Source organism: Lepisosteus platostomus, chromosome 5, assembly GCF_059453375.1.
Source record: "Lepisosteus platostomus isolate fLepPlt1 chromosome 5, fLepPlt1.hap1, whole genome shotgun sequence".
NCBI classification, from domain to species: Eukaryota; Metazoa; Chordata; class Actinopteri; order Semionotiformes; family Lepisosteidae; genus Lepisosteus; species Lepisosteus platostomus.
In genome coordinates this window covers 62,769,434-62,909,464 of record NC_142615.1, presented here as the reverse complement: position 1 = coordinate 62,909,464, position 140,031 = coordinate 62,769,434, and the positions used below count along the sequence as shown (strand labels likewise).

General features: G+C 45.0%; 2 protein-coding genes, 28 non-coding genes and 15 pseudogenes across 30 annotated transcripts in view; 35 read left to right on the top strand and 10 right to left on the bottom strand.

The window, feature by feature from the left end:
• Positions 1–1,405, bottom strand: part of LOC148670945 (uncharacterized) — a 6,205-nt gene extending 4,800 nt beyond the window's left edge. Inside the window, exon 1 of the mRNA XM_088631033.1 lies at positions 371–1,405. The gene's annotated coding sequence lies outside the window, so the exon portion shown is untranslated. The remainder of the gene's footprint in view (positions 1–370) is intronic.
• Positions 1,406–11,150: 9,745 nt separating this feature from the next.
• trnav-aac (transfer RNA valine (anticodon AAC)) lies at positions 11,151–11,223 on the top strand. Its single transcript has one exon. It is a non-coding gene; the product is annotated as a tRNA-Val (tRNA).
• Positions 11,224–33,336: 22,113 nt separating this feature from the next.
• LOC148670943 (U1 spliceosomal RNA) lies at positions 33,337–33,501 on the bottom strand. The gene has a single exon (XR_015938159.1). It is a non-coding gene; the product is annotated as a U1 spliceosomal RNA (small nuclear RNA).
• Positions 33,502–36,686: 3,185 nt separating this feature from the next.
• Positions 36,687–36,805, top strand: LOC148670942 (5S ribosomal RNA). The gene has a single exon (XR_015937885.1). It is a non-coding gene; the product is annotated as a 5S ribosomal RNA (ribosomal RNA).
• A 536-nt stretch (positions 36,806–37,341) lies between these two features.
• On the top strand, positions 37,342–37,460 carry LOC148670941 (5S ribosomal RNA; annotated as a pseudogene).
• Positions 37,461–37,996: 536 nt separating this feature from the next.
• On the top strand, positions 37,997–38,115 carry LOC148670940 (5S ribosomal RNA; annotated as a pseudogene).
• Positions 38,116–38,652: 537 nt separating this feature from the next.
• On the top strand, positions 38,653–38,771 carry LOC148670939 (5S ribosomal RNA; annotated as a pseudogene).
• Positions 38,772–39,307: 536 nt separating this feature from the next.
• Positions 39,308–39,426, top strand: LOC148670938 (5S ribosomal RNA). Its single transcript, XR_015938077.1, has one exon. It is a non-coding gene; the product is annotated as a 5S ribosomal RNA (ribosomal RNA).
• Positions 39,427–39,962: 536 nt separating this feature from the next.
• LOC148670937 (5S ribosomal RNA) lies at positions 39,963–40,081 on the top strand. Its single transcript, XR_015938805.1, has one exon. It is a non-coding gene; the product is annotated as a 5S ribosomal RNA (ribosomal RNA).
• A 537-nt stretch (positions 40,082–40,618) lies between these two features.
• On the top strand, positions 40,619–40,737 carry LOC148670936 (5S ribosomal RNA; annotated as a pseudogene).
• Positions 40,738–41,274: 537 nt separating this feature from the next.
• LOC148670935 (5S ribosomal RNA) lies at positions 41,275–41,393 on the top strand. The gene has a single exon (XR_015937884.1). It is a non-coding gene; the product is annotated as a 5S ribosomal RNA (ribosomal RNA).
• Positions 41,394–41,929: 536 nt separating this feature from the next.
• LOC148670934 (5S ribosomal RNA) lies at positions 41,930–42,048 on the top strand. The gene has a single exon (XR_015937883.1). It is a non-coding gene; the product is annotated as a 5S ribosomal RNA (ribosomal RNA).
• Positions 42,049–42,585: 537 nt separating this feature from the next.
• Positions 42,586–42,704, top strand: LOC148670933 (5S ribosomal RNA). The gene has a single exon (XR_015938076.1). It is a non-coding gene; the product is annotated as a 5S ribosomal RNA (ribosomal RNA).
• Positions 42,705–43,240: 536 nt separating this feature from the next.
• LOC148670932 (5S ribosomal RNA) lies at positions 43,241–43,359 on the top strand (annotated as a pseudogene).
• Positions 43,360–43,895: 536 nt separating this feature from the next.
• On the top strand, positions 43,896–44,014 carry LOC148670931 (5S ribosomal RNA). The gene has a single exon (XR_015937882.1). It is a non-coding gene; the product is annotated as a 5S ribosomal RNA (ribosomal RNA).
• A 537-nt stretch (positions 44,015–44,551) lies between these two features.
• LOC148670930 (5S ribosomal RNA) lies at positions 44,552–44,670 on the top strand. The gene has a single exon (XR_015937881.1). It is a non-coding gene; the product is annotated as a 5S ribosomal RNA (ribosomal RNA).
• A 536-nt stretch (positions 44,671–45,206) lies between these two features.
• On the top strand, positions 45,207–45,325 carry LOC148670929 (5S ribosomal RNA). Its single transcript, XR_015937880.1, has one exon. It is a non-coding gene; the product is annotated as a 5S ribosomal RNA (ribosomal RNA).
• A 537-nt stretch (positions 45,326–45,862) lies between these two features.
• Positions 45,863–45,981, top strand: LOC148670928 (5S ribosomal RNA). Its single transcript, XR_015937878.1, has one exon. It is a non-coding gene; the product is annotated as a 5S ribosomal RNA (ribosomal RNA).
• Positions 45,982–46,518: 537 nt separating this feature from the next.
• On the top strand, positions 46,519–46,637 carry LOC148670927 (5S ribosomal RNA). The gene has a single exon (XR_015937876.1). It is a non-coding gene; the product is annotated as a 5S ribosomal RNA (ribosomal RNA).
• A 541-nt stretch (positions 46,638–47,178) lies between these two features.
• On the top strand, positions 47,179–47,297 carry LOC148670926 (5S ribosomal RNA). The gene has a single exon (XR_015937875.1). It is a non-coding gene; the product is annotated as a 5S ribosomal RNA (ribosomal RNA).
• Positions 47,298–47,833: 536 nt separating this feature from the next.
• LOC148670925 (5S ribosomal RNA) lies at positions 47,834–47,952 on the top strand (annotated as a pseudogene).
• Positions 47,953–48,489: 537 nt separating this feature from the next.
• On the top strand, positions 48,490–48,608 carry LOC148670924 (5S ribosomal RNA). The gene has a single exon (XR_015938607.1). It is a non-coding gene; the product is annotated as a 5S ribosomal RNA (ribosomal RNA).
• Positions 48,609–49,144: 536 nt separating this feature from the next.
• On the top strand, positions 49,145–49,263 carry LOC148670923 (5S ribosomal RNA; annotated as a pseudogene).
• A 537-nt stretch (positions 49,264–49,800) lies between these two features.
• LOC148670922 (5S ribosomal RNA) lies at positions 49,801–49,919 on the top strand. Its single transcript, XR_015938605.1, has one exon. It is a non-coding gene; the product is annotated as a 5S ribosomal RNA (ribosomal RNA).
• Positions 49,920–50,456: 537 nt separating this feature from the next.
• Positions 50,457–50,575, top strand: LOC148670921 (5S ribosomal RNA; annotated as a pseudogene).
• A 537-nt stretch (positions 50,576–51,112) lies between these two features.
• LOC148670920 (5S ribosomal RNA) lies at positions 51,113–51,231 on the top strand. The gene has a single exon (XR_015937874.1). It is a non-coding gene; the product is annotated as a 5S ribosomal RNA (ribosomal RNA).
• A 5,793-nt stretch (positions 51,232–57,024) lies between these two features.
• Positions 57,025–60,417, bottom strand: LOC148670919 (uncharacterized). The gene is made up of 9 exons (XM_088631755.1): positions 60,298–60,417; positions 60,045–60,179; positions 59,730–59,795; positions 59,166–59,257; positions 58,918–59,044; positions 58,703–58,823; positions 58,112–58,170; positions 57,890–58,004; positions 57,025–57,324 (listed from the first exon to the last, which is right to left on the bottom strand). The coding sequence occupies exons 1-9, from the start codon at positions 60,373–60,375 to the stop codon at positions 57,308–57,310; spliced, it is 810 nt and encodes a 269-aa protein (XP_088487881.1). The 5' UTR covers positions 60,376–60,417; the 3' UTR covers positions 57,025–57,307.
• Positions 60,418–73,262: 12,845 nt separating this feature from the next.
• LOC148670918 (5S ribosomal RNA) lies at positions 73,263–73,381 on the top strand (annotated as a pseudogene).
• Positions 73,382–73,917: 536 nt separating this feature from the next.
• Positions 73,918–74,036, top strand: LOC148670917 (5S ribosomal RNA). The gene has a single exon (XR_015937873.1). It is a non-coding gene; the product is annotated as a 5S ribosomal RNA (ribosomal RNA).
• A 537-nt stretch (positions 74,037–74,573) lies between these two features.
• LOC148670916 (5S ribosomal RNA) lies at positions 74,574–74,692 on the top strand (annotated as a pseudogene).
• A 535-nt stretch (positions 74,693–75,227) lies between these two features.
• LOC148670915 (5S ribosomal RNA) lies at positions 75,228–75,346 on the top strand. Its single transcript, XR_015937872.1, has one exon. It is a non-coding gene; the product is annotated as a 5S ribosomal RNA (ribosomal RNA).
• A 537-nt stretch (positions 75,347–75,883) lies between these two features.
• On the top strand, positions 75,884–76,002 carry LOC148670914 (5S ribosomal RNA; annotated as a pseudogene).
• A 536-nt stretch (positions 76,003–76,538) lies between these two features.
• Positions 76,539–76,657, top strand: LOC148670913 (5S ribosomal RNA; annotated as a pseudogene).
• A 537-nt stretch (positions 76,658–77,194) lies between these two features.
• Positions 77,195–77,313, top strand: LOC148670912 (5S ribosomal RNA; annotated as a pseudogene).
• A 537-nt stretch (positions 77,314–77,850) lies between these two features.
• Positions 77,851–77,969, top strand: LOC148670911 (5S ribosomal RNA; annotated as a pseudogene).
• Positions 77,970–78,507: 538 nt separating this feature from the next.
• Positions 78,508–78,616, top strand: LOC148670910 (5S ribosomal RNA; annotated as a pseudogene).
• A 10,104-nt stretch (positions 78,617–88,720) lies between these two features.
• trnaa-cgc (transfer RNA alanine (anticodon CGC)) lies at positions 88,721–88,793 on the bottom strand. The gene has a single exon. It is a non-coding gene; the product is annotated as a tRNA-Ala (tRNA).
• A 3,404-nt stretch (positions 88,794–92,197) lies between these two features.
• Positions 92,198–92,279, bottom strand: trnal-uag (transfer RNA leucine (anticodon UAG)). Its single transcript has one exon. It is a non-coding gene; the product is annotated as a tRNA-Leu (tRNA).
• A 3,496-nt stretch (positions 92,280–95,775) lies between these two features.
• Positions 95,776–95,863, bottom strand: trnay-gua (transfer RNA tyrosine (anticodon GUA)). The gene is given in 2 exon segments: positions 95,776–95,811; positions 95,827–95,863. It is a non-coding gene; the product is annotated as a tRNA-Tyr (tRNA).
• A 5,544-nt stretch (positions 95,864–101,407) lies between these two features.
• Positions 101,408–101,500, bottom strand: trnar-ucu (transfer RNA arginine (anticodon UCU)). Its single transcript has 2 exons — positions 101,464–101,500; positions 101,408–101,443 (listed from the first exon to the last, which is right to left on the bottom strand). It is a non-coding gene; the product is annotated as a tRNA-Arg (tRNA).
• A 10,101-nt stretch (positions 101,501–111,601) lies between these two features.
• Positions 111,602–111,695, bottom strand: trnai-uau (transfer RNA isoleucine (anticodon UAU)). Its single transcript has 2 exons — positions 111,658–111,695; positions 111,602–111,637 (listed from the first exon to the last, which is right to left on the bottom strand). It is a non-coding gene; the product is annotated as a tRNA-Ile (tRNA).
• Positions 111,696–119,814: 8,119 nt separating this feature from the next.
• trnak-uuu (transfer RNA lysine (anticodon UUU)) lies at positions 119,815–119,887 on the bottom strand. The gene has a single exon. It is a non-coding gene; the product is annotated as a tRNA-Lys (tRNA).
• Positions 119,888–122,891: 3,004 nt separating this feature from the next.
• On the top strand, positions 122,892–122,963 carry trnat-cgu (transfer RNA threonine (anticodon CGU)). Its single transcript has one exon. It is a non-coding gene; the product is annotated as a tRNA-Thr (tRNA).
• Positions 122,964–124,893: 1,930 nt separating this feature from the next.
• Positions 124,894–124,967, top strand: trnat-agu (transfer RNA threonine (anticodon AGU)). Its single transcript has one exon. It is a non-coding gene; the product is annotated as a tRNA-Thr (tRNA).
• Positions 124,968–129,380: 4,413 nt separating this feature from the next.
• trnal-caa (transfer RNA leucine (anticodon CAA)) lies at positions 129,381–129,491 on the bottom strand. The gene is made up of 2 exons: positions 129,454–129,491; positions 129,381–129,426 (listed from the first exon to the last, which is right to left on the bottom strand). It is a non-coding gene; the product is annotated as a tRNA-Leu (tRNA).
• Positions 129,492–140,031: the final 10,540 nt, after the last annotated feature.

The window sequence follows — 140,031 nt, the reverse complement described above, 5'->3', positions numbered from 1 at the left end:
CGCTACTCTCTGTGTACAGTAGAGCCTCCTGTCCTGACTGGAGGAGCTCACCCAGCTGTGTCTGGAGAGAAGCCAGGGTATCGGCTTTGTTCCCCACCCCCGCCCCCCTCTGTGTACAGTAGACCCTCCTGTCCTGACTGGAGGAGCTCACCCAGCTGTGTCTGGAGAGAAGCCAGGGTATCGGCTTCAACCACAGGGCTGGGCAGCTTGTTCCCCACCCCCACCACTCTCTGTGTAGAGGTGCACCTCCTCTCAATATCTTTTTACAGCACGATCACACCCATCAGAGTGGAGTAACGGGAAAAAAAAAACAACTTATTTCTCAACTTATTTTGTTATTTCTCGACAGCGGCATTTTTAACTGACTTACCGATTTCACAGGGATTCTTCAGAGTGAATCTGAAGCTGAAACTATTATTTGTTTGAAGTCGAAGTAACCCGCGAATCTTTTTTGGAAGAAACACGTGTTTAGAAAGCGCTATATAGTCCTTTCCTCCTCCTCTCCCTTCACTCCTCTGAGCTCACGGGGCTCCGGCGTCGCCCCCCGCTAGATTCCGCCGCTCTGTGACGTCAGGCGGCTCATTGTGACGCCCCCGTGATGTCGCCCCCGACGCGCTCACGGCTCGGCCGCGAAACAAAAATGGCCGATATTTTTCGCGGTTGTTTTTTTTTTAGGTGGACATTTTATTTTTCCAACTCTCAGCGGCCAGCCGGGTGTCCCTGTACGACCCCGGTAGTCGCCACCTCGGACAGGCAGGGGAAACGGGTCCAGCTTTTTCCGGCCCAAGGGTTACAAAAGCTGCACTTGAATTTAAAGACAAAATCACGTCGAGGGCGCATTCAGCACCCCCACGTCCAACACGGGTTTCCGTGGGGTTTGGTTCAGTGAAATTAGCACCCCCCCTACCCCCAAGTCAAAGAAAGACCAACCTCCACCCCCCTCTAGCGGCCAAGGGTGGAAATTTCGGGCCACGCCACGTCCAAAAAACACAGGTTCCCCCCCCCCGTCCTGCGGGGAAAAGAGACGGCATTTTCTTTTCCGAGCGCTGCGTGGGACCTCACAACCCCCCCCCAAAAAAACAGGCTTCGGAGACGAGGAAAACCAGGCACGTCGACCTCTCTACAACACCACACGGCCGTTTCTGTTTCAGACCGTGGTAAAAAAATAAATACAATTTCGCCCCTCACCGACCGCCGCGCAAAAAAACACAACTTCACGCTACAGAAACGGCCTGTGTGAGGGGGGACACGGGAAAAAAATAAAACCTGCGTGTTTTCGGCAGAGTAAGCTCAGCGGGGAAACTCCCTGAATCTCGGGGTTGCTTCTTGAACTCCAAAAACGACCTTTTTTCTCTCTCTCGTTTTCTTGGTGTCTGGGACGTTCACAAACTCCGCCGCGTCGGTGCGATTCCCAGCGGGACTTGAACATAACCCCCCCCCCCCCCGTGGAGCCAGAGCGCCCCCGTGTGGCCGAGAGGACCACCACCCGCAGGGCTGAGCTTTTACTGCCGTGTCCCGCTTTCACTCTGGCGATGAAGGAGGGAATCAAGGAGGAGAATTAATATTGTGATCCACCAGTCCATCACAGGACACACACACACCCTGGACAGGACACCAGTCCTTCACAGGACACACACACTCACACACCCTGGACAGGACAGCAGTCCATCACAGGACACACACACACTCACACACCCTGGACAGGACAGCAGTCCATCACAGGACACACACACTCACACACCCTGGACAGGACAGCAGTCCATCACAGGACACACACACACTCACACACCCTGGACAGGACACCAGTCCATCACAGGATGTTCAGTGCCTCTCTCTAATAAAGTAGAAACAAGACATTAAACTCCGTTCAAAACGGGAGAAATCACCAGGACACCATACACCTTGCTCCGGACGATGGGAGAAGACCTGTACCTTCACGAGTCCGGGTTGTGAAAACTTCTTCTGGCAGTTCAAAACGTTTCGAAGGGACTACAGCGCTACCCTGTTTTCCATTTCTATCGTGTATTATTATACAGTCATAAGTGTCTGTACTGATCACAGAGTCCCCCTCTCACTGCCAGAACTGAAGCCCAGTGCAGCACGAATAATAATAATAATAATTAATCCGTCTGGACTCTCCACTCAGAGCTCTTCCCAGGTCAGGGGGATCCAGTGGGGAGGAGAGCAGAGGGATGGAGCCAGTTCAGAGAGGGGGGTGATTAGGAGGCCATGATGGGTCAAGACCAGGGGGGGAATCAGGCCAGGATACTGGGGTAACACCCCTACTCTTCTCCAGAAACACCCCGGGATTGTTAACGAGCACAGAGAGTCAGGACCTTGGTTTGACGTCTCATCCGAAGGACGGCGCCTGTTTACAGTCCAGTGTCCCCCGTCACTATACTGGGGCATCAGGACCCACACAGACTGCAGGGTGAGAGCGCCCCCTGCTGGCCCCACTCACACCTCTCCCAGCAGCAACTTTGGGGGGGGGGAGGGAAAAAAACAAAAGCTAAACAGATTTTTTAAAAAAATTTTTTATTGATGCTTAACAAAAGAACAAAAATTACAAGTTTCAGTCCAGACTGGGGTCTGGGGTCCCTCAGCTTCAGTCCAGTCCAGAATGGGGCCCCTCAGCTTCGGTCCAGCACAGACTGGGGTCCCTCAGCTTCAGTCCAGACTGGGGTCCCTCAGCTTCAGTCCAGCACAGTCTGGGGTCCCTCAGCTCCAGTCCAGTCCAGTCTGGTGTCTCTCAGCTCCGGTCCAGTCCAGTCTGGTGTCCCTAGGCTCCAGTCCAGTCCAGTCTGGCGTCCCTCAGCTTCAGTGCAGTCCAGTCTGGCGTCCCTCAGCTCCAGTCCATTCCAGTCTAGTCCAGTCCAGATCTTAGCTGGCACAGAACCAGGAAAGGAACCTGGAAAGAATATTGTTATTGCAGGTGTGAGGGACACAGACACAGACGTCACCATGACATCAAACAGCAAGAGGAGACTCCTCCTTGAATCACAGACACGACCAAGCGGCGCCCCCCTGTCTGCTCACCTGCACCTCCTCTTCCTCTTCTTGTCCTTCCCGGCAGCCTGCTCCTCCTCTCCCTCGCTCTTCCTCTCCTGACCCACGGTCTCCGCCGCCTCCATCGGCTCGTCCTGATCATCTGTCTCCACCGACACACAGCTCAGGGCAGCAGAGACAGGAGAGTCACGTTAAGAGTCGGACTGGACACTCCAGGACATGAACACTGCACTGAGAGAGAGAGAGGGGTTGATACAGACACACTGACTGGACACTCCAGTACATGAACACTGCACTGAGAGAGAGAGGGGTTCATACAGAAACACTGACTGGACACTGACTGGACACTGGACAGGAGTAAAGAGAGGATCAGAGCATTACCCACCTTATTTTTCTTCTGTCTCACAGGAGGTGGTGATTGGACCTCCTCCAGCTGGAGTCCGAGGAGGGAGAGAGGGGGCAGGAGAGGGACAGCACAGGGAGAGAAAGAGAGAGACAGGTGAGTCAAGTGTCCCAAGAGTACAGAGACTCTGCTGAAATCACACTCGCAGTGAGTGACACTGACACTAACCAGCCTCAGGACAGCAGTGCTAGAGCACCACAACCCAGACTCAACCACATCACAGCACAGATCAAACAGCAATATCTCACACACTGGGACACACACACACAAACACAACATAAACTGGAATGCTACAGAACCTTAAATAGACAATACACACTAGCTGAATATTTGACCAAAATAAAAAATAACAAACAGAAACAGACCCTGACGAATTACAGGCTCAGTGACCACAACCTGGCCATAGAAACTGGGCGACACAGGCAGACCTGGCTGCCCAGAGAGGACAGGCTGTGCTCCCACTGCCAGCGGGGAGAAATAGAGACAGAGGTGCACTTCCTACTGCACTGTGACAGATACTCTGGGATTAGAGAAACATTCTTCCCGAAATTCAGAAATCTAATCCCAGAGTTCCCACACCTGCCAGAATCACAACGGGTCCCAATCCTACTGGGAGAGGGAGGAGGGAACTCAGTTGATCTGGGAGCCCAGTATGTGATCTCCTGTCACAGCCTGAGGAACAGTGAGTCTGTCTCCCAATAATGCTCCAGCCGCCTACAGTATATGTCAATATTTTATAATATGTCTTTGTTGTAAATGTCTGTAACATGTCTGCTTTACGCAGAGAGTGGCGGGGGTTGGATGTCAAGGCCTGACGATACCGCATTACGCAGAGAGTGGAGGGGTGGGATGTCAGGGCCTGACGACACTGCTTTATGCAGAGAATGGAGGGGTGGGTGTCAGGGCCATACGACACTTCTTTATTCAGAGAGTGGAGGGGGTGGGATGTCAGGGCTAGATGACACTGCTTTACACAGAGAGTGGAGAGGTGGGTGTCAAGGCTATACGACAGTGCTTTACACAGAGAGTTGTGGGGCTAGGATGTCAGGGCCATATGACACTGCTTTACACAGAGAGTGGTGGGGGTGGGATGTCAGGGCTTGACGACACTGCTTTATGCAGAGAGTGGAGGGGTGGGATGTCAGGGCTATACGACAGTGCTTTCGGCAGAGAGTGGTGGGGGTGTGATGTCAGGGCCATACGACACTTCTTTACGCAGGGAGTGGCAGGGGTGGGATGTCAGGGCCTGACGATGCTACTTTACACAGTTAGTGGTGGGGGTGTGATGTCAGGGCCATACGACAGTGCTTTACACAGAGAGTGGCGGGGGAGGGATGTCAGGGCTTGACAACACTGCTTTATGTAGAGAGTGGAGGGGAGGGTTTCAGGGCCATAAGACACTGCTTTATGCAGAGAGTGGAGGGATTGGTGTCAGGGCCATATGACACTACTTTACACAGAGAGTGGCGGGGGTGGAATGTCAGGGCCTGACGACACTGCTTTATTCAAAGAGTGGAGGGGTGGGTGTCAGGGCTATACGACAGTGCTTAATGCAGAGAGTGGAGGGTTGGGTGTCAGGGCTATACGACAGTGCTTTCCGCAGAGAGTGGTGGGGGTGTGATGTCAGGGCCATACGACACTTCTTTACGCAGGGAGTGGCAGGGGTGGGATGTCAGGGCCTGACGATACTTATTTACGCAGAGAGTGGCAGGGGTGGGATGTCAGGGCCTGAAGATACTGCTTTTCGCAGAGAGCGGAGGAGGTGGGATTCGACCTCTCAGTGGGGCCAGCAGGGGGCACTCACCCTGCAGTCTGTGTGGGTCTTAATGCCCCAGTGTAGTGACGGGGGACACGATCTGGCCCACCAGCGACGAGCAGGTTACCAGATCTAGACAAAGGGGGCAACTCTTAGTCGTATGAGCTTAGTCACACATCGCAGCGATTAAAAAAACAAAACAAACATATTATGTCTGTTACTAGCGACTTTTTTTTCCTACATTGAAAGTCTCTTTCCCGGGTGATTTTCTAGCGCGACTGGGGCTCTTCATTTCTCCTCGGTGTCTCATCGCGGGCGGATTTGAAACAGACCACAGAAGGTGGTCACACACTATATTATTATTGAGAGACAGGCTCACTGTCTGTACCTCAGGCTGGGACAGGAGATCCCACACTGTATTATTATAGAGAGACAGGCTCACTGTATGTTCCCCAGGCTGGGTCAGGAGCTCACACAGTATTATTATAATTATTGAGAGACAGTCTCACTGTCTGTTCCTCAGTCTGGGACAGGAGATCACACACTGTATTATTATTATTGAGAGACAGGCTCACTGTCTGTTCCCCAGGCTGGGACAGGAGATAACACTGTATTATTATTGAGAGACAAACTCACTGTCTGTTCCCCAGGCTGGGACAGGAGATCCCACACTGTATTATTATAATTATTTAGAGACAGACTCACTGTCTTTTCCTCGGTCTGGGACAGATGGTCACACACAGTATTATTATTGAGACAGGCTCAATGTCTGTTCCTCAATCTGGGACAGTAGATCACATTGTATTATTATTATTAATATTATTGAGAGTCTGGTACACTGTTCCCAAGGCTGGGACAGGAGATCCCAAACTGTATTATTATTATTTTGAGACAGGCTCACTGTTTGTTCCTCAGGCTGGGACAGGAGATCACACACTGTATTATAATTATTGAGAGAGAGGCTCACTGTCTGTTCATCAGACTGGGACAGGAGATCCCACACTGAATTATTATTATTGAGAGACAGGCTTACTCTCTGTTCCTCAGGCGGAGACAGGACATCACATACTGTATTATTATTGATTGACAGGCTTATTGTTCCTCAGGCTGGGGCAGGAGATCAGACACTGTATTATTATTATAGTGAGACAGGCTCACTGTATATTCCCCAGGCTGGGACAGGAGGTCATACATTATATTATTATTATAGAGAGACAGGCTCACTGTATGTTCCACAAGCTGAGACAGGAATTCACACTGTATTATTATTATTATTGAAAGACAGACTCACTGTCTTTTCCTCAGTCTGGGACAGTTGGTCACATACTGTATTATTATTATTGAGAGACAGGCTCACTGTTCCTCATGCTGGGACAGTAGATCACACTGTATTATTATTACTGAGAGTCTGGCTCACTGTTCCCTAGGCTGGGACAGGAGATCACACACTGTATTATTATTATTGAGAGACAGGCTTACTCTCTGTTCCACAGGCTGAGACAGGACATCACATATTGTATTATTATTATTGACAGATAGGCTGACTGTCTGTTCCTCAGAATGGGACAGGAGATCACACATTGTATTATTATTATTGAGAGACAGGCTCACTGTCTGTTCCTCAGGCTGGGACAGAGGATCACACACTGTATTATTATTGAGAGACAGGCTCACTGTCTGTTCCTCAGGCTGGGACAGGAGATCACACATTGGCTTGTTATTAAGAGGCAGGCTCACTGTCTGTTCCTCAGAATGGGACAGGAGATCACACATTGTATTATTATTATTGAGACACAGGCTCACTCTCTGTTCCTCAGGCTGGGACAGGAGATCACACATTGGCTTGTTATTGAGAGGCAGGCTCACTGTCTGTTCCTCAGGCTGGGACAGGAGATCACACATTGGCTTGTTATTAAGAGGCAGGCTCACTGTCTGTTCCTCAGGCTGGGACAGGAGATCACACGCTGTATTATTATTATTGAGAGACAGGCTCATTGTCTGTTTCTCAGGCTGGGACAGGAGATCACACACTGTATTATTATTATTGACAGATAGGCTCACTGTGTCTTCGCTTGGGCTTGAACAGGAGATAACACACTGGATTATTATTATTGAGAGAGGCTCACAGTCTGTTCCTCAGGCTGGGACAGGAAATCACACACTCTATTATTATTATTGAGAGACAGGCTCACTGTCTGTTCCTCAGGCTAGGGTAGGATATCACACACTGTATTATTAGTATTGAGAGAAAGCCTCAGTGTTCCCCAGGCTGGGACAGGAGATCACACATTGTATTTTTATTATTGAGAGACAGGCTCACTGTTCCTCAGGCTGGGACAGGAGTTCAAACTGTATTATTATTATTATTGAGAGACAAGCTCACTGTTCCCCAGGCTGGGACAGGAGGCGCAATGATTATTGAGAGACAGGCTCACTGTCTGTTCCTCAGGCTGGGACAGGAGATCACAAACTGTATTATTATTATAGAGAGATCTGCTCTTTCCTGACTGTTCCTTAGGCTGGGACAGCAGATCATAATCTGCTTTATTATTATTGAGAGACTGGCTCACTCCTGTCTGTTCCTCAGGTTGGGAAAGGAGATCACACACTGTATTATTATTACTGAGAGACGGGCTCACTGTCTGTTCCTCTGACTGGGGCAGGAAATGACACACTGTATAATTAGTATTGAGAGACAGGCTCAGTGTTCCCCAGGCTGAGACAGGAGATCACACACTGTATTATTATTATTGAGTATCTGGTTCACTGTTCCCCAGGCTGGGACAGGAAATCACACACTGTATTATTATTATTGAGAGACAGCCTCAGTGTTCCCCAGGCTTGGACAGGAGATCACACACTGTATTATTATTATTGAGATACAGACTCACTGTCTGTTCCTCCTGCTGGGACTGGAGATCACACACTGTTCTATTATTACTGAGGGACATGCTCACTGTTTGTTCTTCAGACTGGGACAGGACATTCCACACTAGGTTATCATTATTGAGAGACAGGCTCGCTGTCTGTTCCTCAGGCTAGTACAGGAGATCACGCACTGTATTATTATTATTTAGATACAGGCTCACTGTGTGTTCCTCAGGCTGGGACAGTAGATCACACACTGTATTATTATTGAGAGACAGGCTCACTGTCTGTTCCTCTTGCTGGGGCAGGGAATCACACACTGTATTATTAGTATTATTAAGAGACAGGCTCACTGTCTGCTCCACAGGCTGGGACAGGATATCACACACTGTTGTAGTGTTGTCTCACGAGGCACCAGTTCTGTAGGGGTTTGGGCATTTACTGGGACAATTATTTTTGTGGCAGTACATCACAAAATTGATTATTTTAATGGTCTTAGAATCCAACCATGCGACATAACTCAAACAACGCACACACAGGTACTAATACACGAGGATACATTTGTTAATATATAGAATATGCATGCAAACCTAACAGATCTTATCGTATGGGTTATCAGAATACAAAAGATATAAATTCATTCAGTTACAAAGAGTTACACATATCAAGAGGACATAAGTTCAGTATATCATTCATTTAGACCATTTCGTAATTGAACTTGTTTACAACTTCTACATGAGATACTCAAAACAAGTACATAACCCTTAGGAATTAAATTGATATCAACTGGTTGGGAGCAGTAATGCAATAAGGTTGAATACTTACTGCCGGGGTGTCCCTTTTCTCACCGTTTCCGTAGTGCAGCGGTTATCACGTTCACCTCACACGCGAAAGGTCCCCGGTTCGAAACTGGGCGGAAGCAGACTTCTTTTGTCGCCACGCGACCTATACTAATGAGGAAGACATCGCTCTCTCCGACCCCCGGTATCTTCTCCCGACCCACCGTGCTGGAAGGCGACGTGTGCTGTGTTTACGGAGCAGAAATGACAACCGAGGAGCCGAGAGATCATTTCAGCATTTCGCGTCTGAACGGAAAACACAAACGACCAACTCGGAATGACTTGCCTTTGACGCTTATCAAAGCGTTCTTTGTGCATCGAACAGACACACTCACCTCTTAGTGTGGCGGGATCTGCACAGTGCATGTCTCAGCGCTCCCTGCTTTCAATTCAATGTGCTTCCTGATGTCGAGTCGTGTGCCGTGCGTAGGCTCTGAAAGCGAGAGCAATGAAAAGGTGCACGACGCTGTGAAAGAAAACAGAGAAGTAAAAGGCAGTCCTTTCTCTAAGGAGGTGAAAGAAAAGCTACTCCTCGTCAGGGAATCGAACCCCAGTCTCCCACGTGACAGGTGGGGATACTTGCCACTATACTAACGAGGAAGACATCGCACACTCCGACCCACGGCATCGTGTTCCGACCCAGCGTGCTGGAAGGCGATGCGTGCTGTGATTCCTTTACAGAGCAGAAATGACAACCGAGGAGACGAGAGATCATTTCAGCATTTCGCGTCTGAACGGAAAACACAAACGACCAACTCGGAATGACTTGCCTTTGACGCTTATCAAAGCGTTCTTTGTGCATCGAACAGACACACTCACCTCTTAGTGTGGCGGGATCTGCACAGTGCATGTCGCAGCGCTTCCTGCTTTCACTTCAATGTGCTTCCTGATGTCGAGTCGTGTGCCGTGCGTAGGCTCTGAAAGCGAGAGCAATGAAAAGGTGCACGACGCTGTGAAAGAAAACAGAGAAGTAAAAGGCAGTCCTTTCTCTAAGGAGGTGAAAGAAAAGCTACTCCTCGTCAGGGAATCGAACCCCAGTCTCCCACGTGACAGGTGGGGATACTTGCCACTATACTAACGAGGAAGACATCGCACACTCCGACCCACAGCATCGTGTTCCGACCCAGCGTGCTGGAAGGCGATGCGTGCTGTGATTCCTTTACAGAGCAGAAATGACAACCGAGGAGACGAGAGATCATTTCAGCATTTCGCGTCTGAACGGAAAACACAAACGACCAACTCGGAATGACTTGCCTTTGACGCTTTTCAAAGCCTTCTTTGTGGACGACGACTGCGCCGCCTAGCAGATACAAATGGGTTGTACAACTTTGAACTAGCAAATGGAAGAGGGCTAAGCCCCCTCTCTTTTAGCCGAGGTTCGATCTGTCTCCCAGAATCACCAGGGCGCACGCACACACACACCCGTGCCGTTGAAGTGTTCTGCTTCATTTCTAAGGGCAATTCAACATTCACTCCTACCCCGAGTGCAGAAAAGACAGCATCCACAGCAACAACAGCTCAGGTCTCTGCACAGGAGCTAAGCTGCCCCCATCTCCTCTGCTCTGCGGTTCCTGCGGAGTGGAGTCCTGCCTGGAGCCGTGTTTGCAGGCGGCAGCTCCCCGCGCCCTGTCTGTGCGTCGTGTCCAAGAGCTCCTGGGAGGAAGAGAGAGCCCTCCCACTCGGGGGCTTTTCCACGGTCTGTGTGAGGAGGGGCGGGTGTGTCCAGTAGCTTATCGAGCGGAAGCCTGGGGCGGCGGAGAGCTGTGATCGTGCAGACCTTGAGGTGTCACCTCTTTGTCTGCTTTCCCGCCCCCCCTCCGCCCAAGCTCTGCTCCAAAGTAGCCCGGCAACCCCTCACACCTGCACATGTCACAACCTAAGGTGTGGTCATGAGACACCCATGGGGTGTCGTTCTGTTCTTGCTAATTGTTTCCTGCCCGTCGCAGGCAGGAATCCATGCGAGGAAGATGCGCTGGACAGAGCTCAGAGGGCGCAGCTGGGTGGCTTTCCTTCTGAGTGACGTTCCTGCAACACTCTCCCGCTACTCTTGGTGCGCTCATGCCGCAACCGAGGAAGGCTGGAGCAGGTGGCTGTGTGCTCTCTGCACCGCCGAAATAGCTCAGCTGGGAGAGCGTTAGACTGAAGCTCTAAAGATCCCGGGTTTCGGCATTTTGTTTCATCGCGCCCTTTGTTCCTCTCTCCAGCTCCCCCTGCCTAAAGTGACGCGTCCCTTTCTCAGCCCGAAACGCAAGCGAGACACCAGCAGTGGTCCCTGCAGGTTTCCGTAGTGTAGCGGCTATCACGTTCGCCTAACACGCGAAAGGTCCCCGGTTCGAGACCGGGTGGAAACAGCCTCGTTTTGCACGCTCCTGTACTTCACAGAGGTCTTGAGCGACTGGTCATTTGTTCTCAATGTATTTCCGGTGCCTTCGTGCACTCTTGTACCAAACGCACGTTCCTTCTGTACGCGGAGCCGATCATTTGCAATTGGGCTGTGCCGACAGACCAGGACGAGCTCTGTCGGCTCAAAAGCAGCGCAGGACCTGCAAGAACAACAAAAAGATTAGCATCCAGCGGGGGCCTCTTAGTGAGCCCAAGATCTCATCAAGAATCGGCTCCAGCAACAGGGCTGGGCGCATTGTTCCATTCTCCGACCACTCTCGGTGTAAACAAGTCCCTCCTGGTCTCTGCTTGAATTGCACTTTCCTGCGTTTGCTTTGATGTAACTGGCTTCCCCTGCATGGGCGAATGTGAAGAAGATCCTTAGTAAGTCATTGAAGAAAACCGAGAAGAGGTCGGAGTGGCCTCTGTCGTTCATCAACGATCCAGTCAGGCAGTACTCCTCTGTAAAGCGCCGTTCGTTCACATCGATTGGCTTTTTTTTGCCTTAATTCGTGCAAGTAGTAAAAGCAGACGCCCCTATTCTGCCGTGACCCGGATTGTTGCGGCCACAACACAAAGTACTGACCACTATACGATCACGGCGAGTTACCAAGTTACATGTGGCAGGACGGAAAAGGCTGTACTCTCTTTGTGTGACATAATTCGGAAAAGTCCTGACATTGTATTTCAACTGAGCCCCAGTATACATCGACCCTTCGACACTCTGAGTGACAACTCTCTTGCGTGTTTTCTCATATTTATGTAGTTTGCTTGGTGGCGCAGTTGTCGTGCACAAAGAACGCTTTGAAAAGCGTCAAAAGCAAGTCATTCCAAGTTGGTCGTTTGTGTTTTCCGTTCAGACGCGAAATGCTGAAATGATCTCTTGGCTCCTCGGTTGTTATTTCTGCTACATAGAGGAATCACAGCACGCGTGTTAAAAGAAGACTGTGATATTTGGTGTGTCTTGGATTAGACGAGATTAAAGAGTGAGTAGTTTTGTTTTTATATTTCTGTGATGTTATGGGACCAATGAAGAATGTGGCATTCAGACTAATGTGGAGTATTTGTTTCCTTAGGGAAATTGCCACTGCCGTATACTGGGGCATTAGGACCCACACAGACTGCAGGGTGAGCGCCCCCTGCTGGCCACACTAACACCTCTCCCAGCAGTACCTCAGCTTTCCCAGGAGGTCTCCCATCCAAGTACTGACCAGTTGCGAGTTGCAAGGTGATATGGCTACTGGCTATCCAGCCTGCGTACTTTAAAAATCTTAAAATCTTTTTTAAAAATCTGCGGCCGGCAGAGGAATCCTACTCCTTTGGGCCCCTGAGCAAGGCCCTTAACCCCAACTGCTCCAGGGGTGCTGTACAATGGCTGACCCTGCACTCTGACCCCCAGCTTCTCTCCCTGTCTGTGTGTCTCATGGAGAGCAAGCTGGGGTCTGTGAAAAGACTTTGTGAAGACAGTGGTAAAAATGGCACACAGCACAGCTTCTTCTGGTGCAAGATGACTACAGCCCCTGCTGCCATCACACAGAGAAGTGCCAGAATCACCCTGACATGCAGTCTGGAATCCAGGTGGTTAGAGTTCAGACATGCGGCATAATCTGTTATAGAGACAAGAAAAGTTTCAGACGTTACCTGCTGCATAACAAAAATAATGTGACTCTGTTATCACCCTAGTGTGTGATACAGTATAATACACACTGATCTGCTCCAGACTCACCTGTGTGTGATACAGTATAATACACACTGATCTGCTCCAGACTCACCCCAGTGTGTGATACAGTATAATACACACTGATCTGCTCCAGACTCACCCGTGTGTGATATAGTATAATACACACTGATCTGCTCCTGTATCACCCCTGTATGTGATACAGTATAATACACACTGATCTGCTCCAGACTCACCCCAGTGTGTGATACAGTATAATACACACTGATCTGCTCCACTCTCACCCCCGTGTGTGATATAGTATAACACACACTGATCTGCTCCAGACACTTACCCCAGCTCAGCGTGACGCTGTGGTTGGAGCTGTGATGAGTGACAGTACAGCTGTATTCCTCGATCTTACTCTCTCAGATCTCTACACTCTTCCTCAGCTGTCTCCATTGGGTCTGAGCCCACTGGACCACACGTCCTCTCCCTCGGTCTCTCCAGGCCTGGACAAACTGACCTCTATGACTCTAGGACTGAAACCCCAGTGACCAGACAGGACAGGGAACAGCTCTGTGTGTCTCCCAGATGCTCGGAAGAGACAAACACCTGAGGAGAGACTGAGAGGGAGACCGGAAGCAATGTTAACACACTGAGAATTAGTGTGGACACTGTGCAAGGTGAGGCGACATCGCTGCACAGACAAAATATTGTGTGGCTCCTTTCTGCAAACCTTTACAACCAAAACATGTCAGTATTAGACAATTATACAAATCAAACACATTTTCTCTTTGTCTGTTCCTCAGGCTAAGAAAGGAGATCACAGTAGAACTGGAGCACTGCAGACACGTCCTATTCACACAGGATCACACAAGCTTCACATTCACACAGACACAGACACACACTCACACACGAGCCAATTTCCCATAAGCCAATTTACCCACCAGCAAGTGGGAGGAAACCCACACAAACATGAGGTGAACATGCAAACTCCACACAGACAGCACCCCAGAAACTGCACTGTGCCACCCACTCCTCTGCACATGGGGGAACTTCTTGTGTAGAGCTTCTAGGTGCATTTGTCTCATATTGTATCTGATATCTCTCTGTCTCACCTTTGTGTGGTTTTTGTGTTTCTTTCTGTACTGCAGGAATCTCTTCAGTGTTTCCATACAGTCAGTCTCCAGGAAGAATCTGGTATACTGGTTTTTAATCTTGTTCTGGTTCCAGTCCCTTTGAGTGCCCTCTGCCTCCAGGGAACTTGCTCTCCAGGTCATGTTGTCCACCTCAAAGGACAGGAAGTCTTGTCCATTGAAGCTGTAGTGATCAAACAGAGCCACACTCCCATCATCCTCCAGTCTACAGCCTTGCCACCTCTGGAGCGCATCTGGAGAGAGAGACCGAGGACACTGACACAGACAGAGAGACCAGGGACAGTGACACACACACACAGAGACTGGGGACAGTGACACACATAGAGAGACCGGGGACACTGACACACACAAAGAGACCGGGGACAGTGACATCCATTTTCTAACAGCTGTATCCAGTCCAGGGTCACAGGGGGGAGCTGGAGTCTATCCCAGCAAGCAACAGGCACAAGGCAGGGTTCACCCTGGACAGGACAGCAGTCCATCACAGGACACGCACACACACACCCTAGACAGGGCACCAGTCCATCACAGGACACACACACTCACACACCCTGGACAGGACACCAGTCCATCACAGGACACACACATACACACACCCTGGACAGGGCACCAGTCCATCACAGGACACACACACACCCTGGACGGGGCACCAGTCCATCACAGGACATACACACACACCCTAGACAGGGCACCAGTCCATCACAGGACACACACACTCACACACCCTGGACAGGACACCAGTCCATCACAGGACACACACATACACACACACACCCTGGACAGGGCACCAGTCCATCACAGGACACACACATACACACACACACACCCTGGACAGGGCACCATTCCATCACAGGACACACACACACCCTGGACGGAGCACCAGTCCATCACAGGACACACACATATACACACACACCAAGAAGTCAATTAACCCCCCAGCCTGTCTCTGGACTGGGAGGAAACTGGAGCACCAGGAGGAAACCCCCACAAACACAGTTCAGAACCCCACACAGACAGCACCCCAGGTTCTGAACTGATCCCAGGGCAGGAATAACAACCACTGAGCCTCCCCCAGACATCTATACCTTTTATTTGTACGGAAAGTATTATATATAGAGACATGTAAATATCACTTCTCGAACCTGTTGTTTCCAGCTTCCTGTAAAGTCGTGTGGAAAGTTATTTATTTCTGATACGAAGTAGGAGTGAAACTCCGAAGTAATGAAGACAGAAGTCGGTTCAACGACAAAAGGAGTCAGGTGCCTCTGAAGTCCGCCTACGCGTCAGAAACTGGTGCGCGTTTATGCCCTGGGCCGTTGTCATTGTTTTATTCGGTTATGCAGTTTAAAATATTTTTAAGTTAAAGAGAGCTCTCTACTTCCGTCTCTGAACAGGTTTACGATGATGATACACGAGTTTCCTTGTTCTCTGACTGGCCATGCGGCGGCCATGTGACGAGGAAACGGGAGAGAGCAGGACGAAAATGAAAGAGAGGGAGAGACGGTGGAAATGTGACAGTTAAAATAAACTGCCAGAAGAGAATAACCGTCTCCGTCCCGTCCCTCTCCCTGCAGGCGGAGTGTTTAGTCACCGCCGACCTCTCGTACCCTACAGCAGTTAGTGAACAGGGCACTAGGTACTACTGAGCTTCCGTCCGGACTAAGCCCGAAGAGGACGGCGGTTCACTCACCCGTGGGGCAGCTCGGACCCGGATTCCCGTCTCGGGTTTGACAACCCGTCTCCTGCGGAGCCGGAGCGGACTGGCGACGCGTACACCGGCCAGGCAGCAGTTTAATCGGAGGTTGTAATCGTGGGGGGGGGGGAATTTAACCTTATGAGAGTTTCTTCTGTTACATTTTTTTTTCTGTTAGGGAAATTCATATTACAGGATAATGTAAATTTACTATGTAAGGCGTTTAAAGGTCGAGGAGAGGTTGGGAAAGCCCCTGAAACCCAGCGCTGGAAACGTTGTCCGTCTCCACTAGGTATAGAATGCGCTCTTTACACGTCATTCACAGGCGTCACGTTACTCGGGCAACGATGGTACGCTTATCCTCGGTGGGCAAGTTGATGTAATTCAGTAAAGCTGGAAAAGATACTCAGACACGTTAATTTATCACCTGCATATATTAACAAAGTTATTTTAGATGGACTTGCAGAACTATACTGTAGCTGCGTCGGCATGCGTAGGCTGCAAAGGAACAAGTAAAAGGTTATTCCATGCCTTCTTCAGTTGTTAGAAAGACAGGGCAGTATGCAAAGATAATTTTCTTTTTATCTTTGCTTACTGCAGTTTATCTTTGATGACAACATCAAAGACATTAAGGAATTCTTACAGCTAACAGCTCCACATCAACTTCCTTTTATAACTAACCTCATCAGATCTCTCAACTCCCAACTCTTCCAGTTTCTCACTTCAGAGAACGATAAAAAACTCAATCATCCTCTACAGAGAAAAACCATCAACACCCCTACCACCTCCACCAATCCTAACCTTGTTGTTACTGTACCCTCTGACCTTTCCCTTTCACCCCTTTGCATCCTCAGCTAACATATTTTAATATTACAACACAATTACAATAGATTGTACAGTATTTACAGTTTAAAATTAAGGTAAATATGTCAAAATATCAAAATCCAACTGCACAGTGCTAACAAAACAATGCTTGTCAAGTTCTCAAACAAATCTGCATTGTATTTTTAAAATATTTCAGCAGAGGATGTGACGGGAGTATAAATGACGATTCGACGATCATTTTTCTTGGGTGAATATGGTTTTCTGGGGAGTTGCGATGTTGGGCATTATTGGACATTTTTGACACGTGTTGAACAATCGCATTTCCTACAAATATTAAAATGGCTGTGATTTAGCTGAGAAATCCAATCGACCTATGCGAAAACAATGTTTACATCGCAAAAGAAACCCGACCCTGGGTGGACTTGAACCACCAACCTTTTGGATAACAGCCGAACACGCTAACCGATTGTGCCACAGAGACTGACTGGTGGAGTATTTTCTCGAATCAAAAAAAAAATATCTTACCGTTCTTTTTGCCAGCCGGTAATATTTCTTCTGCACTGATAACCAAAAACTGAATTTCATGTTTCGCAAGCTGTGTGAATTTAATCAAAAACAAGTTTTCCAGAAAGGAAATGAACACATGCATTTAACGAAGTCAAGCCCTTTGTGATTGCCCAAAATGGTACGTTCTGTACTACAAGATAGGAAGAAATACACAGCTGGGATTTGAGCATAGGTTCTTTTGTTTAATTGAGAAGTGCTTTAACCAACTAAGCTACAGTGACAGGATGACTGTCACCTTTTACAGCTACTTGGACACACTGCTCTGAGACATCTGCGTTCAGAAAGTGTTGAACCTGCTCTCAGAGCAAATTGCCTCTTTTACATACAGTAGCAGCCCCGACACTAAGAAACGAAGAGAAATGGCTTTTATTGGGCATTTTTCATGTCCAATGCGTTTGACATTTCCCAAGGGCGACAGAGTTATTTTGCAACACTATTTCTTCTTCTTTTTTCTTTCTGTACGCTTTGATAAAAAACGAGAAATCATGCAAGGGAAAAATGTCTTTTTTTCATAGAGAAAACGTGTACCAGGAAATGTTGTGTTGAGAAGAAGTGATTTAACATGATACGTGACCTAATTTATCGGAGCGAATGCTCACCCAGCAAGGTCTGGAGAAGTTGGAGAGTCTGGTGGATGTGATAATTATACGGTGTTGTGGAAGAAAACAGTCTTTCTTTGAATTCTCAATCAATTGGAATTTCAGTGCGGAACATAAAGCCTTTGTCTGATTTAAAGAGATTATATTTTAAAACTCATAAAAAATCAGAAAACACACGTTTCTCACTTTGAAATTTTAGACGGGGCGGTATATTACTAGTAGCAACGCTGAGCACACTATTGGGGAATTCAGGTTATGTGAAATACCAGCAGTTTAATAAATAACGCATCTGATGTTGGATCATAAGATTGTAGGTTCGACTTCCACCTGGCTCATGTAAATTTTATTCAAGCTCCTCAGTTATAGATGTCTATTATGTAATGAACCGCACCTGAAAGCAAACATTGGGTCTGTTTCCTTTGTTTTCCAGCATGAAATAGCAAATCGTTACAAAAAGTACCTGCTAATGTCCAATAGCGTTTTTTTTTTCAAATTACATTTTCAGGCTTCAGACACTTTTTAATAAAACAAAAGTATCCAGAAACTCCCTAACTTTCAGGTTTGCTTGAACCTGTATTAAAAGAAATTATTTGAAACTTCCGGGATTCCATTCTTTGATGTAGCTGTCTCTAAAGACGGATGTGATGTTTCGCAGATGTGAACTGTGCCTTCTCTCTTGTGTTCAAGGGTATTCGCTGTGGGAGATCCTAACTGTATGTCCAGTAGGGCTCTATTTTGTTTAGATTATCTATGTGGTGTACAGATAGAACTCAACTACATGGTGTGAATTCCGTGTTCAGGACGAGCAGAACCTGAAAAACTAAAAGCAGACCTCGACATAATTTGAACACACAGCCTTCTGATGTGGAGTCAGACATGCTACCTTTGTGCCACAAGGTCACAGCTCTCAGCTGTTTTGAATTCCCCAAAGGAGACAAATCAGCTTCACAAAAAATTCTCCTGTGAAGAGCGCCGCTCTTCCGAAGAGAGTCTCTTCATCTCAGACCATATTTTATTCTTCCTGCGCAGCTCTTGTGCAGGTGTTGTTCTTGATAACAGATCCAGGAACACTGACTGTTTTTCTATTTTTTTTAATTAAGTACCCCATGGTGCAACGGTAGCATGTCTGACTCTAAATCCCGAAGTTAATTTTCAAAGTATATCGGAGTCAACTGATACTGATCAGGTTCTGCTGCTGCTGAACCCGCAGTCTTCACCTTAAAGTTTAATTCCCCAAGCCTTATATGTCCATCCCTTCTCGTCAAAACTCATATTTTCACAGGGTACCCTTCAGAAATCGCAGTATAGAATGAAAAACTCCAGTAGATATCGGCCGCTGTTGGTGATTTTCCTTTAAAAATAAATGAATCTCTGGAAATTTTACGGAGTGTATTACTTTCACTGAGACCGAGGAGTGTTAAGATGTACATGAGTCTTTGTGGCTCGGTTGTTAACCAAAAGGGTGGTTTTATGTTTCACACTAAATTGAGATCTTGAAACCAAAATAGTTAGAAATATGGAACACAACCGTTGTTCCCCAAGAAGGAAAGCTGTTTTGTACTGACGTCACTCCTTTTTATGTAACCCAGATTGTGAAGACAACTCTGCCCTATCAAAGGAAAATGTTACACAAAAGTTGGAAAGCACACTCTGAACCCATCTGTATATTTGATTCCCGTGATCCGTTCAAAGCTGCTTAGTACTTTGCAAGCAAATCAAATCATTTCAGGGAAGAAACTCAGTTTAATGAACTACTTTTGTATTTTCACTCATTGATTTTGATCTTTGTATTCTCTTCGCATTCTCAGCAATAATATTTCAAAATTACAGTTCGGATTTATTGGAAAACTTCACAAGCATTATGAGATTAGGACTGTACAATTGTTTTTTAATATCTTGGTATATTTACCTTCATTTTAATATAGATATAACCATAAATGTTGTTAAGCATATTGTACTTTTGTCGTACTTTTTAAAACATTTTAGCTGAGGACACACGGCGACTATTATACCTTGTGATACATGCAAGACATCTGTAAACGAAGATGTAATTACAATAAAATTGGCAATTCACAGAAAACCACAATTTGTATAATATTATTCCTCTATATCAATGATCAATTGAAGGATTTGAAGAAACTATCAAAGAAACAGCAGCAATAGCAGATGATTTTGGTTTTGAACCCATCTTTACACCTCAATAATCCATTTGTCCTCGAAAAAAGAAAAGACAGGGATATTTTGAGTCTCATAATTATCCTCTTCTTGATCCAAAAAAAGCATTTATTGCTTTTGTACTTTTTTGGATTTTCTTACGAAGATCTCACGAAGTATTGCCAGGATCTATATTTAGTGTTCGGTAGCGATAACACTGCTGATATTGATTGAGTAAAAATCTGTGATGTATTGACAGCTTTATCTGAAGCGAGAAATCCTCGAACACCGCTTATGAAGTGTTGGGATTCATACCAAGAAATACCTTTTGTTTTCCCACCCAAAATGCTACTATTGCATTACACATTATGCAAACATTACCAGTTTTAGTAGCTTCTGGGCGCGATTTTCCAAAACTGAAACTAATTACAAATTATTTAAGATGAACCATGTCCAAAAATTGTAAATCAGGACTAATATAATATCAAGTGAAATTACTACAGAAGAAAAGGTTTAACTGAAATATGAATAAGACTATGCAAGCCTACAAAATAGAATAATTCAATTTATATAACTTATTCTTTTCTTATTTGAGAAATGGGCTCACATACCGGAAGACACTAACGTTTCTCTTCGTTAGAATATGTGAATAACAGTTTAACCCCAAATGTCTGTAATTGTGATTCTGTTAAAATTCAAAAAAGCATCTATCAATAGTAAGAAATTATTAAGAAAGGAAGAAATTGTGTTATATCATAAACTGTAAGACATGAAGACATTTACAGGTTATATCCTTTGCTTTGTCTTTTAACACAAGCGTTCAGGATCCAAGCCCATGTTCGGATGGTTGTGTTTCTCTTGTAATCATCAAATGTCATTGTTTTGTCCGTCAGTTCTTTCTCGAGTTGTACCATGGATATTTTATACCATCAACACTTTTCATGCTCTTTTGCATTTTCCTTCACATACGGAAAAAAACTCAAGGCGTTCTTGTCACTGTGCTACACAGTACAGGACACGCAGTGAGGAATTCGCGCAGCTTTCAGCTCAGTGCGGAATCCAGAGGGAGGACTCGCTCGGTGAATGATCTCTCAGGAAATCCCGGGTGAGGTTTTTCTGCAACAGCCACGACAAGTGTGAAGACGTTCTCTGGATTTCCTGAATGTGACTTTAAATTAGTTCACATTCTTTGGTAGTTAACAGAAGTAAATGCTTTGGAGGTACATCTAAAACTGCAGAGAACACTGTAGCACTTCGAGTTTAATTGTGTAAACCTGGCTCTCTATGAACATGAGCAAAGAGTTCTCACTCGACAGAAGACTGCGATGTGAGCACAGTAACATAAAGCACTTGAAGATGCTAGGGATTGAACCTGGGACCTCATACATGTAAGACAAGCACTCTACCACTAAGCTACACCCCCGACATAGAGACCTTTCGAAGATGTGCAGGTACTCACAGACCACAATCCATCTTTTGCATCTTTTAAGTGCTCTTGATTAAACTATGCATAGAAAAACAGCAGTACTGATGATTTTCATGGACTGATGCACACTTGTTCTGTACAACTCCAGTGATAAAACCTTGTCTGTAAATATTGTAGAACGTAAAAGGGTGAAACAACACTCCAACCACAGGAATGGTAACAGAAAGGATCATTTTCTTATTTAATACGTCCTTTTGAGATGCCTTGTCAACGCACACAGACGTTAGAGCTGAACAAATATTTTGTACACAAGACGGCAGTGCGATATTAAAATTCCTGTCTTCTTGATGGATTCAGACTGGTAGCCAGAGGACGCCGGGACAACGCCCATTGGACAACTGCTGGAACAGAGGCTGCAACAGAGCTTGTCAGCTGGTTTGGTGTTCGTGCCGGGAGATTCCAAATCCATACACAGTGGATAAGTAAACCCCATGTTCTACATTCCGTCTCGAGAATTCAGTTGTACCTCAAAAAAAGTTGTTATCAATTTAATTCATGAGTAATGTATTTACTTCCGAGTTTAGAGTAACAGTGGGTAATAACACTGATTAGCGATTTGGTAACCGAACGATATATATTGACATATATTCTCTGTTGTGTATCTTTGTGTTTGCATCTCTTCGAGATTATATACCTTGTATATTGATAACCCTCACAGTAAGGTCTGCCGCTCGTATCCAGGCAGACTAGTATATGTTTGGTGCACAATTTATGTTAATAAATGTATCTCGTGTATTGAACCCGTGTGTGTGCATTGTTAGTTGTTCTGACGATTGATTTTCTAAAAGCCACAATGAACAACCTCGTGATTACTGCTACAATTAATAATTGTCTCAGTAAACCCATCAAACCTCTACACTTGTATAGTATAATTTATTATCTGTACCTGCAAATCCCCAATATTACTGCTGTCTCCTGAGAAACACAAGTGTAGAGTCAAATCATATGAAATAATACAACAAATCTATTCAATTAACACCCAGATGTGACAGAACACTTTTAAGACTTATACCCCTTTAAATAAGTATTTCCTTAATTTCAGTTCTCTTCCCTCCATGGGATACCTGAAAATTCACTATAGCATAATAAAGGCTGTGCATGCATTACCTGTAATACAGCTACTAATAAAGATAACATTAAAGTTGATTATTAAGAAATCACACTTTTATTAATAAAATATGTTTTGATAAAAGAAGTCTTAATAGACTAGGTAAATCCCTGTAGTAGTCTAACAACTACAAAAAAGAAAAAAAAACAGAACAACTTCAAAACAAAGAGAAAAAGAACATTAAAAACAAATCTTGGTAACAACAAAAACACAGAAAAGTGAGTGCTTTTTCAAGTCTTCGGTACTCCATCATGCTCCTCTCATTTCAGTAGACCTCTCTCATATATTTGTGTATAGGTCTGCTGGAGGTCCATTGCTGATGGTAATTTAAGTAGGGAGCTGTGTCAGCATGTGTGGACTGCATAGGAACAAGTAAAATTTTATTCCATGCAGAAAAGAGAAGCAAACAACGTTTGAGCTTTGGAGCCTTCTTCAGGTCTGACAAGGAACAAACCTTTACTTGTTCCTTTGATGTTAATTTAGACCTGATCTCCAGCAAATACTTAACAGGACCTAAACTGGTCAGTTAGTTTAAATAGTTGAAGATATAGGCCACACTGCTCCAGGTGAGGCTTGAACTCAATCTCAGCATGAGTTCGATTGCACCACTGGAGCTGCAGAAGTCTTTTTTTACACAGACTAATGCAATTGCAATTAGTCACGAAACAAACGAGAACTGCAGCTGTACACTTGAGACAGGACGCTACTGTATTATTTTTGTTTAACACTCCAGTCGAACAAGCCGACATGTCACTATTGCTAAATCGTTACAAAAGACGCCAACTAATGACCAGTTTTATTTTTAACAGAACTTTACTGAAAGTTAAACTTATAAAACTACCTGAGCAAATAAATACAACAATTATTGTTCCTCTGACCTTCTCAGTATTTCTTTTTTTAAATTAATACATTTATTTATCCATGGTGTGCCTTGTGCTTACTTTTCAGAACTCTCTCTCCTGTGTCAGTAGGAGCTTACATTTCAAATTAAGTTCTTTAATCAGTTCCAATATCTTCCTTTCAAAGTAGGGAAGAGCAAGCTGGCATGTTGTTTTGCCTGTGGTTATTCTTTATGACTATATCTTCTGACACCTGTGCACAATCCTACAACATTACAAGAGAAGCACTATAACAGGAGTCATAAAAATGCAAGAAGCCACTTTGAACAATCTTTCGGAATTGTAAAACAACTAACGCTTTGCTTGGCTGTCATTTGGTTTGTATACCAGTCCATCAAGAGCCAGCACCATCATCATCAGGTCATGTGCAGTCCTACACAACCTTGCGATTGACTGGGATGAGCTACCTTTTCCATCTCCATGGCATGCAGCACACTCTGGCTGTTTCAACACAGTCATTATTGGACCACAGTGCACTGTCTCTTCTGTCCTGTGGCTATCATAATCACTTTTAAGAAGCCAAGTTTTTTTTCTTTAACATGTGCTTGGGTGCCACCCATTTCCTTATTATCCCTGCTTTCCAGCGGCTGACCCTACCTGTGTAAATAATGTCCTAGTAGTTCTAGTGCCCTGTGTAGTCTTATAAGTGTATAGCGTGTTGTTAAGTAATTACCACCCTAAAGATGTGTACGTGTTCTGTCAGTCTCCTCATGTGCATGTATATCCTGTGTTTGGTTTTGTGGTTGTAAAAGAATAAAGCTATTGCTTGGTTTGTTAATCGCGTCTCCACTGGTCCTTTGTTCTGAGAAGAACCTCTAAATGCTACATTGGTGTCAGAAGCGGGCAGGATGGACAAATCTTGGCAGACATTAGCTGATTCTGTCAAGTGCTGTCTGACTCTAAAAGAGACAGAACCCATCGGCAGCGCACATAGGGAGCCTGAGCAACTCCTGGGTGTGACAGGTGGCCACAGCCCTTACCAGGGCTATCCAGTAGTGGTCCTGCCGGTAGAATTGGGGCAACTGCCCGCTACTCCCGCCCAGTGGATGCCCCAAAGAGAAGATACCCTCCCTGCTGGAGCTGACCAGCGATTCCCACACCCATCAGTGCAGGTGCAACCCGGTCGCTACGACGGGGAAGCGCCTTGGGAAACCTACAAGGCGCAGTTCCAGCTCGCGGCCTGGACGAATGGCTGGTGCCGGGCAGAGATGGAAGGAGTGGCCTGCCAGGTGCTCCTGGACGTCCCGGAGGAGGACAGAGGCGAATACACGGCGCTGGCGGCGGCTCTCCAGCTGCGTTTCGGTGTGGAGGAGGCGCCGGACTTGATGCGGGAGAGGCTGGCCCTGCGGCGGCGCCGACCAGGAGAGCGACTGGGCCCGGTTGCCGCTGATGTCGCGTTCCTCGCCCGCCGAGGATACCCAACTTTTCCCCGGGAGGCGCAGGGGGAGATGGCTCTCCAGGCCTTTCTCAAGGCCCTCTCACCCGAGGAGCTGCGGCACCAAGTGCATCGCTGGAGCAGGCCTTGGCTGAGGCCGTGTTCAGGGTGGCTGGAAGCGCCAGCAGACACTGCTGGCTGACCGAGGCGGCGACGGAGGAGTCCAGCGAGGGGGAAGAGGAGCCAGACCTTGCAGCGACCCCTGCGGAACAGCCCCACACGCTGCTTTGCGACCGCTGCAGGAAGAGGGAACTCTGAGCCCGGTTCTGCCGGGCACCCGAACCTTGCACTCCTCGATCGGCGTCGGGAAACGGGAACGGGGCGACTCAGCGTGTGGAAGGCCGCCACTCGAACACCTCACCCCCCGCTCCGGAGAGCGCTATTAAGACCGGCGCCCCTCACGTCACCGTGGGGCGAGTCGGCTGTAGCCGGGGCCTGTACCTCCACTGCCGAATCGAGGACCAACCCTGCCTGGCCCTACTCGACGCCGGTTCATCGGTAACCTTACTCCGGCCGGGCGTCCTCCCCGACACCGAGGGCACCAACCCCCCAGGATGGGAGGCCTCCGGCCTGCGGCTAAGGACCGTGACGGGACAGCTCGCCGCAGTCCGGGGGAAACGGGTGCTTGCCTTCCGTCTAGGTGCAGCGACGGTGTGCCACCCCTGCTACCTTGCACCCATCCAGGAGGACTGCATTCTGGGGCTGGACGTACTGCAGCGAGTGGGGGCCAGTTTGGACTTGAGCCGGCAGGAGTTGGTGTGGCAGGGGGAGCGACTTCACCTGGTGGAGGGCAGGCCTGGCGAAGGCCGTGGGACGCGGGCTTGCCGGAGCTGGGAGAAAAAGAGGCAGTGGCGGCGGCGGCGGCGGCAGTCGCCGGGGCAGACCAGGCCTGTGAGCCGGGGAGCGAGCGTGCTGGATCCTGCTCCCGAGTCAGCCGGGGGGCCAGACAAGGCGGCGGCGGCGGGAGCCGAGCGTTGCATGGAAGCGAGGCGCGCCGTTGAGGATCTACCAGCAGAGCTGCGAGGGCCTCGATCAGGACCAGCGGCAGCGGCTCCAGGCGCTACTCGCCCAGAACGAGGATCTCTTTGCGGCGATAGATGAGGACTGCACCCGCACTGCCCTGGTCCAACACGAGATCAACACCGGCGACGCTCGGCCCATCCGCATCCCACCGGGACGCATGGTTCACGCCAAGCGGACCGCCGCCGAGGAAAAGATCCGGGAGATGGCCGCAGCGGGGGTGATTGAGCCCTCCGCGAGCCCGTGGTCGGCGCCAGCTGTACTGGTAAAAAAAAAAGACGGCTCGTGGAGGTTCTGCGTCAACTACCGCAAGCTGAACGAGGTCACCCGGAAAGATTCCTACCCCCTGCCGAGGATAGATGACGCCCTAGACTACATCACCGGGTCGACCTGGTTCAGCTCCCTGGACCTCCGCTGCGGCTACTGGCAGGTACCGCTTGCTCCCGATGCTCGCCCGAAGACAGCCTTTTCTATCGGCCAGGGCCTCTGGCAGTTTACTGTCATTCCTTTTGGCCTGTGCAATGCCCCGGCGACGTTCGAGAGGCTGATGGAGAGGGTGCTGGCATCTGTCCCGCGGAACCAGTGTGTGCTGTATCTGGACGATCTGCTGGTTCATGCCCGGGGCTTCGACCAGGCCTTGACGAACCTCCAGGCGGTGCTGGACTGCATCCGCCGTGCTGGCCTGAGGCTCAACCCCTCACCGACAAGGGCCGCCGTTTCGACTGGGACTCGGGCTGTGAGACTGCCTTCGGCCGGTTGCGTGAAGCTCTGGTGGGGGCCCCCGTGCTGGCCTACCCCGACCCGCGGTTGCCGTATGTTCTCGATACCGACGCGAGTGACTCGGGGGTGGGCGCGGTGTTGGCGCAGGAGGGGCCGGATGGGGAGCGCGTAGTGGCCTACTATAGTCGGGCTTTGACTAGGGCTGAACGGAACTACTGCGTGACCCGTCGCGAGCTGCTGGCGGTGATGGCGGTGGTCCACCACTTCAGGCCGTACCTGTTCGGGACCCGGTTCCGGCTGAGGACCGACCATGCGTCCCTCACCTGGCTGCTCCACTAAAAGGAGCCGGAGGGGCAGATGGCGCGATGGATAGAGATCCTGCAGGAGTACGACTTCACTGTCGTGCACCGTGCGGGGTCTCGCCATCTCAATGCCGACGCTCTCTCGCGGCGCCCCTGCGAGGCCGCGGACTGCCATCACTGCGCCCGGCGGGAGCAGCGTGAGGTGGCTGTCCGCACCGTGGCGGGGGTGGGCACCGCGGCCACGGCCCGGGAGGGGCCGCTGGGGGTGGGCCTGCCAGACCTGGCGCAGCGTTAGGCAGCTGATCCTGACGTGGGGCCGGTGCTCCGCTGGAGGGCAGCTGGAGTGCGGCCTACGCGAGAGGAGCTCGCCCCGCACCCAAAGTCCGTCAAGGCCCTCTGCGCCCTGTGGGAGGCCTTGGAGGTAAAGGATGGGGTGCTGCACCGGGGGTGGTGGGTACCCTCCAGTGGTGAGGTACGGTGGCAGCTGGTGGTGCCTCGGTCGCTCCGCGGGGCGGTGCACGGCCAGCCGGGCATGGGGCACTTCGGCGGTAAGAAAACCCTGCACCCTCCGAGGCCATTTTTATTGGGGTCTTTGCCACTGGGACGTGCAGAGGTACTGCCAAACGTGTGCGGTGTGCGTGGCGCAGAAGGGTCCCCCCAAGCACTCTCGGGCCCCCCTCCAACAACACCAGGTGGGGGCTCCTATGGAGCGGGTGGGGGTGGACGTTTTGGGCCCGTTTCCGCGCACCGAGGCTGGGAACCGCTACGTCTTGGTGGCCATGGATTATTTTACGAAGTGGCCGGAGGCCTACGCCCTCCCGGACCAGAGTGCCCCCACGGTGGCCGATGCACTGCTGGAGGGGATATTTGCCAGGCTGGGGGTGCCGGAGGAGTTACACAGTGACCAGGGGCGTAACTTCAAGGTCTTCGCCAGAGTGTGCCAGCGCCTGGGGATCACTAAGACGCGGACCACACCGCTGCATCCCCAGAGCGACGGGTTGGTGGAGCGGTTTAATCGGACGCTCGCCACCCAGCTGGCCACCCTGGTGTCCCGGCACCAACGGGACTGGGACTGCCACCTCCCCCTTGCGCTCTGGGCGTACAGGACCGCGGTCCAGGAATCCACCGGGTGCACCCCGGCCTCGCTCATGCTGGGCCGGGAAATGCGAACCCTGGTGGACCTGGTCTTCGGCCCGCCGCCCGGAGACGGGTCGGCACCGGCGGCTGGACCGGACTACGAGTGGGACCTGCGGCAGCGGATGCAGCAGGTGCACAGCTTTGCACGGACCCACCTGAAACAGGCGGGGGTCCGGCAGAAGCGGCACTACGACCTGCGCTGCAGGGGGCCTGCCTTCCAGCCCGGGGACTCGGTTTGGGTGTACAACCCGCGCCGCTGCAAAGGCCTCAGCCCTAAGCTGGCGCCGTCGTGGGAGGGTCCCGCTGAGGTACTCGGGGTGGTGGGTGAAGTCTGCTACCGTGTCCGGTTGCGAACACGGGGGAGAGTGGTGGTCCTGCACCGAGACCGCCTGGCCCCCTACCGGGCCCGGGAGGAGGAGCCGTGTGGGGAGGCTCTACAGGAGCAGCCGGGGCTGGAGCCGGACGATAGTGGGGCGTCCGTGGGTCGCCAGCCGTCACTGCGGCGCAGGGTTCCACAGCAGTTAGCCCAGTACGAGTACAGCCTGAGGGGGGTGTTCGACGTCGGCGAGACGCCAGACGCCAGACGCCAGACGCCAGACGCTTCAGGTGGGGGCAGTGTAATGCCCTCACCTGGTGGTGAGGAGAAAGTGCCCCTAGGCGCTCGTAGTACCGCTGGGCATGCTGGGAGTGGTAGCCGGGGAGAGTCTGAGGGTCAGCACGATGACCAGCGGCTGACCCTACCTGTGTAAATAATGTCCTAGTAGTTCTAGTGCCCTGTGTAGTCTTGTAAAAGTATAGTGTGTTGTTAGGTAATTACCACCCTAACTATGTGTACTTGTTCCCTCAGTCTCCTCATGTGTGTGTATATCCTGTGTTTGGTTTTGAGTTAATGCTTGTTTGTTAATCGCGTCTTCACTCGTCCTTTGTTCTGAAAAGAACCTGCAAATGCTACAGTATTTATTTTATAAACACCAGTATTGACACTTTGATCAGTATATTTATTATTAGTAGCCAGTCTTATAAATTTACAATTTAGATTAAGTCTGGTAACAGTTATACAGTTAATTTAAATCATCAGACCACTAATGGAACTGAGAGCTGGGTGGAAATAAAACCAGGATACACATTTTAACCTCCAGGATCAGGAGTCTGATCCTCCTGGCTTCTTTACTCTGAAGATTTGTGTAAAACTCTTAAAAGCGCTTATTTCAGGGACTCGTGCTTGTCCTCTACTGCTCCACATGGGTACGCTTTGTAACGCAATAATCTGCGATGTAAACTTTTTTTTCTGTTTAATGAATTTTATTCCTAGGTTTGTCGCTCTCCTTCTCCAACTGTGATGATTCGCTTCTCTTCACAGTCCGGTGTGGTTTTTTTGGGGGGGGAGATTTTATATCTGTAAGAAAAGCCCCCCGGGCTCCGGACAGGAGTCTCCTCCAGCTCTGCTTTGTCAGAAAGAGCGCTGTGACGTCACAGACACCAGCCAGAGTGCTGGGATCAGAGAGCGAGACCGCGGGAGATGCGCGGAGGGAACGGAGGAGAATTATTGATCACTTATGTATCGACAACCAATTTATTATAATAATAATAATAATAATAAACTTTATTTTATATAGCGCCTTTAAAGGTGGCTTCTCAAAGCGCTTTACAGGATGACAATAACAATAAATAAGAAGACTACAACAATAAATAAGAAAATTTCACAAGACAGGACACAATTATAATTACAACAATACAACAATAACAATAGAGGAGACCGTGGAAGATGGTATTAAGAAGAGCAGAGGGGTGAAGAATGGAAGCAGTTAAGTAAAGGCTTTTCTGAAAAGGAGGGTTTTGAGTCTGGATTTGAAGGAGTTTAGAGAAGGTGACTCTCTAATATCCTTGGGCAAGGAGTTCCAGAGCTTGGGGGCATAGCAGGAGAAGGCCCTGTCGCCCATACAATGTAGACGGGCTTGGGGGACAGTAAGGAGGGCAGAATTTGAAGAGCGGAGGTTGCGAGGTGGGGAGTAGGGCGATAAAAGTTCAGACAGGTATTGAGGTGCCAAGCCATGTAAAGCCTTGTAGGTGAGCATGAGGATTTTAAAGTCTACGCGGAATTTGACCGGAAGCCAGTGCAAGGACTCCAGGATAGGAGTAATGTGAACACTTGCACTAGATCTGGTCAGGATTCTGGCTGCTGAATTTTGGACATACTGCTGAAGTATGCTGAAGTATTATTCAGCTGAAGGACCATAGAATAATCGATTAACTTCACTGATTGGTGAGTACTGATTCTTTTCTTGACCCTGTTTAAATATCTAGAAAACAGTCAATAAAGACTGTATCGATCAATTACCATAGTGCGTTTAGTGTTAATAATGTTCAATCCGAAATTAAACAATGATTATTCATATTATTATTTAGGTAACTCTATCCTAGAGCTAGAAAATTATATTCCAAGTTGATAAATGTATGTAAGTAACAGTTTAAATACATTTTTCCAGTGTTTATAAATCATAAGTATGGTAACCACGGCAACAGCCGGCACGTCACTGTATGTGTCTAGGTGTCTCGCATTCGTCACAGAGAGTGTATGTGACGTCACGGGCAGCAACTAATACTACTACTAGTGTATTCATTTTAACATTAGTGAGAGTACAACTGGTAGTTTTAATGGTAGTGTTCATAACAAAGTGTGAGTATTAATAACAAAGCGCTTGTTTGTTAATCGCGTCTCCACTCGTCCTTTGTTCTGAAAAGAACCTGTAAATGCTACAATATTCTTTACTCAGCAGCTTATTAAAAACAGCTCCTGTGATGTTCAAACCGATTTTTTACACAGAACACTGACACAGCTTTGCGTTCTGAATCTCTTTTTCTCGTGCGTTTATTTAATGTGGCACAATGCACTGGGATAAGGGTATTCTGTTCACAAACCAATAGCATTTAAACCACAGCCCAGGTTCGATCTGTCTCCCAGAATCACCAGGGCGCACACACACACACACAACCGTGCCGTTGAAGTGCTCTGCTTCATTTCTAAGGGCAACTCAACATTCACTCCTACCCCGAGTGCAGAAAAGACAGCGTCCGCAGCAACAACAGCTCAGGTCTCTGCACAGGAGCTAAGCTGCCCCCATCTCCTCTGCTCTGCGGTTCCTGCGGAGTGGATTCCTGCCTGGAGCCGTGTTTGCAGGCGGCGGCTCCCCGCGCCCTGTCTGTGCGTCGTGTCCAAGAGCTCCTGGGAGGAAGAGAGAGCCCTCACACTCGGGGGCTTTTCCACGGTCTGTGTGAGGAGGGGCGGGTGTGTCCAGTAGCTTATCGAGCGGAAGCCTGGGGCAGCGGAGAGCTGTGATCGTGCAGACCTTGAGGTGTCACCTCTTTGTCTGCTTTCCCGCCCCCCCTCCGCCCAAGCTCTGCTCCAAAGTAGCCCGGCAACCCCTCACACCTGCACGTGTCACAACCTAAGGTGTGGTCATGAGACACCCATGGGGTGTCGTTCTGTTCTTGCTAATTGTTTCCTGCCCGTCGCAGGCAGGAGTCCATGCGAGGAAGATGCGCTGGACAGAGCTCAGAGGGCGCACCTGGGTGGCTTTCCTTCAGAGTGACGTTCCTGCAACACTCTCCCGCTACTCTTGGTGCGCTCATGCCGCAACACAGGAAGGCTGGAGCAGGTGGCTGTGGGCTCTGCGCACCGCCAAAATAGCTCAGTTGGGAGAGCGTTAGACTGAAGATCTAAAGGTCCCTGGTTTGATCCCGGGTTTTGGTATTTTGTTTCATCGCGCCCTTTGTTCCTCTCTCCAGCGCACCCTGCCTAAAGTGACGCGTCCCTTTCTCAGCCCGAAATGCAAGCAAGACACCAGCAGCGGTCCCTGCAGGTTTCCATAGTGTAGCGGCTATCACGTTTGCCTAACACGCGAAAGGTCCCTGGTTCGAGACCGGGTGGAAGCAGACTCGTTTTGCACGCTCCTGTACTTCACAGAGGTCTTGAACGACCGGTCATTTGTTCCCAATGTATTTCCGGTGCCTTCGTGCACTCTTGTACCAAACGCACGTTCCTTCTGTACGTGGAGCCGATCATTTGCAATTGGGCTGTGCCGACAGACCAGGACGAGCTCTGTCGGCTCAAAAGCAGCGCAGGACCTGCAAGAACAACAGAAAGATTAGCATCCAGCGGGGGCCTCTTAGTGAGCCCAAGATCTCATCAAGAATCGGCTCCAGCAACAGGGCTGGGCGCATTGTTCCATTCTCCGACCACTCTCGGTGTAAACAAGTCCCTCCTGGTCTCTGCTTGAAATGCACTTTCCTGCGTTTGCTTTGGTGTAACTGGCTTCCCCTGCATGGGCGAATGTGAAGAAGATCCTTAGTAAGTCATTGAAGAAAACCAAGAAGAGGTCGGAGTGGCCTCTGTCGTTCATCAACGATCCAGTCAGGCAGTACTCCTCCTATTCTGCCAGTATGTGGATTCGAACCGGGGTTGTTGCGGCCACAACACAAATTCTGAGCACTATACGATCACAGCGAGTTACCGAGACATACACAGCCAGTAGGAAAGGATGTACTCTCTTTGTGTGACACTAGTCGGAAAAGTCCTGACGCTGCATTTCAACTGAGCCCTAGTATACATCAACCCTTCGACACTCTGAGTGCCAACTCTCTTGTGTGTTTTCTCCATCAAGCAGGTCATGAAGGCAGCAATTACAGTTTGCTTACATGACGCACGCACAACATGGCTGTATGCTCCCATATGGTCTAGCGGTTACGATACCTGATCTTCACCCAGGTGGCCTGGTTTCAGCTCCTTGTATGAGAACGTGTCAGTTTTGCCTCCTGCTTTCCAAAGATCAGCACCATGTTTTATGCCTCCCCCGAATATCGAAGCTGCCTCTAAATCTGCAAATGAAGATGAGTCAATAAACCACTTGTTTTTCGTATAACTATACATATATTCATTTAATACTGATTTCATTCATTGAGCACGGATACAATAGAGGTACAGCTATTCACTGTTTGACATGTCTGCACTGGTACAGAACCTAGCAATCAGAAAACGGGTGAAACTGTCTTGAGAATTAGCATACAGTACCGAGGCCCCCATGACCAAATAAAGGCTAACCTCGATAATCAGCCTAAATAATGCAGACAACAGCAAAACGACTGACTTTGAAAAGGGAATGAATGTCCGGAAGGAGTAGTGTAACCAGCTTGAAATGCTTCTCCGGACCTCTAACTAAAAGAAACCGGGAACCAGCAGTGGCATCGACTCCTTTCGAACTGGGATCCTATCGCAGCTCATGGTGTCCTAACTCTCCCGTATCTGATATTTGACCAAGCACATCAGGAGAGAGCGCGAACGCAGTCCCCCACTACCAGAAATTATGCAGTCGAGATTCCCACATTTGGGGAATTCGCAGGGGTCAGCACAGCCGGAGTGCAATGGCCGAGCCTCGCCCTGGGTGAATCGATTTTTTAAGAACTTTATTTTCTTTTCACAAAAAAATACAGGACATCACAAATTAGAAAGCTTTACATTAATATACATACTTAAAACAGTATATATAATCCCATCTCATTACATTTTGACACGGTACCAGTTATATAGCAACAATTTATTTTTTTCTGGTGCAAATCACATTCTTTACTTAAACATGATAATGTTTTTCACAGTTTCTTGAGATATTGACCTATGCTCTCAATTTCCCACAGATTTTCTGCTTCCTCCCTCCCTTCTCTCCACAGATCTCTGAGGTAATAGTTCTCTCGGGTGATGAACAGGGCCAGGCTACCTGCTGCCTTGACTGGGACCTCGATGCCTTTGAACAGCCCCATGTTCCTCACTCTCCACAGGGCATCTTTCCCACTGTTCACCACGGCCCAGATCCTGTCAAACATGTCAGGAGGAAGTTTGACAGGAGAGATGCCGTTGTAGCGGCAATGCTTGTTAATAAGACAGAATTAGGCCGTGGTATTCTGTCCTAAATGAGGCCCCATCTCACCCTCCATCTTTGTGGTGCAGCCACAGAGAAAGTATTCATGCAGGTTGATTTAAGATGTTTTCTTTTGATAATGGACAGCTCCCAGATGGGGATGCACTTAGCTTAGCCTGGCTATCATGATCAATGGTCATCCATTGGTGCCTATCTGTCTAGGGAGTGCCGAATGGACATCTGGACTGCATTCCTAAGTGTCAAGAGTAAGTGACTCATATCTCACCTTGACCAACCAATCAGGGACTGGCAGGGCGTGGTAATACCACGTGGGTCTCTAATGCCCGCCAAACTCTCAACCAATCAGCACACATCTATGTCTTGGTCAAAAAGGGAGCGCAAGCTCAGATCGGGGCTCTCCTTGGCCATTTTCGCGCATCCTCAGAGACAATCACGTGACAACTGCTGTTGTCTGCAAAGGGACTTGGACTTTGTTCTAAGCGCGAGGCCGAGGATCCCATACGTACTCAGAATTCTACCAACGTGAATGATCCGCTTGATCAACGGCAGCCTACAGTTGGACCCTCATCGACAACCTGAATAGCTTATTCAGAAGCAGCGCTGGACCAGGAACGAACCAGCTTCTTCCCAGGCAAAAGAGTGACTTGGTGTTCGTGCCGGGAGATTCCAAATCCATACACAGTGGATAAGTAAACCCCATGTTCTACATTGTGTCTCGAGAATTCAATTGTACCTCAACACAAGTTGTTATCAATTTAATTCATGAGTAATGTATTTACTTCCGAGTTTAGAGTAACAGTGGGTAATAACACTGATTAGCGATTTGGTAACCGAACGATATATATTGACATATATTCTCTGTTGTGTATCTCTTTGTGTTGGCATCTCTTCGAGATTATATACCTTGTATATTGATAACCCTCACAGTAAGGTCTGCCGCTCGTATCCAGGCAGACTAGTATATGTTTGGTGCACAATTTATATGAATAAATGTATCTCGTGTATTGAACCCGTGTGTGTGCGTTGTTAGTTGTTCTGACGATTGATTTTCTAAAAGCCACAACGAACAACCTCGTGATTACTGCTACAATTAATAATTGTCTCAGTAAACCCATCAAACCTCTACAACCACGATACACCACCATAAACTATATTAATTTAGGAACATAAACACATAGTGTAAACTGTATATGGCTGGTATTGGTAGTTTAAAGAAAAAATACACACCAGTATTCCACTTTCTTCCTAAACATTTTAAGCATCAAAGTCTTACATGTAGTAAGATTTTACCAGGTTTCGGAAACGTTTTTACATGCTCCTTCTGACCATCTTAACTTTATATACTTTGTGAAAAGTCATAAGATATTCACATTTTCTGTGAATGTGCTCGTTATCGGAGTAAACAAAAGCATACTTTTAGAATTTGATTAATAGGGAATATAATATGGAATCACGTACCTAAAGAAATTAATAACGATATAATTATTTTTATGTACTGTAGCTCAAATAGTAGTATAATACACTTTCTATGGATACATGTGCTTCTACGCAATGCAGAAGCACATCCACAAGTAACATTACCTAGCTAAGAGAGGACATTGGCTAGCCATTATGATAAATACAGTGGAAAAAAGCAATTGGGAAAATAAGACCTGCTGATCTGTTATACATACCAGGAAGAGAACAGAATATGATTTTTTTCTGTTCGAAACGTGTGTTGTCTTTATGAAATTCATGTATTTTAAACGTTTAATTAAGAAGAAAAAAACTTACAGAAAGATACTAAGCTGATCACGAGATAGAAAGATCACCCGTTTTTCGCGCATAAAAAGTGGCTATTAACTGGGTAAACTGTTATTAACTGGAGTCAACTGGGTGAAAACACATAATATGAACATGAAACAAAACAAAAAATAAAAATAAGATACAATCTACAGACATTAAAACCGGTGTCATGGAAATATAACTATCAAGGAAGCCACAAGAGAGAGTTCTCACCTGAGTAAGGTCTTTATTTCAATATTGGGAGCAACCAGAGACTCAATTTGTTACAAGCAGTACCGGGTTTTCATAAGACGTTGCGCTGTAAAAAAGCTCAGCGCTTTGTCCATTCTAAAACTTCCACTTTCCCTAAGAGAAAACAGATTACATCAAAAAGCGAAAGAAGAAGCACTAGATATGTTATTCAAAGCTTATCAGTTACTTTCAGCTAATTCTAACGACCCAGACAGCATATATTGTTTTGGTACATTGTCTTCTAAAGTAACTTAAACAGTGTACTTTGTTGACGCACTGTTTTCTAAAATTCTGCACGTACTGTAGCACAGCAATTACATCCTTGAAATATATTATCTAAAAGCCCCAATATATTTCTTTGCAAAGCTCTCTACATTTTAAGAATCAATTTACTTATTAGATTTCCACTTAAAGACTTGTTCGGCTGGCGTTCAAGAGTCGCGTTTTTCAGAATTGTATTGAGATCGTTTTCCACAGAGCTCAGATGTCAAAGCACAGCAGCAGCTCTCCACAGCGATCCTCTATAGCGCCCTTTCTCCCGCAGCTCCGTCCTCATTGGAAGGAAGCAAGAGTGAAAGGCTGAAGTGAAATAGAGCGGGGACGAAGGCAGTGAAGAGAGAGAACGTGGGAAGAAGAGAAAAACGCAAGGGAAAAAAAGCAGCGTCGTAAAAGAGGTAACGGAGCTGTCCTCTCAATAAGAAGGGTGCCAGCGAGCCTTGCTCGCGCTTACGGCCACACCCCCTTGAGCACGCCTGATCTCGTCTGATCTCGGAAGCTAAACAGGGATGGGCCTGGTTAGTACTTGGATGGGAGACCGCCTGGGAATACCAGGTGCTGTAAGCTTTTAAGCGCAGGAGGCGCCCTATCCCCGCTCGCTCGCTCATTCTCCTGTTCACACGTGCAGTGCGGCTTGTCCGTCTGTTTATTTGTCAGCTTTGGCGAGACACGGGTGCTTGTGTATTAGCGTGAGCGTTTTTTATTCTGATCATGAACAGTTTAACAAGTCCGCAAAGGATCGAGGAAAGGTTTATCGCCAGCTGAAAAGAGACACAGCGCTTCGGCTGTGGAGACTTGTTCGGCTGGCGTTCGGAGAGTCGCGTTTTTCAGAATTGTATTGAGATCGTTTTCAACAGAGCTCAGATGTCAAAGCACAGCAGCAGCTCTCCACAGCGATCCTCTATAGCGCCCTTTCTCCCGCAGCTCCGTCCTCATTGGAAGGAAGCAAGAGTGAAAGGCTGAAGTGAAATAGAGCGGGGACGAAGGCAGTGAAGAGAGAGAACGTGGAAAGAAGAGAAAAACGCAAGGGAAAAAAGCAGCGTCGTAAAAGAGGTGACGGAGCTGTCCTCTCAATAAGAAGGGTGCCAGCGAGCCTTGCTCTCGCTTACGGCCACACCCCCTTGAGCACGCCTGATCTCGTCTGATCTCGGAAGCTAAACAGGGATGGGCCTGGTTAGTACTTGGATGGGAGACCGCCTGGGAATACCAGTTGCTGTAAGCTTTTAAGCGCAGGAGGCGCCCTATCCCCGCTCGCTCGCTCATTCCCCTGTTCACACGTGCAGTGCGGCTTGTCCGTCTGTTTATTTGTCAGCTTTGGCGAGACACGGGTGCTTGTGTATTAGCGTGAGCGTTTTTTATTCTGATCAGGAACAGTTTAACAAGTCCGCAAAGGATCGAGGAAAGGTTTATCGCCAGCTGAAAAGAGACACAGCGCTTCGGCTGTGGAGACTTGTTCGGCGGGCGTTCGGGGAATCGCGTTTTTCAGAATTGTATTGAGATCGTTTTCCACAGAGCTCAGATGTCAAAGCACAGCAGCAGCTCTCCACAGCGATCCTCTATAGCGCCCTTTCTCCCGCAGCTCCGTCCTCATTGGAAGGAAGCAAGAGTGAAAGGCTGAAGTGAAATAGAGCGGGGACGAAGGCAGTGAAGAGAGAGAACGTGGAGAGAAGAGAAAAACGCAAGGGAAAAAAGCAGCGTCGTAAAAGAGGTGACGGAGCTGTCCTCTCAATAAGAAGGGTGCCAGCGAGCCTTGCTCTCGCTTACGGCCACACCCCCTTGAGCACGCCTGATCTCCTCTGATTTCGGAAGCTAAACCGGGATGGGCCTGGTTAGTACTTGGATGGGAGACCGCCTGGGAATACCAGGTGCTGTAAGCTTTTAAGCGCAGGAGGCGCCCTATCCCCGCTCGCTCGCTCATTCCCCTGTTCACACGTGCAGTGCGGCTTGTCCGTCTGTTTATTTGTCAGCTTTGGCGAGACACGGGTGCTTGTGTATTAGCGTGAGCGTTTTTTATTCTGATCAGGAACAGTTTAACAAGTCCGCAAAGGATCGAGGAAAGGTTTATCGCCAGCTGAAAAGAGACACAGCGCTTCGGCTGTGGAGACTTGTTCGGCTGGCGTTCGGAGAGTCGCGTTTTTCAGAATTGTATTGAGATCGTTTTCCACAGAGCTCAGATGTCAAAGCACAGCAGCAGCTCTCCACAGCGATCCTCTATAGCGCCCTTTCTCCCGCAGCTCCGTCCTCATTGGAAGGAAGCAAGAGTGAAAGGCTGAAGTGAAATAGAGCGGGGACGAAGGCAGTGAAGAGAGAGAACGTGGGAAGAAGAGAAAAACGCAAGAGAAAAAAAGCAGCGTTGTAAAAGAGGTGACGGAGCTGTCCTCTCAATAAGAAGGGTGCCAGCGAGCTTTGCTCTCGCTTACGGCCACACCCCCTTGAGCACGCCTGATCTCGTCTGATCTCGGAAGCTAAACCGGGATGGGCCTGGTTAGTACTTGGATGGGAGACCGCCTGGGAATACCAGGTGCTGTAAGCTTTTAAGCGCAGGAGGCGCCCTATCCCCGCTCGCTCGCTCATTCCCCTGTTCACACGTGCAGTGCGGCTTGTCCGTCTGTTTATTTGTCAGCTTTGGCGAGACACGGGTGCTTGTGTATTAGCGTGAGCGTTTTTTATTCTGATCAGGAACAGTTTAACAAGTCCGCAAAGGATCGAGGAAAGGTTTATCGCCAGCTGAAAAGAGACACAGCGCTTCGGCTGTGGAGACTTGTTCGGCTGGCGTTCGGGGAATCGCGTTTTTCAGAATTGTATTGAGATCGTTTTCCACAGAGCTCAGATGTCAAAGCACAGCAGCAGCTCTCCACAGCGATCCTCTATAGCGCCCTTTCTCCCGCAGCTCCGTCCTCATTGGAAGGAAGCAAGAGTGAAAGGCTGAAGTGAAATAGAGCGGGGACGAAGGCAGTGAAGAGAGAGAACGTGGAAAGAAGAGAAAAACGCAAGGGAAAAAAGCAGCGTCGTAAAAGAGGTGACGGAGCTGTCCTCTCAATAAGAAGGGTGCCAGCGAGCCTTGCTCTCGCTTACGGCCACACCCCCTTGAGCACGCCTGATCTCGTCTGATCTCGGAAGCTAAACAGGGATGGGCCTGGTAAGTACTTGGATGGGAGACCGCCTGGGAATACCAGGTGCTGTAAGCTTTTAAGCGCAGGAGGCGCCCTATCCCCGCTCGCTCGCTCATTCCCCTGTTCACACGTGCAGTGCGGCTTGTCCGTCTGTTTATTTGTCAGCTTTGGCGAGACACGGGTGCTTGTGTATTAGCGTGAGCGTTTTTTATTCTGATCAGGAACAGTTTAACAAATCCGCAAAGGATCGAGGAAAGGTTTATCGCCAGCTGAAAAGAGACACAGCGCTTCGGCTGTGGAGACTTGTTCGGCTGGCGTTCGGGGAATCGCGTTTTTCAGAATTGTATTGAGATCGTTTTCCACAGAGCTCAGATGTCAAAGCACAGCAGCAGCTCTCCACAGCGATCCTCTATAGCGCCCTTTCTCCCGCAGCTCCGTCCTCATTGGAAGGAAGCAAGAGTGAAAGGCTGAAGTGAAATAGAGCGGGGACGAAGGCAGTGAAGAGAGAGAACGTGGAAAGAAGAGAAAAACGCAAGGGAAAAAAGCAGCGTCGTAAAAGAGGTGACGGAGCTGTCCTCTCAATAAGAAGGGTGCCAGCGAGCCTTGCTCTCGCTTACGGCCACACCCCCTTGAGCACGCCTGATCTCGTCTGATCTCAGAAGCTAAACAGGGATGGGCCTGGTTAGTACTTGGATGGGAGACCGCCTGGGAATACCAGGTGCTGTAAGCTTTTAAGCGCAGGAGGCGCCCTATCCCCGCTCGCTCGCTCATTCCCCTGTTCACACGTGCAGTGCCGCTTGTCCGTCTGTTTATTTGTCAGCTTTGGCGAGACACGGGTGCTTTTGTATTAGCGTGAGCGTTTTTTATTCTGATCAGGAACAGTTTAACAAGTCCGCAAAGGATCGAGGAAAGGTTTATCGCCAGCTGAAAAGAGACACAGCGCTTCGGCTGTGGAGACTTGTTCGGCTGGCGTTCGGGGAATCGCGTTTTTCAGAATTGTATTGAGATCGTTTTCCACAGAGCTCAGATGTCAAAGCACAGCAGCAGCTCTCCACAGCGATCCTCTATAGCGCCCTTTCTCCCGCAGCTCCGTCCTCATTGGAAGGAAGCAAGAGTGAAAGGCTGAAGTGAAATAGAGCGGGGACGAAGGCAGTGAAGAGAGAGAACGTGGGAAGAAGAGAAAAACGCAAGGGAAAAAAAGCAGCGTCGTAAAAGAGGTGACGGAGATGTCCTCTCAATAAGAAGGGTGCCAGCGAGCCTTGCTCTCGCTTACGGCCACACCCCCTTGAGCACGCCTGATTTCGTCTGATCTCGGAAGCTAAACCGGGATGGGCCTGGTTAGTACTTGGATGGGAGACCGCCTGGGAATACCAGGTGCTGTAAGCTTTTAAGCGCAGGAGGCGCCCTATCCCCGCTCGCTCGCTCATTCCCCTGTTCACACGTGCAGTGCGGCTTGTCCGTCTGTTTATTTGTCAGCTTTGGCGAGACACGGGTGCTTGTGTATTAGCGTGAGCGTTTTTTATTCTGATCAGGAACAGTTTAACAAGTCCGCAAAGGATCGAGGAAAGGTTTATCGCCAGCTGAAAAGAGACACAGCGCTTCGGCTGTGGAGACTTGTTCGGCTGGCGTTCGGGGAATCGCGTTTTTCAGAATTGTATTGAGATCGTTTTCCACAGAGCTCAGATGTCAAAGCACAGCAGCAGCTCTCCACAGCGATCCTCTATAGCGCCCTTTCTCCCGCAGCTCCGTCCTCATTGGAAGGAAGCAAGAGTGAAAGGCTGAAGTGAAATAGAGCGGGGACGAAGGCAGTGAAGAGAGAGAACGTGGGAAGAAGAGAAAAACGCAAGGGAAAAAAAGCAGCGTCGTAAAAGAGGTGACGGAGCTGTCCTCTCAATAAGAAGGGTGCCAGCGAACCTTGCTCTCGCTTACGGCCACACCCCCTTGAGCACGCCTGATCTCGTCTGATCTCGGAAGCTAAACAGGGATGGGCCTGGTTAGTACTTGGATGGGAGACCGCCTGGGAATACCAGGTGCTGTAAGCTTTTAAGCGCAGGAGGCGCCCTATCCCCGCTCGCTCGCTCATTCCCCTGTTCACACGTGCAGTGCGGCTTGTCCGTCTGTTTATTTGTCAGCTTTGGCGAGACACGGGTGCTTGTGTATTAGCGTGAGCGTTTTTTATTCTGATCAGGAACAGTTTAACAAGTCCGCAAAGGATCGAGGAAAGGTTTATCGCCAGCTGAAAAGAGACACAGCGCTTCGGCTGTGGAGACTTGTTCGGCTGGCGTTCGGGGAATCGCGTTTTTCAGAATTGTATTGAGATCGTTTTCCACAGAGCTCAGATGTCAAAGCACAGCAGCAGCTCTCCACAGCGATCCTCTATAGCGCCCTTTCTCCCGCAGCTCCGTCCTCATTGGAAGGAAGCAAGAGTGAAAGGCTGAAGTGAAATAGAGCGGGGACGAAGGCAGTGAAGAGAGAGAACGTGGAAAGAAGAGAAAAACGCAAGGGAAAAAAGCAGCGTCGTAAAAGAGGTGACGGAGCTGTCCTCTCAATAAGAAGGGTGCCAGCGAGCCTTGCTCTCGCTTACGGCCACACCCCCTTGAGCACGCCTGATCTCGTCTGATCTCGGAAGCTAAACAGGGATGGGCCTGGTTAGTACTTGGATGGGAGACCGCCTGGGAATACCAGGTGCTGTAAGCTTTTAAGCGCAGGAGGCGCCCTATCCCCGCTCGCTGGCTCATTCCCCTGTTCACACGTGCAGTGCGGCTTGTCCGTCTGTTTATTTGTCAGCTTTGGCGAGACACGGGTGCTTGTGTATTAGCGTGAGCGTTTTTTATTCTGATCAGGAACAGTTTAACAAGTCCGCAAAGGATCGAGGAAAGGTTTATCGCCAGCTGAAAAGAGACACAGCGCTTCGGCTGTGGAGACTTGTTCGGCTGGCGTTCGGAGAGTCGCGTTTTTCAGAATTGTATTGAGATCGTTTTCCACAGAGCTCAGATGTCAAAGCACAGCAGCAGCTCTCCACAGCGATCCTCTATAGCGCCCTTTCTCCCGCAGCTCCGTCCTCATTGGAAGGAAGCAAGAGTGAAAGGCTGAAGTGAAATAGAGCGGGGACGAAGGCAGTGAAGAGAGAGAACGTGGGAAGAAGAGAAAAACGCAAGGGAAAAAAAGCAGCGTCGTAAAAGAGGTGACGGAGCTGTCCTCTCAATAAGAAGGGTGCCAGCGAACCTTGCTCTCGCTTACGGCCACACCCCCTTGAGCACGCCTGATCTCGTCTGATCTCGGAAGCTAAACAGGGATGGGCCTGGTAAGTACTTGGATGGGAGACCGCCTGGGAATACCAGGTGCTGTAAGCTTTTAAGCGCAGGAGGCGCCCTATCCCCGCTCGCTCGCTCATTCCCCTGTTCACACGTGCAGTGCGGCTTGTCCGTCTGTTTATTTGTCAGCTTTGGCGAGACACGGGTGCTTGTGTATTAGCGTGAGCGTTTTTTATTCTGATCAGGAACAGTTTAACAAATCCGCAAAGGATCGAGGAAAGGTTTATCGCCAGCTGAAAAGAGACACAGCGCTTCGGCTGTGGAGACTTGTTCGGCTGGCGTTCGGGGAATCGCGTTTTTCAGAATTGTATTGAGATCGTTTTCCACAGAGCTCAGATGTCAAAGCACAGCAGCAGCTCTCCACAGCGATCCTCTATAGCGCCCTTTCTCCCGCAGCTCCGTCCTCATTGGAAGGAAGCAAGAGTGAAAGGCTGAAGTGAAATAGAGCGGGGACGAAGGCAGTGAAGAGAGAGAACGTGGAAAGAAGAGAAAAACGCAAGGGAAAAAAGCAGCGTCGTAAAAGAGGTGACGGAGCTGTCCTCTCAATAAGAAGGGTGCCAGCGAGCCTTGCTCTCGCTTACGGCCACACCCCCTTGAGCACGCCTGATTTCGTCTGATCTCGGAAGCTAAACCGGGATGGGCCTGGTTAGTACTTGGATGGGAGACCGCCTGGGGATACCAGGTGCTGTAAGCTTTTAAGCGCAGGAGGCGCCCTATCCCCGCTCGCTCGCTCATTCCCCTGTTCACACGTGCAGTGCGGCTTGTCCGTCTGTTTATTTGTCAGCTTTGGCGAGACACGGGTGCTTGTGTATTAGCGTGAGCGTTTTTTATTCTGATCAGGAACAGTTTAACAAGTCCGCAAAGGATCGAGGAAAGGTTTATCGCCAGCTGAAAAGAGACACAGCGCTTCGGCTGTGGAGACTTGTTCGGCTGGCGTTCGGGGAATCGCGTTTTTCAGAATTGTATTGAGATCGTTTTCCACAGAGCTCAGATGTCAAAGCACAGCAGCAGCTCTCCACAGCGATCCTCTATAGCGCCCTTTCTCCCGCAGCTCCGTCCTCATTGGAAGGAAGCAAGAGTGAAAGGCTGAAGTGAAATAGAGCGGGGACGAAGGCAGTGAAGAGAGAGAACGTGGAAAGAAGAGAAAAACGCAAGGGAAAAAAGCAGCGTCGTAAAAGAGGTGACGGAGCTGTCCTCTCAATAAGAAGGGTGCCAGCGAGCCTTGCTCTCGCTTACGGCCACACCCCCTTGAGCACGCCTGATCTCGTCTGATCTCGGAAGCTAAACAGGGATGGGCCTGGTTAGTACTTGGATGGGAGACCGCCTGGGAATACCAGGTGCTGTAAGCTTTTAAGCGCAGGAGGCGCCCTATCCCCGCTCGCTGGCTCATTCCCCTGTTCACACGTGCAGTGCGGCTTGTCCGTCTGTTTATTTGTCAGCTTTGGCGAGACACGGGTGCTTGTGTATTAGCGTGAGCGTTTTTTATTATGATCAGGAACAGTTTAACAAGTCCGCAAAGGATCGAGGAAAGGTTTATCGCCAGCTGAAAAGAGACACAGCGCTTCGGCTGTGGAGACTTGTTCGGCTGGCGTTCGGAGAGTCGCGTTTCTCAGAATTGTATTGAGATCGTTTTCCACAGAGCTCAGATGTCAAAGCACAGCAGCAGCTCTCCACAGCGATCCTCTATAGCGCCCTTTCTCCCGCAGCTCCGTCCTCATTGGAAGGAAGCAAGAGTGAAAGGCTGAAGTGAAATAGAGCGGGGACGAAGGCAGTGAAGAGAGAGAACTTGGGAAGAAGAGAAAAACGCAAGGGAAAAAAAGCAGCGTCGTAAAAGAGGTGACGGAGCTGTCCTCTCAATAAGAAGGGTGCCAGCGAACCTTGCTCTCGCTTACGGCCACACCCCCTTGAGCACGCCTGATCTCGTCTGATCTCGGAAGCTAAACAGGGATGGGCCTGGTTAGTACTTGGATGGGAGACCGCCTGGGAATACCAGGTGCTGTAAGCTTTTAAGCGCAGGAGGCGCCCTATCCCCGCTCGCTCGCTCATTCCCCTGTTCACACGTGCAGTGCGGCTTGTCCGTCTGTTTATTTGTCAGCTTTGGCGAGACACGGGTGCTTGTGTATTAGCGTGAGCGTTTTTTATTCTGATCAGGAACAGTTTAACAAGTCCGCAAAGGATCGAGGAAAGGTTTATCGCCAGCTGAAAAGAGACACAGCGCTTCGGCTGTGGAGACTTGTTCGGCTGGCGTTCGGGGAATCGCGTTTTTCAGAATTGTATTGAGATCGTTTTCCACAGAGCTCAGATGTCAAAGCACAGCAGCAGCTCTCCACAGCGATCCTCTATAGCGCCCTTTCTCCCGCAGCTCCGTCCTCATTGGAAGGAAGCAAGAGTGAAAGGCTGAAGTGAAATAGAGCGGGGACGAAGGCAGTGAAGAGAGAGAACGTGGAAAGAAGAGAAAAACGCAAGGGAAAAAAGCAGCGTCGTAAAAGAGGTGACGGAGCTGTCCTCTCAATAAGAAGGGTGCCAGCGAGCCTTGCTCTCGCTTACGGCCACACCCCCTTGAGCACGCCTGATCTCGTCTGATCTCGGAAGCTAAACAGGGATGGGCCTGGTTAGTACTTGGATGGGAGACCGCCTGGGAATACCAGGTGCTGTAAGCTTTTAAGCGCAGGAGGCGCCCTATCCCCGCTCGCTGGCTCATTCCCCTGTTCACACGTGCAGTGCGGCTTGTCCGTCTGTTTATTTGTCAGCTTTGGCGAGACACGGGTGCTTGTGTATTAGCGTGAGCGTTTTTTATTCTGATCAGGAACAGTTTAACAAGTCCGCAAAGGATCGAGGAAAGGTTTATCGCCAGCTGAAAAGAGACACAGCGCTTCGGCTGTGGAGACTTGTTCGGCTGGCGTTCGGAGAGTCGCGTTTTTCAGAATTGTATTGAGATCGTTTTCCACAGAGCTCAGATGTCAAAGCACAGCAGCAGCTCTCCACAGCGATCCTCTATAGCGCCCTTTCTCCCGCAGCTCCGTCCTCATTGGAAGGAAGCAAGAGTGAAAGGCTGAAGTGAAATAGAGCGGGGACGAAGGCAGTGAAGAGAGAGAACGTGGGAAGAAGAGAAAAACGCAAGGGAAAAAAAGCAGCGTCGTAAAAGAGGTGACGGAGCTGTCCTCTCAATAAGAAGGGTGCCAGCGAGCCTTGCTCTCGCTTACGGCCACACCCCCTTGAGCACGCCTGATCTCGTCTGATCTCGGAAGCTAAACAGGGATGGGCCTGGTTAGTACTTGGATGGGAGACCGCCTGGGAATACCAGGTGCTGTAAGCTCTTAAGCGCAGGAGGCGCCCTATCCCCGCTCGCTCGCTCATTCCCCTGTTCACACGTGCAGTGCGGCTTGTCCGTCTGTTTATTTGTCAGCTTTGGCGAGACACGGGTGCTTGTGTATTAGCGTGAGCGTTTTTTATTCTGATCAGGAACAGTTTTACAAGTCCGCAAAGGATCGAGGAAAGGTTTATCGCCAGCTGAAAAGAGACACAGCGCTTCGGCTGTGGAGACTTGTTCGGCTGGCGTTCGGAGAGTCGCGTTTTTCAGAATTGTATTGAGATCGTTTTCCACAGAGCTCAGATGTCAGAGCACAGCAGCAGCTCTCCACAGCAATCCTCTATAGCGCCCTTTCTCCCGCAGCTCCGTCCTCATTGGAAGGAAGCAAGAGTGAAAGGCTGAAGTGAAATAGAGCGGGGACGAAGGCAGTGAAGAGAGAGAACGTGGGAAGAAGAGAAAAACGCAAGAGAAAAAAAGCAGCGTTGTAAAAGAGGTGACGGAGCTGTCCTCTCAATAAGAAGGGTGCCAGCGAGCTTTGTTCTCGCTTACGGCCACACCCCCTTGAGCACGCCTGATCTCGTCTGATCTCGGAAGCTAAACAGGGATGGGCCTGGTTAGTACTTGGATGGGAGACCGCCTGGGAATACCAGGTGCTGTAAGCTTTTAAGCGCAGGAGGCGCCCTATCCCCGCTCGCTCGCTCGCTCATTCTCCTGTTCACACGTGCAGTGCGGCTTGTCCGTCTGTTTATTTGTCAGCTTTGGCGAGACACGGGTGCTTGTGTATTAGCGTGAGCGTTTTTTATTCTGATCATGAACAGTTTAACAAGTCCGCAAAGGATCGAGGAAAGGTTTATCGCCAGCTGAAAAGAGACACAGCGCTTCGGCTGTGGAGACTTGTTCGGCTGGCGTTCGGAGAGTCGCGTTTTTCAGAATTGTATTGAGATCGTTTTCAACAGAGCTCAGATGTCAAAGCACAGCAGCAGCTCTCCACAGCGATCCTCTATAGCGCCCTTTCTCCCGCAGCTCCGTCCTCATTGGAAGGAAGCAAGTGTGAAAGGCTGAAGTGAAATAGAGCGGGGACGAAGGCAGTGAAGAGAGAGAACGTGGGAAGAAGAGAAAAACGCAAGGGAAAAAGAGCAGCGTCGTAAAAGAGGTGACGGAGCTGTCCTCTCAATAAGAAGGGTGCCAGCGAGCCTTGCTCTCGCTTACGGCCACACCCCCTTGAGCACGCCTGATCTCGTCTGATCTCGGAAGCTAAACAGGGATGGGCCTGGTTAGTACTTGGATGGGAGACCGCCTGGGAATACCAGGTGCTGTAAGCTTTTAAGCTCAGTAGGCACACTATCCCCGCTCGCTCGCTCATTCCCCTGTTCACACGTGCAGTGCGGCTTGTCCGTCTGTTTATTTGTCAGCTTTGGCGAGACGCGGGTGCTTGTGTATTAGCGTGAGCGTTTTTTATTCTGATCAGGAACAGTTTTACAAGTCCGCAAAGGATCGAGGAAAGGTTTATCGCCAGCTGAAAAGAGACACAGCGCTTCGGCTGTGGAGACTTGTTCGGCTGGCGTTCGGAGAGTCGCGTTTTTCAGAATTGTATTGAGATCGTTTTCCACAGAGCTCAGATGTCAAAGCACAGCAGCAGCTCTCCACAGCGATCCTCTATAGCGCCCTTTCTCCCGCAGCTCCGTCCTCATTGGAAGGAAGCAAAAGTGAAAGGCTGAAGTGAAATAGAGCGGGGACGAAGGCAGTGAAGAGAGAGAACGTGGAAAGAAGAGAAAAACGCAAGGGAAAAAAGCAGCGTCGTAAAAGAGGTGACGGAGCTGTCCTCTCAATAAGAAGGGTGCCAGCGAGCCTTGCTCTCGCTTACGGCCACACCCCCTTGAGCACGCCTGATCTCGTCTGATCTTGGAAGCTAAACAGGGATGGGCCTGGTTAGTACTTGGATGGGAGACCGCCTGGGAATACCAGGTGCTGTAAGCTTTTAAGCGCAGGAGGCGCCCTATCCCCGCTCGCTCGCTCATTCCCCTGTTCACACGTGCAGTGCGGCTTGTCCGTCTGTTTATTTGTCAGCTTTGGCGAGACACGGGTGCTTGTGTATTAGCGTGAGCGTTTTTTATTCTAATCAGGAACAGTTTTACAAGTCCGCAAAGGATCGAGGAAAGGTTTATCGCCAGCTGAAAAGAGACACAGCGCTTCGGCTGTGGAGACTTGTTCGGCTGGCGTTCGGAGAGTCGCGTTTTTCAGAATTGTATTGAGATCGTTTTCCACAGAGCTCAGATGTCAGAGCACAGCAGCAGCTCTCCACAGCAATCCTCTATAGCGCCCTTTCTCCCGCAGCTCCGTCCTCATTGGAAGGAAGCAAGAGTGAAAGGCTGAAGTGAAATAGAGCGGGGACGAAGGCAGTGAAGAGAGAGAACGTGGGAAGAAGAGAAAAACGCAAGGGAAAAAGAGCAGCGTTGTAAAAGAGGTGACGGAGCTGTCCTCTCAATAAGAAGGGTGCCAGCGAGCCTTGCTCTCGCTTACGGCCACACCCCCTTGAGCACGCCTGATCTCGTCTGATCTCGGAAGCTAAACAGGGATGGGCTTGGTTAGTACTTGGATGGGAGACCGCCTGGGAATACCAGGTGCTGTAAGCTTTTAAGCTCAGTAGGCGCACTATCCCCGCTCGCTCGCTCATTCCCCTGTTCACACGTGCAGTGCGGCTTGTCCGTCTGTTTATTTGTCAGCTTTGGCGAGACGCGGGTGCTTGTGTATTAGCGTGAGCGTTTTTTATTCTGATCAGGAACAGTTTTACAAGTCCGCAAAGGATCGAGGAAAGGTTTATCGCCAGCTGAAAAGAGACACAGCGCTTCGGCTGTGGAGACTTGTTCGGCTGGCGTTCGGAGAGTCGCGTTTTTCAGAATTGTATTGAGATCGTTTTCCACAGAGCTCAGATGTCAAAGCACAGCAGCAGCTCTCCACAGCGATCCTCTATAGCGCCCTTTCTCCCGCAGCTCCGTCCTCATTGGAAGGAAGCAAAAGTGAAAGGCTGAAGTGAAATAGAGCGGGGACGAAGGCAGTGAAGAGAGAGAACGTGGAAAGAAGAGAAAAACGCAAGGGAAAAAAGCAGCGTCGTAAAAGAGGTGACGGAGCTGTCCTCTCAATAAGAAGGGTGCCAGCGAGCCTTGCTCTCGTTTATGGCCACACCCCCTTGAGCACGCCTGATCTCGTCTGATCTCGGAAGCTAAACAGGGATGGGCCTGGTTAGTACTTGGATGGGAGACCGCCTGGGAATACCAGGTGCTGTAAGCTTTTAAGCTCAGTAGGCGCACTATCCCCGCTCGCTCGCTCATTCCCCTGTTCACACGTGCAGTGCGGCTTGTCCGTCTGTTTATTTGTCAGCTTTGGCGAGACGCGGGTGCTTGTGTATTAGCGTGAGCGTTTTTTATTCTGATCAGGAACAGTTTTACAAGTCCGCAAAGGATCGAGGAAAGGTTTATCGCCAGCTGAAAAGAGACACAGCGCTTCGGCTGTGGAGACTTGTTCGGCTGGCGTTCGGAGAGTCGCGTTTTTCAGAATTGTATTGAGATCGTTTTCCACAGAGCTCAGATGTCAGAGCACAGCAGCAGCTCTCCACAGCAATCCTCTATAGCGCCCTTTCTCCCGCAGCTCCGTCCTCATTGGAAGGAAGCAAGAGTGAAAGGCTGAAGTGAAATAGAGCGGGGACGAAGGCAGTGAAGAGAGAGAACGTGGGAAGAAGAGAAAAACGCAAGGGAAAAAGAGCAGCGTTGTAAAAGAGGTGACGGAGCTGTCCTCTCAATAAGAAGGGTGCCAGCGAGCCTTGCTCTCGCTTACGGCCACACCCCCTTGAGCACGCCTGATCTCGTCTGATCTCGGAAGCTAAACAGGGATGGGCTTGGTTAGTACTTGGATGGGAGACCGCCTGGGAATACCAGGTGCTGTAAGCTTTTAAGCTCAGTAGGCGCACTATCCCCGCTCGCTCGCTCATTCCCCTGTTCACACGTGCAGTGCGGCTTGTCCGTCTGTTTATTTGTCAGCTTTGGCGAGACGCGGGTGCTTGTGTATTAGCGTGAGCGTTTTTTATTCTGATCAGGAACAGTTTTACAAGTCCGCAAAGGATCGAGGAAAGGTTTATCGCCAGCTGAAAAGAGACACAGCGCTTCGGCTGTGGAGACTTGTTCGGCTGGCGTTCGGAGAGTCGCGTTTTTCAGAATTGTATTGAGATCGTTTTCCACAGAGCTCAGATATCAAAGCACAGCAGCAGCTCTCCACAGCGATCCTCTATAGCGCCCTTTCTCCCGCAGCTCCGTCCTCATTGGAAGGAAGCAAGAGTGAAAGGCTGAAGTGAAATAGAGCGGGGACGAAGGCAGTGAAGAGAGAGAACGTGGGAAGAAGAGAAAAACGCAAGGGAAAAAAAGCAGCGTCGTAAAAGAGGTGACGGAGCTGTCCTCTCAATAAGAAGGGTGCCAGCGAGCCTTGCTCTCGCTTACGGCCACACCCCCTTGAGCACGCCTGATCTTGTCTGATCTCGGAAGCTAGACAGGGATGGGCCAGGTTAGTACTTGGATGGGAGACCGCCTGGGAATACCAGGTGCTGTAAGCTTTTAAGCGCAGGAGGCGCGCTATCCCCGCTCGCTCGCTCATTCCCCTGTTCACACGTGCAGTGCGGCTTGTCCGTCTGTTTATTTGTCAGCTTTGGCGAGACGCGGGTGCTTGTGTATTAGCGTGAGCGTTTTTTATTCTGATCAGGAACAGTTTTACAAGTCCGCAAAGGATCGAGGAAAGGTTTATCGCCAGCTGAAAAGAGACACAGCGCTTCGGCTGTGGAGACTTGTTCGGCTGGCGTTCGGAGAGTCGCGTTTTTCAGAATTGTATTGAGATCGTTTTCCACAGAGCTCAGATATCAAAGCACAGCAGCAGCTCTCCACAGCGATCCTCTATAGCGCCCTTTCTCCCGCAGCTCCGTCCTCATTGGAAGGAAGCAAGAGTGAAAGGCTGAAGTGAAATAGAGCGGGGACGAAGGCAGTGAAGAGAGAGAACGTGGGAAGAAGAGAAAAACGCAAGGGAAAAAAAGCAGCGTCGTAAAAGAGGTGACGGAGCTGTCCTCTCAATAAGAAGGGTGCCAGCGAGCATTGCTCTTGCTTACGGCCACACCCCCTTGAGCACGCCTGATCTCGTCTGATCTCGGAAGCTAAACAGGGATGGGCCTGGTTAGTACTTGGATGGGAGACCGCCTGGGAATACCAGGTGCTGTAAGCTTTTAAGCGCAGGAGGCGCCCTATCCCCACTCGCTCGCTCATTCCCCTGTTCACACGTGCAGTGCGGCTTGTCCGACCGGGGTAAAGTTAGCTCGAAGTTCGAAAACGATTTTGGCACGCCTGTAGCGCTTTCACGAAACCTCTTAGAGTTGCGAGAATGCTTGTTCTGTGTATAAAATACATTGTGGATGCTTTCTCAGCCTTTACTTTGTCGTTTTTATGACATTTTTTTGACCAAGCACGCATATTCTTTTGTCCATATCTTCGCGATGGAAGCACAGAATGCTGTCAAACCAAATGCATTTTAAAGACCACGACTTGTGGATATTTCCACACCCTTTATATCAAACTATCAGTGAGCTAATTATCTTTTTTAAAACCTCCGGTTTTTCATCGATGCGTAATTACGCACGAACTGGAACCCGGGGGACCGCTGTGTGCACACGTTCACAACGCGAGAAATACTGTTCAATACGGCTTCGTGCGAAAAACCGGTATATGACCATAGGAAGCAGAACAGCGCAGTCTCCAATTACCCAGACTGTAAGCACGGGAATAAAGCTTTGTTTGATTTCTGAAACCCTTCTTTTACGTCCTGTTTTCATTCAGGTAAGGGTCAACTATATTCACAATACTACTGACAGCAGGAAGATAAAAATATTCTTTACTCAGCAGCTTATTAAAAACAGCTCCCATGATGTTCATACCGACTTTTTACACAGAACACTGACACAGCTTTGTGTTCTGAATCTCTTTTTCTCTTGCTTTTATTTAATGTGGCACAATGCACTGGGATAGGGGTATTCTGTTCACAAACCCATAGCATTTAAACCACAGCACCCACAATGCTGCAAGTGTTTTGCACACTAAGCGGGTCCTCTGACTTTTCCCAGCTTTATTTTGGGTTGTGGAACCTTTCTTTATATTTTTTAGGATTTTCTGAAGATAACACTACAGGTGGGATGGGTGGGTTGTCTTCATGGCTCAATAGCATTTCAAATACAGCACCCACACTGCTGAAACCAAGTGTTTTACACACCAGACAGGCCCCCGAACCTCATACAACCTTACTGTGGCTGTGGCCCCTGTCTTTATTTTGTAATGAGTTTCTGAAGATAACACTACAGGTAATACACTGGGACAGGTGGGTCGTCTTCATGGCTCAATAGCATTTCAAATACAGCACCCACTCTGCTGAAACCAAGTGTTTTACACACCAGACAGGCCCCCAAACCTCATACAACCTTACTGTAGCTGTGGCCCCTTTCTTTAATTTTTTATGATTTTCTGAAGATTACACTACAGGTAATACACTGGGACGGGTGGGTCGTCTTCATGGCTCAATAGCATTTCAAATACAGCACCCACTCTGCTGAAACCAAGTGTTTTACACACCAGACAGGCCCCCGAACCTCATACAACCTTACTGTAGCTGTGGCCCCTGTCTTTATTTTGTAATGAGTTTCTGAAGATAACACTACAGGTAATACACTGGGACAGGTGGGTCGTCTTCATGGCTCAATAGCATTTCAAATACAGCACCCACTCTGCTGAAACCAAGTGTTTTACACACCAGACAGGCCCCCAAACCTCATACAACCTTACTGTAGCTGTGGCCCATTTCTTTAATTTTTTATGATTTTCTGAAGATTACACTACAGGTAATACACTGGGACGGGTGGGTCGTCTTCATGGCTCAATAGCATTTCAAATACAGCACCCACTCTGCTGAAACCAAGTGTTTTACACACCAGACAGGCCCCCGAACCTCATACAACCTTACTGTGGCTGTGGCCCCTGTCTTTATTTTGTAATGAGTTTCTGAAGATAACACTACAGGTAATACACTGGGACAGGTGGGTCGTCTTCATGGCTCAATAGCATTTCAAATACAGCACCCACTCTGCTGAAACCAAGTGTTTTACACACCAGACAGGCCCCCAAACCTCATACAACCTTACTGTAGCTGTGGCCCCTTTCTTTAATTTTTTATGATTTTCTGAAGATTACACTACAGGTAATACACTGGGACGGGTGGGTCGTCTTCATGGCTCAATAGCATTTCAAATACAGCACCCACTCTGCTGAAACCAAGTGTTTTACACACCAGACAGGCCCCCAAACCTCATACAACCTTACTGTAGCTCTGGCCCCTTTCTTTAATTTTTTATGATTTTCTGAAGATTACACTACAGGTAATACACTGGGACGGGTGGGTCGTCTTCATGGCTCAATAGCATTTCAAATACAGCACCCACTCTGCTGAAACCAAGTGTTTTACACACCAGACAGGCCCCCGAACCTCATACAACCTTACTGTAGCTGTGGCCCCTGTCTTTATTTTGTAATGAGTTTCTGAAGATAACACTACAGGTAATACACTGGGACAGGTGGGTCGTCTTCATGGCTCAATAGCATTTCAAATACAGCACCCACTCTGCTGAAACCAAGTGTTTTACACACCAGACAGGCCCCCGAACCTCATACAACCTTACTGTAGCTGTGGCCCCTGTCTTTATTTTGTAATGAGTTTCTGAAGATTACACTACAGGTAATACACTGGGACGGGTGGGTCGTCTTCATGGCTCAATAGCATTTCAAATACAGCACCCACTCTGCTGAAACCAAGTGTTTTACACACCAGACAGGCCCCCAAACCTCATACAACCTTACTGTAGCTGTGGCCCCTTTCTTTAATTTTTTATGATTTTCTGAAGATTACACTACAGGTAATACACTGGGACGGGTGGGTCGTCTTCATGGCTCAATAGCATTTCAAAAACAGCACCCACTCTGCTGAAACCAAGTGTTTTACACACCAGACAGGCCCCCGAACCTCATACAACCTTACTGTAGCTGTGGCCCCTTTCTTTAATTTTTTATGATTTTCTGAAGATTACACTACAGGTAATACACTGGGACGGGTGGGTCGTCTTCATGGCTCAATAGCATTTCAAATACAGCACCCACTCTGCTGAAACCAAGTGTTTTACACACCAGACAGGCCCCCGAACCTCATACAACCTTACTGTAGCTGTGGCCCCTGTCTTTATTTTGTAATGAGTTTCTGAAGATAACACTACAGGTAATACACTGGGACAGGTGGGTCGTCTTCATGGCTCAATAGCATTTCAAATACAGCACCCACTCTGCTGAAACCAAGTGTTTTACACACCAGACAGGCCCCCAAACCTCATACAACCTTACTGTAGCTGTGGCCCCTTTCTTTAATTTTTTATGATTTTCTGAAGATTACACTACAGGTAATACACTGGGACGGGTGGGTCGTCTTCATGGCTCAATAGCATTTCAAATACAGCACCCACTCTGCTGAAACCAAGTGTTTTACACACCAGACAGGCCCCCAAACCTCATACAACCTTACTGTAGCTGTGGCCCATTTCTTTAATTTTTTATGATTTTCTGAAGATTACACTACAGGTAATACACTGGGACGGGTGGGTCGTCTTCATGGCTCAATAGCATTTCAAATACAGCACCCACTCTGCTGAAACCAAGTGTTTTACACACCAGACAGGCCCCCAAACCTCATACAACCTTACTGTAGCTGTGGCCCATTTCTTTAATTTTTTATGATTTTCTGAAGATTACACTACAGGTAATACACTGGGACGGGTGGGTCGTCTTCATGGCTCAATAGCATTTCAAATACAGCACCCACTCTGCTGAAACCAAGTGTTTTACACACCAGACAGGCCCCCAAACCTCATACAACCTTACTGTAGCTGTGGCCCCTTTCTTTAATTTTTTATGATTTTCTGAAGATTACACTACAGGTAATACACTGGGACGGGTGGGTCGTCTTCATGGCTCAATAGCATTTCAAATACAGCACCCACTCTGCTGAAACCAAGTGTTTTACACACCAGACAGGCCCCCGAACCTCATACAACCTTACTGTAGCTGTGGCCCCTGTCTTTATTTTGTAATGAGTTTCTGAAGATAACACTACAGGTAATACACTGGGACAGGTGGGTCGTCTTCATGGCTCAATAGCATTTCAAATACAGCACCCACTCTGCTGAAACCAAGTGTTTTACACACCAGACAGGCCCCCAAACCTCATACAACCTTACTGTAGCTGTGGCCCATTTCTTTAATTTTTTATGATTTTCTGAAGATTACACTACAGGTAATACACTGGGACGGGTGGGTCGTCTTCATGGCTCAATAGCATTTCAAATACAGCACCCACTCTGCTGAAACCAAGTGTTTTACACACCAGACAGGCCCCCAAACCTCATACAACCTTACTGTAGCTGTGGCCCCTTTCTTTAATTTTTTATGATTTTCTGAAGATTACACTACAGGTAATACACTGGGACGGGTGGGTCGTCTTCATGGCTCAATAGCATTTCAAATACAGCACCCACTCTGCTGAAACCAAGTGTTTTACACACCAGACAGGCCCCCGAACCTCATACAACCTTACTGTGGCTGTGGCCCCTGTCTTTATTTTGTAATGAGTTTCTGAAGATAACACTACAGGTAATACACTGGGACAGGTGGGTGCTATTCATGAGTCAAAAGCTTCATCACAACATCTGAAAATTTTAGATTTTACATTCTTTTTATTTCCCATGTTTCGTTTAGTTTTTTCCTAATTTCACATTTTAAATAAGCTATATCTGTAATCACAATGAAGGTGTGGTATGCAGTCTTGATGATGTGACTGTGTAACCATCAGGCACGAAGGAGAGAAAAACAAAAAACTCCAAAGGAGAAAAAAAATCTCTGGGGGTCCAAGGCCTGATGGTTGACCTCCCCTCCAGGTCCTGGTTGTGTATGACAAATAGTTACTAGAAACAGTTCACATGCACAACCATGCAGATTGACACGGTGAATTCTATTTCATATATTATGTGAGACTAGATGTTAATGTTGAGTGTGTCCCATCCACTGGGTTGAGCAGTACAGGATCTTGAGTTTTGTAGGCTGGGTTCCTTGCTTCAGAAATCCAGGAGGATCCCTTGTCATGGGGGACGGAGCTCAATATCAACCAAAGGCACCGAAGAGAGAACAGTGGCAGGCATGGTGTGGAGAAAAAAAAAGGGTTAGACACAGAAAAAACAATTGCAACGTGGTTGTCTACTTACCCACTTGATATCTATGTTTCTGCACCTCCTAAAGAATTAGATCACTTGGGATAAAGAAGACTACAGAGACGATGTAGAAGACTACAGCATTGTTAAATATGCTTATAGGTATGGGGCATCCTTAAAAAGGTCTGACATATATTTCCACAATTTAGGGGCTGTGTGCCTAAATGCTCTGCTACGTGCTTGCTATTGTTAACATAATCTGTTCATTGATCTAGACAGCATCCTACAACTACCTTAACCTTACTGTAAGAAAAGTATCACTTTGGTGTCTAGGCTGTTCTTTTTCATGAGTCTCCACTCCTGGAGATGTACATGGTACGATATTGAAAGCCAGTGGGGTTCGGACTTCGATGATGCAATTGTGTTTTATTGTTCCGGTTAGAATCCTTTTAGCACTGTGCCCTGTCTGAAGGTAGATAGAGTACTGTTTTGGAAACCTAATAAAAAGGAATCACCCTAGATACACTTCTATTTGATAGAAGCCATTTTTCTTTGATCTTTCTCACAACGGAGTGGAATTTCTTGATTAATCTATCTTACTAGGATGGATACAATTTTATCTGGAAATCTTTCACATAAATCATGTCATGGTGACATACTGTCGTTTTACATTTCTTTGCACTACTACAGTGATGTTAACAGTGTGTAGTGATCATATTTAAAAGGGACTGTGTTGTGTCATGATTAACTTTTTTACTGTTTTCATACAGACTTTGTTTGGTTTCTGGCAATAGATAACAAATGGTTTCTAGTGATTTTGTGTTCTAGTGTTTTTCATTATTGTTTGGCAAAGTGTACGAAAGTTTACTCTTACCCAAGATAAAATTTTTGGGGGGATATTGAAACTTGTACTTACGTGTCTTTTGGGGGTGAATTCTGCTGAGAACACGTTGACAGTCTTCTTGAGTTTCCAGCATGTCTTTTATGTAATGCTCGGGAGTAGGGGGTGGATGCTCACTCATCAACAGTGCCTGAAATATAAAACCGTAAGAAGGGTTACGAACTGCAAAGGATCCAAGGAGTATAAATGGGTCACAAATCAAGATCTAGGTATTTGCACAATTTTCCAGATCTCTCTTAATCAAACTCCTTTTTTCTTACTTTGTGTTTTTACAGCAAGACGTTATATTGTTTCTGTGCTAAATGGCAAGCTCTTTTAGGTGTTCATGGTTGTGTCTTTGTTTCTATACTATTGGAAAGAAACCTAGTAAGTGATTTGATGCATCCATGTCTAATCATTAATCTGACACAGTAATTCTATCTTTGAGATGCCTGTGTCATGTAATAAATTGCACAGATTATCAGTAATCTTTTATGTGTGCCTTCTTTGGTGTGTTTTTTGAAAAGTTATCTCTAATTTATAGAACCATTAATGCCAGAAGACAAGCCTGCAATCCAAACTTCTTAACAATAACAAACAATTATAACGTCCACTGAAATATGTCATCCTACTGTATGTTTCTGCTGAATCTAAAACTACATGTCCTGCTTAAAAAACCCTTTCATAGTGATAGTTTGCATGCAGAGCATACTCACCAAACTGGGGTTGGCAAAATGTACATATCCATGTTACTTCATTCTTTGCGCTTTCATACTCTTCTTTTGAGATGCACAATTCATGGAACCAGTTTTCACAACTGTCACACTGAATCTACACGGACAGTAAACCTTATATCAGTTCAGCTATCACCTTTCACTGGCATGTTTTGTTATTATGTGCTTACATTACACATACAGATAGAGATGATGTTCACTTACCCAGTTTGTCTGCCGCACTGGTGTTTCTCCACACATCAGGCACATGTCCTGGAGAGGAGCTATAATAAACATGCCAAATAGACTGATTTTTCCAATGTTATCTACAGATCATTGTTGCATAATTGAAGACAGTTTGATAGAGACCTTTTCGTATGCACTTTCCTGATTAGGTGTTCTACTGCTTCTTAAACCGCACATTGTCATGTCTCAGAATACTCCTGTCAACACCTGTTACCCTTTTTTGCGTCAGCGTGTGTTGCTATGATTTTAAGGGGGCACATGATAACACAGCTATCATGTTTCAGTTTGCTTTGCTTCACTATGGGCAATTTAGACCCACACTTTTCCCAGACAATGGTTGTGTCAACCACGACGAAGGCCAAAGTGTCATTGAATTTTAACTGTGTGAAATGTGATTTAATTAACTTTTCATCACTGTGTTATATAGTACAAAAAGAATACCCAAATGAGTTCTGCATATAAATAAATTGAGAATCTTTTTCATCCAGACTTGTTACAGAGAGAGAACATGCTTCAGGAAAATAATATACACCAAGAAACGTAGGCAATGAGGATCAAATGGTACAATACCTGAAGCCTCAAGAATTCTGATTGACAGGTCTTCCCGCAACTTTCTCATTTCTTTGGCACTGCTGTTTATTTCGATATATGTTGGAATATCCGGGAAATTGTTAATGATGTCTGCGCCCATCTAACAGACAAAAGTTTGTTTCAATTATTTCCCTAAAAATCTCTCATACAATAGTTTTAAGTCCAAAATTTAGGCGTGGAAAGGTTATGCTGACCTGCATCACAAAGACCCCACAGCTTGAGGCATCTGCTTGCCTGGTGTGACCAATCACGCTTGGGTGCCAGTTGATATTCAACCAGTCTTCTTTTCCTAGGACATTCCTTCGCATCTTAAAAAAGTCCCTGTGAATCAAAACAATAGGTTATTGATAAATGAGGAAATATTTGTCATGCTGAACTTGAACCTGAAATGTATGTGTGCCCCTGCAGAATTTCACCACGAAACTAATGCTTGATTTCTTACCTGAACCTTTTTGCCGCTGCAGTGGAGTCTCCCATCTCATCACTCCCCATAGGGTCGACCACAAAGACTTTCTGGGATGGAGCATACAGATACTGCAAGAAACAAAGGGCCCATCATCAGACATGAAGTTGCATTTAATGTGGGGCCAGACACACAGGCAGTTTCAGGAGTTTTATGTTGTTTAAACAAAGGTTTTTAATATTTGAATATTTTATATATATAATATTTATATTTATATATTATTTAACATTTAATATTTTGCAAACCTCGGCAAAGACAGTCAGGAAATGACCTAACAGTACTTTTTTTCCTACATGACACTTTGACTTGTTTGGTTGTCTGTTCATTACACAGCAGTATTCACAATAATAATTTAGGAAAAGTGCACTGTCACCATTGCCTTGGACACTCACTATCAATGTCCACCTTTTTTAACAGGAGAGGAACACATACATTGTGACTTTGTAATTTTTTTAGATGCAACAAGGATAATCACTTGAACTGTAATGGTTCCAGGTGTAATTATAAACCTACGCTGTTTTGGATTACCTGCACCACACTTACCAACAATTTCCAGTGGACACCAGTGTTAAAAAAGCTAATAATGGCTTCATAGTTTTCAAAGTTGACCTGTAATGAAAAGAATTACAAGATTAGTACAACAGGCTGCCTCACAGGGATGGTGTGCTACCTTTGAATTTTGATTTCTGACTATAAAGGTAGTTTCTTTAGGCAGCACCATGGGCACAGTTGTGACCTGTTTTGATTGCTTGTAGCTCTCCTTGTTTCTCTATTGATAAAACAATCATCAGTTAGTGAAAAACCATGTTTGCCCCCTCACTAATGTAATCCATCAACATTTGTGTTTGATGTCCTTACCTTGGACAAACGTTGTCTAGCCATGCGCTCTCTATTCCCACTCATGATTACACCAGTTGTGTAGTGGTTCATTAGGAAAACCTTCTTCCCCAAGTCCATGGATTCTTTCGCTACTTGAAAGTAACACTCAATGGTCTTATGGAAAAAGCAAACACAATTGAAGAAGATGTGATTTCACGCACTCACACACATTTGATTACACAAAAGCTCAGAAACCTTAACAAATGCATGCAATCAAACACTTTCATCTTACCTCGCCTATGAGCCACTCATCTGGTTTCAGAGACACAAACTCCGAGTGTCTGAGAATATATGTGTCTGCACTGTGCATGGATGGCAAAACTGCAACCACTAATTCACTCGGATTGATGTTCCAAAGGGTGTGTACCTAAAAAAGATTTACCAAGCCAAAAGCATACACAAGAGATCACTGGACCTAACATAATGAAAATTGAGATTACACACCACAAGTATAACACAAGTATGTCAACAAGTATAACAAGTTAGAGAGAAACGACAAAGAACACCTACAGTAGTAGAAGATGACATTCATAAGCTCTGAAAAAGAAGTGAATGTCCACACAGAGAAATATTTGAAATACAAATCCTACCTTCTTTTTGAAATCTGTTTTCTCTTTTATAAGTTTTGAGATGGGGCGTGCATCACAGTGTGGTGTGATCACTTCAGCCATGCCCACGGCAGCTTGCTTGGGTGACACTTTCCTTTCTTCTTTGTGCTGCCATTCTTTATATTCTGTGGTTCCTGCTTTCCCCTGCTGTACTTGCAGGCCGTTGCTGTCATCTGGCGATTTTTCATTTGTTTCAATATTTCTATTGCTAACTTTTTTTTCCTGTGTTCTCATTTTTTTGGGGATTGGAATTTTCTGTGGTGCGCTGTAGAATTTATTTTTTGTTTCTTTGCCTACACCTGGTGCTCTCTTTGCCCATTGTTCCTGTGCATGTTCATGACGTGTCTTAGTGGTGATCAATGGAGCCGTCAAAACCTTTTTGGGGAGAGCATTTTGGATTATATGTTCTCTGTACCGGCCTTGGAGGGATTGTCTCATTATCGTAATAAACTCTGCTGGCCTCAGTTTCCTCCTGTGCTGAAGTATTGAATGCTTGACAATGCCAAACCAGGTCTCAACATGACAATTAGTGGCTCTTGTTTGTGCTACCTCTGACATTGATATGTCTTTTTTGCTGTCTGAAGCATATCTTGCCAGGTCACCCAACAAAATTCCACTCCACAGTGGAAATAGTGCCATGTATCTTTGCAACAGAAATCTTATTATGTCTTCACAGAAATAGGGGTTCACATTGTGTTGTGTCCCATAGTCATCATGTCCTTGAGCTGATATGCTGTCTTCATAAATACCTTTGAACTCCACAGTGAAAGGAGAGCGGCCCAGGCTGCCTCTCATTTTTGGGTACAGTACCTCATCTGTGTCTTTGACTTCTGCTTCCTTTTCCATCTGGTCTGGTGTGGTTGTTTGAGAAATGTAAGCGTTAAGGAGGCAGACACTAGATTGGACTTCATTTGTGAACCTCCTGCTTGAGAGTACAATACACATGTGTTTGAAAACATTTCTGGCGACACTCAAAGTTGTGCTGTTTTGCAGGATGGCAAAGGAAAATGTTGCAAAGTCTCGCAGTCCTTTGTCTGTTGTTTTTTTACTAATTGCTTGAGAGACAGCCTTTATGACATGGGCAGAGCAAAGGTGCAGAACAGTGAACATCTGAAGTTCTGTGTACTTAAGTTTGCCTTGGCAGACTTTCATTGCACGATTTAAGTATGCATGGATGGTGTCCCCATTGAAGGCAAAAAGAACACTGTGAATCAGGGCCCAGCTGTAGTCAGTTTCTACATGCTGCACTCTCTTGGTAGTACATGTTGAGATGTCAAACATGAATTTCCGTAGCCAACGTTCTATACTGACAATGGTGTGGTCAGTTGTCAACATTTCAGACACTGGTAATGGAGGCTTTCTTTTTCCACCTCCAGGTAACGTAAGACTGTAGTACAAAATTATTTTGTTCTCCGATGGAATTTTTCTGACTACCCCTCCTGTTGCATCCAGGTAAAGGCTGACTTTCTCCTTCATCTTTAGATGGGCAATAAGAATTCGCATACTCTGTTCTGTGTAAAGATAGGCAGCAAATGTGTCTAACTGCAAAATCTGTATATATCCTGGGAAATGGACAATGTCGAAGTCGCATGCTTTCATATATTTTTGTGCCATATGTAATTCAAACACTGGATCATAGTGAATGCGTTTACTGTTCCTGAACTCTGATGAAATGACTTTCAGGACATTCTGTGTTAGTGGTTTAGATAAATTGCCTGCTGCAATTTCAGCAAGCGGTGTTCTGCTCAGGTTCCTGTAGTACACATTGCTGATTCCTTTTGTGAGGGCACGGGCAATCTTTCGACGATAAGGCTGACGTGCTTGTCGAAATTTTGTTTCCCTTTTACTGTGCTGTATTTGCCCTGCTCGTACAACATCAATTGTGATGTCATCATTGCCCATTGGTTTGTGTCTTGTTGTCATAATGTATTTTACATTGCAGGACCTGAAGGTACAGACTGCTTTTATCATCAGAAAGTTTTTTTTTTTTCTGCTGTTCTCTTTCCTGATGTATTGGTATTTGAAGGCTATTGGGCAACAAGGATTTATCTTCCTGAACTCGTTATATAAGATCTGGGTCCATGGTCGTCTTAGTTTAGATGTACCTTTTAGAGGTGCTATTTTTCTCCATTGTTCAGCCTTTAAACATACTTGGAAAGTTTTAGGCACAGACATAATCTTTCTTAATCCCCTTTTATCCTGAGGTGATGTCCCAGATGAGCTTGCCCCCTGGGAATATTCACTGTGCTCTTCAGGCTTTTTTTCTGATTCTACACAGATTTTTTCTCCCTCTAACATGTCACCACTGTCTGTGCTGCCGTGTGCTGCCCATGCATCTTCTGTATCTTCTGATGAACTTCTGAGCTCTGTGTTGCCTTCCAAACTATGTCCCTCACTTTGACTTGAAATATTGACTATAGATTGTGTACTGTCATCTGGTTTGGAATCCCTACCAATACTCTCCTCTTTCTGCGCCCTAAGCACTTTGGTTCTTAGTTGTTTTCTATCTTCATGCCAAATCACTGATAACCATTTCTTGTTGCTGGGGCATTCCTCTCCAAGGAGTCTGTTTGACAGTGTTGACCACATACTGTCATTCCACCTAATTTTTTTTTCGAGTTTAGAAAACTTCAGAAATTCGTTGATCACATTCCCTACTCCACCAGCCCTTGACCACAGGTCTGGCCTTCTACTCCTCTGTCCTCCTTTAACATGTGACATTGCCAGCAATCTGAAAAATAGAGAACATATCTGAATGGACTGGAAACATAATTGAAATTCAATGCCCAATGGATGTTAATAGTGTAGGAGCGCAACAGATGTACAAGTCCATTAAATGGTTTTAGTTCTGTGTTTAATTTTACGGGCCCTATATTTTGATATAGCATCAATCACAAAACAGCATTCTGTCACTGTCACAACCACCAGCTAGCGGAGAATAACTCACAAAAGAACTAACCACTACCAGCAGCGGGTTAATTATAACAAGCACCGCCGCACGTGTTAATCCATCAGCACACACTCTACTGTGCGGCAAGCAGCACAATTTTAACCATCCAAACCCTCGGTATTGAGTCTTCTCTTTGAGAGCTCTACCTCGCGTTTACTCTAAATCTCGCTTACTGGTTACTGATCTCCCTTTTGCCTCTCGACCTTGGGCCTTGCCTTCTGTTTCGGATTGTTTGCTTCTCTCTGTACTTCCTGGATTTTGATCTACCTTTCGCCGATCGACTATGATCTTGCCTGACGTTTCGGATTGTTCTCTTGTCTCAATAACTACTTGCTCCTGCGTCTGCACAGGATCTGCATACCTTTTCACTGAGGATTCCTGGCAGCCACCACATAAAAAAAAACTAGAAAAGAAGTATGTGTTTCTTTTAAAAAAATGTTTTTAAAGAAGTCAACATATCTGGGTTGTGTTTGCAAGATTTTTAAAAATTGCAAAGTTTTTGTGGGTATGATTGTAAAAAATCAAATCATAACTGAAGAAGGCTCCATGGTCAAAACATTGTGTTTTCTTTCTTCTCTTTTCAGCATGGAATAAATCTGATTACTGTATTGACCATATACATTTTCTTGCATTAGGACTTCATATTCTGCATACCTCAGCTTGCTCTCCATGAGACACACAGACAGGGAGAAAAGCTGGGAGTCAGAGCACAGGGTCTGCCATTGTACAGCACCCCTGGAGCAGCTGGGATTAAAGGCCTTACTCAGGGGCTCAACAGAGTAGGATTCCTCTGTCAACCATGGGATGTGAACCAGCAACCTTCCAGCCACCGGTGCAGATCCTGAGCCACAGAGCCACTCCTCCGCCTATTGTGCCAATTCTTTAAAATTTGTCCAAAAAGATGCAATTTTGAAAAAAAAAAACTGTTGTAAATAACATCAGTGGCTATTGAAAAGTACATAGAAAAAAAGAGACAAGTTAATAAACTTGGAATGACTACTTACAGCTCTGGAAAGATCGAAGATAGTGTTTCAGGTTGTTGTCCTTTAATTGATCCTCAACCAAAACAGAAATCCTCAACAGTCGAACAAGTCCATGTGATGAAAACCCTTATGCTCTTTAAATGGTTTTTAATGGATTGTGCATCTGTACTTAATTTTTTTCCACTCATAAGCTTTTGGATGAGAGATTCTGACCACTGTATAAGATCAGAAGCAACAGAAAAAACAGGCCTCTTTTCTGCTTATTTAACACACTCCTAATGCAAACAACACATTATGAATACAATGGAAAGGTTGCACCCAATGGGATCAAGCAGCTTAAAACATATGTTCTGGGGACAGGAAAGTTGTTATAGAGATAAATGGTATTCATGAAACAAATTATGTAGCAAAAAACTTTGCCAAAAGTCACAACCCATTTAACATATGTCTGACAGGTTAAATGAGTTTGATATCTCTTAGGTTTGAAATGCACTCCAACGGCTGTATGATGCAAGCTCAAGAGTCAAAAGAACAGTAGTGAACTACAGTTCTTACAATTATAACAAGCAGCCGTGTGCTCTTGTGAATGATCTACATCATACACCCTTACAGACTTGGAAGTTTGCACAGTTTGTAGTCTTTCTAATTCAAAATTGGTTAAGTGTGAAATAGACGGAATGGTTTAAATAACCAGACAAAACAAATAGTAACAAACATTCCTTACCTTGGTCTTACATGGCACAGTTTGTTTATTTCAGGCTTTACTTTTTACTTTTAAATCCCTTCTAAACGAAACATGTCCCATAACTCCCTATGTACAGGGTGAGGCCTATTTATAATTTAACTTAATCTTTAAGTTGTTAATTCCTTACAGGAGCAAGCAGCTTGGAGCATGCGTTCTCAGCACTCCACGTGCCACATAGAGAAAGGAAAACTTTTTAATGGTGTTCATGTACATTACAGCTACATGAGTTAAGCTTTTGAAGGCTGATTTGTAGAGAGGTAAAAACAAATTAAACTGGTTCATGACAGTTCAAGAGAAAATTTTTATATTAAACTCTCTCTCAGATATCAGAGTATGCCAGTTTGACTGCTGTAAAAGTATTAAAAAAATAACAATACCTCTTGGTTATATTATATTGCGAAACCCAAGTGTAACTAATATTTAACAAGTAATAGTTTAATTCCATGCTGAAAAGAGAAGAAAGAAAACAAAGTTTCGGCCATGGAGCCTTCTTCAACTGTAACCCTTGAAGAAGGCTCCACAGCCAAAATGTTGTGTTTTCTTTCTTCTCTTTTCAGCATGGAATTAAACTATTACTTGATCCTTTGCAGCCTACACCTGCTGACACAGCTAGCCATCTGAACTAATATTCAACAGGTTCCACTCACATAGAGATTCAAAAATGCTTTATTATCATGACTGTTAAATCACAGAGTTGCCAAGGCCAATACAACATCCAAAAACATCCACAAAGAAAATACAACATAAGCAGATATTCTGCTACAGATTATTGTCTATGTGGCATTCTAGTTTGTGTTATGTTTGTGTACTCCTGTGGTTTTATAAGTGATTTTTCTAGTTTTTTTCTGTGCTGTGGTAGATTTAGAAGTGTGTTATTTTTGTTGTGCTATACTTCCTCCTCTGTATGCAATTGCATTTGACCTCAAGTACAGGCAGCAAAGCTATTATCAAACTTTGGTTTTGATCTTAACATCATCAGAGGGGTTACTGATTTCTGAACAGACTTAGAGTGTGAAAGTCAACAATGTATTATCCAACAACAGGTATTGTTTTACTGGTTCCCCCAAGGATGCATATTGTCTCCGTTACTCTTTGTCCTGTAAGCAAACACCCTCAAGAGCTCTCACCACTCCAGACACTTAATAAAATTTGCAGACGACTCTGTCATTGTTTGTCTGCTGCAAGTAAATGAGTGTAGCTATGGACATGTCAGATGAGTATGATAGGAGGTGTGAAGAAAACTTCCTGAAGACAAATGTGTCCAACATCAAAGAAATGATAACAGGTTTCTGGAAAAAACCCATACCCCCACCCAAACCTAAAGGGGGAGAGAATTAGCTGAGGTGGTAGGAAAAAAAATTAGTAGTTGTGAAATGTTCTGAACCCTAAGTGAAATTTCAAAACAACTTAAAAAAACAGGTCCAATGTGGACATGATCCTCACAAAAGGACAAAATTGTCTTTATTATAAAGGCAACTTAAGCATTGTAATGTTAATGATTCATTGTTGATCTTCTCCTATCGGTCCTTCCTCAATTTGTTTTAATTTTCACTCTGATGTGTGGTTTGGAAATTTCAAGAACCAACTGGGTTGTCTTGTGAAATTATGTCCGTCTATTGTTCACTTGTTCTGCGTACAGCAAAATACATCTGTAACGAATCTTCACACCCCTTGTCTAACTAGTTCCAAGTTCCAACCAACTACAAAACCAATAGATTAAAATTCTGATTCATAGCTGCAGCCATTTCCTTACTTCATACTTGATTTCTGGGCTATTTTTTATATGCATGTTATTGGTAATTTATGTATGTTATTGTTATTGTAGACAGTAGTTAGTACATCACATTCAAACACTTTAAAAAACAACCTTAGGCCTTCAAGGCTTGAAAATATAGAGCTCTAAAATATTGGAATTATTTGAAGACAATATCAGGAGTGCAAGTGGCAGGAAAGAGATGAGCACAACATGTATTCTTATATTATTTAGTATGTTGTTTAAGAATAAAATAAACTGTGGGAAGACTGCAATAACAGCAATAGTACAATAAAAGATGAGAATAACAGTGGAAAAAAAATTACAGGATTACTAAAAAATAAGGAACTTAAAATGCAATCCAACATCAGACAATACTGATAACAGGGAAGAAAGTGCAAGAGACTCAACAGCTGAGGAGAAGGGGAAAATATCACATTGAGATAAATAAGGAAAAATGGGTCACAGGAAAAAATTAAATCAAAGAGCAAAAGGGAAAAACATGGAAAAGCCAGCAGAAATTCTAGCACCAGCACAAAAATAAGGGGACAAAACAGAAAGAATACAAAACAACTGAACAAAGGAACAAGACATGGAAGAAAAGAAAGCCCATGCATTCATGAACCTACACCAAAGAAAAGATAAAAATAGCTTATCTCCACAAAGAGTTAAAACCCATCGTAACCATAAATACTGTAGGGAAAAAAAGTCCCTAGAAAAGCTGTGTCCTGTTTTCTCTGGTTATCTCACCTTTTGGAAAGGGTGATTGTATGCAAAACATTAATGCTAAAACCTGTTTACATATACTGTATCTACCTTCCTGCCTGGGCAGATGGCAGATCCACCACATTCACTTCTGTCAGACCTACCCTTGTAATCCATTACCATGAAAAACTCAAATCAGCCCAGGTCTGGAAACAATGCAAAAGGAGACATACTGTATGGAGAGAGGACCCAGAATCCCCCCTGTAGTAGACTGCTACTGGGCAAGGGGTAAAAAAAATAGAAAACCAACCTATTCCTTTTTTAAAAAAACCCTAGAAGCAGGCACACAGGCGAGCTCAATTTCTAACAACACATAAGCAAAAGAGGCATCTATAAGGGCAGGTGACTGGAGATCTCAATAAGAGTCAACACAAACACAAATGATACAAAAACCAACACAGTCTTCCTAAAATAATTTATGTAAGTATTTTCAAACCGCTTATACTTTCTGAGTACGCTAAAAAAAATCAGTTGTGGACTGTACCTCTTACCCCACATTGAAAGTTTGTATATTTGTTATTTGTTCAAAATAGAGCCTATTGCTTTTTAGAAATCAAAGACACAGGTCACTATTTTTCTGTTCATTTAAAGTGTGTGTTGAGTGCGTATGTGGTCAGATATGTGCCAGCTTCATATGAAGTCGATCTGACTTCTATTCAGGACACTGTATTTGGCAAGCTGCCAGTAATAGGGTATTGAAGATACTGGTGAATAGCTAGCCCAGGTTACTGTTCACACAAATGCTCCGGCAGTTGTTAGGGTCAGGTGATCAGTCCTGGATTCCAGGCCAAAGGAAAACATCCGTACTTCAGGATGGGGTTGAGTATTTTAAACTAGGCTCATCACTAGGCTCATGCAGTTATGTCACATGATGTGGCTGTTTACCCTGTCTACGCCACAGGCCTTTTGTAGTTTAAGGGTATGGAGTTAGTATACTTGCTCCAGCTTTGTGTTTGGGAAATCCAAGGGATATTGGTTGTTTTTTATAGACAATTCAACAATGTTCTGTTTTTAAGACTTTGTACCATACACCGATCCGCCCCGGAGACCCAAGTGATTCTGGTTTAGGTAAGCCAAGGGACAATGATCTTCACGTTACCAGGGGGACAGTGGGTGGACAAGTCTCCCCTAAACAATGTATCTTGTCAGATTATGATGTCAGTCCGTTTAATAATGTTGTTGAACTCCCTTCAGCCAAAATACAGAGGAGCCCAGGCCCAGAATGTTACACATACTGACAGAAAGTGATCTCATTATGTGTGTCATGATGGTGCTGTCTGGCTGTCCTGCTGGTCTGGATGAGGGGTGCGTAGTGTGGTGCAGGTACTTGTCCCATCCTGCTCTTGGTCCAGGTTGGAGGGTTGCACCGATTCTGAGTCTTGTTAGCTGGTATGGATTGGTTTGGGGGTGTTGATACCAGAGTGGTCCAAGAGGGGGGTGCAGATGTCTCGGGGGCATTCTTGTTTTTCTATGACTTCACGTTGATTCTGTTGGTTCTGAGTGTCTTGGTTACATACGCTTGTGTGTATAGATGAAAAAGCTATTGAAGAGCACCTCATTCATCTCGGTGGAAGTTCCCATGTTCAAAAAATCCTAAAAAGAGAATTAAAGTTTCACACAACAAAGCATGACTGTGAAAGGTCAGGAGGCCTGACACTTGCACAAATGCACAACACTTGATTACAGTCAAAAAATCATGAAGCCATGAAGACGACCCACCTGTCCCAGTGTATTACCTGTAGTGTAATCTTCAGAAAATCATAAAAAATTAAAGAAAGGGGCCACAGCTACAGTAAGGTTGTATGAGGTTCGGGGGCCTGTCTGGTGTGTAAAACACTTGGTTTCAGCAGAGTGGGTGCTGTATTTGAAATGCTATTGAGCCATGAAGACGACCCACCTGTCCCAGTGTATTACCTGTAGTGTTATCTTCAGAAACTCATTACAAAATAAAGACAGGGGCCACAGCTACAGTAAGGTTGTATGAGGTTCGGGGGCCTGTCTGGTGTGTAAAACACTTGGTTTCAGCAGAGTGGGTGCTGTATTTGAAATGCTATTGAGCCATGAAGACGACCCACCCGTCCCAGTGTATTACCTGTAGTGTAATCTTCAGAAAATCATAAAAAATTAAAGAAATGGGCCACAGCTACAGTAAGGTTGTATGAGGTTTGGGGGCCTGTCTGGTGTGTAAAACACTTGGTTTCAGCAGAGTGGGTGCTGTATTTGAAATGCTATTGAGCCATGAAGACGACCCACCCGTCCCAGTGTATTACCTGTAGTGTAATCTTCAGAAAATCATAAAAAATTAAAGAAATGGGCCACAGCTACAGTAAGGTTGTATGAGGTTTGGGGGCCTGTCTGGTGTGTAAAACACTTGGTTTCAGCAGAGTGGGTGCTGTATTTGAAATGCTATTGAGCCATGAAGACGACCCACCTGTCCCAGTGTATTACCTGTAGTGTTATCTTCAGAAACTCATTACAAAATAAAGACAGGGGCCACAGCTACAGTAAGGTTGTATGAGGTTCGGGGGCCTGTCTGGTGTGTAAAACACTTGGTTTCAGCAGAGTGGGTGCTGTATTTGAAATGCTATTGAGCCATGAAGACGACCCACCTGTCCCAGTGTATTACCTGTAGTGTTATCTTCAGAAACTCATTACAAAATAAAGACAGGGGCCACAGCTACAGTAAGGTTGTATGAGGTTCGGGGGCCTGTCTGGTGTGTAAAACACTTGGTTTCAGCAGAGTGGGTGCTGTATTTGAAATGCTATTGAGCCATGAAGACGACCCACCCGTCCCAGTGTATTACCTGTAGTGTAATCTTCAGAAAATCATAAAAAATTAAAGAAAGGGGCCACAGCTACAGTAAGGTTGTATGAGGTTTGGGGGCCTGTCTGGTGTGTAAAACACTTGGTTTCAGCAGAGTGGGTGCTGTATTTGAAATGCTATTGAGCCATGAAGACGACCCACCCGTCCCAGTGTATTACCTGTAGTGTAATCTTCAGAAAATCATAAAAAATTAAAGAAAGGGGCCACAGCTACAGTAAGGTTGTATGAGGTTTGGGGGCCTGTCTGGTGTGTAAAACACTTGGTTTCAGCAGAGTGGGTGCTGTATTTGAAATGCTATTGAGCCATGAAGACGACCCACCTGTCCCAGTGTATTACCTGTAGTGTTATCTTCAGAAACTCATTACAAAATAAAGACAGGGGCCACAGCCACAGTAAGGTTGTATGAGGTTCGGGGGCCTGTCTGGTGTGTAAAACACTTGGTTTCAGCAGAGTGGGTGCTGTATTTGAAATGCTATTGAGCCATGAAGACGACCCACCCGTCCCAGTGTATTACCTGTAGTGTAATCTTCAGAAAATCATAAAAAATTAAAGAAATGGGCCACAGCTACAGTAAGGTTGTATGAGGTTTGGGGGCCTGTCTGGTGTGTAAAACACTTGGTTTCAGCAGAGTGGGTGCTGTATTTGAAATGCTATTGAGCCATGAAGACGACCCACCTGTCCCAGTGTATTACCTGTAGTGTTATCTTCAGAAACTCATTACAAAATAAAGACAGGGGCCACAGCTACAGTAAGGTTGTATGAGGTTCGGGGGCCTGTCTGGTGTGTAAAACACTTGGTTTCAGCAGAGTGGGTGCTGTATTTGAAATGCTATTGAGCCATGAAGACGACCCACCCGTCCCAGTGTATTACCTGTAGTGTAATCTTCAGAAAATCATAAAAAATTAAAGAAAGGGGCCACAGCTACAGTAAGGTTGTATGAGGTTTGGGGGCCTGTCTGGTGTGTAAAACACTTGGTTTCAGCAGAGTGGGTGCTGTATTTGAAATGCTATTGAGCCATGAAGACGACCCACCTGTCCCAGTGTATTACCTGTAGTGTTATCTTCAGAAACTCATTACAAAATAAAGACAGGGGCCACAGCCACAGTAAGGTTGTATGAGGTTCGGGGGCCTGTCTGGTGTGTAAAACACTTGGTTTCAGCAGTGTGGGTGCTGTATTTGAAATGCTATTGAGCCATGAAGACAACCCACCCATCCCACCTGTAGTGTTATCTTCAGAAAATCCTAAAAAATATAAAGAAAGGTTCCACAACCCAAAATAAAGCTGGGAAAAGTCAGAGGACCCGCTTAGTGTGCAAAACACTTGCAGCATTGTGGGTGCTGTGGTTTAAATGCTATGGGTTTGTGAACAGAATACCCCTATCCCAGTGCATTGTGCCATATTAAATAAAAGCATGAGAAAAAGAGATTCAGAATGCAAAGCTGTGTCAGTGTTCTGTGTAAAAAATCGGTTTGAACATCATGGGAGCTGTTTTTAATAAGATGCTGAGTAAAGAATATTTTAATCTTCCTGCTGTCAGTAGTATTTTCAATATAGTTGACCCTTACCTGAATGAAAACAGGACGTAAAGGAAGGGTTTCAGAAGTCAAACAAAGCTTTATTCCCGTGCTTACAGTCTGGGTAATGGGAGACTGCGCTGTTCTGCTTCCTATGGTCATATACGGGTTTTTCGCACGAAGCGATTTGAACAGTATTTCTCGCGTTGTGAACGTGTGCACACAGCGGTCCCCCGGGTTCCAGTTCGTGCGTAATTACGCATCGATGAAAAACCGGAGGTTTAAAAAAAGATAATTAGCTCACTGATAGTTTGATGTAAAGAGTGTGGAAATATCTACAAGTCGTGGTCTTTAAAATGCATTTGGTTTGACGGCGTTCTGTGCTTCCATTGCGAAGATATGGACAAAAGAATATTCGTGCTTGGTCAAAAAAATGTCATAAAAACGAAAAAGTAAAGGCTGAGAAAGCATCCACAACGTATTTTATACACAAAACAAGCATTCTCGCAATTCTAAGAGGTTTCGTGAAAGCGCTACAGGCGTGCCAAAATCGTTTTCGAACTTCGAGCTAACTTTACCCCGGTGCTTGACCGTCTGTTTATTTGTCAGCTTTGGCGAGACACGGGTGCTTGTGTATTAGCGTGAGCGTTTTTTTTCTGATCAGGAACAGTTTAACAAGTCCGCAAAGGATCGAGGAAAGGTTTATCGCTAGCTGAAAAGAGACACAGCGCTTCGGCTGTGGAGACTTGTTCGGCTGGCGTTCGGGGAATCGCGTTTTTCAGAATTGTATTGAGATCGTTTTCCACAGAGCTCAGATGTCAAAGCACAGCAGCAGCTCTCCACAGCGATCCTCTATAGCGCCCTTTCTCCCGCAGCTCCGTCCTCATTGGAAGGAAGCAAGACTGAAAGGCTGAAGTGAAATAGAGCGGGGACGAAGGCAGTGAAGAGAGAGAACGTGGAAAGAAGAGAAAAACGCAAGGGAAAAAAGCAGCGTCGTAAAAGAGGTGACGGAGCTGTCCTCTCAATAAGAAGGGTGCCAGCGAGCATTGCTCTCGCTTACGGCCACACCCCCTTGAGCACGCCTGATCTCGTCTGATCTCGGAAGCTAAACAGCGATGGGCCTGGTTAGTACTTGGATGGGAGACCGCCTGGGAATACCAGGTGCTGTAAGCTTTTAAGCGCAGGAGGCGCCCTATCCCCGCTCGCTCGCTCATTCCCCTGTTCACACGTGCAGTGCGGCTTGTCCGTCTGTTTATTTGTCAGCTTTGGCGAGACACGGGTGCTTGTGTATTAGCGTGAGCGTTTTTTTTCTGATCAGGAACAGTTTAACAAGTCCGCAAAGGATCGAGGAAAGGTTTATCGCTAGCTGAAAAGAGACACAGCGCTTCGGCTGTGGAGACTTGTTCGGCTGGCGTTCGGAGAGTCGCGTTTTTCAGAATTGTATTGAGATCGTTTTCCACAGAGCTCAGATGTCAAAGCACAGCAGCAGCTCTCCACAGCGATCCTCTATAGCGCCCTTTCTCCCGCAGCTCCGTCCTCATTGGAAGGAAGCAAGAGTGAAAGGCTGAAGTGAAATAGAGCGGGGACGAAGGCAGTGAAGAGAGAGAACGTGGGAAGAAGAGAAAAACGCAAGGGAAAAAAAGCAGCGTCGTAAAAGAGGTGACGGAGCTGTCCTCTCAATAAGAAGGGTGCCAGCGAGCCTTGCTCTCGCTTACGGCCACACCCCCTTGAGCACGCCTGATCTCGTCTGATCTCGGAAGCTAAACAGGGATGGGCCTGGTTAGTACTTGGATGGGAGACCGCCTGGGAATACCAGGTGCTGTAAGCTTTTAAGCGCAGGAGGCACCCTATCCCCGCTCGCTCGCTCATTCCCCTGTTCACACGTGCAGTGCGGCTTGTCCGTCTGTTTATTTGTCAGCTTTGGCGAGACACGGGTGCTTGTGTATTAGCGTGAGCGTTTTTTATTCTGATCAGGAACAGTTTAACAAGTCCGCAAAGGATCGAGGAAAGGTTTATCGCCAGCTGAAAAGAGACACAGCGCTTCGGCTGTGGAGACTTGTTCGGCTGGCGTTCGGAGAGTCGCGTTTTTCAGAATTGTATTGAGATCGTTTTCCACAGAGCTCAGATGTCAAAGCACAGCAGCAGCTCTCCACAGCGATCCTCTATAGCGCCCTTTCTCCCGCAGCTCCGTCCTCATTGGAAGGAAGCAAGAGTGAAAGGCTGAAGTGAAATAGAGCGGGGACGAAGGCAGTGAAGAGAGAGAACGTGGGAAGAAGAGAAAAACGCAAGGGAAAAAAAGCAGCGTCGTAAAAGAGGTGACGGAGCTGTCCTCTCAATAAGAAGGGTGCCAGCGAGCCTTGCTCTCGCTTACGGCCACACCCCCTTGAGCACGCCTGATCTCGTCTGATCTCGGAAGCTAAACAGGGATGGTTCTGGTTAGTACTTGGATGGGAGACCGCCTGGGAATACCAGGTGCTGTAAGCTTTTAAGCGCAGGAGGCGCCCTATCCCCGCTCGCTCGCTCATTCCCCTGTTCACACGTGCAGTGCGGCTTGTCCGTCTGTTTATTTGTCAGCTTTGGCGAGACACGGGTGCTTGTGTATTAGCGTGAGCGTTTTTTTTCTGATCAGGAACAGTTTAACAAGTCCGCAAAGGATCGAGGAAAGGTTTATCGCTAGCTGAAAAGAGACACAGCGCTTCGGCTGTGGAGACTTGTTCGGCTGGCGTTCGGGGAATCGCGTTTTTCAGAATTGTATTGAGATCGTTTTCCACAGAGCTCAGATGTCAAAGCACAGCAGCAGCTCTCCACAGCGATCCTCTATAGCGCCCTTTCTCCCGCAGCTCCGTCCTCATTGGAAGGAAGCAAGAGTGAAAGGCTGAAGTGAAATAGAGCGGGGACGAAGGCAGTGAAGAGAGAGAACGTGGAAAGAAGAGAAAAACGCAAGGGAAAAAAGCAGCGTCGTAAAAGAGGTGACGGAGCTGTCCTCTCAATAAGAAGGGTGCCAGCGAGCCTTGCTCTCGCTTACGGCCACACCCCCTTGAGCACGCCTGATCTCGTCTGATCTCGGAAGCTAAACAGGGATGGGCCTGGTTAGTACTTGGATGGGAGACCGCCTGGGAATACCAGGTGCTGTAAGCTTTTAAGCGCAGGAGGCGCCCTATCCCCGCTCGCTCGCTCATTCCCCTGTTCACACGTGCAGTGCGGCTTGTCCGTCTGTTTATTTGTCAGCTTTGGCGAGACACGGGTGCTTGTGTATTAGCGTGAGCGTTTTTTATTCTGATCAGGAACAGTTTAACAAGTCCGCAAAGGATCGAGGAAAGGTTTATCGCCAGCTGAAAAGAGACACAGCGCTTCGGCTGTGGAGACTTGTTCGGCTGGCGTTCGGAGAGTCGCGTTTTTCAGAATTGTATTGAGATCGTTTTCCACAGAGCTCAGATGTCAAAGCACAGCAGCAGCTCTCCACAGCGATCCTCTATAGCGCCCTTTCTCCCGCAGCTCCGTCCTCATTGGAAGGAAGCAAGAGTGAAAGGATGAAGTGAAATAGAGCGGGGACGAAGACAGTGAAGAGAGAGAACGTGGGAAGAAGAGAAAAACGCAAGGGAAAAAAAGCAGCGTCGTAAAAGAGGTGACGGAGCTGTCCTCTCAATAAGAAGGGTGCCAGCGAGCCTTGCCCTTGCTTACGGCCACACCCCTTTGAGCACGCCTGATCTCGTCTGATCTCGGAAGCTAAACAGGGATGGGCCTGGTTAGTACTTGGATGGGAGACCGCCTGGGAATCCCAGGTGCTGTAAGCTTTTAAGCGCAGGAGGCGCCCTATCCCCGCTCGCTCGCTCATTCCCCTGTTCACACGTGCAGTGCGGCTTGTCCGTCTGTTTATTTGTCAGCTTTGGCGAGACACGGGTGCTTGTGTATTAGCGTGAGCGTTTTTTATTCTGATCAGGAACAGTTTTACAAGTCCGCAAAGGATCGAGGAAAGGTTTATCGCCAGCTGAAAAGAGACACAGCGCTTCGGCTGTGGAGACTTGTTCGGCTGGCGTTCGGAGAGTCGCGTTTTTCAGAATTGTATTGAGATCGTTTTCCACAGAGCTCAGATGTCAAAGCACAGCAGCAGGTCTCCACAGCGATCCTCTATAGCGCCCTTTCTCCCGCAGCTCCGTCCTCATTGGAAGGAAGCAAGAGTGAAAGGCTGAAGTGAAATAGAGCGGGGACGAAGGCAGTGAAGAGAGAGAACGTGGAAAGAAGAGAAAAACGCAAGGGAAAAAAGCAGCGTCGTTAAAGAGGTGACGGAGCTGTCCTCTCAATAAGAAGGGTGCCAGCGAGCCTTGCTCTCGCTTACGGCCACACCCTTTTGAGCACGCCTGATCTTGTCTGATCTCAGAAGCTAAACAGGGATGGGCCTGGTTAGTACTTGGATGGGAGACCGCCTGGGAATCCCAGGTGCTGTAAGCTTTTAAGCGCAGGAGGCGCCCTATCCCCGCTCGCTCGCTCATTCCCCTGTTCACACGTGCAGTGCGGCTTGTCCGTCTGTTTATTTGTCAGCTTTGGCGAGACACGGGTGCTTGTGTATTAGCGTGAGCGTTTTTTATTCTGATCAGGAACAGTTTTACAAGTCCGCAAAGGATCGAGGAAAGGTTTATCGCCAGCTGAACAGAGACACAGCGCTTCGGCTGTGGAGACTTGTTCAGCTGGCGTTCGGAGAGTCGCGTTTTTCAGAATTGTATTGAGATCGTTTTCCACAGAGCTCAGATGTCAAAGCACAGCAGCAGCTCTCCACAGCGATCCTCTATAGCGCCCTTTCTCCCGCAGCTCCGTCCTCATTGGAAGGAAGCAAGAGTGAAAGGCTGAAGTGAAATAGAGCGGGGACGAAGGCAGTGAAGAGAGAGAACGTGGGAAGAAGAGAAAAACGCAAGGGAAAAAAAGCAGCGTCGTAAAAGAGGTGACGGAGCTGTCCTCTCAATAAGAAGGGTGCCAGCGAGCCTTGCTCTCGCTTACGGCCACACCCCCTTGAGCACGCCTGATCTCGTCTGATCTCGAAAGCTAAACAGGGATGGGCCTGGTTAGTACTTGGATGGGAGACCGCCTGGGAATACCAGGTGCTGTAAGCTTTTAAGTGCAGGAGGCGCCCTATCCCCGCTAGCTCGCTCATTCCCCTGTTCACACGTGCAGTGCGGCTTGCCCGTCTGTTTATTTGTCAGCTTTGGCGAGACACGGGTGCTTGTGTATTAGCGTGAGCGTTTTTTATTCTGATCAGGAACAGTTTTACAAGTCTGCAAAGGATCGAGGAAAGGTTTATCGCCAGCTGAAAAGAGACACAGCGCTTCGGCTGTGGAGACTTGTTCGGCTGGCGTTCGGAGAGTCGCGTTTTTCAGAATTGTATTGAGATCGTTTTCCACAGAGCTCAGATGTCAAAGCACAGCAGCAGCTCTCCACAGCGATCCTCTATAGCGCCCTTTCTCCCGCAGCTCCGTCCTCATTGGAAGGAAGCAAGAGTGAAAGGCTGAAGTGAAATAGAGTGGGGACGAAGGCAGTGAAGAGAGAGAACGTGGGAAGAAGAGAAAAACGCAAGAGAAAAAAAGCAGCGTCGTAAAAGAGGTGACGGAGCTGTCCTCTCAATAAGAAGGGTGCCAGCGAGCCTTGCTCTTGCTTACGGCCACACCCACTTGAGCACGCCTGATCTCGTCTGATCTCGGAAGCTAAACAGGGATGGGCCTGGTTAGTACTTGGATGGCAGACCGCCTGGGAATACCAGGTGCTGTAAGCTTTTAAGCGCAGGAGGCGCCCTATCCCCGCTAGCTCGCTCATTCCCCTGTTCACACGTGCAGTGCGGCTTGTCCGTCTGTTTATTTGTCAGCTTTGGCGAGACACGGGTGCTTGTGTATTAGCGTGAGCGTTTTTTATTCTGATCAGGAACAGTTTAACAAGTCCGTAAAGGATCGAGGAAAGGTTTATCGCCAGCTGAAAAGAGACACAGCGCTTCGGCTGTGGAGACTTGTTCGGCTGGCGTTCGGAGAGTAGCGTTTTTCAGAATTGTATTGAGATCGTTTTCCACAGAGCTCAGATGTCAAAGCACAGCAGCAGCTCTCCACAGCGATCCTCTATAGCGCCCTTTCTCCCGCAGCTCCGTCCTCATTGGAAGGAAGCAAGAGTGAAAGGCTGAAGTGAAATAGAGCGGGGACGAAGGCAGTGAAGAGAGAGAACGTGGGAAGAAGAGAAAAACGCAAGGGAAAAAAAAACAGCGTCGTAAAAGAGGTGACGGAGCTGTCCTTTCAATAAGAAGGGTGCCAGAGAGCCTTGCTCGCGCTTACGGCCACACCCCCTTGAGCACGCCTGATCTTGGAAGCTAAACAGGGATGGGCCTGGTTAGTACTTGGATGGGAGACCGCCTGGGAATACCAGGTGCTGTAAGCTTTTAAGCGCAGGAGGCGCCCTATCCCCGCGCGCTCGCTCATTCCCCTGTTCACACGTGCAGTGCGGCTTGTCCGTCTGTTTATTTGTCAGCTTTGGCGAGACACGGGTGCTTGTGTATTAGCGTGAGCGTTTTTTATTCTGATCATGAACAGTTTAACAAGTCCGCAAAGGATCGAGGAAAGGTTTATCGCCAGCTGAAAAGAGACACAGCGCTTCGGCTGTGGAGACTTTATTAATAAGGCCCCTCAGTAGTTGAGATCTCTGTTATTCCCATCTAGAAACATGCAATCAGCATGTTATTGCTGAAGCAATAGTCACAACATTATTCCACACCTGGGTGAGATGCGGGTTATGATGACAGTCATGCTTTCTACACCTTATACTGAGCTCAGAAATGGACCAAGCGGACATCTCACGAGCAGATCCCTCCGCGTATAAGAAAGGCAACTTGTCTCAGCAAAAATACAAAAAGGCAAAAACCCCACACTTGGAATGCAAACCTACCCTAAAAAGGAAACACGGTTTTAAAACGAACTTGATTTTCCCCTGGAGAAACCTTTTTATGGACACACATCGCATCTATTACACATGTAGAACTAAATATAAAGATAAAACTTCATATAAGAAGTCATGACATATCACACATGACGAAGTCTGGTCCAGAATAAACAGTTTACACTGACCCACCTTTATTTACCCTGGTCACTCACTTCTATTAACTGTTTAACTGGGTAACAAATTAATATTTGTTTCAATTTGGGATCTACACCTGGGAGCCCTGAAATGTTGGCCAGAGGGGAGAAGCTGATATTCAGACGTGAGAATATATTAAAATAAAGGATCTGATGTTGTTTTTCACCTGTCTAATCAAAGCTTGTTCAAAAATTATCTGATTATAGGACACACGAGTTTATAATCATACTCATTCCACTTTTTAACCCCGTATATATGCACAATATGAAACGTATATACACTAAATCTCACGTGTGACTCCCATAATATACATTTCTTTACGAAAATTAGGAACACTTACTACAATTATCAACCCCCCATGACGAGGCAATATTTCATACCTTTGTTTCTTTGTGGGTTCAAAGTTCTGTCCTGTCGTTTCACACGTAATGTTTTGGTAGTTATCTCAATTTTCCTTTGCAATTATCTCCAAGATCATCATCAACTTTTTGTAAAACGCTATGCACAACTGATATTTAAAGAAAGTCCTGTACCAAAACGTCTTCGTAGGGAAAGACAACTTTTTTTCCTTACGTTAGTCGCTACACGGTTACTCAAAAAATCCATTCACCGCCTTTAAAAAAAAAGTTTCGTTTTTTATTGTGGTTCACTGACATTTCTGTCACAATTCTGAGGGACCCCAAATAAAATTCACTTGCCGGTATAAAGACGCCGGCGAGGATAAGACAGGTATCGAACCACCTGCGTATCTAGCGGACGTTTAAAATAAAAAAAATGGCGTGTAATGTTGCGAAGGGCTACTGTTTTTTTTATAGTTTGTCGATTGTAAGGGACGTGGGCCGCGACAGAAATACTGGACGGGGTGGGAAAAGGTTTATTGATGGTTTATTGTACCGCAACGGTCACAATTGACTCACCAGCAAAGATGGCGCCGAGGCCACATCGGCTCCCTCCCGCCCTGCCTCGCACCGAAGCTCGAGCTGCGGAGCGCGACGCCAAACCGCCAGTCCACGGGCGCGGGCGCCGGACATAGACGTCATAAACCCTTCCGAGGCGCAGGAATTATAGATCACTGTAGTTTCTTCTGGACCCGGGTTAGGGACAGTGTGCCCTCCGTGAGAGTCTTCTGAGGAAGCCAGTGTCTCATGGGTGTCCAGGCTTGGTACCATCTGTCCATCACAGGACACACAGACACACACACTCACACACCCTGGACAGGACACCAGTCCATCACAGGACACACACACACTCACTCACACACCCTGGACAGGACACCAGTCCATCACAGGACATACACACACCCTAGATAGGACACCAGTCACTCACAGGATACACACACACACTCACACACCCTGAACAGGACACCAGTCCCTCACAGGACACACACACAACCTGGATAGGACACCAGTCCCTCACAGGACACTCAGACACACACACTCACACACCCTGGACAGGAACCAGTCCATCACATGACAAACACACATTCACTCACACACCCTGGACAGGACAGCACTCCATCATAGGACACACACACACCAGGGCCAGTTTTCCCAGAAGCCAATTAGCCCAAAAGCCTGTCTTTGGACCCGAAGAACACAGGGAGAACATGCAGACTCCACACAGACAGCCCCCCCCCCCCCCCCCGGGTCCAGACCCGAGCCCGGAGCCCCCCCGCGCTGAACCCCTCCGTACAGACGGCCGCACACAGCTCCGTTGTTCCCGATTCCCGAGGTGATCTGTTAAAAGAAGCCGGTGTGTTGCCTCCAGGTCACATTTCCTACTGGAGTCAGGACAGGAGGCTCTTCTGTACACAGAAGGGGATGGGGGTGGGGAACAAGCCGCCCAGCCCTGTGGTTGAAGCCGATACCCCGGCTTCTCTCCAGACACAGCTGGGTGAGCTCCTCCAGTCAGTACAGGGGGCTCTACTGTACACAGAGGGTGGCGGGGGTGTGGAACAACTCCTTTGTTCGGGGCCTTGGGGCATTCTTGTTGTGAAAGGCGCTATATAAAAAAAACTGAATTGAAATTGAATCTTACAGGTTTGGGTTTTTCAGAGATCTTGTCAGAGATCTTGTCTGACGTGCCCGTTTCAAAAACGTAACGACACTCCTCACGTCCGAGCGCCGCCGGTCTGTGACGTAACGTATCCTTACACAACCATGACGGTTTCATCATGGACAGCACGAAAGCCCGAAAAGTGGTTGATGTTTTAATTTGGCAACGCCACGATGGATCCCAGTTTTTTTTTTTATTTTGGAGGCCAAAAAGGACAAAAAAGGAAACGTCCGGAGTGGATCGATGGTCATCTCTGCGGTTGTTCTGATGTTCTGAAAAAACAAAACAAAAAAAAAAACGGCTCGCTTGCCCGGTCGTGTAGTGTTTCCACACCCCACGCAAATCAACTTCTCTTCGCCCCCGGGGGCTCGTCGCCCGCAGCACCCCTCTCACGTGATAGGGGCTTCCCCCGGCTGTGACGTACTTACCCTACCCCCTTTTCCGCCAACGTCATACCGAAGGTCGCGCTTCGGGCCGCGGCGATGTTGACGGACTGTCTTGTAGCGTGAGAAGGGTTTAAATTTCGACTTAAGGAGTTGGCCATCGTTATATTTCGCGAGGTATCATACGGGGGGAAAAAGAACATTTATATTTATCAACCTACTAGTAATACTGGGTGGATGTCACGTTCCCCAAAGTTCAGTGCCTCTCTCTAATAAAGTAGAAACGTGACATTGAACTCCGTTCGAAACAGGAGAAATCACCAGGACACGATACAACTGACGTCCGGAAAAGAAAAAAAGAACTCCTATTCCCATTTGTAATGACCCCGTAGTGTTTTTCCCGGTGTGCGCTCATCTTTCGGAGACCCGTTTCTCTCTGGTGTTTTGCTGTTGGAATAAATGCCGAGGTGACCCTTCTGTGTGGAGTCTGCGTGTTCTCTCCAGCGGGTCGTTTCCTACACCGCAGGGGCTGATCGAACCGGGGTCTCCCAATCGTCACAGAAGTGTGTGTCATTTTGGGTGGTGGTGGGGGGGTGCATCGGGGATACTGCGCCCCGAGGGGATAACCTCTCACCTTACTCCGGACGAAGGGAGAAGACCTGTACCTTCACGAGTCCGGGTTGTGAAAACTTCTTCTGGCAGTTCAAAACGTTTCGAAGAGACTACAGCGCTACCCTGTTTTCCATTTCTATCGTGTATTATTATACAGTCATAAGTATCTGTACTGATCACAGATCCCCCTCTCACTACCAGGACTGAAGCCCAGTGCAGCACGAATAATAATAATAATAATTAATCCGTCTGGACTCTCCACTCAGAGCTCTTCCCAGGTCAGGGGGATCCCCTCCAGCCCCCCCAGTGTGCAGCCCCCACGTGGATGATGCTCCAGTCCGCTCAGCACACAGCAGCTCTCAGTGGGGAGGAGAGCAGAGGGATGGAGCCAGTTCAGAGAGGGGGGGTGATAAGGAGGCCATGATGGGTCAAGACCAGGGGGGGAATCAGGCCAGGACACTGGGGTAACACCCCTACTCCTCTCCAGAAACACCCCGGGATTGTTAATGAGCACAGAGAGTCAGGACCTCGGTTTGACGTCTTATCCGAAGGACGGCGCCTGTTTACAGTCCAGTGTCCCCCGTCACTATACTGGGGCATCAGGACCCACACAGACCGCAGGGTGAAAGCGCCCCCTGCTGGCCCCACTCACACCTCTCCCAGCAGCAACCTCAGTTTTTCCCAGGAGTCTCCCCTCCAGGTACTGACCAGGCTTCTACCTGCTGGGCTCCAGTGGGGAGGGGGCTGCTAGCTGGGAGCTGCAGGGTGAGATGGCTGCTGGGCAAACGATGGCTAAAGAGCTTCCTAGGACACCCTGGAGTTCGTGGTCAACTTCCTTCTCTTCAGACGGAGGTGGCTTGAAATCTGTCTCGTTTCAAGGAGTATTGGACACGATGCCCCCCCTGCTTTAGCCCCGCTAACTGGTGGCACGCCGACAACGAGGGCTCTCGGCCTCAATCCATCAACCACAAACTCTCCGGGATGAAAGAGAAAGACAGACTCTGTTCGTTCGTTTCGGGGGGGGGAGGGAAAAAACCAAAAGCTTTTTTTAAAAAACATTTTAATGATGCTTAACAAAAGAACAAAAATTACAATACAGATTAATGTCAAGGGACACACCCCCCCCCCCCCATCTTACGATCATCACAGGACCTTAAAATAATACTTAATAATACAAGGTCATGCAGACGATCTGAGGACTCAGGTGGAGATAATGTGAAAGTTTTCCACAGTCCAGTCTGGGGTCCCTCAGCTTCAGTCCAGACTGGGGTCTGGGGTCCCTCAGCTTCAGTCCAGACTGGGGTCCCTCAGCTTCAGTCCAGACTGGGATCTGGGGTCCCTCAGCTCCGGTCCAGTCCAGTCTGGGGCCCCTCAGCTCTGGTCCAGTCCAGTATGGGGCCCCTCAGCTCCAGTGCAGTCCAGTCCAGTCTGGTGTCCCTCAGCTCCAGTGCAGCCCAGTCTGGGGTCCCTCAGCTTCGGTCCAGCACAGTCTGGGGTCCCTCAGCTTCGGTCCAGCACAGACTGGGGTCCCTCAGCTTCGGTCCAGCACAGTCTGGGGTCCCTCAGCTTCAGTCCAGACTGGTGTCCCTCAGCTTCGGCCCAGCACAGACTGGGGTCCCTCAGCTTCGGTCCAGACTGGGGTCCCTCAGCTCCAGTGCAGTCCAGACTGGGGTCCCTCAGCTTCGGTCCAGCACAGACTGGGGTTTCTCAGCTTCGGTCCAGACTGGGGTCCCTCAGCTTCAGTCCAGCACAGTCTGGGGTCCCTTAGCTTTGGTCCAGTCCAGTCTGGGGTCCCTCAGCTTCGGTCCAGCACAGCCTGGGGCCCCTCAGCTCCAGTCCAGTCCAGTCTGGGGCCCCTCAGCTTTGGTCCAGCACAGTCTGGAGTCCCTCAGCTTCGGTCCAGCACAGACTGGGGTCCCTCAGCTTTGGCCCAGCACAGACTGGGGTCCCTCAGCTTCGGTCCAGCACAGACTGGGGTCCCTCAGCTTCGGTCCAGCACAGTCTGGGGTCCCTCAGCTCCAGTCCAGTCCAGTCCAGTCCAGTCCTTGGTGGGGAAGGCGACTCCGATCTTAGCTGGCACAGAACCAGGAAAGTAACCTGGAAAGAATATTGTTATTGCAGGTGTGAGGGACACAGACACGGACATCACCATGACATCAAACAGCAAGAGGAGACTCCTTCTTGAATCACAGACACGACCGGGCGGCGTCCCCCTGTCTGCTCACCTGCACCTCCTCTTCTTCTTCTTGTCCTTCCCGGCAGCCTGCTCCTCCTCTCCCTCGCTCTTCCTCTCCTGACACACGGTCTCCGCCGCCTCCATCGGCTCGTCCTTATCATCTGTCTCCACCGACATGCAGCTCAGGGACTTTAAAAAGACGCACCAGCACTTCTGAAGCAGAGACAGGAGAGTCACGTTAAGAGTCGGACTGGACACTCCAGGACATGAACACTGCACTGAGAGAGAGAGGGGTTCATACACACACACTGACTGGACACTCCAGTACATGAACACTGCACTGAGAGAGAGAGGGGTTCATACACACACACTGACTGGACACTGGACAGGAGTAAAGAGAGAATCAGAGCATTACCCACTTTCTTTTTCTTCTGTCTCACAGGAGGTGGTGATTGGACCTCCTCCAGCTGGAGTCCGAGTAGGGAGAGAGGGGGCAGGAGAGGGACAGCACAGGGAGAGAAAGAGAGAGACAGGTGAGTCAAGTGTCCCAAGAGTACAGAGACTCTGCTGAGATCACACTCGCAGTGAGTGAGCCTGGGTGTAGCCCACTAATACTGACCCACTGTACACCATAGGACAGAGAAGAGGAGGAGAGAGACACACTGACTGGACACCACAGCACAGAGAGGAGGAGGAGAGAGACAGTGACAGACAGAGCTGACAAGACAGACAAGATGGCGAAACTCCACCACAGACAGGACAGGAGGCAGGGTGGGACCAGCACTGACCTTCTTCCTCTCTCCTGCCGGAGGAGCTGTCTCCACCTCCTCTTCCTCCTGCAAGTCAAGAGACAGGCTGAGAGAGAGACGGGCTGGTGGGACATCGGCGAACAGAGCTGAAGGCAGAGAGCCGGGGAGACAGGCCCAGCTGGGACAACGCAGGACAGACAGAGAGACAGACAGAAAGGAAGGAGAGAGAGACACAAAGATGAAGGCACAGAAAGACAGCAGGCAAAGAGAAAGATTGAGATTGAGGGACAAACAAACCGAGAGAGAGAGCGGAAGGAGAGAGAGAGAGGAAGGAGAGAGAAGGACAGACAGACTGACAGACGGGGCTGAAAGAGAGAGAGACAGAGAGGCAGGGACAGACAGACAGCAGGATGAGAGAGAGACAGAGATCGAGGGACAATAATTTGGTTTCGAAATTTATTCTGAAAATATACAATCATTCACTCCTGAAAAATATCGAGTTCAAATTATACATTATGTACAATATTGTAATCAACATATGGCTAATCATCAAAAATAAAAAAAACTGTACTGGGGGACACAGCTGGCTGTGCTGTTCTGGACAGAACACACTGAGGTCCAGTTTCCACCTCCTGCAGGATCAAACAGCACCTCCACTGGCTCTCCAGTGAACAGAGGGACAGACAGAGAGGCTTCAGGCTGCAGGGTGACATTGTCTCTGTGAGCTGAAAGACAATCAGGACAGAGGATGATATAAGAACACACTCTGTCAAGAATATAGAGCCCTCTAGTGATCCTACTGTAGACCTGCTCACCACCCACAGTGACGATCACAGTGCTGATACTGCTTCCATTAAGGTCCCTCACTGTGTAGTTGCCCTGATCAGCTGGAGTGAGGGAGCGGAGTGTCAGAGAGCTGTTCTGCACTGACACTCACTGTTCGTACCTGGGGCCAGGGAGCCCTGCGCTGCTCAGTAAGACTATACGATTCCGGACAGATCGTGCAGGATCAAACAGCACCTCCACTGGACCAGCAGTGTGGAGGGGGGAGACAGAGAGGCACCAGGCTGCAGGCTGTGGACTTCTGAGTGAGCTGAAAAGGGACAGGTAGAAACATGTTGAATATTTTGTTTTACAACAATACCTTGAGTTTGGACTGCGATCAGCTTCATTTTGTATTTCAGCTGTGAAAATGCAATTTCAAAAATGCACGCCACAGTCATGTTAGGTTCAAGTTACAGTTGCATCACAACTCAATACATTTGCAATTCACTTCTGAGATAATTGTTCCTGGTGTTTGTGTTGTGTATGCCTTGCAATGGAGGGGTGAGAAATAATGGACTTATTACATTATAATGAATAATAATTGCTTACACTTATATAGTGCTTTTCTGGACACTCCACTCAAAGCGCTTTGCAGGACATGGGGACTCCCCTCCACCACCACAAATGTGCAGCATCCACCTGGATGATGGGACGGCAGCCATAGTGCACCAGAACGCTCCCCACACACCAGCTATGAGTGGGGAGGAGAGCAGAGTAATGAAGCCAATTCATAAATGGGGGTTATTAGGAGGCCATGATTGGTAAGGGTCAATGGGAAATTTGGCCAGGACACTGGGGTAAAACCCCTACTCTTTTCGAGAAACACCCCGGGATTTTTAATGACCACAGAGAGTCAGGACCTCGGTTTTACGTCTCATCTGAAGGACGGCACCTGTTTACAGTTTTTCCAGTGTCCCCGTCACTATACTGGGGCATTAGGACCCACATGGGCCACAGGGTGAGAGTTCCCCCTGCTGGCCCCACTAACACCTCTTCCAGCAGCAACCTTAGTTATTATTGTGAAGAATGAAAGAATATTAGGAACATGAAAAGGTTGAATGTTTTAAATGCGTTTTTTTACTGAAACATCCGCTACAGAGATGCGCACACACGTCATTACAAACGCACACCTGCACAGAGACGTCCTCAAGCGCCTTGTTCACAATTATGGGCTCCAATAGGAACAAAAAACGCCAGCCTGACAACTCGAGCATTCAAACCAAGAACCCAACACGTACTTATGTTGGCAGCCTGTGCAGAAAAGCAGAAAGAACCACAAGCCTTCTCTATTGGGAGGAAAAACACACACTCCCTCTCTCACACTCCTGATTTCCTTAAATAGCTCATTCTTCATCTCTGGCTCCTACATACAGTATAGCAGCGCTCAGTCTGCTTTGAATAAGCCATAAATCTAAGATTTGTTTTATCTGTTCCTCTTGTCTAGGCCTAGAGCTGCTTTTCATAAAAGAGCTGTTTGCATAAATAGCTAGGGTTACAGCTGAAGACACCAGCTTCATCCCCCAATGTGTAATACGTCGGGAGCAAGAGAAGAGGGCCAGGCCGTGCCTTTTCATAGATTTTTCTTCTGAAAAGTCGGGTTCTCGGAGGCAGATTTATCCCCTCATGCAGTGTAGAGAGATAGACACGCCCGCGCGCGAACAGTTAGAGCTGCACCCTCACACAGAGTCAGACCCGCACAGACACGTCCTCTTGTTTAAACAAATACACAAACCTGACGGCGCTCACAATGATCCAGACACACACACACACACACACACACACACACACACACACACACACACACACACGACATCAGTAGTCACTCTCGCACACTGGACCCCAGCTCAGTCCTCACCTCCAGCTCCTGCAAACCGCTTCGAACAAACTGCATTAAGAAAATTAGGTTGCGTTCCGGTAGCAGGCCATCCTGGGCACCAGTGTGAGTTACACACTCATTTGTAAAAGCCCTTCCGCATCGTCGGGCATGCTTCACAGTGCTGGACCTGGGGTGTGGGTGCTGTCTGTGTGGAGTTTGCATGTTCTCTCCCTGGTCTGTGGGGGTTTCCTCCAGGTGCTCCAGTTTCCCACAGTCCAGGGACAGGCTGCCACTTTCACTGGGCAGTGCACCGTCACCGTGGCAGCATGGTGGGTCGGATCTGATTTCAGTCTTTATTTCCTTTTTTAGAGATCCTGTAACCAGGACCTGTTCACTGCCATGACGGACACAAGGAACAATAAAGCCGAAGTCTTGTTTCCCACAAGAAACAACAAAACCGAAGTATTGTTCGATGTGCCGGTACAAACTTTTAGGTTATATAGTCCTTCCTTGCTGCTTCAGACGTCATTCGGTGTTATGGTAAGGGGGTCGTGGTATTTGGCCAGTTAAGAGACCCTGGCCAAATGGTCAGTTTAAGATTATGCCCCCTCGCATCTGGAATCCTTATCAGTTAACCCCCTTTCCTGCCATAAACCCCTGTTGCTTAGAAGTCTAATTTTCAGGCAGAACTGACTTAAGTTAACCCTATTTACATCTTGTCTCTTACTTCAGCCCTCTTCCATTTGCTAGTTAAAAGTTGTACAACCCATTTGTATGCGACAAAAGAAGCCAGTCTGTTTCCACCCGGTTTCGAACCGAGGGCCTTTCGCATGCGAGGCGAACATGATAACCACTACACTACGGAAACAGTGGTAAGATGTGCCCAGCGGCCCAGTGCTGAGCTTCGCCAATGCGTTTCAGCTGCTTCCAGTGCCTTTATTGGAGTACGCTGATGGACCGTGCTCTCTCTCCAGAGACCAGCACGCCTGTCATGGACGGAGCAGGAAAGGCGGTGCCACATTCTACAGCCCTCTCCACGCAATCGGGCTACTGAAGTGGAGAAAATCGCCTCTCCAGAAAGTGCAAATATCATAGAGGTAGAGGTAGGGAGAGAGGAGGAGTACAAATTCAAGCAGAGGCCTGAGTGGAGCACTGTCGTATGGCCCTGACATCAATCCCTCAACTCTCTGCATAAAGCAGTGTCTTATGGCCATAACATCCCACCCCCACCACTCTCAATGGAAAGCACTGTCGTATAACCATGACATCCCACCCCCACCACTCTCTGCATAAAGAAGTGTCGTATGGCCCTGACGCCCACCCCTCCACTCTCTGCGTTAAGCTGTATCTTCAGGCCCTGACATCCCACCCCCGCCACTCTCTGTATAAAGCAGTGTCATATGGCCCTGACATCCCACCCCCACCACTCTCTGTGTAAAGAAGTGTCGTATGGCCCTGACACCACCCCTCCACTCTCTGCGTTAAGCTGTGTTTTCAGGCCCTGACATCCCACCTCCTCCATTCTCTGTGTAAAGCAGTGTCATATGGCCCTGACATCCCACCCCCACCACTCTCTGCGGAAAGCACTGTCATATAGCCCTGACACCCACCCCTCCACTCTTTGAATAAAGCAGTGTCGTCAAGCCCTGACATCCCACCCCCGCCATTCTCTACGTAAAGAAGTGTCATATGGCCCTGACACCCACCCATCCACTCTCTGCGTTAAGCTGTGTTGTCAGGCCCTGACATCCCACCTCCGCCACTCTCTGTGTAAAGCACTGTCGTATGGCCCTGACATCACACCCCCACCACTCTCTGCGTGAAGCACAGTCATATAGCCCTGAGGACCACCCCTCCATTCTTTGCATAAAGCAGTGATGTCAAGCCCTGACATCCCACCTCCGCCACTCTCTACGTTAACCCCTGTTAACTTGCTTGCTGAATGATCTCTCAAGAAATCCCTGGTGAGATTCAACAGGTGTTTTCTTCAACAGCCACTAAAAGTCTGATGACCTTCTCTGGATTTCCTGAATATGATGTAAAATTAGTTCAAATCATTTGGTAGTTAACAGAACAAAATGCTTTGGAGGTACATTTAAAACAGCAGAGCAACACTGTAGCACTTCGTGTGTGACTGAGTTTAATTGTGTAAACCTGTCTCTCTATGAACACGAGCAAAGAGTTCTCACTCAACAGAAGATTGCGATGTGAGCACAATAATGTAAGACATCTGGTGATGCCAGGGATTGAACTCGGAACTTCATACATGAAAACCATTGAACTACATCCCCTATGGCACAGATGGTGGAACTGACTTAAAGATGTGCATATGTTCACTGACCACAATCCACCCTTCATGAATAATTGAAATGAATAATTTATTTTTATATCCAGTCACATGGGCGACGGTGGTTGATTCTTCAATGGGGGAGAGCGTTTTTCTACCTCCTTACTCGACTGTCTTTCAATTATGTTTTCCTTGAAATCTTTTTGCATCTTTTAAGTGCTTGCGATTAAATTACGCATAGAAAAACAGCAGTACAGTTGATGTTCATGGACCGATGCACACAACTCCAGTGATAAAGCCCTGTCTGTAAATATTGTAGAAGAACGTTAAAGGGCGAAACAACGCTCCAACCACGGGAATGGTAACAAGAAGGATCGTGTTCTTATTTAATATGTGCTTTTGAATTGCCTTGTCAATACACACAGGCTTTAGAGATGGACAAATAATTTACAGTGGTGTTTGTAAACAAAGATGGAACATGTTTTTTTCTATACCAGGAAGAAAGGAGCAGACTCTTAAACTTTAAGAGACAGAAACAATACCTCATCACAGCTAACACTAATTAAAACAACATCACAACAGAAGAGTGAAGCCTTGGGTGAATCAAATTAGTTTTCATTGGTCGTCTGTGTCTTCATAACTTTGTAGGTGAGAGAGAGGATTGAGAAACTGTGCGGGTGCTTCTTAGAAGTGTGTTGGCAGTACAGGTGACTTCCAAATAATTGAGCCGGGTTTTAATCCCGGCCAGTGCATCCCCAAACCTTTTCAAGATAATCATTTATCCGGTAGCACATCTCCTGAAACTAACATTCGAGGTAGGAAGCGTGCTCTTAAACACCAAAACACTCAAAAAGGAAGAAGCAGATCTCTGTACACAAGACAGTAGTGCGATATTAGAATTTCTGAGTTCTTGATGGATTCAGGCTCCTTCTCAGAGGTCCTTGCTCGCCAAATAACTTTACATCTGAGGAAGAGCACCACGGAAAAAAAACCCAACTCAACAAGCGAGCGTGTTGGTTGCTCTTGCTCTTAATGCAAGGAGCTGTTTTTTTTCCTTGCAATAATCATTATTAACCAAAAACAGCAGCACAGGTAAGTCGCATTTGTGATTATGTCACTTCTCTGCTTCAGCAAGGTCAATAAAAGACTCTGAAAGTAGTAAAGCAAAACTGAACTCAAAATCATATTAGGAATTCTGAGCGATATCTCCATACAGGTAATCCAATAAGAACGTTTAAATATTTGAATATAATCTCTCTATATATTTCGCTGCTTTTTACCCGGAGTAAAACTATTGGATTGAAGGAATGCTAACCGCTGGGTTAAAATGTATAGTTGTTACTTGGAGAAATCTGTAAACTCGTGATCTTATATGTTTTAAAAGACAGCACAGGAAAAAACTACAGTGCTGATTATTTTCCGGAGACGGAGCACAGATGACCTATCCGAGCTGATTGATAAAGCCCACCCAGTGGATACTCTAGCAGAACTTTAAAGAACATTCACCTTTGTATCCAAAGAAACGACAGGAACAACATCAGGAAGCACAATCAATTCCCCTTTTAAATCTTTCCTGTAAGGTATGCTATGTGAATCCATGAAGTTAATCCTCTGATCTCTTTTGATCACGAACAAAGTATTTCTGATGGAGCGCTATGTTCAAAGATTTAATAAGCTTTACCCCTGCCAACGATTCGGCGTGAAGAATTAAAAGTTTCACAGACAAAAGCAGCTCACCACCACAGCCAATATTAAATGTACTTGCCGGTACACTATCATGTGCACTGCCTCAAAAGTGATCTCGGCAGACGTTGTTCCCTACATAAAGCTGAACGTGCCAAAGAGAATTTCTGTTGAGAAAACAAAATATTTTTTCTGCCTTGATGTTAAGCCTGTCTTTTAGAAAGTCTATCTCTAAACACCTCCCGCAGCCTAACAAAAAGCGCTTTTACTGATTGTATTGCAGGTCTTAAAACATTAATATTTGGCAGCAGTGGGATTCAAACCCACGCCCCCAGAGAGACTGGAGCCTAAATCCAGTACCTTAGACCACTCAGCCACGCTACCTTCCTCCATACCCATCTTCACATTGCTGGCTTGGACTAGGGGGGGCTTCAGCTCTTGTCGTCAGATCTAATGATATCATGACATGTGGAAGTGACTGCACCTTCATCTTCCGAGATGCTTTCAATAACACAAACGCTACTTTCACTGGCACAAACACAGCAATAATGAAGGTGGTGGGATTCATCCTTTGTGCTGTTTGTAGGGGTGCAACTCTACGGTGATCTGCTGACTTGAAGAGCAAAAATCAAAATCCTCTGCTATTACTGTTGCTTTTTTCATAGTTTCTTCAAATCCTTCATTTGAACGTAGATTTTGAAGGATATTGATGATAATACCACATCAATTGTGGTTTTCTTGTGATCGCCAATTTTATTCAAATAACAGCCTTTTTTACAGTTCCTTGCGTGTTTCACAAGGTATAATAGCCCCCTTCGCATCCTCAGCTAACATATTTTAAAATTACAATAGCTTATACAGCATGCATGTTTACATTTATATTAAAATTAAAGTAAATATACAAGAATACATACAGTGCTAACCCAATAATTCTTGTCAGGTTCTGCAACAAATCTGCGTTGTTATTTTAACATGTTTCAGCTGAGGGTGCAACAGGAGTATAAATGAATTTTCCCGCCAGCCATTCAAAGACCAAATTCCATGAGTGAACATTATTTTCTCAGATGTTGCCGGCATTGGACTTTGCCGGTGGTATTGAATTATGTCCACAACTGTTGTAGTAGTTCCTTCTTGAAATTCGACACGTGCAAAGCACTCGTAATATCATAGGTGTTAAAGTTCGCTGAGTGTATTCGAGTCATGGTGTGTATCCCTGCCTATCATTGGGAGACGGGTAACTTTTTTACACTCAGATTCCAATCTTCAATGCTTTGTGTGAGAGCTTACATAACTTTCATTTTCTCACAATTTCTGACGATTGTTCCAAAGGGGCACCCTGTCAATTCCGAATACTTTTCAAAAATCTGCCTGCATGTTTGATTATTGTCATTTCACTTAGAAAAAGTTCAATATTGATCATAACTAAAGAAAATAATGATCACGAACAAAAAAGGGATAAAGATGCAAGTCGATCTTGAATCAGAGCTGGGTGAAATGGGCTTCTGTTCTGATATGGTTGTATGAGAAACAGGAGGAATCGCCAATCTCCTATAGAACATGAGTTGAATCAGGAGTGAGACATTTAGTATACTCGTGCATATGTCAACGCCTGACCTACATCGTAAAACTAACATTAAGTTGTCAGAGACATTCATTTATATACAAACAAGAGACAGACCAAGTAATAATTCTACATTAGTTCAGGTGGGTAAACCTGAACTAACTAACTAATAAACCTTTTAATAATTCTAAATTAACGTGTCCTACATTGATCAGACTAATTGACATGGTCTGATTCAGAGCCTGTGCAGTTCGTGCTAATTACAACAAGGACAGTTCTGATCCCTCATCACCGAACTGAACACAAGTTCAGCTGTTCTCCAGTTTTGTTACGCATGGTTTTTCATTGCAATTGAGTTCAGAGCTGGAGCTGATCTCCAGACAGTACAGTGTTTTGGGTAAGTTGTCGAAATTCGCATGAGGCTGCAGACAACTTACCCAAAGTGTTTTCTATAGCTTTCAGGTGGAGTTCATTTATATAAAACAACGTAAGTGGTATAAACGCAACAAGCCAGACGGCAGTCCAACTTATAATTTTCTGACGCGAGGCCTGACGCGTTATTCATTATGCCACTGACCCTGCTATTGTAGTGCTAAAAAACACGTTTTCTACATTTATGTCTGTTCACTCTAAAAACTCTAAAAAGGACAAAGGGTTTGTGTGTCCCGCTAAAATTCCGCTTCATTTCGAATGCAAATAAAAACCGTTTTGTTCCAAGAAATCATAGATTTGTCACATCCTTCATACTATACTTCTCTCTTGTATTAGTAAAGCATTTTGATTTAAACTGAACAATATATGAAAGGTTTCATCTATACACTTACACATAATAAGTATACGAATAAATACTCGGAAGAAGCCGCAGCTCAGGTATTAGAGAGATTTAAAATCGGATCGGAGGATTTAGAGTCCAGACTGCAAACCAACAGCTTACACAGGTCTTTTATAGAACCCTTTTGATTTCCTCTACTTTGTCCCTGTGATGTCATTGTCCTGCTCGCAGCCGAGCCCGACACACGTCTGGTTTCTGTCGCTTGACGCACACCCTGCGGTCCATGCGGGTCCTAATACCCCAGTACAATGAAGGGGACACTAAACTGTAAACAGGTGCCGTCCTTCGGCTGAGACGTAAAACCGAGGTCCTGACTCTCTGTGATCATTCAGGAGAATGGTGGTGGTGGAGGGGAGTCCCCATTACCTGTAAAGCGCATTGAGTGGAGTATCCAGAACAGCGCTATATAAGTGTGCGTAATAATAATAATAATTATTATTATTATAATTGTAATGTAAAATGCAATAAAAAATAAAAAAATATCAAACTTTGATTCAAAATAGATTAATGTAAAAACTGATAAAGCTAATGCTTTTTTCAGGGCTATAGCTGTAGCTGCGAGAAGGTTAAAAGCGCACAAGTGATTTGTCTTTCGACAAAGTAATTGCCGGAGCAGTAAGACGCAGAGCACCATCCAGCAGCTGTAGACGATGTTCGGGGAAGAGCTAATTCTGTTTTTAGCACAGGGAGTGAGAATGAGCTCAGTCCGGCTCCGAGCAGAATCCATCCTGGTTTGGTTACAGTGCGCCTGAGGATCTTTGGATCGCAACGTAAAAAAAACAATTGCTCACATCGTGTGACTTCCACGACAGGAAGGAAAGATATCACTTAAAAAAATCAGAACTGAAGATTTGGATCCTGGGCCTCAATTTGATCAAATTATTAAAATAATAATTCTTAAAATATCAAATTGTGTTTCTGCAACATTTCGTGCACAGTACGCCATTTTTATCTAAAAATAAAACAACAGTCACAACGAGAGCTTATACGCAGTCTGGGGTATATTCCCCTTTTATATTTTTGCCACTTTATATCGAACCTGTTATACTCCCAGAAGTGCACAGTAGCTTGTACAAATGTACAATTCACCACTGGTATAAACAGATGTGTGCCCTGTTTGCCTTTGTAAGCATTTGTTTAAAAAATAAGTTCACAATACGATAAAAACACAGAAAGCACAAACTTCATAATACAACGATACAAAATCAATACCAAATCATTATGCCAATTAAGTACCTATCCTTTGAAAACAGAGAACACCTTTATATCTACAAAAAACTTGACATTTGTATGTATTTTTGAATTACAAAGCAGACAGAGTAGTCCCTTAATTCAAAGATCGGATCTTGGCCAAAACAAGACAATCAGACGTGGGCTGAATTCGGAACAGGAACCTCTACTTCGTCGTTTATTGAACTTTTGATAAATGTCTGAATGAAACAGATTCGCTTTTTTAACTCTTTGATTAAAGTACACAAAAAGCACCTTCCTTCGAGCCGGAATCGAACCAGCGACCTTAGGATTCCCGAATGACTCTACTACAGTCCTCCGCTCTACCAACTGAGCTATCGAAGGGATGTCAAGCAATGCCCCCTAGCACATACTGCCCAATGTAGTGAAATGTTCCGGGTGATTTAAATCCCACTTCGACATCAAGTTTCCAACTCGTTTCCTTAGTCTTGTTTACCTTGAATTTAAGCCACGAACCAGGATTCTACTGTATAAACTTCCAGGGATATTACAAAATGTTTGATGGGGCATCAATCATTCCAGGCGGAAATTGACTCCTTTTTTTTCTCGAGGGATCATATTAAACATGTCATTAGTATCGAGAGGAGGATCACCATGAGACACAAAACAAATAGTTTCTTTCTGTCTTTATTAGAAAGTAGCGTTTGTGCTACATTAATAATATTTTCGTGGAAATAAAGAAGTTTCGAAATGTGGTTTTGAGTTAAATATTAGCGTGTTCATGTAATTAGTTTGTGTTTGTCATTACTATATATATATATTGCCATGTTACTAGAATTTGTAACTGAAGTTTACTAGTTGTGTTTTTTATGATGGTTAGACATTTGTTGATTACAATATTGTATATAATGTATAATTTGAACTACATATTTTTCAGGTGTGAATAGTTGTATATTTTAAGAATAAATTTCTAAAATAAATCATTGGCTTTATTTACTAGTTTCTACACCTATAAAAATCTTTCTTTGATGTATAATAGACCTTTAACTATATATGTATAGTAGTCTTCTAAATTTATCCGTATAATAGAACTACAACCATTTATGTATAATAAACATATAATCAATTTCATTCTAGACCAGTTACGGAGCACAGTTACACGTCTGGTATGCGTTCAATAGTCGTATATTCTACATCTTTTGCCCACTGGGATGTGCCGATTTTAACTTGGCAAACCAAGATACACATTTTCTAATGAAACCTTAATTAAAAGACAGTTTGTTTCTCGAAAGCGTGTTATGTAAAAAAAGAGAAAAACGAAAATATATGGATGGTAATCTTTCAAAGCTGAAGATTTTACTTTTGAAAAATTGACATTTTATGTACTGTATGCAGATGCATTCGCTGGTTTTAGAACTTTGCTGTACTTCCTGAATCATTTTCAGTATTATAAAGTGGGTGTAGATTTTTCTTTCAGGTTAGGACGCGAGTGTGTACATGTGTTTGATTTTCGTTTCACTGATTCTCATTGAAGATTTGGGAATTAACGACGAAAGAATCAGTTGCCTCGGAAAGCAGAAGGTTTGGTTCTCAACGATATTGAAGACACGCCCATGTAGAGCAGCGGGTGATGATTTGTGCTATAAAAGACCAAGTGCTCAAAGTGACGTCTGCGTTTACCGTTTAGACTTTTCATCTCGGGCGCACTTTTAGAAAGCAAAGATAGAGCAGTTGTGTTGAATCACATTATAGCAGCGGAAGCGTGCTGGGCCCATAACCCAGAGGTCGATGGATCGAAACCATCCTCTGCTATGTACACTCTATGCACGATTGATAAGCATACCATCAGTTTAATGAAGTGCATTAAAACTGTTTTTTTCTCTCGTGTGTATGAAAGCTTCACACTTAAGGTACTATTTCATCTTTACCAATAGCAGATGCCCAAATGTATCTTTGGTTGTTCTGCGATCCTTCATAGTTTCCTCAATTCCTTCAAATGAACATCCATATCAAAGCAATTATGTATATATATATTACAATTAAGGTACATATTAAAAATATCAACGCACATTTGTATAATGCTCATTTAATAATGATTGTCAAGGATTGTCAAGTTCTCCAACAAATCTGTGTTCTAATTTTAAAATATTTTTGCTAAGGATACAACGGGTGTATAAATGAATTCTCCCAACAGCCAGTTAAAGAAAAATTCCACACGTGAAGATGGTTTTCTTGGACATTGACTTAGGTACTTATTTGTTTACTTGTTGTAGTTGCACACGAGTAAAACACAAAGATTTCCTGCCACATTCAAGAGGGTTTGCGAAGAAATCCCTTCAATTTTTAGCGGAGATTTTGTTTACATCATCACAATCTGAAGCACGTCCCTGAGTACGTTTGACCCACCAGCCCTTTGTTTAACAGCTGCACAGGGACACATTCCCGTTGCTTTTCACAACTCACATGTTTGTAGTTAAAGAAAATAAAATACTGTCATTTTCCTGCCAGCTGGCAGTATTTCTTCTGCACTGACTAAGAGTAACCAAGAAGTTCATTTCATCTTTCGCAGGCTGTAATCTACAGAAAAGGAAGTGAATACTTGTATTAAGCTAAATCAAGCCGACGGAGTTGCACTGCTGTTGTTTTTCTCCACTTTTCGTTAAAAGGAGAAAAAATCACTGGCATTTTTTGGAAGCATTTCTTCTGTCCTGAGAAGCAAGATTTGTATTTTATCTTTCAGAAGTTGTATGAATTTCTTGAAGTTCAGAAACAACTTGTTCCAGAAAAGAAATTAACACTTGCTTCAAAGTAAATCAAGACGTCGGTGTCTCTTGCTGTGTGTGCTCTTATCTGTCCATCTCTCTATCCTCTTCTCTCTGGCAGTCTGTGTAGAGTATCTGAAGGGGATGTAACACCACTTGGAAAAGAAAAAAATTCTCAGGAAAATTCTCAGGCAGAATAAAAAATCATTATTCTCTTCTCAGTGAGATTCACAGCTCAGACTCACACTCAGACAGGATCTCAACTCCGTACTGCTCTCTATCCTCACAATCCAGAACCAGAAGATATTCAGACAATCAGTGCTGCTACATGAACAATATCAGACAGAACAGCCTGGACTCATGTCACATTTCCCCCTTTTATCTTTCCTCCCAGCCCTCTTAGAGACATAGAAGAGCTCCTGGTTCTCCTCTCTGTGAACTGGGCTCAGGGGTCACTGATCTGGCAGTTGTGGGCTCTGTTCCAGGTCGAAAGCAAGAAGGATCTATTAACGCTTTCCAGGACTTCCAAACTCTTCAGTATTACTTTCTTTACTGTATGTCAGCCTCCCAAAATGTTTATAAATGTTTTATGAGTGTGGAATTATCTTATTATTTATATACAGTATTTATGTAATAAACAACAGTAGTGACACTATGATCGGTATATTGATTATTTGTAGCCTATGGTCCGATGGTCGTGTCTACAATAGTGACCATTTGACCAGTCTGTAGCTCTGAGCAGTGGGACTCAGATCACACAGAAGACCCGCCTGTGTGTGATTCCATACCAGCCCTGGGATTCAGCTACTCTCACAAATGTCTCACAGACCGTCTTATAAATTTACAATTAGATGAAGTCATGTAACAGTTTTACAGATAATTTAAATAATCAGACAGCAGTTTTGGCAGTGGATACATCTCCACATGGGAGAAAGGAACTGAAATATATGTGCTCACTGTAAAGTAGGAAGAGGTGGTCAGACAAGCAAAACAACTTTGCAGATAATGTGAAGTGACATTGTTTTGTGTCAATCAGCTCACAGATTTCGCTTCATGTGCCTTAAGCTGTGCAATTTGTATGGTTGTTGAATGAGATTGATTTCTTCACAAGCCCAGTCAATTGACAGTGGAGAGCTTGCCGACACACACCTTCATGAAGACTCTCTTCATTGTCAAGTCGCCTCCTTTGCATACAATAGTAGCACCGACACTAAGAGAAAGGATGAGAAATAGCGTTTATCAAGCGATTGCAGTGTTTGTTTGACTGAGGATCCTTGTGTGCTGAACTGGCCTCTGGAGAAGTGTAGTGCAGTAAAACAGAAGGTTTGTGTCACTCAAGATTGTTACAGAACAGAACAATACAATTACAATACTTTTATGAGAGTAAATATTACTGGTGCATCACAGTTCTTATAATGGTGAAAACAGGAGCACCTTCTCTACATTTTTGACTGAAGTATTTAAATGGAAAGAAATACTATCACTATGCAATTCATAAATGCAATTGACCTCCTCTAAATGTTCTAGTTTGATGAAACAATGTATGGAATTAGGTGACAATATCGGAATTCATTCAAATGCTCAGGATTAATTTTCAGCAACAAAAAAAGTGCTCGGAAATATTTTACAAGAATGAAACCTTACATTCACCTAAATAAACATTCACCATCTACATTAGCAGAGAACAGTAGGACAGAAGGTTAGTGTCACTGGACACTGCATCAGAGAGGCCGATCTCTTCTCCCTCATTATGCAGGCTTACCCACTCATGATGAACTGTCCTCCAGCGATACTCAGCTGCCATCATCGACTCAGACATGACATTCATGTACATATTATACCTTAATATGGCACTGCGTTACAATAATTTGATCAAAACAACTGGTGAAAAAAAAGATAAAGACTTTGTCCAAAAAAGAAGCATTTATACCTTTCCTCTCCTACCAGCCATTACAAGTCACCTAGTTTTTAATTTAGAGCTAGATTAAAGCTCTAGTCTCTTTGGGGGTGTGAGTTGGAATCCCACTGCTGCCAAATAAGAAGCAAAAAACACACATTTGCTGCAGAAGTAACAGGAGAATTTGTGCCATTCAGCCTCATAGCGTGATGTCATTTTCTCAGGCTCATTTTTAGATGCTTGTGATCGAATCTATGATTCTTATGAGTGTGCCCTCCATAAAGGTAGCACAGATATAACGTGCCAAGTTTTCAGAGAATCGCATTAAATACAGGTCAGAAGAAGGCGACAAAGTGTCCGCTAGGCAGTTCAGCTATTTCAACGGTGTTCTCTGTTGTTTAGGTCCAGAATGACACCCGTTACAACCAGGAAACACACAGTGTCAGGCATCAAAAAGACTTCCCAAAACCCTGATCCTCTCCTTGATCCGGTGATGGCATCCAGACATTTCCTGCAACAAAGCCAGGATACGGTCTTCAACAACACGAGTGAAAGGCTAATTCCCAGCTTTTGCAATCCTTTGCAAAGAAGGACCGCATGTGCTCAGTGTTAAATGCGCTGTTCATTATTATTATAAATAATAATAATCTATACATTATATAGTGCCTTTAAAGGTGGCTTTTCAAAGTGCTTTACAGAATGAAACCAATAAAGTTAAAAAATACACAAGATAAGCAGGATGAGAATACACAGTTAGAGGAGACAATAGGTGGTGGTATTAAATACAGTAGGAACGGAGGGGTAAAGAATAGTTCATTAAAGGCTCTTCTAAAGAAGAGGGTTTTGAGTCTGGATTTGAAGGAGTTTAGAGAAGGTGACTCTCTGATATCCTTGGGAATAAAGATCCAGAGCTTTGGTACAAAACAGGAGAAGGCCCTGTCACCCATAGAGTGTAGATGGACTGGGGGACAGATAGGAGACCAGAATTAGAAGAGCGAAGGTTGTGAGGTGGGGAGTAGGGCGATAACCCAGACAGGTACTGTGGTGTCAAGCCATGGAGAGCCTTATAGGTGAGCATGAGGATTTTGAAGTTGACAGGAAGCCAGTGCAAGGAGTCCAGGACAGGAGTAATGTGATCACAGTCCAGTGCTAATTTCTTTCTTGTGGCTGCTGGTTCATTTTCAACTGTGGACTCTTAAGAAGTCCTTTATTTGACTTGATCAACACTGATCCCTAGAGGATTTTGAAAGGTTGAATCAAAATGATACATGACTCTGGTGGGACTCGAACCCACAACCTTTGAATGACTTCATTCTATCAAAGCCTAGAAGTCCAATGCGCTCTCCATTGCGCCACAGAGCCAACCAATGCATCGCTATATAAAACAGCTACAGAAAGCTGTAACTCATGCTTCTCCCGTTGTCTTTAAATTAAGCTCCATAAATATTGACAATGAGTGGCCTGTTGTCTACGAATAGATACCGCTGGGATTCACACCCAGGGTCTCCTGGTTTTTAGTGAGGCGTCTTAACCAGCTAAGCCATGGTGCCAAACCTGCTAAATGTTATCCACAACTTCAACCACCTGTGAGAAACGGGCAACTGCAGTGTTACGCCTGCTGGCTCAACAGATAATCCTTTTCGAAGTTTAAGGAGAGGATTTCTTTGTCAATTCAATTAAACATTTTAGAAATGCTGAACGATTGATGTGTTTCACGCGCAGAAATATTTTATCGTTACGTACTTTTTCTGTGCAGTAAGTTCTCCTTCAACTCCGCCCAACAACAGAGGTCGTTTTTAATACAGGAGTAAAGGCACACTGCACATCAGCAAAACATCCTGTACAGGTTTAGGGAGAGCGACATCAGTGATTGGAAGGTTGGAAGTTTCGGGTCACTTTTTTATTATAGATTCAAGCAGCCCTGAATACCTTTTCAAGAAACATTTCAGAATCCCAGTCACGTCCAGTATGATTGCTACACAGGTCTACAGTATACAATCAGAATACTGTTTGTGCATTATATAAAACACACCGCCCAAAGCATTTCTAAAACAGGAATTACATGTTTCTGAATGGCCCTCCTTTATAAATAAAATAAAAGGTCTGAAGCCTGCTCCAAAGAAGCACTTTATTCAGAGCTGACAAAGATGTGATAGGAAACATCTCGGAAAATGAAGATGCAGTCATTTCCACGCGTCGCACAACAAGAGCTGAACCCACCCGACGTTCTCAAGAGAGTAAGGTGTAAGGAGTGTGGCTGGGTGGTCTAAGTGCTGGGTTTGTGCTCCATTTTCTTCGCTGGGTTAGGTTTGAATCTTGCCACTGCTAAGTGTTGGTGGGTTAAGACCTTCCTTCTATTGCGACGTCAATGGGTAAAAGCTTTGCTTGGCAGTCTGTCGAGAGACTGAACTAGGTGTTTCAAGATAGTCTTTGTCAGCTTAACATCAAGGCATAAAAAAACCTCATTTTGTGTTCCCAACAGCAATGCTCTTTGGTCCCTTCAGCATTATGCAGGGAACAACATCTGCCGTGATCACTTTTGAGTCAGTGTGAATCGTAGTGTGCCGCAATTGTTTTTAAAATTGGTTCTGTAGTGTAAGAAAAACTGGCCGTTCAGGGACGCCAAATATGTAACTGTAGTGGCTCTCTGAAGGCACCAGTTCTGTAGGGTTTGGGCATTTACTGAGACAATTATTTATTGTAGCAGTAAATCACAAAGTTGATTCTTTTGATGGCTTTAGAGTCCAACCATGCGACATAACTCAAACAACGCACACACACAGGTGCTAATACACGAGGATACATTTATTAATACATAGAATATGCATGTAAACCTAACAGATCTTATCGAGAGGGTTATCAGAATACAAAAGATATATATTCAATCAGTTACAAAGTGTTACACATATCAAGAGGACATACGTTCAGTATATCATTCATTAAGACCGTTTCGTAAAGTGAACTTGGTTACAACTTCTACATTAGATACTCAAAACAAGTACATAACTCTTAGGAATTAAATTGATATCAACTGGTTTGGATAACAATGGAATTCTCGAGCTGTAATGCAGTGAAGTTGAATACTCATCCAATTTCTGGGGATTCAGATCTCCTGCGGGCACAAACAAACAGTTGCAGGCTGTTGCTGTCCAATCCGCGCTCTCTGGCTCGGTGCCAGGCTGTGCTGTGCGGCTTGTGACGGTGCACTGCTGATGCTCACTGTTGGCTTTAACTAGCAAAGTTTGTGCACAGGAGAAAAGATGACTGTGGGTCCCAGAAAGTCAGGAAGAGGACCGGTTCGTTCCTGATGAAGAGCTAGTTCTGAATAGTGATTCAGCTGTCCACAGTTCCGACCTGTTCACGAGGCCTGCTGCTGGTTACTCTCTGGCAACCTCCGCTCTAGACTCTTAGAACAAAGGAAAGTTCTGGCACTCGGACACACTGGCCGTTCCGTGGTTGTCCGAGCTGAGTCTCAGGATGGTCAGGAGGCACGCTGCGAGAATGTCCTGCCCTTGGGAGCCTTCTGCTCCTGGGCCGTCCTGCCCTGGAATTCTCCTTTGAATTCCCTTTAGAACAGTCCACAGAATCCTCTCCAGAATCTTACTGAATCTCCCTGAATCTTACTGAATCTCTCAGGCTCTCTGTGTTGCCTGTTTTTACCTGGAGGAACTTCAGCTCGTTGATTGGCTGAAAGTTCCATGGGCATCAGAGTCCCACGTGGGTTACTCGGCCCTACCAGCCCCTGATTGGTTGATCAAGGTGAAATATGAGTCACTTACTCCCGACACTTAGGAATGCAGTCCAGATGTCCAACTGGCACTCCCTAGACAGATAGGCACCAATGGATGACCATTGATCATGATAGCCAGGCTTAGCTAAGTGCATCCCCTTTGGGAGCTGTCCTTATCAGGAACCTTAAATCAGCCTGCATGAATAGTTTCTCTGTGGCTGCACCACAGAGATGAACACAGAAATGGGGCCTCATTTGGGAAGGCTCAGAACACTTAATTCTTTCTTATTAATAAGCCTCGCCGCTACAGTAGGCATGGTGCATTTGTCTGTGAAACTTGAATGCTGTGCTTTTTCACGCAGAATCATCGGCAGGAGCAAAGCTTATTCAATCTTTGCGCACAGCGCTCCATCAGAAATACTTTGTCCAAGTTTTGAAAAGATTGTGGGATTCTCTGCACACGCTCACATCGCGTACCTCAGATAACACCACCATTCGATGGGAAATTGATTCTACTTCTTGCAGTTGTTCCTGTGGTTGTGATAGTTACAAAGTTGCACTTTCCTCCACCTTCTGCTATAGTATTCATTGGGAAAGCTTCATCAATTGGCTCAGAAAGGTCAACTGTGCTTCGGAAAAAATCAGCAGCAGTGTCTTTATTTTGTCGGTGAGTATGGCTGTCTTTTAAAGCACATGAAAAACACGAGTTTGTGGATTTCTCCAAATAGCAACGAATTCAGCTGTGCAGAGCCTTACTGCTTTCAGAGGGTCTTTTACCGACGCTGCTGTAGTAGAGAAGTGACATAATCACAAACGCAACCATTTGTGCTGGCTGTTTAACTAAGTATTAAGCTTTTTTAACTATCACATGATTTTAACTAATTTAACATCATCTCCAGAAGAGCACCTCGCACTGCTCACTGAGCTGATGTATGTGCCCATTTCTCAAAAAATTAAATATCATCTGAACTGATTTTTTTCTACTTTAAATGCTTTCCTACTCTTTTAATATTTCAGTTAAATCTTTTATTTTGAAGTACTTTCCATTGATATTAATCCTAGTCCTGATGAATGATTCTGGGACATGGTGCGTCTTGAATAATGTTCTTATAGGTTTCAGTTTGGAAAAGTGCGCTCTCCAGAAGCTACCGAAACCTCTAATGGTCACACAAAGCTTAATGCAATAGCAACGTTTGGGGTTGAAAAAGAATATAACTTGCTATGAATATGAACACTGTTCCAGGAGGCGTGTAAGGACTATTTTGGCTCAGATCACCAATTTACCTTACATTTCTGATCCATTAATATCGCTATTGAATGCTAAAGGTAGGTCCTGGCAATACTTCTTGAGATCTTCTTTAGAAAAATTAAAAAAATATATATTTCCAGTACTAAACAAAAAGTAAAAAATACTGATTACGTGCAACTGATAAAATCTCTCTTCCAGGGACGTTGTAGCTACATGCAAATTACAATGGAAAACTTTATCAGCTTTAAAAGTTTCTTTTGCATTTATAAGACGATCAGCATGACACTCAAAACATACCTGTATTCAGTAAGCGGTGAGTCTGCTGGCTGAGCAAGTTGCCTCCTCTACACACAATAGCAGCCCTGACGCTAAGATAAATGAAAAGAAATTGCTTTTATTGGGCACTTTTCATATCCGATGAGCTTGACATCTCCCAAGGGCGATGGAGTTTTTTTGCGACACTGCTTTTCCCTTTTTTCTTCTTTCTGTACTCTGATGGAAAAAAAAAGAGAAATCATGTAAGGGAAAAATGTATTTTTTTCATGGAGAAAACGTGCACCAGGAATGTTTTGTTTTGAAGAAGTGATTTAACATGATACATGACCTAATTTACTAGAGTAAATGCTCACACTGCAAGGTCTGCTTTACTACAAGAGAGAAGTAGAGTGAAAGATGTCATAATTGCACTGCGTTGTTGAAGAAAGCATCTTTTTCTTTGAATTCTAAATCAATCAGAATTTCAAAGTGAAACACAAACCCTTTGTCTGTATTAAAGAGATGATATTTTAAAACTGATAAAAATGTAGAAAACACGTTTCTCACTTAGAAATTTAGGATGGGATTATTACTATTACTAGTAATTACTAGTTGCAGTGCTGAACTCACCATGGTGCAATTCAGTTACATGATTGGCCAGTGGTTTCATGGATAACGCGTCTGATTTTGCATCATGAGATTGGAGGTTCGACTTCTACCGGGTTCGTGTGTTTTTAAATCAGGCTACTCAGAAATAGAAGTCCATTATGTGAATGAACCGCACCTGAAAGCAAACGTTGGTCAGGTTTCCTTCTTTCCAGCATGAAATAGCAAATTGTTACAAAAAGCACCAGCTAATGTCCAATAGCATTAGTCATTTTAATTAACATGAATATACTGTAAGGTCTTGGTACATGGGATTGGATTTCATCCACAATTTAAAAAAGGGCAAATTATATTTATAGGCTTCAGACACATTTTAATACAAAAGTGACCTAAAACTCTGTAACTTTCAGGTTAGTTTGAACCTGTAATGAAAAAGGGGCCTGAAACTTCCATTCTGTGATGTAACTGTCTCTAAAGTCGGACGTGATGTTTCACGGATGTGCAGTGTGCCTTTTCTCTTGTCATGTTCAAAATGACTTGCTGTGTAATTTCCTGAATGCGTGTCCTGTACTGCTCTGTTATTTCATTTAGATTATCTATGTGGTGTACAGATAAAACCAAACGGCATGGTCTAATTCCTGGGTTCGGCACCAGCTGAACCTGAACATACATCATCCGATCTCAACATGATTTGAACACACAACCTTTTGATGTGGTATCAGATGCACTACCATCACACCACTCCCCATAAGTGCTTTTAATTCCCCCAAGGAGAAAAATATTTTTTTTTCATTCTCTCCTGTGAGAAGCACCGCTCTTCCAACGAGGGTCTCTTCTTCCCAGACCACAGATTATTTTTCCTGTCTGGCTCTCACACAGAGGGCAGACACACTGTCTCCACTAATGTGTTTACTACATCTATAGATCTGACCCCCTTACAGCCCTGATATTCCTGGACAGGATCCCATATTGAGCAGTATTTCTCGCGTTCTGAACTTACAGTGTGTACACAATGTACTTTATACACAAAGTAAGTGTTTTCGTAACTCTTGGACGTTTTGTCAAAATGTTACTGGCATGCCAAAATCGCCCCCTCAACTGAACAGTCCCACCCCCCTCAGTTTTGGATAAATTGTCAATGGTCAGATAACTAGACTAACCCCGAATTCACAGTTACTACATCAGACTGTTTAATGTGCAGGAGGGCTATCTGTCCAGGAACAGCACGTTACATAGTGTCTATGTTTTGGGGTGTCAACATTATTATGACCTTATTTGCTCAGGTGGACCAATGCCTTGCAGTAGTTTATCCTTATACTTACAATCGTTATATAACTAGGACTGTAGTTATAGAAGTTTCTACTTTCTGTTGGTTTTACAATGATTTCTTAATGATTCAGAACCTCGTTACCGTTGATGTTGTTGCAAAAATGAACACATATGGTTGACGCTCCAGGCAAAAATAATCACGTGAGTTCTGATGAACGTGGAACTGTTCTTCATCACTAAATACCAGATTGCTTGTCGTTATCTTCTAACATGAAATACTAATCAGTGGCATGCTTGCGAGAATTCACTTGGATGGTTGCAATGGCTCCATTTAAACCGAAATATCACTACCCCCCTCAGGATTTCAGACCCCCTACAGATCATTCCCCTGGCGCCAGTCCTGGGTATAATGATGAACATAGCTGCCTTGCAAGCAGTGAATCTGGGTGTGATTCCCACCTGACCCATCAACAAACCTTTTCCAATGAATCTTTGATCAATTTAAAAAAGTCTTGAAGCTGGTAGGCTAGGGAAGAAGCACTGTTTGAGTGCACTGAGGAAAATGTGCTACTGTGCTGTGCTGCTCCAGTAGCGCAATTGGTCAGGTTGTGGTGCTTTTATAGTGGAGTTATACCGAGGTTGTGAGCTCAATCATCACGTGGAGTATGTTCTGTTTTCAGCTGCAGAAACGTGCTGTTGAATTTATGTCGGTTCTTGTGTTACTTTTTCCTCTCGATGGAGCTGTATTAATGCAGGCACACCTGCTTCCATGTCAAGTTATTTTATCGTTGCTTACAAACCAACACACTGCAGACACCTCTGATATTGTCACTGCTTGTGGGCCACGTGTTCCTGCTGTCAGCCTACCATGATCATACACCTATAGAAATATTACTGCTGTAGGACAGGAGCGAAGAAACAAAACGAAAGCACACCAAGTTTAAAAAGGTCAAAATGTGTCAAAGCCCTTCCTCGAGGAGAATGGGGTTCAAACCTACTTGTGCAGAGTATCATGTATTAAGAGGAGATTGCCTTAACCACTAGGCCACCTCCATACACACTTCAGCCCCCTCCGGACATGAGTTGCCTCTTTCCCCATACTCAAGGGTAATTTTCCTCTTCCACCTACAATTTCAACATTTACCTTGTGAGATGTCAAACCACAGAGCCTGTGCTGCGCTTCAGTGTTAGCTGTAGTGGACACCCCATTGAACATAAAAAGCATATTGAACTCCTTGGACATAAGCCATTTCTCGTCACTTGCTCAGCGAGCAGGCTCAGCGCACACTGAATGCAGGTGTCTCAGAGCAATTGAGATGTGTCCAAGTGGCTGTAAAAGGGATATCTGATGCCAGTGCCATGGCTTAGTTCTCCGACGGCAGGCATAGCGGCACGCCGGTTGGAGTATTCTCGGTCGCATTTAATGGCAACGTCATGGCAACGTCAGCTCAAACCACCAAATGGAGACAGGCGTGCCGACAAGCTGACCCTGCTGATGCAGAATTAACACAAGGATGTGAGAATGCTGTGGCTTAGTTGGTTAGAGTGCCTGCCTAGTAAACAGGAGATCCTGGGGTTGAGTCTCAGTGGTGCCTGTCTTGCCACACAGTTTATCATTATGGAAAGCAACATCCTTCTACATTAAATTTAATGGAAGTGTTCATTTAATTTTTGGAACAACTTGTTTTTAAAAAAATCCATACAAATTGCGAAAGATAAAATACTCATCTGTTTTGTCAGTGCAGAGGAATTACTGCCAGCTGGCAAGGAAACAAAAACGATTTTTTTGTCTTTAGCCAAAAACCTGTGAATGTAGAAAAAGGGTGATGTGTGCGTTAGTTTTTATGGCACAGTCAGTCCGCATATCCTTCAGTTAAACATAACGTTGGTAAATCAAAAGTCCCCAGAGACGCATTTCAAATTAATCGGACCTCAACACCGTCTCCCCTAAATGTGATGGGGTTTCTTTGGATGTCCTTAAGCATCCTGATAGTTGCAGAGATTTCAAACTTTTGGCTAAAGTCAAACTACAAGAAGTTAATAGTTGAGCGCCTAAGTCAATATCACTGGGAATGTGACTATGTAAACTTAAATAGTATTCAAAATATTGCAATTTTGTTGTAGTTTAAAAAGATATTTTAGCTGGGGATCCTCAAATGATGAGGGTAGAAAAGAGAACTATTCGACACCATCAGGAGTGCTTAACGTGTGATAAAAGTGTTTTTTAATCACAAAGTGAAAATAGTGAATTTGTCTTTCACTTAGATGTTCATCAAAAGCTCATTAAACAATGAAGGAGAGGCTCGTGTTCCAAATTCACTTCGTGTCTCATTATCTTGCTTAGATTTTTAAAATGTACACTGTTGACTATACACTCTTCCTAACACGATTAAAGAGCCAAGTTTAGTTCAGAGGTAAAGCATCTCATGCATCGTATGAAGCTCTGTTTTCTATCACCAGCGTCTCCACTCTGATTTCTTTTTAAGCGCGATATCTTTTCTGTGATTTCTTTCGTTTGATTGCCCTCATGTGTGAATTTCAGCACAACACATAAACTCGTTTGTCTGTTTTAAAGAGATGCAATTTTTAAAACAGACAAAATGAAAGACTTATTAACTAAATACACATAGAAAACGTGCACCTAATTGAGAAAATTTGGACTGGGGCGATGTATTATTGTAACGGCGCAAGCTCACAGTGGTGCACTTGAGGAATGCGGTACAAGGGCCAGTGGTGCACTGGATAACGCATCTGATTACGGATCAGGAGACTGTAGGATCGTAATGTTCTTAAACCCAGTACCATAACCGTAGTGTGTTCAGTCTTACACAACCTTTCTATCGACTGAATAAGCCTCCTGTTCCATCTCCATCTTCTTCCCACACATTCCGGCTATTTCAGCACCGTTATTGTTGGACCACAGTCACAGATACGTAAGGGACACTATTCTGAAGAACCGTCTTAAATAAATAACGTTGCAAAAGGTAACAATAATGTTTTCTTAACGTAACCTTACATTTGGGCGTACAATACAATTTTCTGTACCCTCAAATAAAACAAAATCTTACTGCTTTCTCCTGAGAAACACAAGTGTAGTGTTAAATCACAATAAATAATACAACAAATATACTAAACTAACACCCAGATGTGACAACACACAGCTATGACAGAACACATTGAAGACTTAAAAGCCCTTTAAATTTTTATTTCCTTAATTTCCATTCTCTTCCCTCCCCAGGATAACTGAAAACTAACTATAATAAAGACTGTATATGCATTACTTGTAATACAGCTACTAATAAAAATATACATGGAACATATACATAATTATTAATAAATAACACTTTTATTAGTAAATACGTGTAATGATAACATTCATTGTGAATATTTGTGGTGTCTGGAAAGCAATTTTAGTTAAATATAATAATAATTTTCAAGCAAGTGGTGCATAAGCTTGTTACTTAATGAGTACATTATTTCCATTACATTCAAGACAGTTCTAATGTGATCGATTGTTCTGCTTAGTCCGCTACTGACTAGCTTAAAACCTATGAAGAGGTGGTTTAAGCTAGACTCCTAATGCAGTAACATCTAACGGGCAGCAGCTGTTATTTTAGGTTTGTTGCAATTGAGAACAGGTTTAGTACAGAGCTGCTGACAAATTTCAGTGGAGTTTATTGTATAAGGGTTTATTGCAATTGACCCATTGTAGCTACCAATCAGCAGCAAGGAAAAACAAACTTCATTTGTGCCTTTTAAAAAAAGGGAAACAGAGTAGTAGTTTATGTGGTAATTTCAGGTACAATGTAAGAACTAAAGTTATCTACTCCCATAGTAATGCGTGGGGTCCTATAAATAGAAAAAAAACAATTTTAACCCGAAAACACAACAAACACAAAACAAGAAGTCTTCCAGGAACCTAGGTAAATCCCTGTAGTAGTCTAACAACTACAAAAAAAAAACAAAACAAATGCAACAACTTCAAAAGAAAAAGAACATTAAAAACAAATCTGGGGAACAACAAAAACACAGAGTCTAATTCGAGAGCTTTTTCAAGTCTTCAGTGCTCCTCTCGTCTCAGTAGACCTCTCTCATATATTTGTGTACAGGTCAGCTGGAGGTACACAGCTGATGGTAATTTAAGTAGGGAGCTGCGTCAGAATGCATGGGCTTCAAAGGAAAAAGTCAAGGTTTATTCCATGCTGAAAAGAGAAGGAAACAATGTTTCAGCTGTGGAGCCTTATTTGATTGTGACTCGAAGTAAACCTTTACTTCTTCGTTTGATGTTAATTTATCTCCATCAGATACCTAATAATATCTAAACTTGACAGTTGCTTTCAGTAGCTAAAGACGCTGCTCCAGGTGAGGCTTGAACTCACAACCTCTGCATAACTTCGCTGTGCACTGCTGTATAAGTACCGCGCGCTGACCGATTGCGCCACTGGAGCTGTGCAGGGGATGTTCCTCATACAGACTGACGCTGCAGAAACACAGGGTGAAAACGGTTTCGGTTGTGGATCCATCTATACATGGGGAACACTGAAATAGCAAGGAGAATACAAGAAAAGAAACTGAAAGAATTGTGCTAACAGCAAAGGGGGACGGAGGGAGGTGGTCGGACAAGTAAATCAGCCTGGTAGATTGTTTGTAGCGACATTTTTGAGTCAATCGGCACACTGATTTCTCTTCATGTGCCTTGAACTGTGCAGTTTGTATTTTCATTGTAGATAGGTTTCTTCAGAAGTCCAGTAAATTGACAATAATGGAGAACTAGCTGACGCACCCCGTCGTGAAGACCCTCTGTAAGGTGATTACACGTTTCATTTTCAAGTCGCCTCCTTTACACTCAATTGCTTCCTCGACACTGAGAGAACATGAGAAATGGCTTCAATTTCAATGTGAAGCGCAGTTCAGGCTCGATGGCTTCACATCTCCAATCAATCAAATAAAATTGCAGTGAAGCGATCTAAATAAGACTCTGAAGTACTGGGAAAGATGATTATTTTGAGCGTGCCTCCCAGGGTCTGCTACGAGGCTGAAGTTGGCTTCTTATTCGCCAGCTTCTTATGCGTGTTTTTCGTTCCACCTTAAATGCTGCTGCTGTGATGTTATGTCGCCTTTCGCCTGTAGATGGCTCTCTTCGATCAGTACTAATCCGGCTGGAAAACTGTAGACATCTTCACTGAAAGGGAATATCCAAATAGCGACTGTCCAAACTATATTTTTGTATGGAATATATTTCAGAAAATCGCAAACCAATTTTAAAAACTCACCATAACACGGACTTACACTGGGAAAAAGTGATTGCACTTTCTGCTTATTTCTACGGCCTCCCCCCCGATTATGAAAATGTCTCACAGTTCTGACACTGATGTGTGAAAGACAATGTAACAGACTATCAAAATCCTGAAGTACAAACAATTTTAATGCACCAGTTTTTTAAATATGACCCTCTGATCTTGGCATGTCAGAATACATCGGGAAAAAGTATGGCAGGAATTGCAATGTCACGCATTGTTGAGAATATCACTGACCTTGCCGATATTTGCAGGGGATACGAATGTTTTGCACATGTTGAACTACAACATGTAAAAATTGAGCTCCTTAGTCAATATCACTGGGAATGTCCAATAATGACGTACATCAGTAGCCTCAAAGAAACTTAGACTCACACATGGAGTTTTATCTTTGTATGGAGATTGGGAGAATTAATTTATACTCTCGTTGCTCATTAGCTAAATTATTTTAAAAATATGACACAGATTTGTTTGAGAAACTTGTAATTGCCTTAAAGAGAGTCTTCTTGAAGATGTGCACCAGCTAGCTCTCCACTGTCAATTGACAGGACTTGAGAAGAAACTGTTCTCATACAACCAACATACAAATTACACATCTTAAGGAACATGAAGAGAAATCCATGTACTAAATAACATAAAACTGTCGCTGCAAATTATCACCAAGCTGTTTTATGTATCTGACCACCTCTTTCCTACTTTGCAGCGAGCACAATTCTTTCTGTTTCTTCATTGCTATTTTACTGTCTCTTTCCCCCATGCGGAGATGGATCCACAGCCGAAACTTTAGGTCGGTTCCTGTTACTCTGTCCGATTGAAAGAGCTGTATGAAAGGCACTCCCATCTCTGCAGGAAAGTTATTGCTGCTCTCAACACAATATACTGCAGCCAAATGTGATAGCGATACTGTCACTGCCTGTGGGCCACGTGTTCCTGCTGTCAGCCTATTATGTCATGTTCATCCACACCCAGAAACATTACTGCTGTAGCACAAGAGTTATAGGTGCAGTTGATAGAGCAAGAATCTCTTAATCTCAGAACTGTGGGTTCAGTCCCCACATTGGGTTCCTCTGTGTCAGTTTGATCCCCCAAATCCTCCTAGCATGACCTGATGGTGTAACAGTGATACCCAGTACCCAGCGTAATTCAGCTTTCTTTCCACTTGATTCAGATTTTGATCTGAAATCATCGGCCGAACAAAAGTTTGTCTAAATCGAGGGAGATCTGCTCTCAATCAAGTATTAAACACTTCAGCATTTACTGTTTGAATACCGCACTTTGTCAAAACACTGCCGCTTCTTAAGCTAATAAGTAACGGTTTTTGAGCATGCATTGTATTATTAATGCTTATATTAAAAAAGCATAAATTCACATAATGGAATTTTGACGGAACAAAGTAGTCCAGCCCCTTTACAACATTACATACCCACTGATTAAAGCTTAAAACTACAGTAGCAGGAGTAATAATAATGGCAAGAACATGTTTGGAGTTCGGCATTTCATTTATTCTGCGGAAACATCGTATCGGAATGAACTGCCTGAGATAAAAGAGTAATTGCAGCTTCAGATCATATTTTCCAGAGCATTGCATTGTTCTGTTCATGCTGACTACACGCTTTAAATTTGTAATTTACTGCAAGCGTTGCTTTTCCAGATTTTTCTGAAATTCCTCGCATTTGACTTGACTTGAACTTTATTGCCATATGTAACCGGTGCTGGTACAATGGAATTCTTACTTACAGAAAGTCTCTCGATTGTAGAACAAGTGTAAAAAAAACAAAACAAAGTGCAAACAGTGCATCAAGACAATGTACAAACAAACAATAGACAATGTGCAAGTAAACATGCAGACAGTTTGAATATAAACAATACAGACGTGTAAACAATGACTGGAGATGTACAATAAATAAATTAAAATGAGGTAGATGGTGATGGTGTAGGTGTGGTCCGAGGGGGATGGCTAAATGTGTTCGCCAGTCTCACTGCTTGTGGATAAAAGCTATTGAAGAATCTAGTGGTAAGTGTCCGTATGCTCTTATATCTCTTGCCTGAGGGCAGTGGGGTGAAGAGCTCATGCCCGGGGTGGTGACTGTCCTCTGTGATGGCCAGAATTCTACCACGGCAGCGGTCCTCATAGAGCTGTTTAATCTTGGTGAGACCGCAGCCGATGATCTTCTGGGCCATATTTACCATTCTCTGCAGTGCCTTTCTTTCTCGCGAAGAGGTGTTGCCATACCACACGGTGATCCCGTTGGTGAGGACGCTCTCGATAGTGCAGCGGTAGAAGTTCACCAACACATGTATTGGCATCCCCCATCGCTTGAGGCACCTCAAGAAATAAAGGAGCTGCTGAGCCTTCTTCATGATAGAGTCAGTGTTCACAGTCCAGGTTAGATCTTTAGAGATGTGAATTCCCAAAAACCTAAAGCTGGTGACTGTTTCCACTTCCGTTCCATCAAAACTGAGTGGGCTGTGAGTGTGTGGCCTGTGTCTCCGAAAGTCCACTATTAGCTCTTTCGTTTTCTTTATGTTCAAGTCCAGGTTATTGCTATGACACCACCGAAGCAGCTGTACAACTTCATCCCTGTAAGTGGACTCGTCATCATCACTGATCAGTCCTATTATAGTGGTGTCATCGGCAAACTTAATGATGTGGTTGTTGCTGTGTCTTGCTGTGCAGTCGTGAGTAAATAGGGAGTACAACCTTGGACTCAGACAGCAGCCTTGTGGGGTTCCAGTGCTCAGGGTGAGTGGTGTTGATGTTTTATTGCCTATCCGCACCACCTGTGGTCTCTCGATAAGAAAGTCCAGCAGCCAGTTGCAGACAGAGTTGCACAGACCTAATCCCCTGAGCTTTGTCACCAGTTGACTGGGTATGATGGAATTGAATGCTGCACTGTAGTCCAAAAACAGCATTCTCACATACGAGTTCTTAGTGTCCAGGTGTTCCAAGGCTGTATGCAGAGCCAGGGAGACAGCATCATCCACTGATCTGTTGCTCTGGTAGGCGAACTGCAGGGGGTCCAGGGACTCTGTGATGGAGGAGTTGATGTGTGACAACACCAGCTTCTCCAGGCATTTTATCACCACAGATGTTAATGCTACTGGGCGGTAATTATTCAGGCATGCCACTTTAGTCTTTTTGGGGGTTGGAACAAAAGTGTTTTTTTTAAAGCAGAGCCAGCACTAAAATATTTCATTCCCGTCGCTGAATACATCGTGGAAACGGTATTTGCAACGGAATGCTGTCACACATGAAACCTTTTTGTTTTTCGGTTCTGAAGTTTGAAAATGAAAATAAAACGGGGGTCACCTCATAGGCTTGAAAGAAGTCCAAGCAGCATAAAAACCCACAAATTCTCACAAATTGTGTTGCATTGTGCTGCACCTTTCTTCTGCTGCTTTTTAAAATCAGCCTTAAACATTTGAATGCATACCTTACTGCTGCTAATCACATTCACGTGTTTACGAAGCTTTTTTCTGTCCGTTATGTTTTTGCTAAGCAGTTTCTCCATTTTCCTCGTACTGTGATTGTGAGTGAGCACAACAACACTGAAACAGTGTAAAGACAGATAAAAAAGTCAGGGTAAAACGCCTGACTGTCGGGAGTGGGATTTGAACCCGTGCCTCTATTTGGAGAGCGAAACACAAAGCTTAAAAGACATGAAGCTGTGAATTTGCTGTTTTAAACTGCTTGGCTATCCTGAAAAATGTGTGCTGATTGTACCAGTCGCATCCGATTTTCCGTTACTTTAGAACGATTGATATGACTGGACGAACACAATTTATGGCGTTTAGCATGACATGGAAAACAGTACCGGAGCATTCGGGTCCGGACTACCAGACTCAGAAACAGTTTTTACCCCCACACTATCAAACTATTAAACTCACAGCCTCTCTCACTCTCTCCTCACCTCTCACCTACGATCTGAAACTCACAGTGCCTTCTTTCTTACCAAAAACCCAAACACACATTGAAAATCTACCTCTACCATACATGTCAAAAGCTCACTCCCCATCATTTCTATCCCTTTATTTCATTCTTTTGATGCATGTTTTTGCACATAACCTGTTACCTTTTTGTTGTTTTGCACACTGCCTGTTGTTGTTTTTTGCACATCGGCTGTTGTCTCTTTCTTTTGTTATACAATTGTATTGTTGTTGTGTTTTTTTCTTTGTACTACTTATGTCCGAGAGCTAGCTAAATACCATTTCGTTATTCCATATACCTGCGTATGAGTATAATGACAATAAACTTGAACTTTTAACTTGAATTTGAACTTGAACTTGACATAGTCTTGCAGGCAGTATATTATTTTATCGTTTACTCGTATAAAAAAACATGGTCTTCTCGTTCCTAAGTCAGATTTTTAGTGCTTTCGAACGTTACTTCCAACCTGGACTGACAGCTCACCAGATCTGTTTGTGATCAGACCATGGAGTCAGGGGCTGTACCAAGCGCACGTTCCTTCCCAATGCTGAGGCGATCATTCAGAAGATGGGTGTGAAGAGAGATAAGCTTTGTCGACTAAAAAACAAGGCAGGATATGCACGAATACTAATCACTGGCGACAGTTATGCTCTCTTACTATTGAGATCCCTACATTGCAAGTTTTTTTAAGACTTTGAAACTAAAGGAAAGCGGTGACAGATGAAACAGGCACAGGTGGGGCTTGAACCCACGCTCTTCAGTTTACGAGGCCAACACCTTACCACTTGGCCAACGCGCCTTTGAGTAAGCATGGGAAGAAGGTTGTTCAAATTATTTTTTTCTGAATCTGGTTTACATCGCCTGGATGCAGCAACAACAATAAAAGGTATACTTGTCCTTAAACTCGGACGTGATGTTCTGCAGACATGTGCACAATGTCCTGTTTTCTTGCAGTGTAGACATTTTGCTGTTCACGCTCCGCATTCATCTGCTTTGTGCGTTGTTAGTCCGCACCTGTAACATGTAATGTCAGCCGTCCCCTGTTCTTCTATTTCTCTAGCATGACTGTGTCCTGCTGCTCGGCTTTTGTTTGTAAAGTTTGAGCGAGCGCCCCGTTCAGTGTCACTTTGTCACTGTGGTCAGAAAGCATTCTTGATTCTGCTTGAGCTGTTTCATGAATTCTAGCGACTGTAAGAGCTCTTTTTAAAGTCAGCCCTTCCTCCTGCAGCAATTTATAGTCTCTTATGTGCACATTTTTCCACAAGTTGATCTCTTAACATGTCAGTTTCCAATACTCCAAAGTCACAAGATTTAGCCAATTCTCTTAGTGCAGTCACAAAAGCATCAACAGATTCGTCCTGAGACTAAGTTCTCTGCCTAAATTTATGCCGTTCCAAAACCACATTTCTCCGCGGTGTAAAGTAAGCGTCTAAGGCAGCTACAGTCTGTTCATATGTACCTTTTTCTCCAGGGAGATTGGCGAAAATCCGCTGCACGGGAGCCCCGATACAGTGCAGTAATGTAGCACGTCTCACAGCATCCTGAGCTTCTGTAGATCCACCGGCTATTTCAAAAAAATCTGTACGACTCCATCCATATCTTGTATTCCGTATACAAATCCGGAGCTACGAGGTTCAGTAGAAGCGGTGAAAAAAGCCGGGCATAAGCAAAGCTTCTCGGCGCGGCTGCCATATCTTCCAATGGGCAAGCTAAACGAACAGTCAGAAAATTCAAAAGTTCGTTTCTACCAGCAAGAGAACTAAAATCTGCAGTGTTCTGCTCGCTTTGAGTCCGTCAAGCACTCATCTCTCGTCGCCATAAATGTTGTGTATCTTAATAAAGAGACGATTTAATATTATTTTAACTATTTTGTTAACTACACAGATCATGCCCTTACACCTTATATTCCTGCTTTCTACTCTCGTTCTGTTGTCTCGCGATGTCTACTCACTAAACTACATTTAGCATGACTTCTTGTTGCAGTTGAGCTCAAAGCTGGAGATGATCTCCATATTCTACCGCACTAACTAGTCCGAAACGTAGTACACAGTACACACTTTTTAAGTGAAGTCAGGTTGTTAAAAAATTAAACCAGCGCCCTGTCACAGAAACGTACCCCAGTCTCCCGCGCAACAAGCGGGGGTACTCAGCACTATACTGTACTAACGAGGAGCGCTTGTCTGCAGCTGAGCGTCAGCTCTGTTTACTGTCGGCAGTCATTTCCTCATTTCCAAAGACTTTTTCACCTGCTCTCAACTTTTAAAGACGGTCATAAACGCTCAAGAAGTAATTAATGTCAGTTGGAAGTCTGTTTCTGTTGTCTCAGCTCTTGATAAAGACAAGCCGTGCGTGGGAGACTCCCTCCCTGAAGACGTTTGCCGTCACCCTGCGAGGGAGAAGAGCCATCAATCACCAAAGCAACCACTGAGACAGTTAACATTAAACACGTGAAATGCGAGATGTTGTGATTTTTTCCCCCGCTTAAGGCTTCTATCGATCCTACTCTAACGAGAAAGACCTCTTTATTAGAAGTGAGATTTTAGCAAACGTCTCCAGGGGTAACTGCGACCTGAACGCAACGGCATCTTGCCTGTGGTACTTATAATGAAGTATATATTTTATTTCTTTCTACTCGTTGATAAGAAAAAAAGTGAAATCATGTAATTAGGGATATGTCTTTTTTTCATGGGGAAAACTAGCCCGAGCAAAAGTTTAGAGCAGCGCTCAATAAAAATGATCAGAACCCGAAAGCGCTTTTTATGCGGATCAGTATATTCCGATACCACTGGTTCTGCAGAAGAAATAAGAAAAGCCGAACTCAAAGCAGAAACGTGTTGCCATTACGGGTACTCTGTCTGCAGCTGCTTTAAGATCTACTCACACCACGATGCCATTAAGGCTACCTAGTTAAAAAAAAACATCGTCACCTTTTTGAACGTGATTATTAGACACCCGTTAAATCTCAACCGAGGTTTCTTGAGAGATCGTTCAGCGAGCGAGTAATAAAAAACTACTTCGGTTCCAACCTCTGCTGTCACTGTAAACTCGGACGTGATGTTCTGCAGATGTGCAGTGTGCCTTTCCTCTTGTCGTATTCAAGAGTACTCACTGTGTGAGCCTCTCACTGCGTGTCCTGTACTCTACTGTGATTTAATTTAGATAATGACGTGGAGTAGAGTGACAAGATCTTCTTGAACATTTTCGGTTTGTGAAATGAAACACTAAATACACTACTGTAAATACAAGTAATGGACATTTAAAATAACCACAGTACAGCTAGAAGAGTGAAAGATAAAAGACTATTTAGAATGACATTCACAATAGACTTAAGAATAGCACATCCGCCCGAACAGGGACTTGAACCCTGGGCCCTCAGATTAAAAGTCTGATGCTCTACCGACTGAGCTATCCGGGCTCTGAAAGAAAGTTACCACTGTCGGGATCCTCGCAAGTCACGTGTACCATTCCCAGTAGAATGAGTGAGAAATACAGCATGACATGGGTAGTTAAGGGGCTCCCACAGTCCATCTTTCCTCACATTACTGATTTTTTTCAATAGCATTTTGACCTTTTTTCACATTCAGATTTTTTTCACATTTAATAAAATCTTTTAATCAACAACATTAAAAAGAAAACAAATGGAACATTTTTTGGAACAATAATTAAAAAAAAAACTTTCAATGCCTTGGTTGTATACTTGTGCACACCCTTTATAAAGGGAGTTGCAACAGTGCTGAAATTTAAAGAGCATTTCTGTAAAGAAAACAGCCTTGATGTTAAGCTTAGGGAGCCTGTCTTTTAGAAATTCTATTTCTTAACACCTTGCACAGCCTCCCGCCAGACTAACAAATATTTTTTTGGAGAAATTGACTCACACACCGGAAGACACTAACGTTTATTTACGTTAGAGCATGTGAATAACAGTTTAACCGAAAAAGGTTGTAATTGTGATTTTGTTAAAATTCAATAAATCGTCTATCAACAGTTAGAATTCATTTAGAAATTGTTTTATTTAATAAACTATAAGACAATTAAGAGAGTTTATAGGTCATATCCGTCGCTTATGTTCTTTTAACTCTAGCGTTCAGGATCCAAACCCAGGTGCGGACGATTGTGTTTCTTGAATCTCTTGTAATCATCAAAAGTCGATGTGTAGTCCTTCAGTACTTTCTCGAGTTGTGCCATGGATATTTTATACGATCAATACTTGTCATGCTCTTTTGCATTTTCCTTAACAAACGGAAAAAGTTCAAGGTGTGTTTATGGCTGTGCTTCACATCTACACGAGAGCAGTACAGGACACGGAGTGAGGAGTTCGTGAAGCTTTCAGTTTAGTGCTGAGTTCAGAAGGAGGATTCGCTCGCTGAATGATCAATCAAGAAATCCCGGGTGAGATTCAACAGGTGTTTTCTGCAACAGCCACGACAAGTGTGAAGCAATCTCTGGATTTCCTGATTTTGAACTAAATTATTAGTTCAAATAATTTAGGATTTAACAGAATTAAAAGAGGTACATTTAAAATAGCAGCGCAACCCTGCAGCACGTCGAGTTTAATTGTGTAAACTGCATTTAATTGTGTAAACCTGGCTCTCTCTGAACACGAGCAAAGAGTTCTCACTCAACAGAAGATTGCGATGCGAGTACTCTAATATAAAAGCACCTGGAGATACCAGGGATTGAACCCGAGACCTCATACATGCAAAGCATGCGCTCTAACACTGAGCTACATCCCCGATGATAAAGTTTATGGAACAGACTTAGAGATGTGCAAATGCTCACTGATCACACCACTCACGAAGAATGCCTGCAGTTTCCCACTTTCGCGTTTCTTCTACTACAGAGTAAATTCATAGGAATGAAGAAATAAGGAAGGAAAAATAATCGCATCGAAGCTTCAAGAGACTGGGCACAAATTAATCTGTTATTTTTGTATCCAGTTACATGGGCGACGGTGGTTGATTCCCAGACGGGGGAGTGCTTTTTTTCTACCTCCTTACTCGACTGTCTTTCAATTCTATTTTATTTGAAAGCTTTTTGCATCTTTTAAGTGCTCTTGATTAAACTATCCATAGAAAAACAGCAGTACTGATGATTTAACGCAAAAGGGTGAAACAACGCCCCAACCACAGGAATGGTAACAGGAAGGATCGTGTTCTTATTTAATATGTCCTTTTGAGATGTCTTGTCAATGCTCACAGGCGGTAGAGCTGAATAATTTACTTTTAGTGGTGTTTTTAAACAAAGATGGAACACGTTCTTTCTATACCAGGAGAAAAGGAGCAGACTTTACCTTTAAGTGGCAAAAATGACACCTTATCAAAGCTAATATTAATTAAAATGATATCACAACAAAGGATTTGAGCCTTGAGCTTTCATTGGACGTCTGTGTCTCCATAACTTTGTAGGTGAGAGAGAGGATTGTGATAATTTGTAAGGTCTTCTCGGAAGTGCGTTGGTGGTACAGGCGCCTTCCAAATAATTGAGTCAGGTTTGAATCCCAGCCAGTGCAAACCCGAATCTTTTCAAGATAATCTGTGGTCCGCTAACACATCTTTTGAAACACTACAACAGGTAACACCCCGTGTGAAACATCGTGAGCATCTGTTAAACCTCTCTACCTACCCGTTCCTCACAGAGACATGACGAGGGTCTAAAGGGACATTTTGAGCCGTAGAAACATTTTATCATTCAGTAATTTCCTGTGCGGTCAGGCCAGTTCCACTTTAACTGCGCCCGACAACGGAGGTCGTTTTGAAAACAACGAGAGTAAAGGGACACTGCACGTCTGCAGAACATCACGTCCGAGTTTAAGGACAGCAAGAGATTGGAAGCTAGGGAGTTTCGGGTCTGTGTTTTTATTATAGGTTCAAGAAAATCTGAATACCTTCTCAAGAAGTATTTCAGAATCCCAGTCAAATCCAGTACAAATGCCGCATAGATCTGCATTGTACAATTAGTATACTGTTTGTCCATTGAATCAAACATGCCTTATGAAGCATTTCTAAAACAGGAGAGATTGTTAGGGAATGCGTCTTCCTGTAAAAATAAAATGACTTCAAGGGCACTATAAGCAGAGGTGCTCTACAGGAAAAACTATTGCCAGAGATGCCAAAGAGGTCGAGATTTCACCACATGAGCGAAAGCATCTCAGAAAATGAAGTTGCGGTCGTTTCCACGCGTTATAAAACCACTAGGTCAAACAACAAGAGCTGAAGAGCCGCTGTTGAGAGTAACACGGCCGAGCGCTCTAAGGAGCTGGCTTAAACCTCCAGTCTCTTCAGGAGCATCTGTTGGAGTTGCACTGCTACAGCGCATCTCCTTGTTAAGTATCCCTTTTATTGTTGTTGCTGCCTCCAGGCGATGTAAACCAGGTTCAGAAAAAAATAATTTGAACAACATTATTCTCCTCTTTATTTGAAGGCGTGGTGGCCAAGTGGTAAGGCGTCGGTCTCGTAAACCGAAGATCGTGGGTTCAATCCCCACCCGTACCTGTTTCGTTTGTCTCCGCTTACCTTTAGTTTCAAAGTCTTCAAAAAAAATGTAGGAGTCTCAATAGTAAGAGAGCATAACTGTCGCCAGTGATTAGTGTTCATGCTTATCCTGCCTTGTTTTTTAGTCGACAAAGCTTGTCTCTCTTCACACCCATCTTCCAAATGATCGCCTCAGCATTGGGAAGGAACCTACGCTTGGTACAGCCCCCCACTCCATGGTCTGATCACAAACAAATCTGGTGAGCTGTCAGTCCAGGTTGGAAGTAACGTTCGAAAGCACTAAAAATCTGACTTAGGAACGAGAAGACCATGTTTTTTTATACGAGTAAACGATAAAATAATATACTGCCTGCAAGACTATGTCAAGTTCAAGTTCAAATTCAAGTTAAAAGTTCAAGTTCAAGTTTATTGTCATTATACTCATACGCAGGTATATGGAATAACGAAATGGTATTTAGCTAGCTCTCGGACATAAGTAGTACAAAGAAAAAAACACAACAACAATACAATTGTATAACAAAAGAAAGAGACAACAGCCGATGTGCAAAAAACAACAACAGGCAGTGTGCAAAACAACAAAAAGGTAACAGGTTATGTGCAAAAACATGCATCAAAAGAATGAAATAAAGGGATAGAAATGATGGGGAGTGAGCTTTTGACATGTATGGGAGAGGTAGATTTTCAATGTGTGTTTGGGTTTTTGGTAAGAAAGAAGGCACTGTGAGGTTCAGATCATAGGTGAGAGGTGAGGAGAGAGTGAGAGAGGCTGGGAGTTTAATAGTTTGATAGTGCGGGGGTAAAAACTGTTTCTGAGTCTGGTAGTCCGGACCCGAATGCTCCGGTACCGTTTTCCATGTCATGCTAAACGCCACAAATTGTGTATGTCCAGTCGTATCAATCGTCCTAAAGTTACAGAAAATCGGATGCAACTGGTGCAATGATTGCACACATATCTTTAGAACAGTCGAGCGGTTTAAAACAGCAAATTCACAGCTTTGTGTCTTTTAAGCTTTGTGTTTCGCTCTCCAAATAGAGGCACGGGTTTAAGTCCCACTTCTGACAGTCAGGCGTTTTACCCTGTCTTTTTTACCTGCCTTTACACTGTTTCAGTCTTGTTGTGCTCACTGACAATCACAGTACGAGGAAAACGGAGAAACTGCTTAGCAAAAACATAACGGACAGAAAAAAGCTTCGTAAACACGTGAATGTGATTAGCAGCAGTAAGGTATGCATTCAAATGTTTAAGGCAGATTTCTAAAAGCAGCAGAAGAAAGGTGCAGCCTTTGTGAGAATTCGTGGGTTTTTATGCTGCTTGGACTTCTTTCAAGCCTATGAGGTGACCCCCGTTTTATTTTCATTTTCAAACTTCAGAACCGAATAACGAAAATGTTTCATGTGTGACAGCATTCCGTTGCAAATACCGTTTCCACGATGTATTCAGCGACGGGAATGAAATGTTTTAGTGCTGGCTCAAATGCGAGGAATTTCAGAAAAACCTGGAAAAGCAACGCTTGCAGTAAATGACATATCGAAAGCGTGTAGTCAGCATGAGCAGAACAACGCAATGCTCTGTAAAAACGATCTGAAGCCGCAATTACTCTTTTATCTCAGGCAGTTCATTCCGATACGATGTTTCCGCAGACTAAATGAAATGCCGAACTCCAAGCATGTTGTTGCCATTATTGTACTCCTGCTGAAAGAAGAAAGAAAGAAAGGTGTCGTAAATGAACTTTGTCGCCCGTGGGAGATGTCAAGCGCATTGGACATGAAAAGTGCCGGATAAAACCCATTTCTATACGTTTCTCTTAGTGTCGGGGCTCCTATTGAATCTAAAGGAGGCAACGTGCTCAGCCAGCCGACTCAGCGCTTACTGAACGCAGGTGTCTCAGAGCGGTGTGTCCAAGTCGCAGTAAAAGAGGGGGATTCTGCCGGCGCCGTGGCTTAGTTGGTTAAAGCGCCTGTCTAGTAAACAGGAGATTCTGGGTTCAAATCCTAGCGGTGCCTTTCTTCCTGTCTTCTCGCACCGTTTATTGTTATAGAGAACATGCTTCTGCATTACCTCAGTCAATATCACCGGGAATGTGAATAGAAATGTAAACATCAATATTTCTGCTCTCTCCTGAGAAACACAAGTATAGAGTCAAAACACAATAAATAATGCTAAAAAATTATTCAGTTAACACCCAGATGTGACAAAACACATTTAAGACTTACATCCCCTTTAAATATGTATTTCCTTAATATCAGTTCTCTTCCCTCCCCAGGACACCTGCAAATTCACTAGAGCATATTAAAAGCTGTGTGTAAGTCTTACATGTGTTCTGTCACATCTGGGTGTTAAATTAATAGATGTGTTGTGTTATTTAATATGATTTGACTCCATGCTTGTGTTTCTCGGGAGACAGCAGAAATATTGGGGATTTGCGGCTACAGAAAATAATGTGAACTTTACAGGCAAAAGTAAGGTTAAGTTAAAGAAACAAAAACGTATTGTCACCTTTTTCAACGTGATTTTTTAAGACATTTGTTCGGAATAGTATATCTTCTCGTGTCTGTGGCTGTTATCCTACAATAACGGTGGTGAAATAGCAGGAATGTGCGGAAAGAATCGGAGATTGAACAGAAGACTCATCCAGTCGATAGTAAGGTTGTGTAGGACCGCACACCCTACGATGTCAGTGTTGAGTAGTGAGGTTTAAAAGCTTCTTCACGAACCAGGAAGGAGTACAAACCTAAAGTCTTCTGATCCGTAATCAGACACGTTATCCATTGCGCCATTGGCGTTTGTATTGCATTCAAAGCCGCTACTATTCATGTGTCTTGTATGTGTGTCTAGTTACTACGTCTTTCATTATGCCTGGTTTAAAATAATGTATCTTTAAAACAGACAAAGGGTTTATGAGTCTCCCTGAAATTCACACACGAAGAATAAAAAATATCGCGTTTAAAAAGAATACAGAGATGCCGGCGATAGAAAACGGAGCGTCTTAAGTGCGCGCTATCACTGAACTAAACTCCCGATCGATAAGTTTGTCGGCGGCTTTTTAATTGTGTTAGGAAGAGCAAACAGTCCACAGTGTACATTTTAAAGGTCTGAGCAAAACAATCAGACGTGAGGATTAGGATTAGGATCCAGAACAGGAGCCTTTACTTCTTTATATACTGAGCTTTCGGGTGAACGTCAAAGTGAAAGACAAATTCGCAATTTTCACTTTTTGATTAAGGAACAAGAAAACACCATCCTTCGAGCTGGATTCAAACCAGGGACATAAGAAATGCCCACTGTTTTTGTCTATAGTCTTAAGATCTAGCAATTGAGCTATCGAGAGGTCGGAAAGTAAACGCTTTTTCACACGTGTAGCCCAATGTAGTGTAGTGTTCCTCTATTTAAATCCCAGTTCGACGTCAAAATACTCACTCCCATAGTCTCGTTCAGAAGAAGAAATGGACCAGGCTTCCACTGTATAAACGTCCAGAGTTCTTATAAAACGTTTGAAGGGACATCAGTGCAGACTGAAATTGACCCGTTTTCTAGTGGGATCAGGATCATATAAAACCTTTCTTTTGGATTGAGAAGAGGATCATGGAGACACTCAAAATATCCCTGTCTTTGCTTCTTTCAAGGATGAATGGAGTATTGAGCTGCAAGCATCGGTTTAAATCAAAACTCTCTGCTACTGCAGTTGCTTGTTTGAGAGTTTCTTCAAATCTTTCAACTGAACGTTGATATCAAGAGATATTGACGGTAATATCATAGGGACTTTGGTTTTCTTTTGATCGAAAATTGTATTAAAATACAAGCCTCTTTCACAGTTGTATACAGTAATACTTTCCCTTGCATCCTAAAATTTCTAAATACCACAAAGTTACAACATATGGAATAGCATTTATTTTAAAATGTATTTTAAAATTTGCATTTATTTAGAGCTATATTTAGAGCTTAGTAAAGATAGCATTGCTAATATTGATGGAGTAGAAATGTAAGATGAATTGATAGCTTTTTCTGAACTAAAAAAGTCCTACAACGCCTCCTGTAACAGTAGCGAGAGAACAAAGGTTTGAGGGTGGGTACCCACCTGTATAAGAATAGTATTCTGCCAGTGCTGTGGTAAAGCTGGTTAAAAGACTTGTTTCATAAAGAGGAAATCCTGGATCCGATTTCCAGCGGTACCTTTTTTTTTCCTGTCTTGTTTTACAGAACATGTAATTTGGGACACTCAAAGAGTTCTTGATTTGGTTTAATGCGTTTATTCATTTCCTTTGCAGAACAACTTGTTTTTTTTTAAATCATACAGCTTGCGAAAGATGAAATGCGAGCGAATTTTTTTGTTCACCAAAAGTATGTAAATGAAAAAAAGCGTAAGGTGCAAGCATTTCTGTGGTGCAATCGGTTAGCGTTTTCGGCTATTAATCCCCAGGTGGGTTTTTTGATCACACCCAGGGACGCACTTCTTCCTATAGTAAACATCATCACCGCAAAAATTTAATTGTTCCGCAAAACCTGAACTATTTTGATATTTGCAGTAGTAAACAATTGAGTACCAGAGTCAACATTACCGGGAATTTCCAATAATTACCGACATTGGCAACTTGCAAGCAGTTAGTATTCACCCATAGAATTATATGTTCCAGTGAATGAGGGAGAATTCACTTATGCTCCCGTTGCATCTTCAGCTAAAGTAATTTAAAAAACATTGCAAAATTGTTCGAGAACTTGTCAAGCAAAAACAACAGATCGCCGGAGTTCTATTTTAATATTTTCGTATTTTTACCTTAATTTGAATATAAATGTTAACATAAACGCTGTTCAATATAATGTAATGTTGTTGTACTTTTAAAATATTTTAGCTGAGGGTGAGAGGGGGGATATTACGCCTTGCCAAACATCTAAAATAACTGTAAAAGGGGATGGCATTTTAATAAAACTGGCAATCAAAAGAAAGTTACAATTTGTATGGTATTATACTCAATATCCCTCGATATTGAAGGTCAGATGAGGAATTTGAAGAAATTATCAAAGAAACAACGGCAATAGCAGAGGATGTTGATTTTGAACCAGTGTTTGCACCTCAATAATCCATCAATCTTCGCTTGACAGGCTTCCTCAAGATATTCGGTGTTCTATACAAATATCGACAATTAAGCGCAAATGTGACAAGAGGCAAAGACTGCGGTAGAGGAGGAATAAACTCCACACGATGACTGTATGTATACGTCTGTCTAATATTCGGCCCCTGCAGGGGCATCATATTCTCTGAACTGCCTGCCAGCGTGTGTACGGGCTTATAATTCAAGAATATCAATGGTCAGTCGCTTACAACGGGTGTTTGTGTTTGTATTATTTAGAGAATTGAAAAAACATTTTCTAAACTACAGCTCGAATGAAATTTAAAAAAGTTTATTTGTCTCTTTGCTGTAACAACTGTGCCAAAACTATTCAGATACATCAAAATAGCATCAGAATGTAACTAGATTTTATTGGATTTTAGGAAATGTATTTTTGCGCATTTCTCTATACAATCAGAATACCTTCCTGTTTTCACCGTGTTTATTGTTTCTGCCTATGATCTCGGAAAGAAAGACCCAGTATCTGTTCACCGAAATATTCCAGGAGTTTGATATGGTTTGAGAGGAGTGTATGAAGGTAATGAAGGAGGGAGGACACGCGCATTCCGCACGGGGAGCGCAGAGCAATGAGTCTGCAGCTCTCCGAGTCTTTTCTTATACAACCTCCCGGAGTCCGGACACAGCGTCTCCAGCCAGTGTTGAGGGTTTACAGTTCAGAAAACGGCTGTCTCGAGCAGAAACTGATCTTCCTGCTTTAGTTAAGGTTTGGTTATTGTGGGGGTTTAGCGCTTGTATCTCTCTTCTCTTACTAAACACTATCTACTGTAAAGTATATAAATAGAAGCAAAAATGCAGCTAAAATACTTCAGTAAGGCCGAGCAGATAGGAAAGTTTAATAAAAATGTTCTATGATCTATGTTCTAGTTGCCCATATTTTTTAAACTCTCTGTTCGAGCTCTGATTTAATCCTCTCGGCTCCTGCCGCTGTCACCGGGAGAGTGGCTGCATTCCGTAGGGCTACAGGCTGATTTCACAATGCCACATTTAATGAAATACAGGGGAAACCGCAGGGAAAACAATATGTTTTAATACGTCTTCTTCTGGATTTATATTTCGGTCTTTCACCTTTGAATGCATACCTTGACCGTAAATCTTTACTCGATTACAGGCACCCCAAACAGTTCTTAAGGGAGAAATCGAAGCCTATTTGACTTTCTGCTAATCACATTGAAGTGTTCACGAAGCATTTCCCTGCCCATCATGTGCCCGCAAGCCGGTTTCTCCGTTTTCTTCTTTCTGTCGTTGTCAGCGAGCACAAGAAGACAGGAAAAATGCAAGAGAGGGAAAAGCTGTCAGGAGTGGGATTTGAACCCACGCCTCTATGCAGAGACCAGAACACCCAAGCAATGGAAAGACAGGAGTCCTTGAGTCTGGCGCCTTAGACCACTCGGCCATCCTGACGAGATACGTCAATTGGTGTGATAAAAGCACCAGTAGTTCACAAAACTGAGAAATGCTTTGCTGGAGAAGCGCCACGTTGCCTAATGTTGCCTAAACGGATCGCGGAAATCAAATATTCGGATCGATTTAGAGTGTGCTTTACAGCCTTTGTGTAATATTTTAAATTGTTTTTAAAAAGTGTGTACTGTGTACTACGTTTAGGACTAGTTAGTGTGGTAGAATATGGAGATCATCTCCAGCTCTGAGCTCAACTGCAACAACAAGTCGTGCTGAACAAAGTCAGAGTTCAGCTGAACCTTTGCTCAGTGTGGTGCTCAGGACTCAGGAGTATTATTGTGGTTCTAATTAGCACAAACTGCAGGGGTCCTGAATCAGAACATTTCAATTTATCTGTTCAGTAAGTTAAAATGCAGGACACATTAAAATCGGATTATTACTGTGTCTCTGTCCCGTTTGTATATAACCGAATGTTTAAAAGATACCAGTAAGGACACACAACTACTAATGCGGTACTTATTGGAAATAGTCCCAAAACAAGTACGTCCGGCAGCTGGTAATAATTTTGCAGTGACACTTTGAAGATTTACACTCTATTTAAATATTAATTTACTAAATTTCAGTTCTCTTTTCTCACACTCCCTGGCATAACTGAACTCTCACTCTCGCATACTAAAGGCTTTACATGCATTAGCTATGATACAGATTCTAATAAAGACAGAATGAAACTGCTTGTTTTGTGTCTCATGGTGATCCTCTTCTCGATCCAAATGAAATGTTTAATATGATCCCTCGAGAAAGAAAGGTGTCAATTTCCGCCTGGAATGATTGATGCTCCATCAAACATTTTGTAATATCTCCAGAAGTTTATACAGTAGAATCCTGGTTTGTGGCTTAAATTCAAGGTAAACAAGACTAAGGAAACGAGTTGGAAACAATGTCGATCTGGGATTTAAATCATCCGGAACATTTCACTACATTGGGCAGTATGTGCCAGGGAGCAGTTCCTGACAACTGTTGATAGCTCAGTTGGTAGAGTGGAGGATTGTAGTGAAAACAAGAGGGAATCCTTAGGTTGCTGGCTTGACTCCGGCTCGAAGGAAGGTGCCCTTTGTGTATTTCATTCAAACAGTTAAAATAGCCGATCTTTTTTTCACTCAGACTTTGATCAAAAGCTCAATAAACGATGAAGCAGAGGCTCTTGTTCCGAATTCAGCTCACGTCTGATTGTCTTGTTTTGGCCAAGATCTGATCTTTGAATTCAGGGACTACTCTGTCTGCTTTGTACAGTAATTCAAAAGTAGATACAAATGTCACATTTTTATTGTAGATATAAAGGTGTTCTCTGTTTTCAAAGGATAGGTACTTAATTGGCTTTATGATTTGTTTTGATTTTGTATCGTTGTATTATTAAGTTTGTGCTTTTTGTGTTTTTAACATATTGTGAACTTATTTTTGAAACAAATGCTTACAAAGGCAGACATGGCACACATCTGTTTATACCAGCGGTGAATTGTATATTTTTATTAAGTAGAAGCTACTGCGCACTTCTGGGAGTATAACAGGTTCGATATAAAGTGGCAAAAATATATAAGGGGAAAATACCCCAGACTGGGTGTAAAGGCCTCGTTGTGACTGTTGTTTTATTGTTGAATACGGCATACTGTGCACGAAATGTTGCAGAAACACAATCTGATAGTTAAATAATTATTATTTTAATAATTTTGATAAGTATGAGGCCCCGGATCCAAATATTCAGTTCTGAATTTTTTAAACTTTTTTAACTAACTTTCACAATCGCGATAAACATTTTTTTAAGACCTTTTAAAAACTAGATATAGATATAGATAAAACTAGATAAAAAACATTAGCTTTATCGGTTTTTACATTAATCGATTTTGAATCAAATTTGATCTTTTTACATTGCATTTTACATTGAAATGTAGCATGCATACCTAATCCACCAACGGACAGAGCAATATTTTACGTTGCCTTCCAGAGCTTCCAACGTGTGATGGATTTGTATGGGTGTCTGTATGATACCACTACAGCACTGGCGCAGGTGCAAAATCCACTTTCACACAACTTTTTCAGTGTCTTCTCTCTCAAATGGACCGAAGCACAGGAGCCAATATTAGAGTGAACGACAGGTGTTTAAACAGAGGATGTTCCAATGTCTGGGACAACGCATTGTGATTTTGTATAAACGCAAATGGTTTCTCATTTAAAAGCCAACAATATTCTTTTTCTCCCTGGCGCTAATAAGCTACCACACATGCAAGCTGTTGTGTGAAAGAAAATTCATATGTCCATAGGAAGGCAGAATAAAATCCAGAACTGTGTTGGTGATATCGATAAACAGGGCTCATGTTCACAACAAAACTTTACTGTATAAAAAGTTAAAATTCGTACATATATTTTTTTATTATGCAAAGTGTCTGTTAAACCATTCATGAAGGATTTTTAGACAAAAAAACACACCATTATATGAGAAAATATATTTACTATATGTGCATTTAACTCACTTTATAAATTGTGAGCCGATATAAATTGTTGCCCCGCTTTTTTGTCATAAATACACAAGCTTGTTATGTCTTGTGTCAGAAATAAACTGCATGAAATTTGCTAAAGCAACAAAAAGTAAGCGCCACAAAGAAGACAAACATTTGCGTTTATAGTGCAGTTATCTCGAGCCTTTAAAATTACTTTAAATGCAATTTGTTTTTCTCTGTGGCTCTAAGGCTTTGTCATTTACTGTAGTTATTCAGGAGAATATTATGTTAATCGTATAGATGAAACGTTTAATATATTCAGGTGGGTAGCTACGTCAGCATGCGTATCTGCAAAGAACAAGTAATACTGTAGGTTTATTCCATGCTGAAAAGAGAAGAGAGAAAACAAACCTGAAGAAGGTTTCACAGCTGAAACGTTGTTTTTTCTGTCTTCTCTTTTCAGCATGGAATAAACCTATTGCTTGTTCCTTTAATATATTGTTCGGTTTGACTCAAAATGCTTTACTACTACAAGAGAGAATTATAGTATGGAGGATGAGACAAATTTATGATTTCTTGGAAGAAAATGTTTTTTCTTTGCATTCGAAATGAATCGAAACTTTAGCGCGACACACAAACCCTTTGCCTTTTTTAAAGATATAATATTTTTAAACAGACAAGTATAGAAAACGTTTTTTTTACTAAGCAATTTTGGCCGGGGGCAATGTATTACTAGTAGTGGCGCTGAGGTCACTATGGTACAGTTGAGCACCGTAAGATTAGGGCCAGTGATGTAATGTATAACGCATCTGACTTCGGATCAGAAGATTGTAGGTTTGACTCCTGCCTGGCTCATGTTGCTTTTTTAAAACGGTACTGTCTGAAGATCAGCTCCTGCTCTGAGCTCAATAGCAATGCAAAACTGTGCGTAACAAAGCTGGCGAGCAGCTGAAGTTGTGCTCAGTAGTCAGTACGGTGCTGAGGGTTCAGTACTGGCGTTGTTCTAATTAGCACGAACTGCAATGGCTCTGAATCTGATCATTTCTATGGAAGCCCATTTCCGCCAGGGAGTAAAAATAAAAACGCGCTATGGTATCTCAGAATTCCGACTTACTAACTGAGAATTGCGACTTAAAAACTCAGAATTCCGACTTTATATCTCACATTTGGGACTTATATTTCATTGTCTGTCCTTTTGTTATTGTAATGGATTCGGGTTCCAGGGCTTGTGCCCTCGCCGCTCCCACCCTAGTTTGTGCCTCACTGCATTGGCTCGAACCCAGGCCTTGCCAGCTGAGCTAAAGAAGAGTTTCTTTTTTAAGTAAAAAAGGACATACAATGGAAATATTTAAAAAGTATAAGTTTCAGCTTTTATAATTGTGAATTATTCTGGATGTGAAGTGTCTATTTCTGTATCTTATTTCATATTCTGTCTTCGTTTTTGTATTTCTGGTGTTTAAATAAAAAAAAAATTAAAAGCCCACCGTCCACTTTTCCATCCGTGTACTATGGAAGCCTCACTACCGGAAATGGGATTCCATAAAAATTAGTGTAATTAATTTGATTTTTATCAGGTCACTGTACAAGACAGGCCTTCAGGCTTATAGATCCTATGATCTTGTACGATTCATCAATATAGTGTAACGGAACGGCCAACATACATTTTGTAGTTCAGGTGGGTAGCTGCGTCAGCATGCGTAGGCTGCAAAGGAACAAGTAATAGGTTTATTCCATGCTGAAAAAAAGAAGAAAGAAAATATGTTTTGGCTGAAACGTACCAGTAAACTTTACATTAACAATACCAGCCAACGATACATTATCATTTCACACCGGTTCTACAGGAATCTACAGCAGAGCCCTGAGTTGACTCCCAGAGTCCCACTGAGCCCATAGAATTCCACATCACCCATCACTCCTGCACACAGTCCGCTGAGAGCGCCTGTCCATAAACTACTGGATTGAGAATGGGATCAAATAATTCCCCATTTTCTTAATTCTACATCAAAGGACTGTTAAAGGTCTATTTGAAGGCATCAATTCGTATTCTTAAACCAGATGAACGCCTGGAATAAGTTAATATTACTTATAAATAGTCGTGCTACAATACTCCAGTTGAAGGCACGCTTCTAGCTTTGTGGTACTCTGGTGCGTCACAAATTTATGTTTGAATTTCTGTGGATGAACTACTATAGGTGTACCCTCGCTCACTTTCTTTAGCGACAGTCGTTGCTCTTCATCTGAGTGATGTATTTGCCTGTTTTTCAGTTCACTTCCCTGCAAGGAATATTTACCTCAGAGCTCTCTTTCGCAGACTGCAGGCACTATGTTTGTTAACAGGTGTTACAGTGATGACATCTTTCTGTATGATCAGGACAGGAGCTGCAGGTCCACTGTGTTGTGGCTGCAGTACAATTTTAGCTTATTATTATAATACTTTTTAACAGCGACAGATTCTTAAGATCACGAGGTGTTTATATTATTTCAGTATTAAGCTGTTACTACATTCGGAACTGTCCCATAGGATTCAGTGTTCCGTTAGTTTGGCACTAAACTGCTTAGTCTATTGCAGGAATTGTACTTAGTCCTGTCCTGTAGTGTCCTCTAGAGAGCAGCAGCTGTTTCCTTGGGCTCATTGCAATTGGGAACATTGTGATTACTGAGCAGGGGACTAAAGTCAGCAGACGAGCGAGTTGCAAATCGGTATTAATCTGGCGTACAGAGCTGCATGCTTATCTCTGGATCATCTCCAGTTAATGTGATGCTGTTCTTACCTTGCAATTGACCCAATCTGACTACTGGCACCAACAACCCTGTTATTACAAATAAACTTCTTGTGTACCTACCGTGATACATAAGTTTGGTGGAGAGGTTTGGCAGCCCATATTCAGTCAAAGGTGTGTGTGCAGATCACTGTGATATACAGGCATCAACAAACTGACAAATACAATATTAAATATTTAACTGATAAAACCCAAATGAACCAAACCTGAATAAATTAGTGGTGGAAAGGAGTCTTTTTATACATCAAAAGCTCTCTGATTCTTTGGTAAGAACGATGGGTATATAACCCATTGTCCTCAATATTAGAAATGAATCCTTGAGCACTGCCGTTGTACCAACGGTCCTCAAAAGTACTGCCATTACCCCCTTCCCATAAAAGCCTTACATTAACCTTTCTTGCATAAACTATAGAACGTGCCTTCACATTTCAGTTGCACCTCAGAAGCAGTTTAATCTATTATCACTCTACTCCTTCATAACCTTCGGTCTTCTAATTCTGGTCTCCTAACTGTCCCCCAAGCCCCTCTACACTGTATGGGTGACAGGGCCTTCTCCTGTTATGCCACCAGACTCTGGAACTCTCTGCCCAAGGGTAGCAGAGTCACCTTCCCTAAACTCCTTCAAATTCAGACTCAACACCTTGCTCCGTAGAAGAGCCTTTACTGAACTGGTTCCATTCTTTACCACTCTGCTTCTACTTTTCTTAGTACCACCATCCATGGTCTCCTCTGTCTATTGGAATTGTTTTATCCTGTGTATTCTTATAATTATGTCAAGTGCTTTGAGAAGCCACCTTTGGAACCATTATATAAAATAGTTTATCCTAAATCCTTGAAGCTTTAATAGGGCAGTGCAGTAGGGCTAAAAATTGACAGTGTTAGTGGGCCAGCAGGATTTGTGCAAGTTACAGGTAGTCACAAAGGAAGACTAGGATTCACTTGAAATCCATGACACGGGACACTGAAACAGTGGAGAGGCTTTGTGTAGTAAGCGTTCAGTCTCAATCTACACAGTCTGTGCTGCTGGTAGAGGTGGTTGTGAACACCTGTCTTCCCAGTCAAGTACTGGGATCTCCAGTCACGATCCTAATACTTCTCATAACTGTCCACTACCACTGCTGTGAAACCAACACCCATAAGACAAGACCTCCGAGATTCTAACTGCACCATTATTCACTGATGTTTTAGCACCAGTATTGTTCCTCTGCTAAGGAAGGGAAGGCCTACTTTACACCAAGCCCCTGTTGACAATTCCTTCCTTGTGTTTCTTTTAGTCAGTTAGTGCAGCCTAGAATAGGACACCAGATCTCACTCTTACTGAGCACTACAGTAGCAACTCACACTCCATAAGCACTACCCCTCTCAGAAATGGGAGGATTTCCAGTATATTGAACACCTGTCTCTCCCACAGTAAAAAAAGTCACACTGCCCTGCCTAAGGAATAATGCAGCCATCTTTGCCCAGTACAATGCTTTATTACTCCAGCCATTTTCAGTCCTCATTGGCAGCAAGACAGGAAGCATTCTTGATAGGGGAACCCCCACAAATACTTCCATTGATTAGTGGGTCTCACTTCCCTTGAATTCCTCCATCCCATTCAAACCTATAAACCATAAAGAAACAAGGGCAAGCAGAAGGGTCTTTCACAGCTTTATTGAGATGTTGCCATTACAAGGCAAGTGGAGGCAGGAGAGTCACAAGGGCCAGGCTAGAGCCTTCATTCAGACACCTGGGGAGGAAGAAGGAGAACAATCCAGCTACACTGCAGGACACCCACCCCTACTGGGGCTCCTCCTGCCAGACCCTACCTGTCCACTGGCCAACATCTCCAAAGTCCTCTGCTCCCTCCACATCCTCACTGGTGCTCTCAGCATCTTCACTGGAGCTCTGAGGGTCTCCTTCCTCATCCTCAGTTCAGTCAGCTCCCACATCCAGAGGAGTTTCTACTGGTGCCACAGCCACCCGACTGCTGGTCACCAGGCTCCTGGTACCTGTGGACAAGCAGCACCCAGGAGTGAGGGATCCGCTATACCCAGAGTCCCACAGTGATGCTACTCATCTAAACAGTCCCTTTGTCCAGCATGGGATCATTCCTCAGTTGTCCAAGCATGGTTGTCTCTTGGGCAGAGATGCAATCCACAAGGGATAGAGAACCAGACCCACCTTCATTCCAGCTGCCAGCACACCTGGACTCACAGCAGGCACAGACCTCATGGTCACCATACAGTTCCTCCCACCTGGAGGAGAGGACAGGTGAGGCCTCCACCTGGCATGTCCCAGAGCACCCTCAGCAGGCTCCTTGCAGAAGTACCTCTTAGCCTCCCTGCTGTTGCTTTAGCAGGAGCCACAGCCATGACACAGTGCATGTACAGCTCAGTCACTTCATGCTGCAAGAGGGAAGGTCACAGCATTAAGGGATCAAGGCCAATAGAGGGACAGAGAAGGACCTTCTGCCATCAGTGAAGGCAAGCTGGCAGCTCTAGGCACTACAGCTGCCACAGTCTGGTTCACATCTAGATCATGGATGGAAAAGCAGACAATGGATCAGTAGAGCAAGAAGGCTGAGCAGCCTTTGAGAGCAGTACCTTCCTGGACAGCTTCTTCTGGAAGAGGAAGGCATCAATTGTGAAGCGGAGCACATCCTTCTGCTTGGAGGGGACAAACCTGGACAGGCAGCCATCTGCCTTGCTGTCCACCATGCACCTGGGGACAAGGACAAGGATGAACCCCTGCAGGCTCTCAGGGCTCCTGCCCACCTCCCCTCCCAGAAGGGGCCGTACCCCAAGTTGTCGATCATGGGGAAACGGGTCTGGTTTCTCCGTTACGTAACACGAGTGGATGTACAGCCTCTGCTCCGCTGTGGCAAAGTAGGCAGTGGCCTGGAAGTACATGGGCTGACCCAGGAAGTACTCATCCTTAGGAGAGAGAGAGAGAAATAGAATTACACCTGAACACAGCACCCCCTGCAGGCAGGTGGAGCCACTCGCTCAAGGAGCTTACAGTTGGTGGTGAGCAGGACAAAGCTGTGTTTGTTCTTCAGGTCCTTGAAGAAGGTCTTTCTCCTGGCCCACGGGGGGACATAGCCAACCTTGTAGGAGTAGTGGAACCTGCAGGACAGAGGTGGTGAGGGGCTTCTGGACAGTTTCCCAGCAGCTTCTAAGTCCCAGCCAGCCGGCCCGGCGGAGATCAGTGCGGGGAGCCCGGCCCCTGCGCACAGGCACAGCACAAAGAGAAACGAGCGCATTGCCAAATTGACGTCCCGCTAAACTGCTACAGAAGTAAGACATGTAAACCACCAAACTATGTTGAAACAAGAGAGCATGGAGTGTGAATGCGGTGACTAGCAGGACTATGCTACCACACACATGGTCGCACTACCGCTCAATCAACACAATCAATTACACACAGAGACCCGGATTGTTCTCAGCGTCTAATTAGAACCTGCTTCCAGTCTGAGGCGGGACTCCGTGAAGCCGCCTGAACACTTTCCCGTGTGTATCTGACCCCAGCGGAGGAGTTCCACGTAATTTCGACAGAATTAAATCACCCACACGTGTAAAATTTGCTCAGATTAATTTATTGTTCAATTAGTTTCTAATTTCCAAGGACAGTGTGTTAAACTCGCTGTCAGACAGAGTACGGAACATGCGACACGTCCGTCCACACTTTCTTTTATCGAGGGGGCTGTTCTATCAACACTTACCGCAATGAAAATAATTTTACTAATTTTCATGTGTAATTGCATGTCATATTAAAATGTGTAATACAAGCATTTCTTTGCTTCCCAGTTAAGAAATACTGATCAGCTTTTGACATGTTCTGATAATAATTTGTCTGATTTCTCAGAGATTGCTTTTGCTTCGCAGCACTGAGAACCTATGGAAGCCCGTTTCCTCCAGGGAGTAAAAGAAAACGCACTATGGTATCTCAGAATTGTGACTTTGAATCTCAGAATTGCGACCTAAAAACTCAGAATTTTGACTTTATATCTCACACATGCGACTTCGAAATAGCCCATATTTCATTGTCTGTCCTTTTGTTATTGTAACGGATTCGGGTTCTAGGGCTTGTGCCCTCGCCGCTCCCACCCTACTAACTGTATTAGCTTGAATCCAGGCCTTGCTAGCTGAGCTAAAGAACATTTTAGATATAAAGTCGGAGTTCTGAGTTACTAAGTCGCAATTTTGAGTTACTTAGTCGGAATTCTGCGATACCATAGCGCGTTTTTTTAACTCCCTGGCAGAAACGGGCTTTCATACATTTCAATTAGTCTGATCAGTGTAGGACAAGTTAATGTAGAACCATTGCTATGTCTGTCTATAAATGAATGTCTTTGACAACTTAATGTTAGTTTTTAATTTAGTTTTACGATGTAGGTCATGCGTTAACATATGCACGAGCATACGAAATGTCTCCCTCCTGATTCAGCTCATGCTCCATAGGAGAGAAGAGATTCCCCCTGCTTCTCGTACAATCATATCAGAACAGAAGCCCGTCTCACCCGGCTCTGATTCAAGAGCAACTCACATCTTTAGCCCCTTTTTTTATTCGTGATCGTAATTTTCTTAAGTTATTATCAATATTGAACTTTTTCTAAATAAAACGACAAAAATCAAACATACAAAGTATTAGGAGTTGACAGGGTGCCCCTTTGGAATAGTCGTCAGAAAATGTGAGAAAAGGAAAGTTACCTAAGCTCTCACACACAGCATTAGAGATTGGAATCTGATTGTAAAAAAAAAACTACCTGTCTCCCCTTCATTTAACGGTGCTGTTGTTTTTATTTTACATATTGTAGCATTTTAATGAATTGTTAAAAGATTGATACACAAATCGCTAAATAAGAAAACGTAAAAACCCAACTGTAAGCAATTGACCATTCATATTCCTTAATTTTAAATCCCTGTGTTTATCTGTGTCCAAGTGCCTGGTGCAGCTATTTTGAAAGCAGAGTCTATGATTTATTGCGGAAGCGCATTGTTGCCACCCAGGAAAAAAATCTTAATTAATAAATACCAAATTATCTCCTAATTGCGAGATAGCAACGATATCATATGTGTGTATGAACAACCTGTTATATTTGCAATGGCAGTACCTACAGCCTATCGAAAGGTTTGCTGGCACTGTGGGTTTAATTTTCCTGACAATGTGCACGCTGAGAAATGCGCACGGACTGACTTTCTTCTCGCAATGAAAATGTTAACGTTTGTAGCTCATGTAAACACAGTTTTAACCATTAGCACACTCATATATATCCTGAATCAATAACGA

Bases quoted from the DNA above. Each gene is read 5' to 3' on its own strand.
- LOC148670919 (XM_088631755.1), bottom strand. From the start codon at position 60,375: ATGCACAGTGCAGACACATATATTCTCAGACACTCGGAGTTTGTGTCT. The intron at 60,180-60,297 runs GTAAGATGAAAG...TTTTTCCATAAG, and splicing joins ATGAGTGGCTCATAGGCGAG to ACCATTGAGTGTTACTTTCA. The intron at 59,796-60,044 runs GTAAGGACATCA...TTTTCATTACAG, and splicing joins CTAGACAACGTTTGTCCAAG to GTCAACTTTGAAAACTATGA.